Raw genomic sequence first — 142,063 nt, 5'->3', positions numbered from 1 at the left:
AGGTAAGAGGGCTCTGGCCTCCCCACCGCTCACCACCCCCCAGCCACCTCCGCAGCCTCGGAAATCACCCTCGGCACTGCTCTACCTGCGAGGTTCCTGACCCCACCCCTGAGCAGCGCCCACGTCCACCCCCGACACGGGAGAGTGAGAGGCAGCCCCCCAGGACTTCCCAAACGACACCCCTCCTCGCTCCCACAGGCACACCTCCAGGGAGTAAACACTGCAGGTTTGGGGGTGGGGGGAGAGCAAAAGAAAACTTGTACATAATTGAGAAATTTTATATACACACACGGGGAGAGTAGATGTGGCAAAATTTGGTAATTTGTAAATACATGTGTTGAGTATATATTTTTGAATTATTCTTTCAACTTTTCTGTAGGTTTGAAGTTTTTCAAAATAAAGCCAGGGCAGGGAGCGAATTCTTCAGTAAAGAAAACATACATGCACAGGCGTGGGCGCACACACAGACACGCACACACGTGAGCACACAAGCACAAGCACACACGTGTACAAACACACACACACACACACACCCGCCTGAGGCAGTGGCACTGGGAACCCACCTCTGCGGCAGGTGAGGTTACCCTGGCGGGGTGGGAAGCCTCCGTGAAGGGGAACTCTCAGGTCACCCTCGTTTCAGACTCTCAGCTGCTACTCTGAGGTCTGGGTCATCCCCTGGCTCCAGAGCTTCAAGGTGCCTGTCCTCCGCTGTCACTGACTCCCGCCTCCCAGCTCCACCCCTGCTGTCGTGGGCCCTGGGAAACAGCATCTCCTGAGAGCAGAATGGCAGACGGCTGGATTGAACACATCAAGCCTCCTCCCAAACTTAACTAGTCTCCCCAACGCTGTGCACCTAGATTGAGGGTCTGCACAGACAGGGTGAGTCCTCCAATGGGGATTACACGGGTTCTCGACCCCAAGGGGCCCTCCCACCTCACTGCCCTGAGATCCCAGGCCCTCGAGGAAAGCCCAGAGGGCCATCTTTCCATCTGAATAACTGTCCCTGCACTGGGCAGGGACCAGGCATCAGTGATGTCTTGGGTGAATAGTTAGGAATAAACCTGAATAAAGAACTGATCCCCTTGAAGCAATGCCTGCTGCTTGACCTGCTAAGGGGAGAATGGGGAAGTCAGGAGGCCCCCTTCCCTCCACAAAGCCCTGGGGGGCCTCGCCACTGAACCGTACTGAAGACCAAAGCCCCAAGGCCCCCCACCTCCAGCTGCGCTGTCCTCTGCGCATCTCACCCCCACGTTCTCTGCTGCCTGAGGCTCGGCAGCTGCGCCTGGGCAGGTAGGTGGGCAGGGACGGAGCAGATCCCACGGCTCGGCCCGGAGAGGGAGGAAGGGTGGGGGACCTGCTGGGCGGGGGCACCGCCGTGGGTGGGAAGGCGGGAAGGCCTTCGCAGTGGAGGCGGCACAAGGCTGGGCCAAGCGGGAGCAGGGGACCCAGACCCCTGCACCATGAGCCTGGGCGTCCTCGTCCAACTACGGATTAGCGCCAAACGTGCTGTCACCTTTAAAAGAACGACTCGGTAATTCACAGGAAACAGAAAATGTGCATTAAATTCGGCGACTTAGCTCGCTGTCATAAACGTGACAAACGCGAACCCCCAAGTGAAGTTCCTCTGGCTCCTGCGGCGATGAGAGTCACGATAATTCCACAGCCGCCTCCATTTCTGCGGCCCTGACTCACCTCCTGGTCACTAATTCAGGGGCAGTGGCGGCCACTATGCCACGCGATGCTGGACTCATTCGAGACTCTGAAGGCCCCTGAAGGCAGCCCTCTCGTGAACACAAGCAAGTTCAGCCCCTGCTTGACCCCATCCGTCAGCAGGACGGCAGGCACACCGGGGTCCAGCACCAGGGCCAGACGCTTCACGACATACCTGTGGGGCCCCCGTGACTGATGCAGGGGACACAAGCTCTAAGGTCCCCTCCGTCCTCACTTTCAAACACACACCAGAGCACAAGGCCAAGTGTCTCCTGACAACTGTGAGACCAACCGGACGCTGCCCCACAGGCCTCACGTGGTGTGAGAAAGAGAGGTGTGACGGGAAGCAGCCTCATGGCACCCCTGCCCCCAACTCCCCCTGTGCCCGTGACAGCGTCACTTACCACAGGGAGTGGATGTCAACCAGTGGTGGCCTGAAGTCCCATGCTGCCACCCAATTCTACCTGTTTCTTAAAACTTATCAGCTTTGCTCTAAGAGGGAATGATTCTGACAGTGGGAAGCTGCACCTTCATCTCATTCACTGTCACTGGGAAAATGTAAAGTTAAGGACACAGGATTCTAAGACATACAGTACCAGAATTATGACCAAGAAGAAGAAACACTTGAGGTCTCAAACTGACCAAAACCAGTCTAACTCCCGACAGACACGCCTGCCGTGCACTGTGTTCCAGAGCCTCCCCGCCAGGCCCTCCGCCCCTGCTCACCAGCCGTGCAGACTCTGGGATCCAGCTTCAGGGCCTCCACTCCAGATGCAGCCCAGCCCTCCCCGGGTTGCAGACGGGCCAGGCCCTGAGGAACGCAGCCACCCAGAGGACCACCTGCAAGGCTTAGCCCCGCTGCTGTCCCACCTCGGTGCCCGGGACATAGGCACCCGCAGGCCTGACCCCTGGACTGGGCAGCCACCCTGCCTCCTCGCCCCCAGCCGCCTGTGCCCCTAGGCAGGTCCCTCCCCAGCCTAGGTTCCCCCATGAGACGCGGCCACGTCTCCTTATATCACAAAGAGGTCAGTGCACATGAAAACTCAACACGGCAGAGAGAAGGATGATGACAAAAACCTCAACGCGGGGCCTCTGTCCTCTAAAAGGCAGCAACTGAGTCCCGATGGAGCTTTTGTAACGATGACAAAGCAGCACACAGTGAATGAATCACTTAATTTTAAGATCATGTTAGTAATTCCCATTAGAGTAAATCCGTTTCATGTTTACAACAAAAACCTATCATATATTTAAGCCTAATGAAGCTATATTTTGCACCTCATCATGGCAAATTACCAGATAAAATACAGGAAATGACACTTTGAGACAGGAAATCAACATCTGAGTCAAAACAAAAAAAAGACACCTTTGCTGAAAACTGTGAAAAGCTACCAGCTTCTCTGCACTGAGAGCACAGCCCTCAGTTCCCAACCAAGAAGAAATGTTCAGGGTCAGCACGCTTGGGTTCTGTGTTTTCGAGGCAGAATGGTCAGGTTTCACCTTACTATTCCTGCAGACTCGATACACGGGTGCACTGTTGCCTGTTAAAAAGCATTTCCTATGAAGTTACAACACCTGACAGGACACGGATCACATCACGGCCATGCAGCCAGTCTGACTCTGCTGTACGCAGCTATGTGTAAAGCTGGCCCCAAGCAGGCAACTCGGAATGAGCCCCCATCAGACCCTGACTCTCTCCCCTAAAATGGTGCAGAGCAGGGAGGGGAAAGGAGCTACGAACCAGCACAAGACACAAACGGTTCAAGTCTCACCACAATGTCGGCCATCCTTGACGTTCAATGTCATCCCCTAGTCAAAATACTGCCTTTTCAAGTTACAAAGACAATTCCAGAGACACAATCCCTGATGTGTTCTCACAAATATGCAGGAAAGGAAGGAGCAGACATCAGCCCCACCTTGCAGAATGGAAACAGGAGAGGGGTGTCATGTGGACTGAGTCAGCGTGGGAGGCAGGCGGCCACAGGGGAGGCCCCGAGCAAATCTAAACATGACCCCAGCAGAACGGCCCCTAAGACAGGCGGAGGACAAGACCTTACTCACTGTTACAGTAGATTAAACCACAGAAGAACTTCCCAGGCAACACCATCCAGAGGTTAATCAGCAGGAAAGTCCATTTAATTACCACAATCACACGGATCACCCCCCAACCGGGACCACGTGTGGACACCCCGTCAGGATACAGAGCAGCATCAGGCTTGTAACACTAGAGCAGACGCAACCCCAGCACGTGCACTATTCACACCTGGGTCTGGGGTGAGGAACCAGGTGTGTGAACAGGACTCCTGGTGCCCAGCGCCCACCTTCACTCCCCATCCTCTGATCCACACGGCAGGCTGTCCACGGAGAAGCCGGTGAGTCCTCTGAGCTGCTGGAATCAACGTGCTCTTCCTCCACACACACCCAGGTCCTTGCCTGCAGAGCGCTGGCGGGTACCCGGGTAGGGAGGGGCCAGGTGCAGCAGGAGGGTGGGAGCCACGGGAGGGACGCCCAGGGCCGAGGCTCAGGTCTCACTTGATTCTGGGGAACGTAGCGTGCCCTCTTCACCTGCACAGCCCATCCGAGGCTTCACACACGTTTCCTCTGAGCTCTCTGCGCCCTCCCGGAGCCCCTCTCACAAAGACACGTATCACCCATTTAACAACAAAGACATCGAGGCTGGCGGGACACAGCCAGCAGCAAAAGCGCGACGCCAGCCGACTCACCCACAGCTCCATCCCCACACCTGAAGCCTGTTAAGTGCACCAAGTCCCTGGGGCCTAAAGAACCACTGCACTTGGGAAGGTTTTTAAGAGACATGGGACTCATCTTCCCCAGGGCAGATGCAAGGCCAAGTCCAGGTGTCCAGGTAACAGTGCCCCGAGAGGCTGCACCACACCGCTGCGGATCGGCAGGTGCAGGTGGGAAGGGTGTGTCCACGCACCTCCTGGCCCAGGGGTGGCGCACAGGGCAACGACGGGTCTAAGCAGACTGCAGGCGTAGTCTGCAGAGGAAAGGGGACCTAAAGGAGCCCAGGTACAGGTGCCCGTCGTGCTCGTGCACCTCGCTCACGTAAGCGGCCACCTGCCCATCGGGGTCGTGCAGGCTCCTCCGGAAGGCCCCGCTGTCACTGAGCTCCAGGACGAGGCTGTACCGCGGCACGAACTTCATCACCGTCTCCTGGCTGAACAGCTGAAAGGGAAGCACAGTGAGAGGAGAGTGTGACACGGGCCACGTGGAGTCCTGCAGGCCGGGCACTGTGGCTCTTGTCACCTGCTGTGCACGTCCCACCCACCCTGCCCCCCACCTCCCCACCGGCTCGCTTCCACACGGCACTGCAGCTGCCTTTTTAAAATACCGGCACACCCCACACCTGAACAATTCAGTCAAGAAGTAGCTTGTGGAGCCAAGCAGGGTAGGTGCGTGCAGGGGCGGCCCAGACCAGAGAGTCGGTCTGAGCAGGGAGAGTCCACGCTGGAGAAGAGAGAGGGCCATGGCTCCAAGCAGGGTGTCAGGGCCCAAGCAGGGGAGATGGTGTCCTGCAGCAGGGTGACCTGGCACAGGCCATGAGCCCTTAAGAGGTAAGGCCCCTGCACACGGCTGGGAGGAGGGAAAAGGGCTGGCATGGGTGCTAGAGCCCTAGCCAGGGCCATGTGATGCTGGGGCCACATGACAGCCGAGCCACATGACAGCTGAGGCCACGTGACAGGGGACAATGGCTACAGACAGGGGCAACTGGGGAATCTGATCCCATAGGTATGAAGGAGCATGAGACCCGGGTTTCTCACCTTAGAGAAGGGAAGTACAAACAGACGGTAAGAAAACTGGCATAAATCCTGTGGTATGGGACCGGAAGCAGAGATATAGCCTTACTTACGGTTTTCAATTTAAAGAAACAGATGAAGACACATAAATGTAGGTGTGAGGGTCTGTGCACGAACACGTGTGCATACATCCCCAGCTCTGTCACGAGGGCCTGGGAGCAGCGACCCCCCGTCAGTAAGCACACTTAGCACCTGTCCCCTCTAGGAGAAGCTGGGCTCCCTGACAAACGGCTGATCCCAGAGCCGGGCAGGGAAAGAACAAGAGGAGCCTGAACAATGTGCGGGGCCAGGAAGCAGGAACTACTCCAAGAACGACTGGGACACATGCAAAGGTCAAGGGGCCATACGGAAGGGGCTCCCACTGGCCACAGCCGGACAGTGTGAGCGTCAAAGTAAGCAACGATGGTTAACAGATCATAATCACTGATAAAACCATCAACCCCGAGACCATAATGACACTTACTAACTATCCCCACAAAATACTTATTAATTACAAATGATAAAGAGTAACTTCACAGTGGAAACCCGGCAGCCACCACTGGATGAGGTGACGGGCACTGCAGGGACAAGTGGACACCACGCACCTCCCGACAGGTCACGCTGAGGGCACCGGAGAGGCACAGCCTGAACCTGACCGTGAGAAACACCAGGCAGCCCGAGGCAGGGACATTCTGCAGCAGAGCTGACCTGGGATCCTGAAGGTCAGGTCTGGGAGCCGCTCCAGGCTGAAGGGGACAAGGAGAGGTGGCGACTAAGCCAGCCCGATCCTGGGCACAGTCCCATTACAAAGGACACCCCTGAGCCACTGGCGAGCCTGAGCTGGGTCTGTGCACCGGAGGGTCACCCGTATCCGCGGGACATCCTATCCCAAGGGGGTCATCCCTGCTATAGGAACAGCACTTGGAGCATCCGGGGGCGACAGGTCAGCCACCTGCCTGCAAACAGCTGAGGGAAATACATCCTCTCTTCCCTTCCTGCTACTTTTTAGGTCTGATGTTGCCTCAAAACTAAAAAAAGAAAATCCTCAAAGACTTCAACAACATTCTGAAGAAAATCTAACCTCCTTTTCAAGTCTGCAAGGCCTGTGGTCCTCTCCCACCTCCCACCTCCCACCTGCCCCAGACCCACCATCTATCTCGCAGCCACATGACGACGCCGGGCCACTCCTGCCCAGGACGCCCATGTCCGGGAACACACCCACCCCGCTGGCCCTTTCTCACACACGGTCTTGGCTCCTGATGCAGACACTGTTCTAGGCGCTGAGGATAACGGAGAGAACTCAACAGAAAAAGCACCTGCTCTGATGGTGCAGAGATGCAGCCTATCAACCAGGGGAGAGATGCGATCACCACGGACAGAGCACATCCTCTGATGGGTACCAGCTTCAAGCACTCACTATACTCAGCTAAGGGCATCACCTGCATTTTCTCATTAAATTTTTCATCACCTAAGGAAGCGCTATTATTCTTCCCACTTGACAGATGGAGAAACTGAGGCAGAGAGCCCACATCCCCTGCCCAGGGCCCCACAGCTGGTCAGGCCTTCCTCAAGACCCTTCTCCTTGCACACTGCCATTCTGCCCCCTCCAGGCCCCAGCGAACAGATATAACTCTGCAGCTGACGATGCGTCATTTCTGAACAGTGAACAACACTGCCGAACTCGGAACAACACTGAAGGCCGTGGGCCAGCCTCACTGAGAAGGTGCCCACAGCCCTCGGCAGGGCTACGTGCCGCACAGACTCAGCAACTGCTGCCCACACCTTCCAGGACCTTAAGTCTCAAACAGGTTAGTATTTGCAACTAAGGACATGGGCGAAATCCCATGAAGGGGGTGATGAGGCTCCGAGGAGGCAGGAGGAAGCGGGGCGGGAGGAAGGGGCACCTGCAACCACTCAAGGAAGAGCTGAGTTTGCTGAGGATGGGGTCTCAGGGAGAGCGGAGAGCAAGAGGGACAGGCAGGGCTAGAGGCCCCAACAGGTCACAACGGGGAGGGTGACGATAAAAATACCCAGACAAGGAAACCAAGAGAAAAAACTCAGAGGGCTCAAATGTTTACATTTACGTTACAAGGCAAAGAATAAAATATGTTTTAAAGAAGTCATTAAAAGCACCAAATACTATAAGCAGAACTAGAATTTTCAGAGCTTCCATAAAGGTCAAAAAACCCATAATTAGACGCATTTTCATTTTGTTTTTTGAAATCAATAGTTCTCATAGTTACCTTAAAAATCATTCTTTTAAGATACGGTCTCTCGGATAAGAAATCCAACATGGAAAACCCAGGATTGGAGCGAACGGTCGACATGCCGACCCAGTAACCCCCGGAGCTGCTGGCTCGGATGTTGTCTGGGAATCCAGGCAAGTTCTCCACAAACAGGTCGGCCCCTCCCTTCATCAGGCCAGACACGTAGAACCTGAAAAATTCGCCCAAGCAGGCAATGAGTGGCAGCCCCCCAACTGAAGGAAAAATTTTAGCCAAGCATCAAATTGGTCTTGGTCCCAATAGCCGAATGGATACAACTGTAAACCCGTCCATCACGAACGATGGCACGTCTGCTCCAAGAAGCCCTCAGAGCCCTGGGCCCACCCAGCAAGAAGCAGGTACGGGAAGCAGGGCCGGACCAGGCCCACCAGCAGGGAAAAGGGCCGGGATCGCAGCCAGCATTCCATCAAGACTCTCCCAGCCCATGACGCGCAAGAAGGCTGAGGAAGGGAGAGGGAAGATGACTCTCTCATCACACAGGACAGGCACCCGCTGCGTCCCAGGCTCTGCAGCTGACACCTCACAGCCGCCCGGCCCAGAGCTCGGTGGACTTGACATCAGCTCACGCACCTCCTGATCCTCGCCATGGTCAATTCCGCCACCAGGACAAAGTCCTCCGCAGGTGAGAGCTGTACCCCGTTGGGAAACCGCAAGTGGTCCAGCAAAACCTTCACCTCCTTGGTCTCGGTATCGTACTCCAGCAGGCTGTGGGCGCCAACAGCGGAGGTCACACGGGGTGTCTGGGGGCCCCTGCTGGGCTAGAGCCCTGCTCCCGGTCTGGGCCCTCAGGCACCCTCCTCCAGACAAGCCCACAGTCAGCTCTCTCGCTGACCTGAGCACTGGTTCAGCACCAGGGAGGGCCACCGTGGCTGCAGCCTCACAGGAGTCCCCTTCAGAGGTCGCCTGTGAGGTCTCCCCCCGCTGCAAGACCACACCCTCAGACAGCCTGGCCATTCTACCTTCATTTCTCCAAAGAAGAAAGTGAGAACATCTCGCTGTTTCATTGTGTCCGTCACCTGTTTCCAGGAGACAGTAAGATCCTCCCTTAAAAGCTGAGTACTATGCTCAGAAACACCCCAACAATTCCTGGATGTAATAAGCTCTGCGAAGTCACCCTGCCTGTCTACAGCCTCCCTGAGGAGAAGATCCAGAAGGAACACTCACCGACCATCATCTGTCCCCTCCATCACCAGCAGCAGATAATCTCGTCTTTGCCATTTGCTGCTAGAATCCGTAAAATAAATCTTCCTCCCGTCCCGAGTTACTGTAAGATCATTCACGAAGGACATTTTCCTCCCCTCAATGGGTGTCTCGGAGGACAGCAGCAGTTTTACTTCACCTGAGGCAAGGCGGGGGGAGGAAGAAAAGGAAAGAAGGGAAGAAAGAAAGAAGGGGAGAGACTTGCTTGTATTCTAAGAACGTGTAACTCAATAATTTCAAAATATCAATCGGCCTAACTGATTTACAAGGAAAAACTAAATGAGCTTCTCCGTGTCCTGACAGAAGATTTATTCCTTCTTACAGTAAAACTCAGTGTTTTCCTTTCTTTCTATTAGGTGATGAATTTTTTTAGACCAGCTCCACTAAAGGCAGAATCCCCCCTCTAAGGATGAGGAACTCCTTTTATCAAGACCAACTGACTTAAAAATCTGGTAAGAATCTTAGGTTAAAAAGGCAATTTTCTATTTGTCTGCTTGAGAGAAATACAGAAAGTTCACCTCATCTGCTTTTAAATTTAAAAGGCAGGAATCACAGTAAATCTTTTTAGATTGTAGCACAAACGTTCAAGGAGCGCTCAGCGCTTCCCACATATAATCCCATTTAAACCCCCCACAACTATCGCGCAAGGCAGGCACTCCCGTCATCCCTGCCCCGTGGGTGAGGAAAGCAGGCACAGAGAGGCTGAGTAACTCTCACACAGCCAGCACCCAGCAGAGCGGGGGCCGCCCAGGGGCCCGGTGCACCACCCACGATGGCAACTCCTCCCTCAGCATGAACCTCCCGCTGAAGCACACACAGCAATACTGTGGCACTGATCGAGGTGACATCGTGCTCAGTCAGGGGAGAGAAAGAGGAGAAGGAACTGGAGGAAGGAAAAGACAGAGAGGCAGAAAACAAACAGCAAGACCAGATGCAGAGAAATACAGAGAAGTAAAGATAGGAAGAGGAGCCTAACATCCTCAACATGAGTCCTTCTGAGATCCTGTGGCTCAAACACAAAGGCCAGGGGAAAGGAGGGAATGGGCCAGAAGCAGGCATAAGTGAGGAGCCACACGGTGTGAATACTGGCTGGTATCTGCAGGTAATATTTTCAGTTCCATTCAGTGAATAAGAAAAACATCAGGGTCTCCAGTAGACTGTACTGAACAAATTCTACTAAATCCATTTATAAATAAATGCACATACTGTTTAAAAGATCAGCAATCATCATAGAAGGAAACAAGTTACTGTCACTTACGTTTCCAGGGATTTACTTCAAATAGCCCTTTGTATGCATCAGCCACAAAAAGGGTCCCATTGGGCCCGGCCCGGATGCCCAGGGGTCTCCCACAAGCAGGCTCATCATCTCGGGTTTCTAGGGAAACAGACAGGAATCAGTGGCTGGTCCAAGATTCGTGGCCCCTCAGTGTCCAAACACCTCCTCCACCCCGTCCTAAACCTGCATCATGCTGTAGAGAACAAAACAGACCATGGCTTCAGAGACAGACTCGGCCCCCCATGTTCCAGCCCCCCTAGAGCTTAGGACAATTGTCCAGCATGTCTAGAGGGACCACCCGAGAATCTGGATGTGGACATAAGCACAGCAACTGATACTCAAGAATCAAGTTCACATCAGCATCCTGAGACTCAAACAGTTAACTCAGGGACGTCAGCAGACACAGGCCCCACTCCCAAATCCCCCAGAACCTCAGGAGTCGGATTTAGGCCCAACAGCTGGACCTGAATGCTGTGCCCATCCAGGGACATGGCAGCGTCCCTCCTCCCGTCATGAAGGGAAAGCTCCTGTTTTACTGCTGAGATCCACTCTCCTGTTCTACTACCTATACTCTTTTTAAACCCGTGGCGGAGCGTATTTATTGCCGGGCACTCACTGCAGGGCACTTACCGCAGAGTGCTTACTATAGGGTGCTCACCGCAGGGTGTGCTCCTCAAGGTGTATACTGCAGGGCACTTACTGCAGAGGCACTTACAGGCAAAATACGGAGTGGGAAAAAGCAGGTTAAATACCCAAATGTAGAGTATGATTCCATCACGTAAAACCATGTGTGGGTGTGAGTATCCATGAACAGAAAGAAATCGGAAAAGTTATTCATTAAATTGTTAACAGTTACATCTGAGAAGACTCTGAGGTGATTTTTACTTTCTTCTCTGCGTTGTTTGCATTTCACCATAAAAATGCATCATTTTTAGAAAAACATTCTAGCTCTTAAAAAAATAAGTCTGGGAGCTACCAGTTTTTAAACAGTGAGTTTCTAAAAGCTGAGCGACCTAAGGGTATTTCACTCTGGATGCAGGGCTGAGGTTCCTGAGGGGGCTAGTACAGGAATGCGCTCCAGCACGTGAGGAACAAAGCCCAGCACCTCCTGCAGCAGCTCTGGGGTGTGGGGGCCCGGCAAGGCCACGGCCACAGCTGGATGGGAAACTGCAAGCACAGGTGGCAAATGAGGAGCCCAGGCAGCCTCTAGCTGGGCCGTCAGGCTCTCCTCCTCCAAGGACCCGACTTCTGGGGAAGACAGCTCCTCCTGGCACCCTCCTGGGTGCCTGGAAGAGACACACGTCAGGGGTCACTGACTTACTGCATGGGCCTGAGCCAAACCGGGCGATGGTCTCTACTTCACCGTTTTCAAGTTTTACGATTTGACCATCTGCTGTACCAGTGAACATTACATCTGTTTAAAGACAGGAGGGAATAAGGGTATTACTGGGTTAGCCTAAAAACTGTGCTCTCACAACCTTCTACAACAGAGGCGGCCAGTCTGTGCTTTTTATCTCCAGAGAGGAAACGGCAGTTTTGAAGATGAAGGCAAGTGGTGTCTGGGGACAAAAGTCTTAACACGTGCAGCGATAAACCCCACGGGGGCCTCAGACAGCGTGGCTGTGACCCCGAGGCTGGATCCAGGGCACAGCAGACACCAGTCAGGGATAAAAACGGGATTTTCTACCCTCAAAGAAGCGGGGACCCTCGGGCTGACGCTCAGCACTCGGGGCTGTTCACGTCTGCTTCATGTCAGTGTCTGCTGCTGAAGCCGATTACACCCAACCAAAGGGGAAGAACTGCTAGGAAGGCCCTCGGTGTAAAATTAAGTGCTCACTTCAGCAGCACATACACTAGAACTGGAACCACAAAGATGATGTGCAAATTCATGAAATGCTCCATATTTTTAAATGTATATTGCAAACTCTAGGGCAACCACTAAAAAAAGTTTTTAAAATAAGTATAACTGATATGCGAAGAAAGGAGAGAAAATAGAATCATAAATGTTCAGCTGAAACTACAAAGTCAGAAGGAGAGTGGAAGAGAAAATAAGAAATAAAAAAACAAAGGCAATGAACAGAAAACAGTAACAAATATGGGAAACAGAAATCCAACTACAGTTAACCCTTGAACAACCTGGGAGTTAGGGGTGTCAACTGTCACCCTGTGCACTGTCGAAAGCCTGTGCACAACTTTATGGTCAGCCCTCACATCCTCCAGGCTCTGCATCGCAAGGTTCTGCACCCGCGGATTTAAGCAACTGCGGACCAAGTAGTGCTGTAGAATGTATTTACCGGAAAAAAACCCACGTGCAAGTGGACCCACGCAGTTCAAACCCGACTTGTTCAAGGGTCAACTGTATATCAATTATCATTTTCAACATCAATGGTATAAAAACCCCAATTAAAAAACAGAGACTGTCAGAGTGTATCAAAAAACAAGACCCAACTATATGCAGTCTACAAGAAACCCTCTTTAGATATACAGACACACATAGAGTAAAAATGAAAGGGCAGAGAAAGATATACTACACTAACACTAATCAAAGAAAGCTGGAGTAGTTCTACTAATCTCCGAGCAGCTGCAGACCTAGGAACACAATCAGGGATAAAGAAGGCCTCCACGTAACGACGAAGGGTCAACTGTAGAGAAGACATAACAGTCCTTAACATGTATGTGCCTAAGAACAATCATCAAAATACATGAGGCAAAACTGACAGAACTGCAAGGAAGCAGATGAATCCATGATTAGGGGAGGAGACCTCAGCACACCTCTCTCAGAAATGGACAGATACTGATGGACAACAAGGTCTGACTGTACAGCACAGGGAACTATATTCAATGTCCTGGGATAACCCATAATGAAAAAGAACGTACACATATGTGTAAATGAGTCACTTTGCTGTACAGCAGAAATTAACACAACATTGAAAATCAACTATACTTCGATATAAAAAAAATAAAAAAGAAATGGAAAGATCCTGCAGACAGAAAATTAGTAAAGACACAGTTGAACTCAACAGCATCACTGATTAACTGGATATCAACTACCTCATCCAAACAACAGCAGAATATATATTTTTCTCAAGTTCACATGGAACATTCACCAAGACAGACCATATTCTGGGCCACAACACACACCTTAACAAATTTAAAAGAATAAAAATCATACAACATCTGCTCTCAGACCAAAATGAAATTAAACTAGAAATCAATAACAGAAAGAGAGCTGGAAAATCACAAAATACTTGGAGATTAAACAACATGCACTTCTAAATAACACATAATTCAAAGAAGAAACCTCAAGAGAAATTAGAAAACATTTTGAACTAAATTAAAATGAAAATACAACTTATAAAAATTTTCTGGCTGCAGAGAAATCAGTGCTTAGAAAGAAAGTTGTAGCATCAAAGGCATATATTAGAAAAGAAAAAAGACCTAAAATCAATCATCTAAGTTTCCATCTCAGGAAACTAGAAAAAGAAGAGCAAATGAAACCCCAGGTAAGCAGAAGAAACAAATAATAAAAATTAGAGCAGATATCAATGAAATTGACAACAGGAAATCAATAGAGAAAAATCACCAAAACAAAAGCTGGTTCTTTGAAAAGATCAATAAAATACTGGGTTGGCCCAAAAGTTTGTTTGGGTTTTTCCGTAAGATGCTACGGAAAACCCAAATGCACTTTTTGGCCAATCCAATAAATAATCCCCTAGCCAGGCTAACAAAGAAGAGAAAAGATAGAAATTACCAATATCAGAAATGAAAGCGGGAACATCACTATAGACCCCATGGACATTAAAAGGATAATAAAGGAACAGTACGAACAACTCTATGTTCACAAATTTGATAATGTAGATGAAATGGTCCAATTCCTTGAAAGACACAATCTGCCAAAACTCACGCAAGAAGAAAAGAGACCTATCTGAATAGGTCTGTATCTATTGAGGAAATGAATCAATAATTAATAACCTTCCAAAACAGTACCAGGCTGGGATGGGTTCACTGATGAATTCTACTAAACATTTAAGGAAGAAATGATACCAATTTTCTATAATCTCTTCCAGAAAATAGAAGCAGAGGAAATACTTCTTAACTCATTCTATGAAGCCAGCATCACCCTAATACCAAAACCAGACAAAGTCATTTCAAGAAAACTACAGACCGGACTTCCCTGGTGGCGCAGTGGTTAAGAATCTGCCTGCCAATGCAGGGGACACAGGTTCGAGCCCTGGTCCAGGAAGATCCCACATGCCGCGGAGCAACTAAGCCCATGCACCACAACTACTGAGCCTGTGCTCTAGAGCTCGCGAGCCACAACTATTGAGCCTGCGTGCCACAACTACTGAAGCCTGCACACCTAGAGCCCGTGCTCCGCAACAAGAGAAGCCACCGCAATGAGAAGCCCGTGCACTGCAATGAAGAGTAGCCCCCACTCACCGCAACTAGAGAAAGCCCTCGCGCAGCAACGAAGACTCAACGCAGCCAAAAGTAAATTAAAATAAATTAAAAAAAAAGAAAACTACAGACCAACATCTCTCATGTACAAAGATGCAAAAATCCTCAAGAAAATATTAGCAAATCAAATCCAACAATGTATAAAAAGAATTATACACCCCAACCAAGTGGCATTTATCCCAAGTACGCGAGGCTAGTTAAGCATTTGAAAATCGGTTAAGTAATCCACAATATCAACAGAGTAAAGAAAAACTACATGAACATATCAATAGATGCAGAAAAAGCATTGACAAAAACCCAACACTCATTTCATGATAAAAACTTTTAGCAAATTAGGAGTAGAGGGGAACTTCCTCAACTTGATAAAGAATATCTACAAAAAATCTACAGTTAACATGATACTTAATGGTGAAAACTAGACGCTTTCCCACTAAAATCAGGAACAAAGCAAGGATGTCTGCTCTCATCACTCCTTTACAATACTGGACTGAAAGTTCTAGCTAAAGCAATAAGACCAGAAAAGGACATAAAAGGTATACTTATTGGGAAGGAGGAAATAAAGCTATCTTCACTTGTAGATGACATGATTGTCTATGTCGAAAATCCCAAAGGATCAACAATAACAAAAAAACTCCTGGAACTAATAAGCAATTATAGCAAGGTTGCAGGATACAAAGATAATATACAAAAGTCAATCAGTTTCCTACATACCAGCAATGAACAAGTGAAATTTGAAATTAAAATCAGAATACCATTTACACTAGCTTCCAAAAGAATGAAGTATTTGGTTTAAATATAACAAAATATGTACAAGATCTAGATGAGGAAAACCATGGAACTCTGATAACAGAAATCAAAGAACTAAATAAAAGGAGAGATATTCCATGTTCATGGATTGGAAGATTCAACATTGTCAAGAGGTTCTTCCCAACTTGATCTATAGATTCAAAGCAATCCCAAGCAGCTATTTTGTAGATATCCACCAAATGATTCTAATGCTTATATGGAGAAGCAAAAGATCCAGAAGAGCCAAGACAAAAAGCTGGAGGACTGACACTACCTGACTTCAAGGCTTACTATAAAGCTACAATAATGAAGGCAGTGTGGTAATAGCAAAAGAAGAGACAAATAGATCAAAGTAACAGAATACAGAGCCCAGAAACAGATTCACAACTCATCTCTAACAAAGAAGCAAAGGCAATATAATGAGGTATAGATGGTCTCTTCAACAAATGTTGCTGGAACAACTGGACATTCACCTGCAAAAAGATGAACCTAGACACAGACCTTACACCCTTCACAAAAATTAACTCAAAATGGATCACAGACCTAGATCAAGTAAAACACAAAACTACAAAACTCCTAGAAGATAAAAAAGGAGAAAACTTAGTTGACTTTGGGTGTGGTGATGACATTTTAAATATAACACCAAAGACATGATCCATGAAAGAAAGAATTGATAAGCTGGACTTCATTAAAACTAAAAACTTCTGCTCTGAGAAAGACACCATCTAGAGAATAAGAAGACAAGCCACACAGACTGGGAGAAAGTATCTGCAAATGATGCATCTGATAAAGAACTTGTATTCAACATATGTGAAGAACTCTTAAAACTCAACAATGAGAAAACGAATAATCCAATTTAAAAAATATCCCAAAGACTTAAACAGACACCTCACCACAGAAGATATACAGATGGCAAATAAGCATATGAAAAGATGCTCCACATCATATGGCAGCAGGAAATTGCAAATTAAAACAGCCATGAGATACCACTTCACACCTATTAAAATGGCCAAAACCCAGAACACTGACAACACCAAATGCTGGCGAGGATGTGGAGCAACAGGAACGCTCATTCACTGCTCGGGGGGAATGAAAAATGGTACAGCCACCTTGGAAGACAGTTTGGCAGTTTCTTATGAAACTAAACATACTCTTATTATACGATCCAGCAATTATTTTGGTATTTGCCCAAATGAACTGAAAACTTAAGTCCACGAAATAATTTGCACACAGATGTTTACAGCAGGTTTATTTATAATTTCCAAACCTTGGATGCAACCAAAATGTCCTCCAGTAGGTGAATGGAAAAATAAACTACGCTACATCCAGACAACAGAATATTATTCAGCAATAAAAAGGAATGAGCTATAAAGCCGTGAAAAGACATGGAGGAACCTTAAATACATATCAGTAAGTGAAAGAAGTCAATCTGAAAAGACTATATGCTGTATAATTCTAACTCTAAGACATTTGGAAAAGGCAAAACTAAAGAGACAGGAAACAGATCAGTGGTTGCCAGAGGCTGGGGGCAGAGAGGGATGAAGAGGTGGAGCACAGAGGATTTCTGGAGAGGCAGTAAAAATTTTCTGTATGATACTATAATGATGGATGCATGTCATTAAACATTTGTCCAAACCCATAGAACGTACACACCAAGAGTGAACCCTCATGTGAACTGTGGAATCTGGTGATGATGATGTGTCAATGGAGGGTCATCAATTGTAACAAATGTACCATCTTATGGGAGATGTTAATAATGGGGCAAGGGACTTCCCTGGTGGCACAGTGGTTAAGAATCTGCCCGCCAATGCACAGGACACAGGTTCAAGCCCTGGTCCAGGAAGATCCCACATGCCGCGGAGCAACTAAGCCCGTGCACCACAACTTGAGCCTGCGCTCTAGAGCCCGCGAGGCACAACTACTGAGCCCGCATGCTACAACTACTGAAGCCCCCACGCCTAGAGCCCGTGCTCCACAACAGGAGAAGCCACTGGGATGAGAAGCCCACATCCGCACGAAGAGTAGCCCCCGCTCAACGCAACTAGAGAAAAGCCCGCGCACAGCAACCGAAGACCCGATGCAGCCAAAAATAAACAAATAAAATAAATTTTAAAAAATAATAATAATGGGGAAAGTAGGGGGTAGGGCATATATGGTAAATCTCTGTACCTTCCCCTCAATTTTGCTGTGACTCCAAAACTGCTCTAAAACATAGTCTATTTAAAAAATTAAAGGATGTTCATTGGCAACTCTGGAGGCTAGTGCCTCCCTCCACTGTCAGCAGCAGTGGGTCCCCAGGGCCTTTGTGCGGTTCACACCTGCAGCGGGTAGCCAGAAATATCACCAAAGGACAAGCAGCTCCTTTAAGAGAGAAAAGGGAGGCGTGATGAGAGAGCAAGATGAGGCATCAGGCCAAGTAGAAAAGACAAGAAAAGCATCCTCTGAGAGATTTTTTTAAAAATCACTATAACTCCTCAAAGTTCCAGTTTTAAATGTCAATACCGGGTTTTTTTAACCAAAAACACAAAATCTGTGAAATTAATAAACATCAAAATCTTTTTAAGAGAAACATGAAGCTCTATCACGAAGTGCCCATCCCTCCTGAACAATTCTGACTTTGCCACCAACTGCAGAAACACTCAGTCCTCGGGCCAGCCAAACAGTAGGGCTGGGAAAGAGGGGCTGGTCCACAGCAACAGAGGTGGAGGCGTGGGCCTGACAGGCCTTTGGAAGGAAACAGAAGCACACTGGCCGCCCATGCCCACAGCCGTTCCACCGTGCTTTGGAAAGACGGCCAGTGAGCAGAGGTAAGAAGTGGCTGGGAAATCCTCACATCTCAACCCTCGGCAAACTTTTCATTAACTATATTTTTTTATTCCTGAGCTTAACTCTCATTCTAACAGACAGAAAAGACCTGTTCCAGGTTGCTACAGACTCAAGAATTAGAACCAGACCCTATTCCAGTTCTTAGGTTTGGGCAACTTTGAAGCAGATGGTTACCCTTAAATGTACCCACCAAAGTGAGCTTTAGAAAAAAAGTGGAAATATTGAGAATGGTTCCTGTTCTTTTCAAAAATGAAATCTACACAAAGACAATCTGTGCTAGGAACGTCCTATCAAGTAACACCTACCCAGTGTGATAAATGAACTGAGCACCAATGTTTGTCCACATTTTTTCCTTTCTCCTTTCACTTTAAAGGGTCCAACAGTTTGAGCAGAATAAAATGCTTCACAGACATGAACTCAAAATCACCCAGCACTAAAATGGCCTGCAACTCGGAGAGGTGAGAGGTTCCCGCAGGGCATCTGGTAGACAAACACGTGCACGACCGCAGCCAAGAAGGCTGCCCGGGGCTCCCCACGGAGCTGCCCCCACAGGACCCCACTCAGGCAACAGACAGCGCCAAGTCCCAGGGGTCTACTTACCCCCAATATGTGCTATGGACTCTGGCCCAACAAGCTGATTTTCAAAAAGCCTTTCCGCCTGTCGCAACTTCGTATTTGGTTGCAGGACACCAAGCAAGAGCGGGGGTTCTTTGAAGCTGTAAAATAACGCAATTATAGGGATTTGTCTATAAAAGTACATGAAGAAAGTATTTACGGAGAACCTACAAGGACCTACACGCATAACTCCCCATTCTTTGACAAAGAGCACATGTTCCAATAACATCCTTAGTTGCCAGAAGCACAAGTTAAGAAAAAGAACTTCCTGGGATATCAGGAAAGGTTACAGCACAGAAGAGAACTGAGAACGTAAGCGTGGCTGATGCAAGAACTCCGCAGGAGCAGCCACCCAAGGCCACCGCGCCTCCGCCCACCCATCCAACCTGCTCCACCGTGCGGTTCACACGCCCAGGCCTTTATTCTCCCCCGGGCTGCCAGGCCATCCGGGTCCAGCTGAGACGGAGGGAGCGGAGTGGACATTTCACAGTGACAGCCTCACCTCCCACTCCAGAGGGGACAGAAGATGGCTGGGCCTGGCGCCACAGCCCCAGCGTCTGCACACGCGCACCTGTCTCCCGCCTGTCACTCTCGGGGGCCCCCCAGCTCCCTCTGGCCTGGACCCCTCCCCACACGAAGAAGCCGCCCCAGGAGCTCTCCCCTTTCCACACACAGGCAAATACGCCATTTCTCCCAACCCGTCAGCAACTCTTGCTGATGCCACCCGTACAAGTCAGGTCCTCTGCTGCCAGCCTGGTCCACGCCACCATCTTCCCTCCCCACCTCCTCCCTTGTCCCCCACAGTCTGCTCGCAACCCAGCAGCCCACCTGCACCTTAGGAAACACAGTCAGATCACGGCATCCGCCCCTCAAACCCCTGCAACGGGCCCTCTCCCCCGGAGCCAAGGTCTTCCATGAGCTCCTCGCCCTGAAGTCCGGCCACAGCCTCCTCTCCTCCCCTCACTCTGCCTCCCTGCTGGTCCCTGAGAGCACCAGGCCTTTCCCATCCTAAGTCTGCTGCCTCCTCTCCATCACCTTCTCAGTGAAGCCTGCTCCCACCGCCCAATTTAGCGTCCAACACAGCCCCCAGAAGCACAGACCCCACCCCACTCGACTTTGTTGGCAACACTTTTCAGCTCTCACTTCTCTATGTCAACTGTCTGTCCCCACAAGAACACACGAGATCAGGGATTTGTTGTGTTTTTTCCCTGTTGTATCCTGAACACCTGGCACCCAGGAGGCTCCCGGGGAGTACCGTGGGAGGGAGGGAGGAAGGGAGGAGAGCTCCCACTTCCCCCCCACTTTGCCCACCAGAGTGGGACAACCAAGGCGGGGGGGGGGGGTGATGTGGGAACTCTCCACCCCCATCCCCCTCCAGGCAGAACTCTTCACTCCCTTCCGCCTCCTACTCAAGACACAGCACAACTCCCCCCAAATTAAATCCCCCCGCTTCACCATCTGCTGCCTCCCAATTATGGCTTTCTACCTGCTTTTCAAAAACACACTCTTGGGTTAACTAAGGAGTTTTATTTCCAAAGGGGGAGAACAGGACCATGACCTGCAACACACCTGGGTTCAAACTCTGCCCGGGAAGGTCACACCTCCCAGGTGCAGGTACATGTGTAAACGGAACAACAGACGAGCACACAGAGCAGGGGCAGAGGAGCCTCCCCTGAGACTCAACCTCCCTCTGCCCACGTGGACGCTGCCGGTTTCCCTGCACTCAGGAGGTCCTCAGGGAATGGCTGCAGCATCAAACTAGTCAGTGTATCACGTGCTGTCCCTGCCCCCAAGGAGTCTGGGTAATCTCCGCGGGGAAACAAGGAAACATAGGAGAAAATGCAAAGGACACACAAACAGGGCCCCCAGGCCCGCCGCTGGGCGCAGAAGCATCAGGGAACAGCAGCCCAGGAGGCCCAGCCCAGCACCTCGGGCCGGCCCAGGTCCATGGACTCGCATTAACTCATTAATTGTTAACTCCTATTCACTCGTGCTACTCCCCCTAACTTCAGTCACCACTTATGCTCAGTTTCCAATTTTATCCTGTTTCTCCCCATGGTTCCATTCGATCAGGATCACTCTTTAGTCTTCCTTCTGAGGTGGAGCTGAGGAAATGCCCCCCCCGACTGTGAGCTGTGAATGTGTCTCACAAGCATGTGGCCAGGACACGGCCCATGGGCCCCAATTCAGCAGTGGTCACCGCAGCCTCCACCCACCACTTTGTGGAAGGACTCAGCTTCCATCCAGAAAGGAACAGAAACATTATTTTTCATAAAAGGATAGGACTGTTTCTGCCATATTTAAACCATATTTTTCAGTTACTGTAAAATTTAACATAAAAAAACACGTGTTTTAAAGAAGAGATTTTTGTGGCTATAATTTAAAAAACCAACAGGAATAGTAATTCTTCTAGCAACTGAAAGCTATTACCATTACTGTCAAAAGTATGCATTTTATTAGCAGAGTGAAACTGTAAAACTCAAAGATAATAAATAAATAGTGGCAATAAAATGCTACAGGTGGTCAGAGATGTGAGGAGCAAATAGAAACACAAAAAATAAAACTCAGGCAAGGCCCACGGGAGATCTGCAGGGGAAGGAGAGAGACAGTGTCCCATGCCCCCTGACCCCTTCAGGAGGGAGACACACTGGGGTCCTCAGAGATGCTCAGGAAACCTTTGAGCCACCCAACCCCTCTGGTTCCATGAGCGGACGCTCCTGTGCAGTGAGGACCACCAAGCTGATGCAAGTTTCCTGCGCCCGTGCCAACCATAGGTGACCACACCACTGGGCTCCCATCTCTCCACATGCAAAATGTATCCTGACGTACACTGAGCAACACCCTCCAGGAATCGGGATGTCACTTATGTCGTGTCCACTAGTCCCCAATCTTCCTAACAAAGAAAAGAAGGCTGCTCTGCACAGCAGGATCTGGCCAAGTCTGGCAGCCTTCCCACTGACTCTGCTCCCTAAGGACTGCCACCAACTACGTAACAAGCCACCCTGGAAGGGTCTCCCCTAGTCTTGCGCCCTCTGGGTCTGTCTGTCCTCTGTTTTCCTGAATCCCCTGCAGACAGAGCCCCCAGGACACCTCCGCCAGCTGAGCCCCACCAGCACTGAGACTGCACCGCTCACCCTAGTCAGTGGGTCTCCCCCTTCCTTGCTCACTTTGCTCTGAAGGGAGTTTTACAAAAGTCCTGTTTGCTGCTGTTATCAGCACTTTTCCCCAAACCGCAGATCGTTCCCGTTCTCACCATCTGCCAGCCTTCTGCCTTCATTCCGGCTTTGGGGGCCCACAGCCCCAATGTGGGAGCCAGTCATTCCCTAACTCTGAGCCCAGGAGAGGCCCGTCAGCCACACCGGTTTCTCTGGGTTTCTCCTCACCCGGCACATCTACTCCACAGACAGGGCTCATTCTGCACAACCTCAAAACCTTCCTGACCTCGCTCCCCTCCAGGCTGTCAGGACTTCACACCTCCTTTCCCCGAATTGCTTCACCACTCTGCACAATAAATGACCTCTACTGAGATCACAGGTCTTCGGTCATGGAAGCTCTAACCCTCCCTGTCCCCTCAGATGCCGGATGCTCACCTGCTCCCCACTGCCTCCTCTCTCCAAGGCCAGCTCCCCAGCCCAGGTTTTGATCCCCAGCTGTGGACACAATTCATGCTCCTGCCTGGCCAACTGGATTATCCAGAAAGGCCCAGGCAGTTTGCATTTGGGGCAGGCTTAGCCGCATCCTTCTACCCAGTGAGGGGGTCGGCAGGAGGGAGCCCCTTGGAGAGGACGCCCAACACACCACCATGAAGCCTCAACTCTCATTCACAAACCACCAACGTGTTATTCAGTTGTACCTGTTAGATTCTCTCTATACTGAGCCAGGGTTCTTATCTAAAGCTTTAAAGTCTTACATGAACTCACTCATAGTAAACTTCAGACAGCCTCATCACCCTGGGCGGTTCTGAGGGGAAACAGGAACTTACTGAACCAGGCTGCACAGCCCTTGATGTCATAAATAATTATACCAAGAGGAGCCTGGCTCTGCGTGACTGTAATTACAAATGTGAATACATTCACAAGACCCTGAGGTGTACACTATTTTTTCAAGTTATAACGGACTGCATTACCCACAGATCCCCACTGATAAAGGGTAACTTAGGAAAAATAGAACAGTAATTACAAGGTTTACTAAAAATCAGCTACTTATAAATCCTTATTCCAGCAAACATGTTTGTGACTGCTGAACAAATAGCACTTATCAATTAAAAAAAACATCAGTTACTTAAAAAATGTAAAGAAGGCAACTTGAACTTAACCTTCATTTATGTGTGCTTTTGACACTTCAAATGAATTCAGGTTAATCGTCTCTAATATTTAAGCTTCTTTTGTTTGGGATTTTTCTGGTTTTTAATTTTGCTTTGTACAGTTTTGTTTTTGAAACAGTAACATGGATAATACTGTACAACATCTAACTTAACATGAAACACAGGCACTAAAGAAATCACTGATCTCTATTTCCCATAATAACTTACCTTTCAGAGCAGGTTGGTTTATCAGTCGAGAAGTCATTTCAGCCTGTTTACTATATTTTGTCAAGCAACAGCCCCAGCCCCCCAAGTTGTGCAACAGCTCACCTGAGAGGCTGTGGGTCTATGGGAGAGTCCAGCAGCATCATGGCACCAAGCAGGGGGACGGTGAGGAACACAGCCAGCATCAGGAAGGTGGCTCGGAACACTCTGCCACTGAAGGAGCTGCCAGAGACAAAGCACAGGAAGGCACTGGGCAGGGCTCAGGCAGAATGGCCGCAGTCTCGGCCATCTGGGCAGGGGCAGCCCTCCCGCCTGGCCTGCCCGCCACCACCTCCATGTCAGTGACTAAAGGTCAGCACTGTGCACTCCATGCCCTTGCTCTTTTGTTAACCTTTCAGCGTGTGGGACACTCTTCTCGGTTATTTCCAAGGTAGTCTGCTAAGCTGTATCTTGGATCCTCTAGCAGAGGTTAAAAGTGGGCAACCCAAAGAACTGATGGGCACAAAGTGACAGAGGAGACAGTGGCGCTGAGGCAAGGAGCCACCCTCATCCACGGGGAAGACAGCATCCCTCAGCCACCACCTCTGGCCGCCTGGACTCAAAGAAGCAATGCTCAGAGACAAACTCAAGAAGGAAATAGGGCTTCCCTGGTGGTGCACTGGTTAAGAATCCGCCTGGGCTTACGTGGTGGCGCAGTGGTTCAGAGTCTGCCTGCCGATGCAGGGGACGCGGGTTCGTGCCCCGGTCCGGGAAGATCCCACGTGCCGCAGAGCAACTAAGCCCATGCGCCACAACTACTGAGCCTGTGCTCTAGAGCCCACGCGCCACAACGACACGTGCTACAACTACTAAAACCCACGCGCCTAGAGCCCGTGCTCTGCAACAAGAGAAGCCACTGCAATGAGAAGCCCACACACTGCAACAGCCCTCCCTCGCCACAACTAGAGAAAGCCCATGTGCAGCAACAAAGACCCAACACAGCCAAAAATAAATAAATAAATACATAAAATTAATTAAAAAAAAAAAAGAAGGAAACAGAAGCAGAACGTCCTGAGCATCCAACCCCAACCATTTTGGGCATCGCACCTCTAAGAGCTCAAGAGGTGACCCCAGCTCTTCTGCCTGGGAGAAGCCTGACAGATACAGACAGTTAGAGAACCTACAAGATCACACCTCCAGGCCGTCACTGCGAAAGCCATGGGGAGACCTGACAGTGCCCTGGGGCCTCTAGCGAAGCGTGTGGACAAATGACCATGGGGGACTGAAACTCCTCTCCAACAATCTTCACACACATCCTCACTCACCCATGGACCAGGGAGCACGTGAAGCCTCCTGCTAAGAAATAAACCGCCCAGGATCACTGTTCCCTTGCATCAGCGTATTCAAATTCACTGAACACCTGAAATCAAAAGTAACTTAAAGCAAATTAAAATCATGAGCTCCTAAAGTGGAAAATCTTTTTCTATCAAAATAAGATGACTTGAAAAAAATCAGGACTCACACTTAACAAAGCAACTTGACGTGAGGGCAATGTTTCACTTGACTTTTGACAAGATGGTTTCAATGAAGAATGCAGAAATGTGGGGGCCTGGGCGCCAGCCCCAACTGTCCCAACTACAGCCACGCCACTTCAGGTGAGCTGTTGCACCCCGAAGCCCACGGTTCCCCACTGTGACTCGGGGTTTGCAGCAGAGTAACCTCAAAGTCCTACCCAGTTCTGAACATTCATGATTTTAATAAGCAAGTAAAGCAGAAAACAAATCGTTCTGCTTCTACTGGGGGTAGGTGGAAATGAAAGAATGACAGAGTGCCCCCTGCAGACACATGGACAGCATGCTGAAGTGCCTGAATCCTGCCCCCAGTCTAAACAGGAGGACAGACTGTCCTTAGAGCTGCCAGGAGGAACGTGGTGGCCCTGCTGATACCCTGGTTTCAGCAAAGTGAGACTGTGCATGACTCCTGAGCCCGAAACTGTGAGAGAATCAATTTGTGTTGTTTACATTAAGTGTGTGGTTGCTTGTCATGGCGGCCACAGAAAAGTAATACAGTTTTTTTTTAATTTATTTATTTTATTTTATTATTTATTTTTGGCTGCGTTGGGTCTTTGTTGCTGCACGTGGGCTTTCTCTAGTTGCGGAGAGCAGGTGCTACTCTTCATTGTGGTGCACGGGCTTCTCGTTGCTGTGGCTTGTCTTTGTTACGGAGCACAGGCTCAGTAGTTGTAGCATGTAGGCTCAGCAGCTGCGGCTCACCAGCTCTAGAGCGCAGGCTCAGTAGTTGTGGCACACGGCTTAGTTGCTCCGTGGCATATGGGATCCTCCCGGACCACGGCTCGAACCCATGTCCCCTGCATTGGCAGGCGGATTCTTAACCACTGAGCCACCATGGAAGTCCTAATACAGTTTTCTGATTAAACTAAATCTGTTACCTGGAAATGGGGTGCTGCTATAACGAATACCTAAAAATGAGGAAGTAGCTCTGGAATCGAGCTGTAGGTGGAGGAGGAAAGAATCGTGAGGATCAGGAAAGAAAAGGTCTAGATTTCCTCGAACTGACTGTTGTTAGAAACACGGACCTTAAAGACTCTGCTGGCAAAGGCTCAGGACGAAGTGAGAACAGACTGTGAGCTGAAACATGGACATGGAAGGCACTGCTGGTGAGACCTCAGGAGGATGCCAGGACAAGGATCAGACCTGGAGGAAAGCAGCAGAGAGCCGGGCTGACTGTATCCCACAGTGAGGGGGACAGCACGCCTGTGCCTGATGAGCCGGGACACCTCCAAGCAGAACTGAGGTGCACCTGTACCTTCATGCACAGGGGACAGTGCTGACCTTTGACATTCCCTTCTGCTAATGAGTATCCCAAACTGCACCTATTTTCCCTCTAATAACCTCCAAAAAGCGAGTTTTGTTCCTAACCCCCTTTTCACATGGGGTTGAGGACGCACCCCCAGCAGATGAAACGCCGAGTTGCCAGGCTCCTGGCAGAAGACAGGTGACCAGGAAGGGAAAATCAGGCAACCCCTCCCTCCCAGGCCGGTCTCCAAACCCCATCAGCCTTCTTCTGTCGTGACTGACTCACGTGGTCAAGGGTACAAGAACAGAGAGCATGCAGTGCACACGTGGCACAGATCAGCACTGACCACCAGACACAACAGCAGGCGGGCACGACCTGAGAGGCCTGCGAGGGGCAAGGAGCAAGGGCCCCGAAAAGTGTGATGACAAAGACGGTGAAAACAAGAGGTGCCATGCAACGTGCTCAGGAGGGTGACCAGGCGGAACTGGACCGTCCGCTCCAGGACGAGGGAAGTGGATGGGGCACGGTGGCCGGCGCACGGCCCACTGCCAGAAGGACGAGACCGAGGGCCAGGTCTGACCCCAAGCCCACAGTCACTGCTAGCAACGCCACCTGCCAAGGACCGGAGGAGACGCCTGGACCTGGAGCCTGGAGTAGCATTTGAAACACTCTGCACAAGCTGACTGTGTCTGCCCTTCTGGGCGTTGCAGGTAAATGGAGCTACCGGTGTGACCTCTGTGAGCCACTCCGTGCACTCAACACAACGTGTCCGGCTTCATCCAAGCTGCAGCACGTGTCAGCACCTCCTGCCTTCCGCAGCTCAACACCACCAACGTTTATCCGCTCGTCTGCTAACGGACACTTGGTGGGAGGGGAGACGGGGAGTGATTATTTAATGGGAACAAGGAGTTTCATAGGATGAGGAAAAGTTTTGAAACCATAGTGGTGGTTGCCCAACACTAAACATCACTGAACTGTACACTCTGAGGTGGTTCCCTTTATTTTATGTGAATTTCACCTCCAAAAAAGTTAACGGTGATGAAAATATTCTTAACTTAGACTGTGATGACTGTTGCAAATCTCTCTGAATAAACTAAAAACCCCTGAATTGGACATTCTAAACTGGAGAATGATGGTATGTGAATTACATCTCAACAAAGATGTCAAGAAAGTAAACAAAGTCAGTGACCAACTCTGCAAACCGCCCGTCCACAGGCTGGGACATGCATCACTCACTCGGTGCCCAGTCTGTCAGCGTGATGGCCACAGCCAGTGTCTGCACAGCAAGAGGGCATCTGCAAGGGCGCAGGGAAGGAATGGCTGGTCCTGTGGTTCCTTTAAAAGTGGAGTCCCAAAGAGTGGGCCACACGGCACCGCACAAACCCTTCCTTCCGCAGGGCCCCCACAAAGAAGGACGGGCCGTCCTGCATAGGGGGCTGATGTAATCCCCCTACCCCCGGCCCCTGCTCCTCAGGGGAAGCTGCCTTGTGCAAACTCACCAACGAAAATGGTGACACTGGCCAAAGAGCCCCTTTCCCTTTTCCTTGCTGAACACGATTCCATATAAAACAGATCCTTCCCATCTAGCTCGGACTCTATGTTGTTAACTCTCCTTTTCTACACTGTTGCGTACATTTGAAAATCTTAATTTAGGAATGTGATTTAGAGCTTGTGGCAGCGTGCTTGAAGACCTGGTTGCCCCTTCCTACGACGGGGAAAACGAGGAGTCCAGCCGGGACAGAAGGCAACTGCATACAGCTAGAAAGGTGGCCGGAACTGAGACAAAGGCCTGTGTCCACACGGCCCATCCTTGCCGGGGACCCAGCCAGCCCCCTCTTACAAGCAGAGTATAAAGAACTGGAGAAGAACTTGGAGGCCACCCAGCCCAGTGCTCCTGAAGGGGGCACCTCCCCTGGGGCAGCTGTAAACAAGGCCCAAGATTCTGTCTGGCAGGTTCAAGCCCCCCAGTTGTGCCTGATGTGCGGCCGGACACCGCTGACCTGATTCAAACCCCTCCCCAGTGAAAGAAGTCCATCAACACCCTGGCTGACCGCCAGCCAGCCCCTTTGGAAAGTTCTGCACAGGGTCAAGTTTTAGAAACAGCAGCTCAGCCCCAGGCTGTTTACTTCCTCACTGCAGGCTGAGACACATTAGCTCAAAAGACCCATCAGCGCCAGACTCCAACTTTACATATCCAATTACTTTAAAAATAGCCCAAACACAAATTTTTAGCCATTTAGAGCCTGCCTGCTTTGCATTCTCTGTGAAACCTCACCAGACAGCTATTACCCATCGATAAAACAGCCTCGCCACTCCCACCCCACTCCTGCCCTTGGAGCTCTCTGACCACCCGCCTTGACCCGGGAGCCTCTCTCATCCCCTCCCCCGTGAGATTCCCCCACACGCAAACCCGTCAGTGTCACCCACGAAGCTCACGTGGCTGCTGCCACCCCACAGTCACATCACTTTCCTTCATCAGCCCCAGCATCCCTCAAACCCGCTACGTAACACCAAAAAGGGACTGAATTTTTAATTTTGGTTCATTTTAATTAATTTAGACTTAAGTAGCTACATGTGGCCAAGTGGCTGCCACATCAGACAGCACCACCTGGGAGCCCACGAGCATTTAATGACCACCTCCACACACGGCAGGCATGCCAGGCCCCATCAAGTTCCCGCCCTCCGTGCATCCTGGTGTGAACACGGCCCACCAGGGAGTGACAAGCACACAGGGGAACAGTACAGCAGGTCGGGCAGAGGGTGGGGAGGGCTCGAAACCCATGAGCTCTGCCCAGAAACTTCAGGAGAAACCACTGAGCAGAGCCATGCAGCCGAGGAAACAAAGGACTCAACGAGCTCTCGGCACAGGCGAGAGCTGCACTCCCCTGGGCACTGAGCCTGTAACTGCTGGGTGCACAGGTCCTGGGGGTGAGGTCGGAGGGCTTCCCACCCAGGCTCTGGGCACATGGTTATTTTAGCCCAAGGTTCATTAACTCTTTGACAGGCCCATCTCACTGTCAGCTCCTGTGAGCTGGCACAGTCAGCCACAGTTCTGCCTCTCCTGCACGGCTGCCCCCACCGCACACCTGCCCTGCGTCCACTCAAATAAAGGACCCTCCATTCATCCATACCATTTTCACCGACAAAGTGCTGCACGTGCCCATCCTACTCTCCTTCCCAATCTGGGTTGACACATCCCAGAAGGTCAGCAACTTCCCTCCCAGGTGCCATCTGGGAAATCAACTTGTTTGCCCCAACCTCTACACCTGCACCCTGAAATTTCCTACAGTCTCTAAGGCAAGAGAGCGATCACAGTGACGCAAGAGGATTTGACAACTACCATCGGCTCAGCCACGACTTACAAAATCCTGTTGCGGCACCAGCCAAATGCGGCAGAGGGCATCTCTAACCACTTCTGCACACAGGACATCAGGGCCTTGAGTCGCAGACGGAAGTCCTGACCAACAGATTCAGTGAGATCAAAAAAGACCTGTGATTTTTATGGAAAACCTGTTAGGCCCAAATCCAGGGGAGACTGGAACCCAAGGTGCCAAGTATACCTGGAACCTGAGAGTCACACACAACTCTTCTCAATGCTTCTCACTGTCCAGCGGCCAATTCTGTCCTTCATTCATTTTCATGTCACTTGTGACTCCATTCCTCTGTAACTTTACATAAACCACATGACTCACAGAGACCTCAACGACCTCACCAGGAAAACAGAGCTAATGCCACCTTTCATGCCAAGAGTCAGGAGATTGAGCAAGGTATCGTTCAGTGTCCTGTCCACCGAAATCTATTGTCCTGCTTCTGTTAACTGAACAGTATGTCCTTCAAGGCTTCCTTTATTCTGTTCAGCATGTCTAAAGTTTACTCTATCATCATCACGTTTCTAGTTCCTTCAGATTCCTTTACTTCACCCATTATACACAACGTTTTCCCGTCTTAGGGTGAACTCTCAACTTTTAAGGTAATCCAAGGTGACAATCAGATAAACTACTAGAAACCACCACAAAAGAAGTGAAAAATAGAGAAGAACTGCATGGTAAAAATAAGAAAAAACTAAAGAATTACAATATACACATACGAAAGAAGGTGGGTGACAGGAAAGAGACTGTTACAAAAGATACAGAAGAAGAGCAAAGAAGAGAAAGAGGGAAACACAGGAAAGCCAAGAAAATGTCTTAAATTAACACAGTGCAAAAGGCACCCAGGGAAAGACCAGCAACAGGTGAGGACTTTGGAACATTCAATTAACCCTACTATTAAGGAAGAAACCCCCAGAGAAACTGAAAAACAGTTGAATTAACTCTGCCCCCTGCCCTGGGGCCTGGAGTGCCTGGGGGAGCCCAGCTGAGAGTCGGGCCCATCGAACGAGTGCAGTCAGGCACTCTATGCCCTGCACCTCCAGACAGACCCAGGCCGGCTGCTTCCTGGTCTTCTGGGCATGAGTGTGTAGAGACTCGGTGTTGGCACAGTTTCTGGAGCACAGCACTGCCAGTCCGATCATGTGTGCTCTAAAGGCTCCTAAGTCATCACCAGATGATTTCACAACACCCACAGTCAAGAAGGTGTCCAACCTGTCCTGGTTTGCCCAGGGTCAGCACTTAGAGTCCCACGTCCCAAAGTCCAGGGCAAACCAGGATAGCTGATCACCCTACAGTGAGGACTATATACGAAACATATATCCAACCTTTCCACTGGCCCCGAGACATATTATTGAAAACTCTCCATGAATCTCCTTTCTAGAGCCCAAACGCTCCTCTCTGCCATGTCTCTCCTTCAAATGTGTTCCTCTCATTATCATCAGGGAATAAATTCGGTCTCTCTCGGCAAAAGCTGTCTCACATTCAGTATGTACCACACCCGCTGGCACTCCAAGAAATATTCCCAATACTTCTATCAACATATAAGTCAATCAGTTCCACACTTTGAGCTTGGTCTGTGTGGGGCCTCTTGGTTCTTCCTAAAAATCCAAAGTTAGGACACTCAGGGCATAAAGTAAAGAGAAGAACTTTAAGAATTTTATAGGCGTATGCTTCAGTTTTTAGTTAACAAAGCAAAGTATATTTAAATTCCGGAAGGTCCCTATGCATCTCCGTCCCTACCAGGAAAATGTGCAAGCCTGGACCCTCACAAAAACTGCCCAAAAACGCCCCTTCGGCTCCCCGTTCTTCCTGAAGGCGCGGCAAGAAGGGCAGGTGCGGAGGCCCTCTCCGCGCGCCCCGGGCTGCTCCGCAGACGTCCCCACGGGGAAGTGCGGCAGGGCCGGGGGAAGGGGGGCCCGGGAGCCGGGCAATGACCGAAGGGCCGCAGGTGCACCGCGCGGCGAGAGCCCGCTTCCTCCCGTGAAGCGAGGCCCCCGGGGACTAAACGAGGCGCTCGCCGCTGTCACCGCCTCGGGGTCACGGTCCCGCTCCGGGCCCGGCCTACCTGCCGCCCTTGGCCTCCGGGACCCGGGCATCGTCCGTGACAACCTGCGGCCGCACGGGCCGGCGCTGCCGCAGCCCATCCGCCTCGCTCATGGCGCCCGTGCGCCTGCTGCCTGAGCCCCGCTCCCCCGCCTACGGCCCGGCGCGCGGAAGTGACGAACAGGCCCCGCCTCCCTCCTCGGCCGTGCGCGGAAGTGACTTGGGCCCCGCCCCTTCCGGCCGCCGGGGCGGGAGTTGCTGCAAGGCGCTCCCCGGCTAGTCCCAGCGAGCGGGCCGTCCCGGAGGCGGCTTCCGGCGTCTGCATCGCCGCGTCCTAGCCCGCAGTCCCAGCCTTTCACGTCCGTTCTGACCTCGAGGCGAGGCCCACCAAGAGTCCCGTGGCCGTTTCCTAACCGATGGGGTTAAGGGGAAAACGCGCCGGAAAAGGGCAGCCGGCCGTGTTCGCCATTGTGTCGGTCACAGCGACGTTCGGCGGTTTGTAAGCGTGTGGACGGAGTTGTCGCCAGGAGCAGCGGACAAGCCGAGGGCCGCGCCCGCCGACTGACGCGCGCTATCTCCTCCCGGAAGAGCCCACTCTAGCCGGTCGTCGTGAGACACTTTGGGGTTTTAATGAGGAATTTTGCCGAAGGAGACCAACGGGCTCGTGAGGGCGTCCGGCAGATGACGGAGCTGAAGTTGTATGGGATTGGGGAAGACACTGGGAGGAGGTTTTCCCGGCAGAGGAAGCCGGTTCCTGTTACTCGGCAGCGTCTCCAGAAAAGGCCACTCAGAATGAAACCCTGAGAATCGATTTTCTTGCTACTAGGCAAGGCGGTCCCCAGGCCAGTGTGCCACGGCCTTTCTGGGTGCTCGAGGGCACCGGACTCCCACCCAGCTGTCCCCAAGAAAAGCTCGGAAGACCCAGCGTGGGGGAATGAAGATTCCTCGTGTGAATCCAGGTCGGCAGGGTCCCGGATTATAGTTCAGGCCTTGGCAGCACCTTACTTCATTCCCCGCGGGATGCAGCCAGTACGGCTGCTCTGCCAGGGATGGTTTTAACAGCGCTGCATGATCGGCCCCTTCCTGCCTGTCTGGAGTGTCCCTACCCTGAATCCTGTGTTTCACACACTCAGGATGCTTGCTATTTCTAATTCTGTGCCTCCCTGCCTTGGTCCTTATTGTTCCTTCACCTGCACTTGGTCAGACCGGTTTTATCACTCAGGACCCACTTCATTTGCTGAAAATCCCTCCCCTAATTTCACAAGCAGGACATCTTCCTAGTGTCTAAGGCACTTTCACTGGAGTTATTTGTGTTCCATGCCAACTGAAAACAGCCAGGAACATGGCTGTACAAGAAAATAATAAAAGGTTAGGTTTATTCAACTTGCTGCAGCAAAGGAATGCACCAGAGGACACATGAGTCTCCTCAAAACAGGGGTGTTATGGAAGGGTCCTCGAGGGGTGTGGGGCTGTAGTTGGCCGTAGATGGTCTTGGCAAGGATGGGTCAGAATTTGTAATCAGGAGAGCCACTGGAGGGGTCAGTGGTTTTGTCTTGGAGCACGTACTCTGCATGAGCTGAGTCACGTGTGTTGCACGGCATGGTTTAGTCCTGTTTTTCTGTTTGGGTGTCATGGTCAGGCCCACTTTGCTAGCTGTGGTTTCTTTCCTTCTCAGTCCCCCCACCCACCCTCCAGCATAGCTAACACCCCGTTCCTGGCAGGGGGGTGGGACCACTCTGATTGGTTAGATCAGGTCCCTCAACCTCAGTGGTGTTGACAGTTTGGGCCAGATAATTCCTTGGAGGGAAGGGAGAGCGGGGAGCTGTCCTGTGCACTGTAGGATGTTTAGCAGCATCCCTGGCCTCCACCCACTAGATGTCAGCAGCATCCCACCTAGTCATGGTAGTCAGTAATGTCTCCAGGCCTTACCAAGTGTCCCCATGGGTTAGACCAACCAGAACCCACTCCCCTCACCCTGAGCCCGTGCCAGCGGTGCTGCTTCCCAGTCACTTGTTTTTAAGTCACCTGTGCCAGGAGGACCGTCCCAGGGGTTAGACGCCATAATCAGAGTCTTGAGGCCTTCACAGTGTCGGCACCTGGACTGAAAGGCATGACATGAGGGTGAAAATAAACACGTTTGCCAGGCAGCAGTGGCAAGTGCCCCAGCTGGTCACTGTGATTCGTGTCGCCCCAGGATGCTATCACTCTTTAAAACAGGGGTTCTCAACTTTAGCTGCACATTAGAATCACCCAGGAAGCTTTGAAATATCCTGATGCCTCAGTCCCATCCCAGAAATTCCAGTGCAATCGGTCTGGGGTGTGGCTTGGGCATAAGTAGTTTTAAAGGGTCCCCAGACACTTTTTCTTTTTTTCTTTTTTTTTTTTGGCTGCGTTGGGTCTTAGTTGCAGCACTCAGGATCTTCATTGCGGCATGTGAGATCTTTCACTGAGGTACGCGGGCTTCTCTAGTTGTGGTGCACGGACTCCAGAGCATGCAGGCTTGCTAGTTGAGGCGCATGGGCTCTCTAGTTGAGGCGCGCGGGCTTAGTTGCCCCGAGGCATGTGGGATCTTAGTTCCCTGACCAGGCATTGGACCTTCTTCCCCTGCATTAGAAGGCGGATTCTTTACTACCAGGGAAGTCCCTCCCCAGACACTTTTAAAAGCCGAAGTCGAGCGTCACTGCTTAGAGAAGAAATAAGAAGTAGAGACATATATACAGCATTTATCCCATTTGGGGGGGACAGGGGTCTGAGTCCGGTGTCCCTAAGATTGGAGACCAAGAGAATCACCCCACCACCACTTTGCTTTGGAAGCCTCAGAGACTGTCTGCAGGAAACATGAGAGAGGCAGCTCTGCGCCATGAGGGGCTGGGGGGACTCAGGCATGACCCTGAGGGCTTGGGACCGGAGGGGCTGTGACTTGTCAGGGGGAACACAGATTATGATGAGGAATGGGCTGGGTGGCTTCCCACACACAGGCGGTTTCCTATCATGACCTTGACGGGAGTTACCTGGGTGTTTGTTTATGTCAATTTGTTAAGCTGTACATTTATGTTTTGTATACCTTTCTATATATGTTTGTTATATTTCATCCCCAAAAATGTCTGAAAGCAAGCTGTTGCCTAGTTTGAAAGCTGTCTTTGTCCGGATCACTTTCTTAAATTGAAATGGAAATGCATTTAGTGTTGGGCTTGATCAGTGATCCCCGAAACTGGACCAGGGCCTTGCCAGCTGTGCAAAACACCTGGGAATTGTTGAAAGCCCAGATTCCCAGACCCCAGCCTCCCAAAGACACCACATCCTGACACCATCACCTTGAAGGATAGGATTTCAACATGTGAATAGGAGGGGAGGGGGGCAAACATTCAGGCCATTGCAGGGGTCGAGCATTCCTTTTGATCCCATGGTGCAAAGATGGGCATGGATGTCCATTTCAGTCTTGTTTCTAATGTAGACAAATTGGAATCACCTCAGGTGTCCATTAATAATGGTTAAATAAATGCTCACATTCAGTGGTTTGCCATATGCAATCAATACAAGGAATAAGATGGGGAGATACCTGCATTATATTGGGAGGGAACAAACAAGTACAAAGTAATATGTAAAGGGCCTCAGTAACTTATGGGAAATGCTTGGGTGCAGTGGATGTTGGAATTGAGAACCTTCCACATTTAAGGAACATTATGCAGGACTTTCTGTTCGTGTGATGGCAGATTAGGTAACTGGGACTCACGCTGGCAGTGAGGACAATGATGAACGAAATATTTGAAACATCTGCGTGAAGACACTGGCAAGCCCAGCATGGTGATCAGGTAACAGAAAGGACAGAGAGAGGCCCAGGAAGATGAGCCCAGGGTCGGGAGCCACTTTTTCCCCCGAGTGCATTCGCAGGTCCAGAGGAGGAAGTTGAGAGGCCAGCCAGTCCCGAGACACGTGTATAGGATTCCTCGTGAGTCCTGCCAGGTCAGCAGCGGTTGCCATGGTGTTCGTTACCCTCCTTCCCTGTTTCACACCCATCCCTCAAACTTGTTCCTGGAATCACATTCCGAAGTAAGAACAGGGAAGGCTGCATACAAGCCTTCATCTCAGGCTCTGCTTTCAGGGCAGTCGAGACCAAGGCAGGAAGAGAGACTAGAACGTGAGATGTTCCAACATATGGGATGTCTGCGTCCTCAGAAAAGAAGTGAGAATGACAAAAACTATATTTAAAGATATAATGAATGATGGAGATATTTCCAAAATTGATTCAGGTGGACATCAAGCCACAGACCCAAGAAGCCCTATGGAGCCCAGGCAGGATAAATAAAAACAAGTCAGTGAAAAATAATACTGTGGAACCAAAGACAAATGGTTTTCACGGACCAGAAAGGATCTGTTTGCTTGGTTTCACCCTTGTTACACAGCAGAAATTCCCAATGATGAAGGAAAAGCCTCTAACTCAGATTGGAGGTCACCACCTTGCCTCCTACCCCCCCAGAGTCACTGCCTCTGGGAAGGCTTTCTCTGGGCCTGCACCTGGGTGCTGCTGTCCCCGGCCCAGATACCATTACAGAGGCCAACAGTAAGATGCCTTAAAAATTATAAATAAAATTAAATGTAGATGTTCCCCTAAGCTCTCCCAGGAGGGGATCTGAGCATGGGGGTCAAAGATGGAGTCAGCTCCATCCAAACCCAGCTCTGCCACCTTCCCGCCTCCTCTACCAAGTGGGGACAAGTGTCTGCTCGGGAGGCGCCATGGGGATGAAGTGGGCTGAGGAGTGGGGCACCTGGCAGGGCCTCCTTGCCCACCGTGCTCAGCAGCAGAAGCATTTCTGTTCCGACGTTGGGTGTTGTGAGGGCTGGACGTGGGGGCAGGTCAGTCTGCGAGGGCTCGAGTTAATTTCACTCGAGTCAGGCCGAGGCAGTGGGGTGAGAATTCACACCACCTTTCCTGCGCTACAAGTTCAGCAGCTGTGGGTGAGCCGGGACAGGCATTTGCCTGAATCACCTCGAGATTTACCCTTCGATAAATGTGCGGTCACATCACGACGGTCTCTGAGTTCTGCCTGGTCCCTTCGCTGCTTCCACACCATCCGACATCCGTCTCTGCTCTGCATTCTGCATCTTGGCCACTCCGAGTTGGGTCTTTGTCAGGACATTTCAGCCTTGACAGAAGATCCGAAGCAGGAAGTGAAGCCTGGGGCCGGGATGGGCAGGGGCAGCTCAAATGTCCCTGCGCATCCCCCGGCTGGGCCCCAGGCAGGCCCTGCTCGAGGCTCACCTCCGTGTCCTGTCCTCTTTCAGTGGCCTGATGCATCACATGGCCAGGGACTGTGATGCTGGGACTGACCTTCACAAGCCCCCGGCAGCCAGGAGACAAAACCAGGGTGGCTTCACCAGAAGGCGCGGGGGGGGGGGGGGGCGGTGGGAGGCGCTGCGCAACTGGACTTGTTAAAAGCTTCTATAACCCTCTCCTGCTGCCCTGCCTCCGGCCAGACTATTCTGATAAGAGGAAAGTCCTGCTGTGACTTCCCAGGCATCCAGAGGTGCAGATCTGGGTTGTTCCCCGGTGAGCAGCCTTTGTAAATTCAGCATCCTCCACAGCCTCCCTCCCCACACCTGGGGCTCGGCATGGACACTCTCCCTGGGACAGCCCAGCTCCTGCTCTGGAGGAACATTTCTTGTCCCACCTCTCAGGGCACCAGTTCAGTGCGTTCTTCTCTAAAGCCTGCATCTCATCAACTGAAGGACACAGAAACCCTGCCCACCCCTGGGCAGGGGGTGGGTCGCAGGCAGGCTGAGCTGCTCACCTGTGGGTCTGCATGGGCGGCGCTTCCTGGGTGTGGTTTTGCATCCTCGTTCTCTGTGCTCTAGGCCAGCACCCACGGTCAGGGCTCCACATGACGAGGGGGTCTCGTGTCGTCCAGCGTAGTAGCTCCTGGCCATGTGGCACCTGAGTATTTAACTATGGCCACTGCCACCAAGGGACTAAGTATTTTATTTTATTGTTTTTTTTACTTTAACTAGCCACCTGTGATTAGTGATTGGCCAGCACAGTGGTCTAGAGACAGGTAAGTTTACCAAATAACAGTCTAAGATAGGTGAGCGCTTGTTGTGTATTTCCTCCCTGGAAGAGTGAATTTTTTAAGTGTTCTCTTTGAGTGAATAGGTCTCTTCCAGTTTTGTGCCAAGGATTATATTCAACAACAAAGAATAGTGTTATCTGATCAAAAAACATCACCACAAAAAAGAAGAGAATGAACAAAATAAAGCTTTATTTGAACAGCCCTGCAGATCATTTTGAGGCACTGGTCGCTGTCCCAGTTTATAGCTGTCATTTCATAAGTAGCGCCCTAACCATAATCTGCCAAGTCCAGCAAACTGCTACCGGTACAGGTGGTGAGAGCTGCCAATCTGTGCTACAGCCAAGACCACCCGTCCTCACCTTGTCACTGAGAGGCCAGCACAGCCACGTATGGCGGGTGTTGAGCACTCCAGGTCCCCGTGAACACCTGCACAGCTGCAGGGTACCGCCCTCCGTGGGGTGCAGGTTGAGGCAGCCCTCCCTGTCCTCCAGGACCCAGCTCAGCAGGCCACCCGCCCAGCACTCCACAAGTGGTCCCTCTTGTGCTTGGCTATCAATAGGCACTTTGCAACCTAATGGTCGACGTTGTCTTGCTAAGTCCAGAGAACCGAAGGCACATTGGAAAAGGGAGAGACCAGGCTCAGAGTAGGGAGGTAGGGCAGTTTTCAGGGACCCAGTTCCGGCTGCATTACTGAGTCGCTGGCTTCCCTGAACAGCCCTAGGCATGGAGCGCGCCAACTGGCTGCTGAGTGTCCAAGGCCGGGGGGAGGGGAATGTTTCCAGACCGCAAGCTGCAGAAACCACATGTGACCGGAGCCCTTCAGAGCTGAAAAGGGAGCCCATCCCCACAGGTGCTTTTAGCAGTTAGGTTTCATCACACACAAACCAAGAGAAGTGGAAACATACACCAAAAACAGACGCTGTGGGCTTGAGAGATTTCAAGATGGCTGTGTTCAGACGGAGGCACAAACATTTCCAATTCGGATTTCAAGTAGGCCAAATGGTACCCAAAAGTGCACCCTCCAACCCTCCACATTTCCCCAAGAGCGGAGGCAAAGAAGGAGCTTTTCATAAGTGTCAAGAAGAGTGTGTACAAGTAAACCACACATTGCACGTATGTGTTTGCACCATTTTTCTTCTAAAATATAAAAGTATAAAAATAAAATTTCCACCTTGCGTTTCTAGAAACACCTGGAGAAAACATGACTGCTTGTAGCTTCCAGTCACCTGAGCAGGCACAGGGGCTCCACCTTCCTGTGCTGTCGGGAAGACACGGGAACGGAGGTGACGGACTTTTCACCGGGAAACCAAATTCAGGGCAAGTGGGAGAAAGCTCACCCTGTGTGAGGACCTGTCATGGGTCCCCACGTAGAGGGAAGGCAGGGACTTGGGGCTTCGTGTGGAGGGTAGCGTGGGTTCCGCTGGGGCATCTAGGAACAAGCCGACTCGGGAGCTGTGTTCTAGGAGCGTAAGTTCGGGGCCTGGCTCGGGGTCTCGGCAGAGCCATCGTCACTGGGCGGCCCCCGACTTGTCTTTGTACTCCTGGTAGGCGCTCAGTATCTCCGTGATGACAGTGGGGTCCTCCATTGTGGTGATGTCCCCCAGGTCCTGAGCTCTGCCTGTGACGATCTTCCTCAGGAGCCTCCGCATGACTTTTCCAGACCGAGTTTTTGGAAGACGTTTCACTACCTGGCAGGGAAGGCGCAGCATTAGACTTCGGGTGGTGCCCAGACTCCCAGCCCATGTCCGATGGCGTTGAGATGAGGAGGGTACTGCTCAAGGGAGGACGCCCCTCCCTGGGGACCCAACAGGAATGGGTGATGTACAGCCCACCCCAGAGAAGAGCGGGGCCGTGGCCTCTGGTTTTGTCCTCCTCCATCTGGACCTAAAGCTGAAATCAGCTGTGGTCAGGGGTTTAGCTGAGCATCCACCGGGAGGCTCTCCCCTACCCAGGTGGACCTCACTGCCGACATGCGTTTCTCCTGCCCGCTACACTGGGGGGCTCCCAGGTGGCAGCAGAACCAGGCATTCTCGGGGCGCCTTGTCTCCTCCCCCAGCCGGGGCCGTAATTGGCTTTTTCTAACATAAGAAGCAAGGGGTGGTCAAGAGGAAAATGTCTTGCTTAGTGTTTGAAACTTAGCCTTTGACATTTTCCAACTACAGGCATCCAACGTCAAGGCGATATGTAAGGGATGCGTTTGGGACCTGTAACAGTGGGCTGTCTTTTGAAAGAGTCCAGTTAACTTACGGGGAGTTCTGGTGAAGCTCTGGTCACCGGACCAACAGTCTGACTTTGTATGGCACTGAGTGAAGCTGGGCCCTCCTGCCACCGAGGCCCAGCTTCCAGCCAAGGAAGGAGTGAAAAGCCAGCAGGCTTAGAAGGTGGCCCAGTTCCTCCTTGAAACTGACCCCAACATAGGCTCCCAGACAGGGTCTGGTGGTGTCTCCTCACCGTCCCGGGGACCTCTGGTCCCACTCCAGGCCTCTGTTTACAATCCACGATGCTCCACGGCCCAGCCCGGCCCCTGCACAGGCGGCTGTGTCTCCCTCCGTCCGAGGATGCAGCAGCCCACCGCCCTTGCCCACCTCCTGCCACCGTCCCCCGTCAATGGTGGGAAGCGAGGAGGAGCAGTGCTGTGGCCCCTGAGGCGCGTCCACTCACCAGGACCTGGTCGGGCACCGCATACTTGGCAATCTTGGAGGCCACCACCGACCGGAGCTCCTTCACCACCACGTCTGCATCACCCACGTCATCTTTCAACACGATGAAGGCAAATGCAGCTGGAAGGAGACCAGAGGTTCAGGTGCATCAGACCACGACCCACCTCCTGGGGCAGCATGTCTCACACAAATCGCCATAAATCCAAAGGGGCTTTAAATCATACGCCGGTGACCCTGTGGCAGCTGGTCTCTTTAGCTGCAACCCCAAAGGTGCATTTCCATTTTCATTCAAGGTGGAAGTGACTCCACTGGCTCCGCTGAGCGCCCCAGGTGGCGGGCACGTGTGGAGAGACCCTGGAGCCGTGACTCACGTCTGTTCGCACACCCATGACACAGCCGTGACGTGGGCTGTAGAAGATTCACTCTCCACCCCGTGCGACAGGTGTGGAAACACCGCCCAGGCACTAGTCTCTGGGCACGTGTCCAGCCTGTGGGCACCAGCCACGTGGCTATTTAAAGGTAAGTTAAATGTAAAATGCAGCTCCCCAGCCACGTGAGCCACGCGTAGCCGGGGCCCACCGTGTGGACAGCACAGACAAAGAATGGCTCTGTCGAGGCAGGAAGTTCTGTTGGGCTGCGCTGGTCAACCAGTATTTTAGCACAAACACCAGGTTTTGTTTTCAATACTCCAGCGAGGATCAGAATGGCTCCCACGGGTGTCCAGCACGTTTCTCCTTAACCCACCGAGGATGATCTCGCACACGGACCCAACTCCATTTCTCTCCACATGAGCAATCGCTATCCCAGCGCCACTTAGGACGGTCTGTCCTTTCCCCCTGACCCGCACTGTCCTGCCTCCAAGCCAAAGCTCTCTCCACGGTCTCCTTCTTGCCCACTGGCCCGTCCGTCCCTGCACCGAGCCCACCCCATCCTGATCTACACTCCCTGCGCACCACCTAACCCCCACTGGTCCTGTCTGTCTGCCTCTCCCCTCTCCCCCAGCCCCTCCAGCACATGAGCCCCCAGGGCAGGGACTTAGGTCGCTCTCCAGGTCTGCGTCCTAATCACACGAGACCTGGGGGCTCCCCTCCGTCAGATCGAGTGCAAACAGAGAGAGTGGGGACAAGCACACACCCACAGCTTTTGCTGTCGTTCATGTTTTACAAGTGGACAAATGCTCAGATTTGTCAGAAATCAGGAAAGCGCACATCCTCATCACACCCAATACACAAGCCCCCCAAAGCCTGGCGGGCAGCGCCCGAGTGGCTTAGGATACAAGGAAGGGCTGCTGGTGGGGGCGTGATGTGGGCCGAGGCCCCTGAGACGCACACTCGAGGGCCCGTCCTGTCTCATCCCTTCGACCCCCAACAGCCCCCCGCATCCCCGCCCCTGTTATCATGGGCGACATCCTCACGGGCACATCCTTCTGTGGCAACTGAAAACGCTTGTCTAAAACACTTAAATAAGTGTTCATTTTCCAACAGGTTGGCTTAGGGACAGTATGTAACAGAAGAAGAGCACACAGACGTGGCTGGCAGGCAGGTGACACTGGGTCATGGTGCATCCTGACAGCAGGAGGGAGAGAGCCCCGGCCACTCAGCCAGGCAGTAGACGTCAGTGTGCCCAGCACACTGTGCAGCATAAGGTCAGGGAGTGTCTGGGTCACGCCCGGCCAGGCCAGGCCAGTGTGACTGCTACATGCCTGGCATTACAACACTCAGGTGACCCGGCCCCTTCCCAGACCCACCGCTTAGGAACTGACGGACTTTGGAACAAAGTGTGTCCCCAGTAAGGACCGGTCCAATCACTGGCTCTGTGCTCCCCTGGCCCATCGCTGTGCAGGGGGAACCACAGGTCAGACTCCTCCAAAGAGTCTCAGGCCAGTCAAGGAGCCGCTGCAAGGCACGGGGCGCTGTGACGGAGCACGTGTGCGGGACGTGTGGGCAGCACAGGGCATTTGCACACGCTGTCCCTGACAGGGCCGCCAGGGCCCTGTGGACGGGGAGGAAGCTCCCCAAGCTCAGCTGGGCCAAACAGGTCACAACTGCTTGTGGGTGAGTGTCCTTAAAGGACGGCAGAACCAGGACATTTCAGAGTCCTGACTTTTTTCTAACACTTGTGCCTGTTCAGCCTCCTCACCCAAAATCTCCACTTGAGAGAGGCGTGAACCAGCAACCTGACCCACGAGAAAGCCCTGGCCCCCGCCCACCGAGTCTGCTTCTCATACAGCAGCCCTGGCCCCAGGGCCAGGAGGGTCCTCGGGGGACACGCACCTTCTCCCTTGATGTCGTGCGGGTAGCCGATGACGGCGGTCTCGGGCACTGCAGGGTGGTCAGCCTGGGCGTGACAGAGAACGCAGAGGTGAGGCAGCGACTCAGCCAGTGACGACCACCCCAGACCCCAGGCAGCGGCAGCCGGTGGCGGTGCAGGGCACGGAGGCCGGCTGGGCTCACCATGGCGTCCTCAATCTCCGCCGTCCCCAGCCGGTGGCCGCTGATGTTGATGACATCGTCCATCCGCCCCGTGATCTGGTAGTAGCCGTCCTCAGTTCGGTAAGCCCCGTCTCCTGTGAAGTAGTAGCCTGCACCACAGTGGGGATTCAGCACCAGCTCCGAACTGGGACCCAGCGGGGCTCCCATCCTTCCATGAGGGACACTCCCTGGACAGGAGGAAGCGCCGAAGCCCCCCTGCCGACGCACCACCCCCCATGGAAACACCTCTCCGGTGCTGCTAAGCTGGTGCCAGTAAAGGGCAGAGGGGCTGCCAGACAGCAGGAGGCTGCGAACGCCTGGAAGCAGAAGATACGAGGAGCCCACTCGAGCTTCCCCAAAAGTGTCGCTGACGTGCTTGCGACTGCAGAGCATCGGTTCCCAGGGGCACACGTGTACGTGAACTCCCACCAAACGACACGACACAAGCCGGGAAGACAACGACATGGAGACCGGGGGGAGGCCTGGAGCCACCACGATTGTCGCCAAGGTGGCGTCCTGCTCTTCTCCTGGGAGCCCATGGCCTGAGCCCCTGGGAGAACCCCGAGCTGGACCGCTCCTGGCTCAGAGGTAAGGAAAGGAGGGAGCGTTCACGCAACCCCCGGCCCCTCGGAAACGGTCCTGAGACCGAGTCCAGCGGCGGCAGGAAAGGCTCACCCGGGTAGGCCTCGAAGTAGGCGTCCATGAATCGCTGGTGATCTCCGAAGATGGTCCGGGCCATGCCTGGCCAGGCCTGGGACAGGCACAGAGCCCCGGACACATCTCCACCCTTCAGGACATTTCCCTACAGACCCGGGAGATGGGGAGACAGAAGGAGTGACCATCTCGCGTTCTCCGAACTGCCGGGCCTGAGACAGGATCAGGACAAGTGCCCCAGAGGGAGCTGCCCGGAGCTCTCTCCTCTGAGAGGAGACCCTGCGGTGGGTGCCGCGCGACGGGGGAGGGCAGCCGAGGCCAGGGGGTGGCGGGGCACGTGGACAGGGAGACTCACCTTCTCATCCATGAGAACAGGGACGATGCCAAACAAGGGCCTCATCGCCATGCAGGGCAGGATTTCTGCCCCCTCCTCCGAGGGCCGCGGCGAGATGCAGATGCCCCCCGTTTCTGCGGAGAGGACAGGAAGAAACACCAGTGGGCCTGGGGCTACTGACACGTGTATCCAGACCGTGTGGACACAGGGTCCACACACACAGCTGCTCTCCAGAGTGGGAGGGGGTAGACCTGCCCATCCGGGGCAAGGAAACAGCCCCCAGTGACAAAAGGACCTCTGAGGAGAAACCAGGCTTGGGTGCCGGTCCCCTCCACTGTGGAAATGAGAGCGGGCCGGGGGCCAGGTTCAGCCCCAGGAGCCACGGCCCCCATCCCGTGTTGTGGGGACGTGGGGACGTCGGAAAGGAGGGCAAAGGGAATGAACGCCCACGGGTCCTGCCCCCAGGCATTTCTCTGGCTCCGGCCTCCATCAGCCTGCATGGGAAGGGCCCCCCCAAGACTCTGCTGTAGGGAACACCTGGGGCCTTCCTGAACCATGAGGCCCACGCCACTGGGAACGTCTCACTTTCTGGCTTCTTGAAGGATGAGACCTCAGCCATGTTTATTATGTCAGTGGTGGTCTCTTGCCGCCAAAATCCTGATAAGTCAGACACCCCAGAGGAGGGGGGCAAATCAAAACACAGTGGTGCAGAAAAAACTCCTTTCCCTCTAGATCCAAATCTAGACTCAAGGTCGCTTAAACAGCAGGACCCATCACTGGGCTGTACCGGGTTCAGGAGGTGGGCCGCCAAGGAAGGGAACCTTCGCAGGGCCCTATGTCGCCCCTCCGCCCCCTCCCAGGCCCCATCTTTCAGACGAGGAAACCAAGGCTCAGGGAAGCCTTCGCACCCATGTCTCACAGCTGCAGAACGGCAGCTGCTGCCCCAAGCTTCCTCTCCCCACACGCCAGGCGCCCGTTGAGCTGACGCTCCGTGCTCCCTGCCCCTCCCCCGGGGACGTGCTCACCTGTCTGCCACCAGGTGTCCACCAGCGTGCACCGGCTGTCCCCCACCACTCTGTGCAGCCACTCCCAGGCCTCGTGGTTGATCGGCTCCCCCACTGCAGCCCCACGAGAGAGAGAGAAGATGTTAAGAGACCTCCAAAAGGCTGAAACCAAAAGGAGCTGATTTCACAACAAAAAGAGCTCTATAATTTTCCCAAAAGACACAAAAGGAGACTTGAAAAAGCAGTGAGATCATCAGGTTTATGGCTATGGAAGAACACAAATGACAATGAGATATTTTCACCATTAGAGGGTCAAAAGCCAAGAAGTTGGCAAGAGTGTGGAGGAAACAGCACCACACACACTGCTGGAGTGCGGTTTGCAGAGCAATTCGAGTGTTTCTCTTCCCATTTAGAAGTGCACACGCCCGTGGCAACTGCTTTGGATGCCTGCTGGTGACGGAACCCACTAAAGCCAGACACACTCGTCCTGTGACTGGAGGAGGTCACTCCAGGCACCCACCCCCAGAAGCAGACACGGACGAGGATGTTCCCATGGCCAAGAGCTAAAAACTGTCCGTGGAGAGGAAAATGGCGAAGTGAATCGTGGCACGTTCGTGAGGGACCACCACCGGCCAAGGCATGAATTGGCCCAGGTGCAGGAGCCGCCGTGCTATTCACCCACCTGCCAGCATGGCTCACTGATCCTGATGGAAGAAACACGTCCACACATCGAGGTGCGGGAAAGTCATTCTGGCTCACACACCATTTAACTCAGACCTTATGCTAACTGGAACAGCCTGTCTGTGGCCTGTCAAACATACACTGCACATCTGCGTTAATCATTAAAGAAAAGGGCAGGCTGTCCAGAAGTAAAGAATGTCTGAAGATAGAGATAAATGCCTCCCTGGGATGCCAATGCTGGGACTCCTTTGATGACAAGACTCCCTTCCCAGAGCCGAGGCTATACCGACTCTCTGTGCACGTGCTGATCTGCTTTTTTGAAACCTTGAAGGAACGTATCCCTGACTGGTTTGACGTTCTTTGTCCTGATAAGACATAAAACTGCTGAAAACCATGCTTCTCTGGAGCACTTCCCTTAGAGCTTATAGTCCTCAGCTTGGTTTGAATAAAATTCTCTTCTATTCTTATTATAGATTGGTTACTGATTATTTTCCCGACAATACCCTGGTCTCAGGAAACCCCCGCAGGGCTCTGCTGTTGGAGCTGGTTATGCAGCAGGGGTGCCCCCAAGCTACACAGAGCCCAGCCAGCTGGTGAGGACTCCCTGGGGGCAGTAGGGGGGTCCCTGCACGCTCGCTGCTGCCTGGTCCAACCAGAGAGTGGCTCTGGTCACAGCCCTTAGGGAGTGAGGCCCATAGGAGCCCGCCCCTGGCCTAGGGGACGCGCAGCAGAGCACTCTGAGCATCTGCTTTGTCACCTGCGTCCTGCTTCCTTAGTAACCGAATCCCCTGCAGGAGAACAGGCCTGGCGCCTTCCACCTCCCAGGACCACCTCAACTCAGGGTAACCCAGGTCACCTTTCCAAAACGTTCTCACATGACTTGGCGACATCTATCCTGATTACGAGTGGAGATAATCTTTGATCTCACAACTCCCTCCCTGCCTGGAAACACGCACCCAAGGGCAGAATGGCACTGATGACAGCGCTGGGAACAGCAAGGGGTGAGATCCTGGCCAGCCACTAGGGAAAGGGCTCGGGCCTGACCTTCCAACGGTGGTGAGTTTTCATAATGAAGACGGAGCACAGACAACATCACAATGCTGAGCCCCAGACCCTTAACGGCTGTGGGCTCCCAGCCGGGGCTTCCACGTGGGACATCTGCTTTCTACTGGCTGCAGCCGCATCATATGGACTCAGCGCAGACACAGCTCTTGTGATGAAGCCATCCAGAGACCTGCTCTGGCTCTGGCACACACACGCCGCCTGCAGCCGCTCACCTGAGCCCGGGGCCCGCAGGGAGGATCCTGCAGCCGCTCACCTGAGCCCAGGGTCCGCAGGGAGGAGCGGTCATACTTCTTCACCCAGGAATCCTCGAATTTCAGCAGCAGCCGGAAGGCCGTCGGGGATCCATAGAACTGATTGATCTTCAACCTCTGCACCATCTCCCAGTACCGACCTACGAGAGGCCCCGGGTCACGTCACCTCCATGAGCCTTACTTAGAGGCGGCCCACGTTACCGGGCGCCGGACGTGTGCGGACACCCACGGTGTCCACGAAACGCACTCTGCATCCACCTCTGGGACGGGAGGGGCTCCCCATGGGGCCGCCTCCTGCACTCCCCGCATCAGAGGCTGGAGCCTCCGCCTGGCCCTGGGTGCCGACCCACACGCTGACAGTCCATGTCCTGACCCACGGGACACAGCGAGGAATCGGGTCAAAGGGATATTACCGTGAAGTAGCACCAATGCAGAACCGCATTCAGGCACACTTAAATGGTCTCTAGTGGCGACCCATGCTTCCCCCGGAGCAGCAGCAGCGCCCAGGACGCACGCGCCCCGTCAACCCCCCAACTCGCCGCCACCACTCTGCACACAGGAGGTTGAGGCCACCTGAGACTCGGCTCTCATCCCTAGCCGGGCCCCCTGCACGCCTTCCAGGAGCACATCTGGCCCCTGCGGGAGGCTGGAGAGGACCTGGAAGCGGGGGACCAAAGTTCCAGGCACCAAACCGTCAGCGCTGTGGACCGCCTGGGCAAGAGCCTGGGCAAGAGCCTCGCAGAGCCGCCAACCTTCAGTCACGTTTGAACAAACACTTGAAGACGCTGTGCCACAAGGGAGGAAGATGCCAGGGGAGCAAGACGTGGGTCCTCAAAGGGATCCCTCTCCATGGTGGCGGCTCCAGGCCACACACCACAAGCTCGGCCCAAGTGGCCTGAAGGCACGGGCAGCAGGGCGCCCGGGGAGGCTGGCCACTGGCCTCGGCCTCGAGGAAGGGCAGGATCCGGGCAGGTGGCCGCAGAGGTTAGGGGGACACTAGCGTGGGTGGTCTCCCGAAGGCTCCAGCGACTGGAGCCCCTCCCATTGCGTTGCGTGTGTGATTCCACTGCAGACCTGGCCCGGCCCCTGCCGCCCGGCAGCTTTGTCACAAGAACCCACGAGCCCAACCCGAGCAAAGCCTCCACCCCGCAGCCCGCACCCCCCAACCTCTCCTCCTTCCTCCTGCCCCTGCTGCAGTCCGCACCAGCGTCGGGGTAAACCGGGGTGCTCTCAAAAAGGACGCTGGTCGCTCCATTGCAGAGAGGCCCGTACACCACATAGCTGTGTCCCGTAATCCAGCCGATGTCAGCCACGCAGCCAAAGACGTCACCTGGCCGGTAGTCAAACACAAACTGCAGAAACAGGAGGAGGGGCTGTCAGGAGGCTGTCACCCGTTCCCACACATCACAGAGCGTGTTCTGTCACCGAGGCACAGCTGCTCCCATGGCCCCCGAGAGCAGGAGTGAGGGCAGAGCAGCCACAGCAGTGATGAGAGGGGAATCACTGGGGACAGCAGCACCAGGCCCGCAGATGACAGCAAAAGAAGCCGGACTTTAGAGGGGACACTCTGAGCCCCAGCACAAAGCCCATCCATACGCTGGAGGTCGCCTAGTACTAGTCCTGAGGCGGGCGGGGATGGGGGTTTTGGGGGAGCGGGCGGATGTCAGGGCCTGAAGGAGCTGGCCACACGTGTACCCACAGTCCTATGTCTAAAATAAGGGCACCTTTCTGCATTAAGTTACACCATAGTTTTTTTTGTTTTTTTACACCATCGTTTTTTAAATCCTTTTAAAACTGCAAAAAACAAAAGCCAAAGAGGCCAAGAAACGCACCAAGCGTCATCAGCTTCTACGAGCCTGAGAGACGCGGGCGCCCCTCACTCTTGCCAAAAAGCCAAACCTGGACCTGACGCTGTCTGCGGGTCCGCTTGCCCTTTTGCAGGAGATGCTGAGGACAGAGAGACACACAGCCGGGCGCTATAACCGACAACACTCAAGGAAATGAAGGGATGGAGGAAAACCCATTGGTTAAACTTGGCTTAAAAGGCTTACCCAAAACAGTCAGTGGGCAAGAGTAAGCTACAGTACCTAGGGATGCACATTTGGGTGACAAAACTAGAAAGGGCAGGGACACTACGGGCCATGAAGGGGCTTCTGTGTGAGGCTGGCGATGTTCCAGTTTTTGACTGAAGTGAGTTTGTCCAACAATAATTCATTAAGCCACACATTTGATTTCGGTGGTTTTCTATATCTGTGTCCTATTTTGCAATAAAGATGTTTTTTTAACCTTTGGGCGAGTGGCCCAGTCTCTTGCTGCCACAGACACACACTGAGGTCCCCCAGGAGTTTCCAGACAGCACAGTGGTCTCGAGTCTGCCAGGGTCCTGTGGAGCCGTGACCCAAGGCAGAGGGGTCTTTCAAGGAAACCACTCCCACTGCACTGGTGAAGCAGGACTCCCACACCCCAAGGCCCACAGCATTCCAGAACTGAGAGGATTTTTAATACGAGGACCCACAGTGCCACATCTTTCAAGGGGCTGGCGACCTCTCTACCTGCTGCTCTTGGAAGAAGAACAGGTGCCCGGGACCAGCCACTCTCCAAAGGGCACCCTGACCCCACTGCTCACCCTGAAACCTGCCCACGTCCCCACCATCCCTGCAGAGTCAACTGTCCTTTTCCCTGAAGAAACCAACAGTCCTAATACCTTCAGCGGGTACGCGGACGGACACACACACACACACACACACACACACACACACAGACGTACACTCATAGACACACGCTTATGTACAGAAGGCTGAAAGTTTCTATTCCTAATGCTTTAAAATGCCCTCACTGTATTGAAGAGAAATTCAAAAGATGGTCCCGTCCTTACATCCCCACTTCTTTTGCTCATGTAGACAGTGTCCTGGTAATGCTTGAAAACAAAAAATGAAGACTCTTTCACCACATTTACAGCTCCCCTAATGCTAATTTTGTTATAAATTGATGGAAACACGTTGACCCATTCTGTGACCTTCTTGGTGTTCGGTCTCAGTAGCTACATTTTCCAAAGTGTTCTGACCTACACAACGTGTCATTCTTTGCAACATGCCCACCCAGAGCTGAGCAAGGGGCTTTCAGACGAGAACAGCTCCGTGATGCTCACGGTCACCCAGCGGCCAGAAGACAGCGGCTTTAGCATGGACTGTGTCAAGCATAATACCTCGTCTTCCCGGCCTGGTTCTGTGACACGTCTATCTTTCTGCCTCACTTCCGCATCTTCAGTGCTGCCCGCAAGTGGCTGCCACTCCCAGGCCTCATCTTTGCCCTCCCAGGACCCGCTCGTCGTCCGTGCTCATCCGTAAGGTCCACCTCCGGATGACCAGGCCTGGGATATATGCTGATACGACCGATCAGCATATCCCACTCCCACCCCCACCATAGTGACTGAGTGGGCAGGGCCCTGGTCCCCAGCCAGACTGTAGGCGCTCTCAGCATCCAAGCCCTGCCTAGATGCGCCTGGGCTTCCCGGTCACATGGCCAGTCGGCTCCCCTGCTGCTGGCATTGCCTGGGGCTGAGTTCTGCCTTTAGCCAGAGAGAGAGTCTGGTCCACAGACGATATCCTGAGACCCCATCCCACCTGGGAAGCGTCAGCTATTCCCCAAGGCAACCAGGGATGCATGTTAACCAATATCCCCCCACCCACCCATGTTTAAATGAGTGCTGATTTTTAAACGCATTTACTATAATAAAACTGTACCAGATCATTTTCTTTATAATCCTTAAAGGATGGTCCCCTGTCATACAATTTCCATACACTAAATTTAAGCCTCCTCATAAAATCAAGTCTTTTTAAAAATTTTCCTTTTAAAATGTGGCCCCAGTAAGCAGAGCCTAGAGGCCACAGCACTTTTAGGGGCCCATGAAAATGTTTTACTTTCTTTCAAAATCAGATAAAAAAGATATCTTAAGTAGAAGAACGCATCTTAACAAATAACAATAATGTACTCATATTTACACCAACCTTGTTGTATAGGAGAAGGGCACAGGAAGGCCAGAGCACTGGACTCCCAGCACCTGAAAGCAGCCGTGCCAGCCAGCACGTCAGGCCTAGGGAGGGCTTGGCACACGTGTGACGGGCTAAAGACCAGCAGAAGACACAGGTCCAAGCACCCAGGCCCTTCCGACAAGGACAGAAACTCAGCTCCCCAAGCCCACCCCTCCACCACGCTGATGCCAGGACTCCCGGCCCTGCTCGTGAACACACGAGGAGAAGACGTTAGCAGGAGCTCTGGCCCCAATCAAGGCTCTCCTGGCCCCCCGCCTGGAGCCCCCGGGGCAGCGCCCTACCCGGTGCGTCAGAGCGGCATACAGCAGGTAGCCCGCCTGGGTGTGGACAAGCCCCTTGGGCGTCCCAGTGCTCCCCGAGGTGTACAGCAGGAAAAGCGTGTCCTCACTGCCCATGCTCTCTGGGGCGCACACTGGCTCCTCCTTGGCCATTTCCTGTGAGGGAGAAGACCAGACAGCCCGTCAAGGGCAGTGACCTCGCCCCTGCACCCGGCGTCCCCGAGAACACCTCTCCCCCTCGGCCTCAGGACTCGGCAGACAGGGTTCAGAGTTCACCTTCTCTAGCCTGCCCTAGTTTAATTCCAAATAAAAGGATGGATCCAGTCATTTCTGTTATGTTAAACGTTTCCCTCTGTTTGTGGAATTTGAGTTCCATCTTCCCTACCAGGATGGAAGCCCATCAAATAGCAAAGGGAACTCTGGGCACCTCTGGGGGACCCAGACTGAGAACCACAATCTGACAAGACTCAGACTCAGTTAATCCAATGACCACCTCTTCTCCTCAAACTATACAAAAGGAGATAAACCCACCTGCTCAAGGGGGATGTCCAGATCCCCCATGTGGACCTTGTTGTCTGTCCTGTGAGCCACGAGGACATGCTGGACGGTTGGGCAGAGCTTTACGGCTTCGTCCACAATCTTCTTCAGCTCCACCACACGCCCTCCCCGGAGTCCTTGGTTGAAGGTGATGACCACCTTGCACTTGGCTATTGGAGTCAAAGGCAGGTGTTTCTGGTCAGTTTCCTCCCCACTCCGACCTTCACAGCCCAGACAGCCACACAGCCCAGGCCTAAGGGTGTGATGGATAAAGTCCATCCTTGAGCAAGAGAGTCAACACTAAAAAGTGAAGTTCCACCTGCTTTGGGATCTTTGTGCTCAGAGCAGAAGCGCCAGCCTCTTCCCAGCTCTGGGAGGAGCAGGTGTAACTGGAGATAAGCCACTGGAAGCTCAACTCTGCCAGACTCCCGCTCCCTCCCACCTGCCCCAGGGCCTTCCCAGGCTACCCTCCACCCACCACGCCCCAACCCGGGATGACCCAGAGGGATCACGGCTGAGGTGGGCTATTGTACAACTGGCCCCTGAGAAAGAGCCTGGAACAACCATCCAGCTGCCATGCTGATGGCCAAGCACAGCCCTCAGACCTGTGACGTGGGCACCGAGGCCTGATTTGGAGCCACAGGCGGAAGTGTTGAGGAATCACCCCACCCAGTAGTCCTCAACCAGCCCCTCGGGGTTCATGCTGATGCCCGGGGCCCCATCGCCTTCCAGGGTTTCCCTGCAGTCTGAGCCCTGGGCACCCACAGTGGGAGCTCCCCGGCCTCACTCCCTGCAGCCCACAGCACCTCCCAGGACCACCTCCCCAGTGAACTGCCTGCACTTGAACTCTCGCCTCAGGGCGGCTCCTGGGGGCCCTACCTGAGGCGCCAGCCTCCCTCAGCTTTCCAGTCTGAAACGTGCTTTCTAGAGAATGCTCACAGCCTCTCTTCCTCCCAAGAGCCCTAGAGGCGGCACAGCCCCGCGGGCCACCTGAGACCCCTCCAGCACAGGCCTTTGCCTGGGTCAGAGAGATGCTCTGGACTGCTTGGGGCGCCTAAGACAGTGTCATCAGCTCTGCACGCCAGGCCCCGGCCACACACACTGTTTGCTCCTCGAGCCTTGGCAATCGGTCACCGTGGGGAGACAAAGTCAGGTGGACAGAGCCCATCTGAGACGCTCCAGGCCTACATCCCTGAGCTGGGACTGTCCAGGGAAGCTCCCTGTGGGGCAGGAAGGGAGATGGCCAAGCAGGTAGAAAGGGACCTTGCTCAAAGGGATGAGAGACAAAGAAAGCTCAGGACCCTCTGGAGAAAACAGTGGCCCCTGCCCAACCTGGGTGCTGGAATCCCGGCCTCCGAGACACAGGCCTCACTCCCGGTGCCCATCTGTGCGAGGCCTCCCTGCCCGAGTGGTTCTCCAGGGCAGGAACCTCCGGGCCCGACACGCCCAGTCCCCAGGAGGTGCTTGAGGAGCACCCTCTCTCTGCGGTCCCCGAGGGCGGGCAGCGGGGCCGTGGCAGGTGCACGGCATCAGCACAGGCAGGATCAGCAGACACTTTGGTCTGGGGAGGATTCACTTTCACCCTGGCTTTTGATCAGGTCTCAGCTTCTGTATTTGTTTTTAATTGCTCCCATAGCCAATTACCACAAATTTAGTGGCTCAGAACCCCCATTTTTTTTTTTAGCTCACGGTTCTATAGTCTGGGTGAGCTCGGCCGTGAGACTCTAAGCTGGGTTCTCTGCTTAGAGTCTCACGGCCAAAATCAAGGTGCCGGTGGGGGTGAGGGAAGATCTCACCTGGAGGCTCTGGGGAGAATCTGCTTTCAGGTTGCTCAGGGTGTTGGCAGAAGTCAGGTCCGTGTGGCTGTAGGACTGAGGCCCCCATTTCCTTGCTGTCAGTCAGGGGTCACCCTCAGCTTTTAGAGCCACCTACACCCCATGCACACAACCTCCTTCATCCTCAAAGCCAGCAAAGGCAGGTCAAGTCCTTGTCACTTTGAATCTCTCTCACCTCCCTCTCTGCCACATGTTTTCTGCTTCAGCCAGAGAAAGTTCTCTGCTTTTAAGGATCGGTGGTTACACTGGGCCAGCCAGCATCATCCCCCCACTTTAGGGTCCCATCACATCTGCAGAGGCCTTCTGCCACGTAAGGTACATATTCACAGGTACTGGGGAATTCGGGCGTGGACAACTGCTTGGGCCACTAATCTGCCCTCACAGCATCTCGCAGAGCCATTCTCCACCCTCCCCACGCCTCCCTCTCTCCACTCCTCACACAGCCTAGGCCAGGAGGGAAGATAAAGGAAGAGGAGTGGCCAGAGCCCAGAGGCCAGGCCAGGGGGACATACTAACCGGAGAAGCTGCCTACTCACGGTGAGACCTGGTCGCCACACCAACACTCTCCTTCCCAGTGGTGGACAAAAGACAGCTGTGAATTCTCTGACCTGGTCTCACGCCACTTCTCATGGACAAGTAGGGTCTAGGACCCCTCCCCTTAAATTTGGGATGGCTACAGACTGGTTCGACCAATGGAGTATAGCCAAAATGATGCTATGCATATGCCAGGGTCAGCCTGTAGGACGAGTGGCAGTCTCCTTGCTTCCTCTTGGAGCCATAAGCCACCATGTAACAAGTCTGACTACCTGAGGCTGCCTTGCCATGGGGAAGCCCAAGTTAGTCATGTGAAGAGACTACATGAACAGAAAGAGACCCCTGGCCACCCCCAAACGTTCAAACCAATCCAGCCAATATCCCAGATATCACAAAGCAGAGGGAAGCCATTCCCACTATGCCCACCTGACTCCTGCCCCACAGAATCATGGAACATAATAAGAAAATATACTCTTCTAAGTACTTACTTTTGGAGCTTGTAACGCAGCAATAAATAACCAAAATACCACCCTCACTGAGCCAAGAGAACACAGACACTTGTCCCAACAGGGTCTTGCCCCCAGGAAACTGACACCTGAATAGCTGGACATGGAGGCTGTAGGGTGCTGGGGAAGAGCCGCTTAATGGCAAAGTTCTAGAGAAAAGTTATAGGACTTTCCCCTACTGAGTCCCTCAGAGCTGACTGGGCCCCTGCCTTCCCATGGCCTGGCTGTTTAGGATTCCTGAGTTCTGGGAGTTGCCTGGCATCCAGTTACTAATTCTCCAGAGTCAATTGCTTTTGCTTGTTTCAAAGAATCTTAACAGAAACACTTGGTAACTGTGGCCACATCAGCAAGAGAGGAAAGGAGCAGCTAATGTAATGTTAAAAGCATTGGTAGAATGCCTGGGTTCAAATCCTGGGTCTGTCACTAAGTAGCAGTGTGACCTTAGGCAAGTCACTTAACCTTTCTGTGCCTTAGTTTCCAAGACCAGATGGCTTCACTGGTGAATTCTACCAAACAGATAAAGACAAATTAACAGCAACCATTCTCAAACTCTTCCTAAAAATTGCAGAGGAGGAAACACTTTCTTACTCATTCTGTGTGGCCAGCTTTACCCTGATACCAAAACCAGACAAACAGATCACAAGAAAAGAAAATTACGGACCGATATCCCTTATAAACACTGATGCAAAAATCCTCAACCAAATGCTAACAAACTGTATCCAGCAGCATATTAACAAGATTATACATCATGACCAAGTGGGATTTATTCCTGGAATGCATGGATGGTTCAGCATACGAAAATCAAGGATAGGTATATAGATCAGTGGAATAGAATAGAGAACTCAGAAATAAGCACTCACATATACAGTCAAGTTATTTTTGACAAGAGTTCCAAGACCATTCAACAAAGGAAACAACAGTCTCTTCAATAAATGGTATCACTGGATATGCACAGGCCAAACAAAATGAAGCTGGGCCCTTACCTCACACCATATGCAAAAATTAACTCAAAATGGATCAAAGACTTGGGACTTCCCTGGTGGCGCAGTGGATAAGACTCCGCGCTCCCAATGCAGGGGGCCCAGGTTTGATCCCTGGTCAGGGAACTAGATCCCATATGCATGCTGCTACTGAGAGTTTGCATGCCACAACTAAGAAACCCGCATGCCACAACTAAGGAGCCCATGGGCTGCAACTAAGGAGCCCTGGAGCTGCAACTAAGGAGCCCTAAGACTTTGCATGCCACAACTAAGGAACCTGCCTGCTGCAACTAAGGAGCCCATATCCCACAACTAAGGCGCCGGCAAGCCCTGGAACTGCAACTAAGGAGCCCGCCTGCCACTACTAAGATCTGGCACAACCAAAATAAATAAATATTTTTAAAAAAATGGATCAAAGGGGGCTTCCCTGCTGGCGCAGTGGTTGAGAGTCCGCCTGCCGATGCAGGGGACACGGGTGCATGCCCCGGTCCGGGAAGATCCCACATGCCGCGGAGCGGCTGGGCCCATGAGCCATGGCTGCTGAGCCTGCGTGTCCGGAGCCTGTGCTCCACAACGGGAGAGGCCACAACAGTGAGAGGCCCGCATACCGCAAAAAAAATAAAAATAAAAATAAAATAAAAAAATGGATCAAAGGCCTAAATGAAAAAGCTAAAACTATAAAAAACTCTTAGAAGAAAACACAGAGGCAAATCTTTGTAATGTTGTACTTGGCAATGGAGTCTTAAATAATATACCAGAAACACAAACAACAAAAGGAAACAGATGAACTGGACTTTATCACAATTAAAAATTTTTGTGCTTCAAAGGACAATACTGAGAAAGCAAAAAGACAACCCACAGAATGGGATAAAATAATTGCAAATCATATATCTGATAAAGGTACAGTATCCAGAATATCTAGAGAACTCACAACTCAACAATAAAAAAAAGACAAACAACCAATTAAAAAAATGGGCAAAGGACTTAAGTAGATATTTCTCCAAAGAAGACACAAATGGACAAGCACATAAAAAGATATTCAATGATATTAGTCATTAGAAAAATGCAAATCAAAACTACAATGAAATACCACTTCATACCCATTGGGATGGCTATAATTTTTTTAAAAAGGAAAATAACAAGTGTTGATGAGGATTTGGAGAAATTGGAACCCTCATACATTGCTAGTAGAAATGTAAAACAGAATAGCTCCTTTGGAAAAGTTTTGCAGTTTGTCAGTAAGTTAAACATAGATTTACCATATGTGCCAGCAATTCCATTCCTAGGTATATACCCAAATAATTGAAAGCAGGTATTCTTATACATAAACGTTCATAGCAGTCCTATTCACAATAGCTAAAAAGTAGAAACAAGTAAAAATACCCATAAACAGATAAATGGATAAACAAAATGTGGTTTATCCATACAGTCAAACATCATTCATCTACAAAAAGAAATGAAATACTGATACACACTACAACATAGATGCACCTTGAAAACGTGATGCTTAGTGAAAGAAGTAGAACACAGAATGCCACATACCGTAGGAGTTCATTTTTACAAAACCTCCAGAACAAGCAAATCAGAGAGAGAGAAAGCAGATTAGTGGTTGTCAGAGGCTGGATGGAGGGGAAATGAGGAATGCCTGCTTAATGGGTATGAGATGTCCATTCGGGACGACGGGAAAGTTCTGGAATAGTGATGGCGGCTGCACAACGCTGTGGATGTGCTTAACGTCTCTGAACTGTGCACTTTAAAATGGTTCAATGGTAATAGAAAAAGGGAGAGGGTAGAAACAGCAAGAGCATTATCTCATACAATATTTATGAAGACTAAGTTAAAATGAAGAGAGATGGCCTTCACAAACTGCTTAAAACAAAACCTGGCACACGGTAGGTGCTACAGAGTTCAGAGAGAGAGAGAAAGGAGTAGCAGCACCAATGCTTGAAATTAGAGGGGAAATGCTGAAAGGGAACAGAAAGGCTCCCCAGTCTTTCCTAAAGAGAGTGGTCAACAGAGGTCTGAGAACTATGCCCTTCAGCTCTGTCCATTACCCAAAGGCAAGTCTTCTATGAGACACAAAGAATTCCCAACAGCCCCCAGGGGAGCCAGCTCAGGGAACCCTCTAGGATCTCAAGGGAGCAGGGGTCAGGCTGCACAGACATGAGGCCACCATTCAGACACTCAGCCCTCCGACACCAGAAAAAGGAAGGAGACGATATTGCTCTGCACACCTGTCTGGGAGGCCCTGACCTACCTGCAGACAGAAGGCCTTAAAGACACACCACGAGGCCCACACCTGACTCCAAGCCTCAGGAGATGGCCCACCCCATCAGTCCTCATCTCACCCTACGTTTCTTCCCTCCTGCACTGCAGCCACACAGCCTCCTCCAGTGGGTACATATGCCACTCCCTCCACCTGGAATCTTCCCTTCCTTCATCTGGTTAAATCCAACGCACTCGGATCTCAGCTGATAGAGCAAATGTTCATTCAGCCATGTGCTGTCCCTGGTAGTGTCCATCATCTGTATGTGTGACTTTCAGTGATGTCTGTCACCACGCTAAGTCCCTGAAGGCCAGGCGACCCAGGTTCCTCCCTCCCTCCCACTGCCCACGTGCTCACCATCATTGATCCTCGCAGCCAAGGACCCCGCACTGAAGCCAGCAAAGACAACAGTGTGGATGGCTCCAATCCTGGCGCAAGCCAGCATTGCGGCCACAGCCAGCGGGGAGACAGGCATGTAGATGGCTACCCGGTCCCCTCGGTGGACTCCATGCCTCTTGAGCGTGTTGGCCAGGCGGCACGTGGTCTCCAGCAGTTCCCTGCGGCACAAGGAAGGGAGGGCTGTCAGAGAAGGGGGAGGGCCAGAACGCATAGTCATTTGGCTGGAATAATTCTGCAAACTGCAGGCACTGGAGCCCCGGCCAGCCAGGGGGAGGGCAGCCACTCCAACACTTGATGCATGGAAGGCTCTTTTCAGAAAACATTGTAACTTTGTAGGCTTGTCCTGACACAGATTCACGGCCACACTGCTGAGAAAAATCGCCTGTCCCTGCATCCACTGAGAGCAGAGCTTCTCAGAGACCTGGGTCATCCGGTCCCGGAGCCTTCTGACACGTCCTCCCCGAGAGGCCCCTGTTCTCTGGGTCAGCACAGGCCTTGCTGGGCAGGGGACCCCGGGAAGGGGACCCCAACTCTGCGAAGCCTCAGTGATTTGGGAAGGAAAGAGACCCGCAGCCCGGGGCAGGGCTGGGTGGTGAGGGACCAGGACACTGTGCCCCGCCTTCTGTGCCCACATGGCCCCTGCCTCCACTCCAGGGTCTTAGCCAGTCAGAGAGCAGCATCCCGTTGAACAAGCTGATATGCTTGGGGTTAGCACGTGATGCAACACAACCCCGAGAGGATGACAGTCTACCAGAAACCAGAGCAGGAAATGGAGGAAAGTGCAGGAGAGCAGAAGCAGGTGGACGCTGGGTTCAGCACTGCTTCTCACGTGGTCCCACTGAACCCCACTTCCCACAGGAAGGGACATCTCCCATTTTCACTGCTCTTGTTTTATTGTATTTGTTTTTTTTATATATTTTTTTCTTCCAAAGAAAAAATTATATTGCATTTGAAATTCATTGATGGTTTCTTTTCAATACAGCGTATGAGGACACAAATTTAAGGGTCACTGTAGACTTTTAAAGCACATACAACATCTGTAACTTAGTTTCTTAAATAATTTTTAAACAAAATCAAAACAATTTAAACAGAAATATTTTAAACACTCAAAATCATAGCTCCAATGTTGCTCATAATCTCAGTGTGAATGACTTGCTGTATTTGTTATTTAACAGAAAGCTGGCATGGAAGGGCAGAGTAAGTCCACCCCACCCACGTGGCTCTACCCTCCTGGCCAAGACCCAGGAGCGTTTGTGGTTGCCCTGTGCTCAGAGGCCCAGAAAGGGGCAGCCCAGCAAGGGCCAGCAGGAAATGAAGGGTGGGCAGTGACAGGCCTTGGGGGAGGCCAGACGAGAGATCACTAGTGTAACCAAGCAGGACCTTATGGGGCCTTCCAGGGACAGACCCCTCCCCCATATCCTCTGCTTTAGCTCCTCTCTAAAGTACCTAGATAATAGTATCTGATGCACATTCCTGAGTTGTTTTACAGATGCTAAAACCCCCACCAGACGGAAGAAATTAACTACTTGTAGCCTCTGGACCTACTGGAGCCTGAGGATTGATAATGTTAACAGCCCTGTTAGTCACCATCAACCAGAGAACTGTGGTGAGCTGATCACATACCCTGGGACTCCCCTCCCTCACCTTGCCTTTAAAAAGGCTTTCCTGAAACCCATCGGGGAGTGGGGTGTTTTGAGCACCAGCGGTCCTGGACTCCTTGCTTGGTGCCTGCAGTAAACGCTGCACTTTCCTTCACTCCAACCCCGTGTCAGTAGATGGGCTTTACTGTGCACGGGCAAGCGGACGGACCCAAGTTTGGTTCGGGTAACACGAGTGCAGCCTGCGCTCCCCCTCGACTCCTGCCCAGGCTGGCACACTGCCTCTCTGGTAGGACCCTATCCTTTCTCCTTAAGGCTTTAGGAGGACAAAAGCACCATTCACTGACCCCATCCACCCCGCACCTGAGCTTGTGATGAAAGAAAGAGCACCCCGACAGCCCCCAACAGCAAACTCCCCGGAGCCAGGGCCCAGAAACACACCTCCTGCGTGCGGGGAGGAGGTTAGGATAGTCTGTGACAGCACTCAAGAGGCAGCTATGGTCAGTCACACAGAAGGATAACTTAAGCCCAGCGCAGGTGCCATTTTCAACAGCGCTAAGGACTTAAGGAGTCGGTGCTGGGGAGATGGAGGCTCAAGTGTGTCAGAGATCAGTGGTGATGACATCCAGTCCTTTTTCTGCAGACGGAAGGCAGCATTTTGAAGTCGAGGAAGGCACAGAGCCGTCCAGACAGAGAGGCCTGGGTTACTTTCTATAGGAGTTGCACGGGCATGGGAGCTCACCTTTCTCAGCTGCCACAAGATCACCTGAGAGAAACAGCAGGCCCCTTCCACCTTGTTTAACTGTCACGAGTGTTAATGAAAAGCTTCACCCACTCAGGACCCGGCCAAACATTCAGTAGAGATTATCTTTACCATCAGATGTCTTTGTTTGAAATTACTTTCTAGAAGTACTAAAATCAACTAATTCATTTTGATGAATTTGTAAGATGTTAAAAATTCCATTCTAGGCACCATGGGGGCGAGTAGGGCACCCAGACAAAGAAATGACAAAGAAATGAGAGGGAAAGTGTCCTCCTGCAATCCAGCTCCCACTGGGGAAATGAAGGCATATGAAAGTGTGATGGGCATTTATCACCTCAGCTTCTGGTACAATTACTGAGGCAGCAGGGAGAGCTTTCTGGAAAGGTTGGCCGTGGGGAGGAGGAGAAAGGCAGCAAAGGGGAAAGGACTCCCTTCAGGGGCAGAAGTTGCCTGGCGGTCAGAGCTGGGCAGCTGACCTATAGCCCCGGGAAGGTCTGGAGACCAAGCTGAAGTAGCCCAGGTGTTCCCTGGAGGATCGAGGGGCCTTCTCATGGGCCCTGGAACTGAGTCTGCTGGGTCCCACACCCTTGCCGCTGCATCCAGAGAAGTTTCTGGTAAAGAATCTGATCCGGGTAAATCTCTCGAGTTCACTCCCCTTCCCATCCTCTCTGCTAAGGCCATAAAACTCAAGGTCGAAGAGATCCTTGAAGCCTCCCTGGGGTTCCTGGCCACAGCGGTCCAGCCTCTGCTTAAACATCACGTTGCTGGGAATCACCCCGCACAGCACTAAACAGCCTTCCTAGAATCAGGCCAAGACTTGTAGCTGTTCCACTTCCACCCCTTGGTCCCAGCTCAGCCCTTTAAAGATGTCCAGAGAAAATCTGTCATTCAATGATAGCCCTTCAGATTCCTGAATACCCCCCACCACTACCTCGCAAAGCCTTTTCTCTCCCAGGTTCTCTTGCCCAGCCCTCCATGACGCCACTCCCATTCTCTAGAAACCCCCAGGTTACCAAACGGACCCCGGCATTCCCATGGTATCTGCCCGGGTCAGAATATGGAACGCAGACCCTTGACCCCAACTCTATATTTAACCATGTAAATGAAGAATACATTTATTTTCTAATGCCTGACAAAGGTGGCCCAAATTCAACATGAGGTCACTAACCCACTGACCATCGCCACACACAGAACAGGACTCTGAACAGGGGTCCTCCATATCACAGTCAGTAAGTTAATTTTTAAAATCGGACTTTCCAGACTATCCATTTGTCCCTATTTAATTCCATCTCAATTTCTCCTCATCTTTCCAGTTCATCCATTATATTTTTAAACTTGGATTTTTCATTTTAAGCTTTTGCTTTTCATTAGCAATCTTCTCCAGACTTAGACCCCTGGAATATATGGTCAGCAAACCTAGGTCTTCAAATCACAAAAAAGTAAGTGTTATTCAAGTGATCCTGTTACGTGAGGTACTCAAAAATCATTCAAAAGCAGTTCTTGGATACTCATAACTTCTCAGACTTTCACAAACCGAAATGCCGTTTCTGTATCAAACAGAGAATGCAGCCACTCAGTGATGGGTGCTCTGGGCTGTTACTGCAGGATGCACTGGCTTCCTCCTTGCCTGCGAGATCTTTCCAAGGGACAGTGACACGCAGCTTTCTGAGAAATGATCTCAACAAAATGAGTTAGAGTTCTATTTTCAAGTGCCAGGAGAAATATAGCATTCGTCATGCAGGTTCTGAATAAGATCACGTTTGTCCGTGAGTAGACTCCTCAGGGCCATGCCTTCCATGTGGACGCATGCAAATGACAGGCACAAATACACAGACTGGCCTCATATTCAGGGTGCTGAACACCAGCAAAATGCTGCCTGGCCTTGGGGGAAGGAAGGAAACCTTCTACAGCCAACTCTAAGCTTCAAGTGGGAGGAGCATTCATCCAATGCTAATCCGTAACCAACACGACATCTGCCCAAACACAGACAGAAGAAAGGCACCTCTGGCCCAGCTCAATCCAAAACAGGACACAGCTGGACAGCCCCAGGGGAAGTAAGATAAGCCGGGTGCGTTTGTGTGCTCGCGCGCACGTGTGTGTGTGTGTGTGTGTGTGTGTGTGTGTGTGTGTGTGGTGCTGTTGTATTTAAGAAACGCATCTGGAATGCATGCCTTGCTTACTTGCTACCATTACCATTACTCTGGCTCTTGTGCTCATTAAATAAACACTGGAAAAGAGGCTACCTCCTTCTGTGTCCACCTGCCCCACTGAGTATGAGCTTTACTTGGGCAGGGATTTGTTCTTTGCCTTCCTCCCAGCGTCTGGAACCGGGCCTAGCTCAGAGAAGGTATGCAACAGATATCTGTGGACTGGAAAGGAAGAGCAGGTAAGCAAGAAAGGACGAGAGCCCTGGCGGGTGCAGGGTGACTGGAGCCCGAGCTCTAACCATGAGCGCCGGGTCCACCCCGCAAATGCCTCCCAGCCTCCTGTACCTCCTGTACCCTGGCAGGAGACATCCTGCCCCTCAGAGAGGGCGATGGGCAGGGCCGCCCCACTGATAGGCCAGCATACAGCTCCTGTCCTCTGCGTTTCCTTCTGCCGATAAGGGAAGGAACCCAGGGAACTGTGTCGATGTGTGTGTGGAAGGCCTGTGACAGTCACTTCTTTCCTCCAAGCCTGGTGCTGAGGGGAGGGGTCAACCCCATGGTCCAGATGCAGGACTGGACAGGACACATCTTTCTTCGGTACACTTCTCTAGACTTTGATATTCTCTTAGCAAGCCATTTCTGGAAGATGGAGGTGGTGAGAGAAGCAAGGGCTGGCTTTTGGAAAGCGGAGCACGGCAAGAGGGTTCCCTTCTCACAGGGAGAAGCTCACCAGGCCTCGGGACCAACTCCTTCCTTCTGGCAGACTCCTCTGGCCCAGACATTACTGTAGCCACTAAATCTAATCTAACGTAATGACATGTGCTTACTCTGCTACTTACTGCCGCCGAGAGAACAGAAGCCCAGGGAATTCAGCTGAGCAGGCTCATAACCCAAGTATGAAATTCCTCTCACGTCATGATTTGATCACGTGACCATGACCTTGAGCGAAGGTAAGCTGCAGTGAACTATAAAGCAGCTGCCACATGTCGACACAGAAACGCCCAAGCTGCCATTGCCAAGGAAGGCCCCGGACACACTCAGCATTCACAGGAAACAAGAGCTGAACTGCCACAGCTGACACCAGGCCAGCCAGTGAGCTTGCAATCACTAAAGCTGCATGTTTTCTAAATTTATTACAAAAAATAAATGTATTCTCCTTGAGGTTTTGCTACACTCTGCAGAAAGTTCTGGACTCAGAGAATTTCCCTCTCAGGAGAGTGCCTCAGTGAACGACATCTGATCAGAGATGGGGCTCCCACCCAGCTCCCCATACACCCAGGGTCTAGACTGTCTCAACCATAGAATGGCCTAATAATAGGACCACTACTAAGGTGGTCTCGAGGACTCCTGTGGTCTGAATGTCTGCAAAATCCTAACCCCCAAAGATGATAAGATGATAGTATTAGGAGATGGGGCCTTGGGGGGGGTAATTAGGGCACGAGGGTGGAGCCCCATGATGGGATTAGTGCCCTTATAAGTGAGACCCCCACAGAGCTCCCTTTTTCCTTCCACCATGTGTGGACACAAAAGGAAGGCGCTGGCTGTGACCCAGGAGGAGGGCCTGACCAGCAGGTGACCGTGCTGGCACCTTGATCTTGGACTTCCAGCCTCCACAACTGTGAGAAATAAGTCTCTGTTATTTATAAGCCCCCCCACTCCGCCCAGTCAGTGGTGTTTTGTCATAGCAGCCCAAACAGACTTAAGGCCAAATATGAAGTCCTAGGCACATATAAAGGGATCCTATAAACAGTAGCTATAATTATGGCAGAATGGCAGAAAAATAAAATTGGTGAAAATCAGTGGTTCCTTAACAGCAGGAAGGAGAGTGAAAATGCCAGTTTGCTTTTGTGTAAATCTTAGGCAGCCGTGTCGCTGGCTCAGGGTGAATGAGAGTCACCAGTGTATTTGAATGCGGTTCGAGAATCCCTCCCCTGAAGGCCACCTGCTCCGCGCGCCCTGCCGTGGCTGTTGATGGGAAGCCCTCATCTGGGGTGGGCGGTGGGTCTGAGGGTGCATCACCCACAGTCAGGGCTGCCGCCAGCTACAGATTCCAGGCGCTTGGCAATGGCCTGGGGTTTCGGGAGCCTGGAGGGAAGGTAGGCCCACCGCCATGCCTGTGCACCCCGCCCATCCGCCACCTGCCGTGTCACCCCACCACCTCCACCAGCTGCCCCGTCTTCTCCAGCCACGCCTGCCACCCACTGTGACCACAAGGAGCCTCCTCTCCGGGCCAGCCTCGGCCACCTGCAGGCCCGCGGGCTCCTGCCTCCTCAGCCTTCCCCAACCCGCTCGTGTTACTGCCCAGGGAAGCCTCCTCCTGCCCGCCCACTGCCACCACATGCACAGTTCCTTCAGTGACAGCAGGAACAGCGCTGCTCTGAACCCTAGGCACGTCCGTGGAGCACTCCCAACAGCCCGTGGGCTGGGAGCTACCATCACGACCCCATTTTCCAGATGAGGAAACTGAGGCACAGAGGAGTTAAGTGACTTCTCAAGGCTATTCAGCTGAAAGGGTCAAGGGTCAGGTCAGGATTCAAACCCAAGCCTGGCTCCAAGGGCAGCTCTCAAAACCCACAGCTTCAGAATAACTGACACCCTATTTCAAAGGTTCCCAAACCTGAGGATTTTTGCCATCTGCCAACTCCATCGTTATTTATGTAACATTTTTCCTTGGATTGAAATGAGCAAGAGAAGTGTTCAAAGCCGCTCACTGTGGTTGAATCGAGCCTTCCTCTAATCAGGACGGAGGAGAACTGGGGCGGGGTGGGCGTGCTTTTCTTCACGCTTCAGTGTTTGGCTCCACATTCAGAACCACCTGCCCCAGGGTCCAGCTCCCTCTCATCCTAAGTCTTTCTCTCCCACTCTTGACGCAGCCCTGGTGGAACAGAAGTGACAGGTCAGACTTGAGAAAAGGTCTGCCCTCTTCCCTGATTCACGCCTGATTTCCCTTGGACCTCGGCACTGGCCTTCAGCCCGAGTCTTGTCTCCGGAAAAGAAGTTCTTTCCTTTCCAGACTCAGAGCCCCGCTCACATCGAGGCAGGCAGTGCCAACACAAGAAGAACCCCAGAGGCTCCCGCAGGCTGGTAGCCCTGAGCGAGAGCGGTCTGAGGCCCCAGTCAAGGACAACCAGCAGGGAGAATGGGGCTGTCGGCCCAGATGAAGCAAAGGAATCCACCCTCCCAGTGGCCCAGAAACCTCGCTCCAGCTTCCCAGAGGAAGTTTAACTGGATCTGTTGATGGGAAATTGCCAGGCCTCTCCCCCATCCAGACCCCTACTGTTCCCAGGTTCGGATGAGGTCCAAGACAGACACAGGGGGTCAGGAGACAGAATGAAGGGCCAGGCAGGCCCCCTAACCTGGCCCATTGCCCCTCCTCTCGTACCCAAAGTGACCCCTCCTGCCTCCAGGGCCCCAAGGTCCCCAGAGCCCCTCCAGCACGTGCGCTTTCTGCTCCTCACGGCCCCGCCATCACACCAGGACTCCACGGTCTCTAGGCCCACCTTGTTCCGCAGCCGTCCCTTGTCCCTCCTAGAGGCCACCTGGAGCCCTCAGGCACTGACCTCTCCTCCCCAGCTGGAATCACGGTTAACATGCGACTCCTTGTCTTGGAGGTCCTGGAACACATAGCCCTGGTCAGTGAAGGGGTGCGATGTCTGCACACGGACCTACAGGCCTGTCACCAAGTTAGCGCCACAGGGCAGCCCGCCATTTACACCTTCACCACCTCCAAGATGCCACAGCACATCTCGCAGATCAGACACTGCTGGGTCCAAACCCTGTTTCTGGCATTTCCAGCTGGGTGAGCCTGAGAGCCCCCTCAGCTCGCTGGGCATCAGGTCCCTCACTTTACAACCCAGGGTGACCAGGAATCCAAACGAAGATCGTAAGTGCCAGGGGCCCACACAGCGGGGGCTGCCCCAGCCTTAGGGTCAGGGCCAGGGTTAGGGCCCGGGGACCTGGAGGACAGCCAGCCCCTGGCTGGTTACAGGGAACCCTCCTGCAAGCGGGTCTTGGGCAGCAGACAGAAGGGTCCAGCACGGTGGGCACGGGGGGCTACATGTCAGCCAAGCATCAGGGCGGCCCTGCAGGGTCTCAGGGCTGCCTGCCGGGCTGCTCCTTCCAGGGGCCTTGATTTTCCACCTCAGCCGGAAGAGGAAGTGGCCAAGGAGCGGGCGGGGAGGGTGGGGGAGGGGCCTGGGGTGACAAGCATCCGAGCAGGCCTCTGTGCTGCCCCGGAGGGGACCCAGCACAGCCACAGCAAGGCTGTCGGCCCCCCTCCCACCACCAGGTCTGCAGCTGCCAGAAGCCGAACCACACAGCTGGAACAGAAGCACCTCCTTAAAGACTGGTCCCCAAGGGGCCAGCGCCCCTTCCCTCCACAGGCTGCTGCCCCTCCACCTCCCACAATGCAGCCCCCTCCAGCATCCCCTGCACAGCAGAAGGGAGTTCACAAAAAGCAGGCATCCAGCTCCAAGGGAGACATCTGTTATGTGTGGTCCTCCAACTAAACGTCCGCCAGAGGGTTCCCAGAAAGGGCCCCATCAAGGAGGTTCGACTCTCTGTGGAGGTCATTCCTGCTGCAGTCCCAAGACAGGGCCATTGTAAAATGTGAAATTCCAAGAGCCTCAGCTTGCCCAAAAGAATGAGAAAGAAAACCAAGTGTCACGTATAGAAAGATTCAAAGCACTTGCCAGCTTCAAAATCTGGAGCCAAGTCTTAAAGGAAAGTTAAATGCTGGTTTAAAACCAGCTCCATCCAAGTAACCCAGAGCTCCTACTGGATTCTGAGAGCCAGCACGGGGATTCCTGACCAAGTTTTGCAATCAGAGTTACTCAGAGGTCAGCAGGGGACACTGCACACAAGCCTGGCAGCCACTAGCTTCCGGTGCCTCCGCCGAGGAGAGCCCACCGACAAACCCACTTACCCTGCCTGCCAGGGGCCCCTGTCCTGGAGCCTCATGGTCACCGGTCCTGGTTCACCCCAAAGCACCCCACCCTCAGCCTCACTATGTCCATTAATGATCTTCTCCTTCAGTTGCCCTAATATTTTAATAAAGGAGTTTGCTCACTGCAAACTGTAGTTAATCTGGGGGTGAGAAGCACCAGGTGCAAGGGTCGGGGGGCTGCCTTTTAGCGGGCTCCAAACTGTTCTCCTGATGTGAGGACCTCTCCCTGCAAACCCCACCCGGCCCTCCCAGCCGCAGCAGCCACAGGGCCACCCGTGCCCTTCCCCTCGTCAAATCTGAAATCCTCTACTGACCTCCCTTCACCTGCCCTGACCTACAGCCAAATCAGACCCACATCCTCCCAGACCCAGGTCTGGGCTTTCATTCCCCTGTGCCGCTCAACACCCAGCACCCAGTGGAGGAGAAAACAGGGTCAGAGAGCTGGAGATTTGCTCCAGGTCACACACAGCTGGGGACAAAGCAGGCGGGAACACAGGCCTCCGCCCAGCCCGCCACCTCACCCCACAGTGCGCTGGCCGGCCCTGCCCTCGGCCTCCATGCTCGGGCCTCCCCTCCTAGGCCTCCCAAAACCCAACCCCCCAGCACTTCCTCAAAGTCTTCTCCAACGGCGGCGTTACAGCAACTTCCTGCTTCCTCCCACCAGAGCCCACAGGGCCCTTCCGTGACCTTAACAAGTGGCCACGTAAAGACACCCGGGGCCCGGGGCACAAGCCAGCTTCTCAGGAGGTGCCTCCAGGCTTCAGAGCTCGCGGCACCCTCCACCCAGGGGTGCTGGTGTGGCTGCCCCAGACAGAGGGCTGCCCCAGGGGCTGGGCCGCACTCTGTATTCTCAGTGGGCCCCCCATGCTAGGCACCAGTAACGCCCAGTGCCTGGTCGGCTGGCCCAGGCAGGAGGCATCCTCCGCGCTGGCCGAGGGGCTCTGAGGCAGGCAGCGGGGAGGGGGCCTGCCGTCCACTCTGCGCCTCTGGGCAGGGGCTCCCCACTGTGCACGCCCCACCATAAGAAGGCCCAGCTGGAACAACTACAGAAATCATCGCCTCTAGGGCTGGACCCACAGTGGAAGCTCCACTCGGCTCACATGTAGGCACATGGGAGGTGCCAGGCCTGCTCTCCCCACTGCAGCCCAGACGCCCAGCTCAGCTGCACAGCCTGGCCATGACCACAGCAGCGCTGCCCTCATGGCAACCTGCGTTCACAGAGGAGGGCCAGGCCAGGGCTAAAACATGCTACAGATTAATTAAAAGGTCACATCTTAGATAAATAACAAGGGCCTACTGTAGAGCTCAGGGAACTATATTCAATATCCTGGGATAAACCATAACGGAAAAGAATATGAAAAAGAATATATATGTGTATAACTGAATCACTCTGCTGTACAGCAGAAATTAACACATTGTAAATCAACTACAGTTCAATAAAATAAATTTTTAAAAAACTTTTTTTTTAAAGGACTCATGTCTGGACCCCTGTTCAGAAAGCCTCACATGGGAGATCCTGGTTCAGAGCCTGGTGAATACTCCCAGGCTGCTCTCTCCTCTGTCCGAGCGCAGGCACCCTCCACTGAGAGGCCCTGAGCACAGAGCACCAGGGCCAGACACAGCGTCTGCTCTGCTCCATGCCCTCTGCCCGTCCCCAGCTTGGAAACCCCTGGCCCAGAGCCCAGGCTCCAGGCAGGCAACGGTCTTGAGCCCCCGCACCACCTGCCTAGAGGACAGGGATTTGTTTATCCACATCCCCATCGCCAAGGGCCTCTAGAATCTGTCTGCTTAAACCGAATGTGAAGGACCATCTTGCGAAATAAGCACGTGGACGGCTGGAAAGGACTGCTCCCAGTGCTATCTGGCTGCACAGCCTCGGGGAGCCACCCAGATTATGTGCCTGCCTGGCCTCTGCAGCCCTGGCCTCGGAGGCCTCAGGCGGTGCCAGGGGGCCCAGGTTTGCAGGCCTGCTGGCTCGCTGGGGAGAACAGCTCCCTCAGGTCAGTTCTGAACACACCTCTGGGCAGAGGAAGGCTGGAAATCGGATGGGCGGCCCTCTGGCCCTGGGTCCAGCCTCAGGTCACAGGCTGCCCTCTTCCCCGGGAGACACGTGCAGGCCATCCCAGGCTGATCCCAGACAGCAGAGGTCCTGCCCCTTCGCCTCCCATCAGGGAGGGAGCACCGCGCCTGAAGGACAGAACCCCAGCCCACGAGGCTGTCCTTCTCCCAGAGCCACGCAGCCGGCGCCAGCATGAGGCGCCCCACACGCTGCCTAGCGGGCCCCCAAGGCCTCAGCCCGTCTGCCAGGGTGAGCCTGGGAATTGCCGCCAGCCAAGGAACAATTGCAGGCGGGGTGGGGCCGGGCTGAGGACACTGCTGCCCCGGGGTTCCCAAAGCTGGTCCTGCCAGGCCTCCCCCACCCTAGGGAGGTGCAGCTGCACATACACCCCAGTGCTCACAACCCTGAAGACAGCAGACAGGCCACCCCCAGGCAATGGCCCAACTTCCAGAACAGGAGCAGGGCGGTGCCTGCAACCCGGGAGAGCGGTTCCGGAGGATCCTTGAACACCAAGAGCAGGTTGTAGACATGTGCACGTTTAGGGCGTGTGTGCGAGGGCGTGTGCAACACATGTGGACCCACATATCACTAGGGCTTGGGACAGGAGGGGGTTCACGTTACAAGCTCTCTGATGATTCTTCAGAAATGCACCTCTTCAGAAGAATTCAGCAGACTCAGGAGGGAGAGGCTCTGTGCACCTGAGGACTGAGATGGGTCCCGCAAGCTTAGGACAGACCAGGCAGGCGTGGTCCCCAGGAATCCACCTCCAGCACCCCAGCCCGTGAGAACCACATCCCCACGCAGTTTCCTTCAAGGGCTCAGACCATGGGTCTGGAACTTGGTCTTCAGGTCGCCAAGGCCTGTGACCATCCTGGGGCACCTTGGGTGCCACCATGTGAGACACTTGGCAGGAATGCACTTTACTTTAGTGGCAGTTTGTATGCTGGCAGGACGACGAGCACCAAGTGTAGGCAGCTCTCCTCTGAGACAGGAGGAAGAAAATCTCACGTCAAAAACCTAACATGACCAGGAAAATTATGAATCCAAGTCCCTCAAAAACTAGCTGCAGGGGCTTCCCTGGTGGCGCAGTGGTTGAGAGTCCGCCTGCCGATGCAGGGGACACGGGTTCGTGCCCCGGTCCGGGAAGACCCCACATTCCGCGGAGCGGCTGGGCCCGTGAGCCATGGCCACTGAGCCTGAGCGTCTGGAGCCTGTGCTCCGCAACGGGAGAGGCCACAGCAGTGAGAGGCCTGCGTACCACAAAAAAAAAAAAGAAAGAAAAGAAAAGAAAAACTAGCTGCAATTACAGACAACCCGTTCACACACTTCTCTTTTCCCTCTAACAGTAAATAACAACAGTCACCTGGCACTAAGACCAGCTGAAGTTTGTAAAACCATTTCTTCAGGCTGAGCTTGTTTATTTATAGAGAGAGAATAATAAATTCTTTGCCTGTACTTATAGGTTTATACCTTGCCCGGGGCTGCTCTGCTATGGAAATGAAGTTGTTCTTCGTTTTAACAAGATGGCTGCAGTCCTGAGACTCCCCCCCAGTTACAAACACACACTCAGCAGTCCCGCCGAGCGGCTCTCAGAGGCCCGACTCGGCCCAACCCCAGTTCCAGGTCCCGGTCCACGGGAGGACCGGAGAAAATTAGCCCACAGCTGAACTCCCCTGACCTCCTCCACCCCCACCCATAGAGACTTAATCTGCTGGACAATCACACAGAGATGAAGTCGGGCCAATAAGGGTGAAGAACAGCGGAGCGGCTTGTCTATTAGAGCAGTGCCCCCAACTCCGGCGTGCAGGGCCCGGGGGTCCCAGGCCACAGTGCTGCTGATGCGTGGACCCCATGGAGTCAGGAGGGTGTCTGTCCAGGGGACCCAGGTCAGTGCAGTGACTGGCAGTAAAGGCTGGGAGGGACTGTGACGGCCGAGGGGTATTGGGAGCAGGGGAGGGACAAGCAAGGCAGGACGCACTAGGAGCCACAGCAGATTAACGAATGTCACTTTGCTCCATCCAGAAGTTCAGCTGAACACAGCTTCCCCAGGCTTGGTGCCCTGGATCTGTGATAAAACCTGCGTCTGAAAAACAAGCAGGAAACCAGGGGTCCCCGCGGTCAGGACTTGCTCCTCTGAACCCTCCTCCTGAGATAGCGCTGGAAAGGTAAGTTGAAGCTTGAGCAAAGGGCTTTTCCCGCAGGGATGCGGTGACAGACCAGAGACCTCTGAGCAAGCCAGTCCCGGGAGGGGGCAGGGCTTTAAGGCCAGCACCTGACCCCAGACGCCGGGTCCGCTCAAACCCCCCAACACACAGGCTTGGCGTACACAATACGTGAAGAATTTATTTAAGGAGTCACAGATACAAATATCAGGTGGAGCCCCTTTTTGTTTGTTTTATTTTAGCCCCTTTTTAAAGACCATTTTATTTGTTGTGCCACAGCTGTAAGCACACTAAGAGGGGCTGATTTTAGTTACCCCAGCGTGTACTTTATTCAGTCCATGTTCATGTTTACTTTTCCTGAGACCAGAGAACATTTCCCAAGAGGAAACATGGCCCCTGATACTCATATAACCCCCCGCCCAGAACAGGTCACAGTCACACAGGACCGCACCAAGAGTCTGCCCTGTGCCTTGAACGTTTGTCATATTTGTTTCTGAGGACCCAGTTCCTTCCAGGGGAATCTAAAGACAACAAGTATTGCCCAGGTAGGCAAGGAGGCCGGGGCTCCTCCTGTCACAGCCCGGCAGCAGCGTTTGGTGCTGACGTCCAGCACGACAGAGGTGCCCTCCCTCAGGGGACACATGGTACCTGTAGGTGATCCTCACTTCAGTTCCAGGCTCATCCTGCTCCCAGATCAAAGCGACGCTCTCCGGGGACTTCCGAACATGCTGATCCAAGCAGTTGACTGCACAAAAACAGGTTCATGGACATTACACTTGGTGCCACTGGAGTCGGAAAGGGGAGGGTCAGGTTTGCAGTGGTTTGGGTCACTGGGGTGGACCCTTCCCTCATCAGAAGCGGGTTTCTACTTCCTTGCAAGGAGAACGGTGATAGAGCCCGCAGAAACGAGGTGGTCACTACCCAAAGATGACCTCGCAGGTACAGGTGACCCCTGGGAATGCTCTGAAGCAGGTGCTTCACACCAGGAGTCCCAACCCCGGCCCCCACCCAGGGGACCCTGACCCGACTGGCCCCGTGGTTTTCAAGGCTCCCTGGCGGTTCTAACGTGCACGGCCAGGGCTGAGTGCCGCAGGCTGGGCTGTGGGAAAGAAGACTCGATGCAAACACGGAGCCCCGAATCAGTGCGCGTGCGTGGGGTGGGCTCTCGTGTGGTGGAGGTGCGATCCAGGACAAGGGCCCACATCCCTTCTCAGGTGTCCAGCCAGCACCCTGCCCCAAGAAGTGATGCAATGATGGCAAAATGCCTTGCTAGTTTTCCGGGAGGCTCTGCTCCCTTCCCCTCCATTACCCAAGCTCAGGTCACATGACTGCCCGCAAAAACAGGTCAGTTGTGCTGGTTTACCGTCAACCCGAAGATTAGTAGGATCATGTTCATTGCTAACCTCCTATTCACCACCACTGGCTGGACTTCAGGGTGAGCTTGGCTCTGGCCGGTTTGTGCCAGAGCCCCTTCCAGCCGGCCCTCGTGGCCTGTTTTCATTACGCACTTCCCTATCAGCAGAGGAATAAATACCACAAACAGCTCTGGGGGCAGCAGCCACTGCTCACCTGGTCTTCAGGGTCACCCTCATGTCCAGGTACATAAATTTTTCTTGGTTTTTTCTTTTTGGGGCAGTTACTATCTTCTCCAAATCAATCTCCTCCTACATAAATGGGAGATGCACCCACTGCTGCATCTAACTCACAGGGCTGGGCCAGCATCAGGTGGAAGGCAGCACTGAGGTGCTACCACCGGAATCCAAGGTCAACTACCACCTGATAATCACCCTGCTGCGAGTTACTACAAATATTTCCTGATGGAAAACCATTCTGACAAAAGTTATGGGAGGCCCTCCCCATAACAAACCACGTGATTCCCATAATCCTCAACAGGGTGAACTCACATGAAAACATTTACAAACTTTAGCTTGTGTGTGTGTGTCTGTGTGTGTTTTTCTGTGTGTGTGTGTCTGTGTGTGTGTGTCTGTGTGTGTCTGTGTGTGTGTGTGTCTGTGTGTGTCTGTGTGTGTGTGTCTGTGTGTGTGTGTCTGTGTGTGTGTGTCTGTGTGTGTATCACATTTTTCCCTCTCAGGTTATTTTATCTGTCATTTACTCTTACAAATTAAAAAGTTTCATTTCAACTTTCTGGCTCCTAACAAGTATATAAATTATACCTCAAAAAATTTAATAAATAAAGATAGATGTCATGGGAAAAATTACTACTTACACAGGAAAGTTCTTTGAATGACTAGAAAAACAGAAGAGAAAAAATGCCCAAAAAATAGAAGAGAGGAAAGCAGGAAGGCAAACTGAGAAGGGGCTTGGTGGCAAAACCTGGATTTACACAATAAACCCAACATCAATGTGTGTGTCAGTCTGGTCCAAAGTTTAGAAATCAAGAGTTTTCACACTAAAACCACAGATTTCTGGCTTCTCTTGAACAAGCAGCAGATGAGGCCATACCCTCACCTGGCAGCTGAGGTGGTGACCACTCTCAGCAGGGGTGGATCCCGTCCCCTCCCCTCACTGGCCGTGCCAAGTCTGCTGAAGGCCTTCCTGCCTCAGGGCCTTTGCACAGATTCACCCTGCCTGGGGTACACCGTCCCACCCTCACCACTCCTGCCCTTCATCTGGTGCCCACCCTCCCACAGGTCCCAGCCTACACATCCTCACTCTGTTATGGAGCACTTCTCTTCCCTTGGACCTCATGCCTCCCAGACTCTTAGCTCTTCCTGCAATGTATCCAGCTTGCTGCCCCTCTGTGGGCAGGGGCCAGATGCCCTGTTCCTGTTTGGACACCTGCAGCCTGACCCGGGGCTCAGAGCAGAGGAAGCACCTAAGCTATGGATGACGGATGGACCTCCCAAGTCCCTGAGCTGGAGGGCAATGTGGGGTCCAAATGACACCAGGTTGGCCCCATGCCCAGGGGAGGGAAGAGACCTCTTCTCATCTTCATGGCTTAGTCCCTCAAGAAGTTTTCTTTTTGGTCTAAATTAGGGCTTCTAAATTCCCCAGGATCCCCAGAGGACTTATGAGCATGTAGCGAGGCCCCACCCTAAGTCTCTGACTGAGCAGGTTGGGGTGGGCCTAAGCATTTCACTTCTACCAAGATCTGACATGATGCTGTGGTCCAGGACCACGCTCACACAGGCGGACATACGCACACATGCACTCACGTCTACCTGGTATGTATATTCCCAATTCCAGGGGGGCTTTCTTTTTCCAATGGGGACAGGAGTAATTAAAGACTCTTGCGAGCTCTGTAAGACGTCTGGCCACGCCTCCACTGGATGGTGGCCTGGGGTCATGGTTAAAACCATGCTCTAGAGCCAGGCCACTGTCCAACCACTCGCTAACCGCTAACTGCAGACTCGCTTGTTTATCTCTAAACAGCACCGCTAAATCTCACTCTCCTAATCCGTGGTGGTGGTAATGGTTCCAGACTCTAGGAGTCACGGTAGTAATTTGATGCCACTGGAGTTTTCCTGCTATGGGGTCAGATGTTGTGGCTGTGTCCCCAAGGGAAACACAGTTCACAACTGCCATGGACAACACTCAGATGACACAGCGCCCAGAGAAAAGCATAGTGCAGGGTGTGGGGCGACGTGGCTCTACAATGCCACGTGTATGTTGGCTCTTAACACGTATGCATGGCTCCCGCTATTGCCTCAACAGCAGAGAGGAAAACAAAAGAGGAAGGAGGAAGGGAAGGAAACTCTTACATCCCCCATTTTTAAAAAAGTCTCCACCCAAAGAACTGGGCAGTGGGACAAGGCAATTCCCTTTCCAAGTATTTCCAAGAAGAGCTGGGCAAGAAGAGAGTGCAATTTAAGGCTTGGCTCAAACCGGACTTCTTATTTCAAGCCTTTTCCAAGTTTCCCAGCACACAATGATCTCTCCCTCCCACCACACCATTCAGCGCTCACTCATCTTCCCAGCTCGCTAAACCCTCCCCCATCCGGGTCAGAAAGTCCCTGCAGGCAGAGACCATGTCCCTAAGATTCCTTCAACACGGGAGGGGGGCAGGGGATGGTGGAACACACTTCCTAATTCTCCCCTTAGCAGCTGTAAAAAGCTTGAGAACGTTCCCCAGGGTGGATCTGCTCCTTTACTGATCTGTGGTCCGTCTCATTAGAATGCAGGCTCCGAGGCACTGGGGCATTTTCTGCACCGTTCACCACCAAACATGAGTTGGAGCCTTTATTTCCACATCTGTACAAGGGGGCCACCAGACACTTCATGTTGGTGTCACAGGTATGATGGGAGATGAAGCATCATCTCATTCACCTAAGGACAGGTCTGCACCCGGGCCTGTCACAGCTCTGCAAGCAGGTAAGCTGGTGTGTGTGGTGGGTTTGGGTTTGTTTTTAAGAAAAGGTGATGAGAGGGTCATCATTTCCATCATAAACATGTACACACAAAGGCAGACATTTTCATTCAACAAACTCTTGCTGGTTGTTTAAATGCATCCCTGCCCCTCCCCACTTTACAGAAATTCAATTTTAATCCGAAGAGATAAGGGAGTTAATATTCACAAAAGAACTCACAATAGGTTTTCTTTAAATAGGAAACCTCCTTGGTACAATTTGAGGTATTACATCAGTCACAAAAATTGTATTTGCCAACTTTCCAGAAGCATCTGCTATTTAAAGTAAGTCGCGTCTCTAACAACTGGGGAGGATTCAGACTTTTCTGAGGGACGCTCCTTCTGAGACCTGAGGTCATGTGTCCACTTAGAGTTCCTTGAAGGACCTGAGAGAGCTACTTCAGTCGCTGGAAGGACCATGCAACGCCGGAGGCAGGCTCTTGCCATCTCAGTGTGTCTGCCATCTGAATTATTCGAGGCACATCATGAAGAGGAGAGAGCTACAGCGAAATGGTTTCCACTGCTGCAAGGAACGTTCTCAAAAGCGTCCAAGGAATCTCTGTGTTCAATGCTTAGTTAACAACAGTGTCTCTATACCCGAGCTTGAAAGTAAGAATAAACACACTTGTTTTTTAAAATCAGACTCAAAGGAGAGTTTAGTTTTGTGTTTTGAAAGCAATGCGTCACTACCCTCCAGTTCTGCACTTGCAACTGCCTGACATCTCGGAGTTTATACCCAAGGAGCAAAGACATCTGTTGAGCCCTACAAGGGAAAGAGCCAAACTTCAAAAGCTGGAAAGAATCCTTTTCAGAATGTGGCACTGCAGGGGGGGGTGGCTTTACCTCCCCAACCCAGGGCCTCTGACACCACGACCTACCCACCCCTACAACAATGGCCTGGCTCTCCCAGGATCCAAGAAGGGCTTTCAGAGCCACGTCAGCCACCTGTGTGCCCTCCCCAGCCTGCTTCCTGGAAGAGGCTGATCAGGTGGAAATCCCCATGGTCCCGTTCAGAGGAAGCACAGCAGGCTTAGCAGCACTGATGAACACCAGGTTCAAGGTCACAGCCTCCTTCCAGGATTCATTAATAATTAACAAAGGCCAGTGAAGAGTGCTTTAGAAGTGTTTTCTCATTCAATGGTAACAGCAGCCCCAGGTGTCCCCAGGTCACCCGGCGCTGGTCAGAAGCCTAGCAGCCTCTGCCTTGGTCTCTGGGACCTCTGGCCACCAACGACCCTGGGCCCAGTCACCACCCTGTGACAAGCCCCTTGTAGGTGCTTTGGGCCACAGCTCCAGCTGAGCCCAGCCTGCAGTTCAGGCCCCAGACTTGGGAGTCAGCAGCACGTAGATGACTAGAGTCACGTCGATGACAGAGAGCAGAGGCAAGCCACTGCCAGCCCTGTCCAAAGTCCTGACCCATGGAATCGGTGAGACTAATAAAATGGCAACAATAGGAACTGGAACAGAATTCAGTTACGCACTATTCTCATGTTACAGAAGAGGAGACGCACGAAAGAACAGTTAGGGGAGAGAGGGAGGGATAAATTGGGAGATTGGGATTGACATATATACACTACTGTATATAAAATAGATGACAAATAAGGACCTATGTATACACAGGGAACTCTACTCAATACTCTGTAATGACCTATATGGGAATAGAATCTAAAAAGAGTGGACATATGTACATGTATAACTGACTCACTTAGCTGTACAGCAGAAGCTAACACAACATTGTAAAGCAACTATACTCCAATAAAAAAATTAACTAAAAAAAAAGCACTTGGCAAGACTTTAAAAAAAAAAAAAGAACAGTCGGGGAAAACAAGGATTCAAACCCAGGTGTGACTCCAAAGACACACCTGGAACGACCCAACAGTACAGAACCACCCACAGACTCTTTTTGTTTGTTTAACAGAGTTGTCTCTGTTAAACAATTCCCAATTCTGCCCACTTTAGCAGGTTGGACATAGGTCAGTGGTTCTCAGCCTCAAGTATGTATCAGGAGCACCTGGAGGACCCTCCCCTGGGTTTCTGGTTCTGGCCACCTAGGATGGGACCTGAGAACTTGTATTTCTAAAAAGTTTGCAGGTCGTGCTGATGCTACTGGTCCAGGGACCACACTTTGAGAACTGTATGTACAGACCTTCCTGAAGGGGTAAAGGGAGTTTCGAGCGATGCTCCTTTGGAACAAGCCATCATCACACAATCGTCACACAGACAGATCATGCCAAAACACCCCACCCAGCCCACAACTTTCTAGTGGCTCCCAGGGCAGCCATGGCTTGGCCTGGTCCTTTTTCATACCATCACCTCTGTGATTTGCAGACACTGGCGAACAGCAGAGATATTCCTGACACATGAGTGGGTTACATACACATTTGAGGTGAGAATGCGGCTGAAAAGCTGTTTTTCTACAAGGCAGTTTTCAGTTTCTGGCTAAGGTAACCATAAAGGAGAAATAAGTGAAGAAAAAGGGGCAGAAGAGTTGCTTGCTGCTGCACCCTGACCCTGACCTTGACCCTGACCAAGTGAGGCTCAGGAGGCCCTTGCTGCCTGTCCCATTATGTCTGTCGTTACCCATCCCCCCCCCCCCCCCCCCACCCTCCGACCCCCGTCTTATCTGAGACTGAAAGGTGGCACATGTTCAGAGTCAACCTTGAATGTCCCGCAGCCTCAGGCCTCCCAAGTCCAAGGCAGCTTCCAAAGGAGCTGCATCCTTCTGCGCCGTCCCTCTGCACTCAGCTCTCCCCCATCCAGGGCGCATTCCGCCAACCCTGCAAACCTAAGGGTTTGGTTTTTTCCCAATAGTTCAAGGACACTTGCTGCTGACTCAAGTTTAGAGAAAACACTTCTCTACTGAGTCATTTTTATTAAACCAGCAAAGCAATATACCATATGAAAAAAAATCTGGTCTGAAGTTCCCTTAAGTTTCTTTGTTTGAAAAATAACTGCAAGATGCTACCTATAATTCTATGACTACTTCTGAATTTCACAAGTTGAAATCACTACGACTTATTGGTCACCAGTAAGTGCCAGGCCCGTTCCATCACTCTATGTGCCTTGGCCTCATAACCAGTCCCTCAGGTGGGCATTACTGCCTCCGGCCTACACAGGAGGAGACTGAGGCTCAGAGGAACAGAAAAAATGGGCCAGTAAATGGTGGAGCCTGGGAGATTCAGACCCCACTGCCCAGTTCAGGCCTTGGCCACCAAGACCTACAGATCCTTTCCTTAAACACCCCCTAGATCTCACCTATCCCCAGTTACCCCCTTCCTCCTTGACAGGCAGCTCCTCTGACGGCCCCACCCCAGGCCTAGCCTGCCTGGGCCCTCCCTCACTTCCTGGGCCTTCTCCGCTTGCTGGGCAGGGCGTGGGTGCAGTGCACCCTTCCCCACCCCACCCCAATCCCAAATCTTGACAAAAACAGTAGTGGATCCAATCTCAGCAGACACCAGAGGACTGACTGGCGGTGGAGCTGGTTTCTGGGATCTCAGTCGCACGAGGTCTAAAGCCAGCCCCATGGGTCTTGGGGGCGAGGGTGAAACTGAGCACTGGGAGGCCCCACCATTGCCTCCTCCCGCCCGCGGGCTGATCCCCGCTGCCGGCCGGGCTTCCTCCTCCCCGCCACCCGCCACTTCTCGATTTGTTTACACGAGCAGGGCTGCTCCCCAGGCGGGTCCCCGGCCGGCACCTGGCGGTGACATCGGCCAGAAGCTTTTCGGTTCTGTCTCTGGCGCCGGGGCGGGAGCAGGTAGTCCTGCTCCTGGAGCCCCTCGCCGCCTCCACCGCGGCCCGGCGCGCTCGCCGTGCGGGACGGTGGGAGCCCCAGTTAAACTTGGGGGACGCCGGGTGCCCGAGCCGGGACTGGGGAGTCGGGCCGGGCCGGGAGTCTCCGGGGCTAGTGGTTGGGGGCGGGGTGACTGCGCAGCTCGCCGGGGTCGAGTCCCGAACGCTGAGGAGGGAGCATGTGGGGCCGCCGCCGGCTGGGCTCGGGGTCCCCTCGGGCCGCGTGAGCTGGGGCGCCCCAGCCCCCAGGCCCACTCACCGGACACGTTTAACTGGCCTCCCAGGAACCAGCCGATCCTGCCGCTGCGGAAGTCGCAGTCGCTCACAGTGTGGTAGGGGGTGTCCCACACCAGCACATCCCGCGCCAGCGGCCCCCAGAAGGCTGCCGGCTCGCTGGCGGCCAGCGCGATCCGCTCCTGGTACGAGCCGGCCGGCGCGGCGGGGGCGGAGGCGCTGCCCCAGAGCCGGGGGGCCGCCAGGCCCCGCGCGCCCACCCCGCGAAGGCCGCCCAGGAGCCGTACGACACCGCGCCCCAAGCAGCTCGCCGCCATCGCGCCTCAGAGCCCCGCGCGGCTGTGGCAACCGTGCTCTCCCGTGCCCGCGCCCCGCCCGCCCCCGCCCCGCCCTCCGGCCAACGCCCAGCCCAGGCCCCACCCTCCGGTCAACGCCCCGGCCAGGCCCCGACCCCCGACCCCGCCCTCCGGCCAACCCCGGGCCCTACCGGTCCCAGTCTGAAAAATCTACCCGCCCCACCTCGTCCCACCTCATCCCACCTCGCCTCTCTTCTCCCACCCTAGAGCGGAGCCGGGAAGCGAGAGGGAGCAGCTGGGGAAGTGGTCCCAGAGCGGGCTGCCGGGGTTTCAGTTGGTGCGTCCTCAAGCCCCGACGGCTGCGCCGCGCGGGGACCTGCAGATACGCGCGCCGCGGACGCCGGCTCTCCCGGGCGCCCGGAACTGTCTGGCGTGGGAGAGAGCCGGCTCGGCCTCAGGAGACCGACGGAGCGAGGCCCTTAGGTGGGTCCGAGGACCACCAGTTAGGTCAATTCAACACCTCAGAGGCTGAAGGCAAAGTATTCATCCTTTTGGGCGCCCTTGCGAGTGAACCCTCTAGCGGCCTGGTCGGCCTGTACCCGTCCCCCGCCCCCCACCAAGATGCCCACACACATAAGCAGCCCCTGTGGGCTATGGGCTGGTCCTGGGCGCAGGAGGCTGTGGGGACCTGGGGCGGTGGTCTGGGGTCCGGTGCTTTCATGTGGTAGAGAAGTAAACGCTCCACTAACCGTAGCTGATTTGGAACCCTGGGGAGTTTTCGCTCATTGCTCCAGCATCTGTGGCCTGGGTTCAAAACCCGGCGTTCCTAGCTCTGTGACCTCGGGCGAGTTCCTTAACGTCTCTGTGCCTACACCACCTCCACTACTGAACTCACTGAGTGCCCCTTCCAGGTTGCATGTTTCAGACACCAACTCTTTTATTCTTATGCAGCCCTGAGGAGGGGGAAACGGGAGTGATACCTCCCTCCCTGGGCTGTACCCAGGAAGCCCAGTAGTGGGGGTGGTGTTCTTGTTGTCAAGCCAGGAAAGATAGAAGGGAACCCACAGAAACTTGTCTCAACCAGACTCTTAAATATTACAGCACCCACAAACTAAATACATAATAAATAAGGTAAACAGAAGGAAAAGGGTAGTTTTGAAAACTGGTTGGTTGAGTTCTAGGCTGGGGAACCAGTGATAACTAGCACTAGACATGGGCCCTGCTCTGTGCCAAGTGCTCGACCTGCATTTTTCACTTAATTTAAAAATTATCTAATGCTATCAAGTCCCGCCCACTCTCAACTCCTGAGTGGAAAAAATGAGGGTACTGAGCCCTAAGAAATAGGCACATGGTGGGCAGAACCCTACTCCCACCTCAATTTCTGCTTCAGCACTTGGCCTGAATCACCTTTTTAATAGAATAAATAAAATTGAAATAGGGAAAGACCATAACTGTGGCTGGGGGCCCCAAAGATGGCCATCAACTTCACCCCCTTGTGTAAGTGAGAAGCTCCCCCTCAAGTGGGCAAGCAGTGCTGCTCTGACTGTCCCAGTCCAGGCCCCGCAAGGCCACAGCTGCAGCCCCTGCTGTCCTGGAACCCAGCTGCCATACTGTAAGCTCTAGCCTTCTGGAGGAAGAGGCCCCATGGAGAGAATGTTACTAAATGCAAGTCCGTGTGCCTGATGCCTGTAAGGCCAAACAATCTCAAAACATCGGAGTTTGGAGCAGAGAAACATTTATTGCAGGGCCATGCAAGGAGACAGGTGGCTCATGCCTTAAAAACCCTGAACTCCCCAGAATATTTCAGCAAAGCCCTTTTATAGGAAAGGTGAGGGAGGGGCGTGGTTAGTTGTTGCAGACTTCTTGGTGTCAGATCCTTTGTTCTTGAGGTTAGGTCATGGCCAGGTGATGATGTTCCTATAAAACCTCCACCAAAACAAATGTTATTCTCTGTTCTGACAAGAAAGGGAAGGGGAGGCATTTAGTTCTGTCTCCATGCCTCCTTGTGGCTTTTAACACTTAACAAATCCCATAAGCAAAGCAACATCATTACCCTTCATTTTACTTGTTCAAGGTCCCAAGGCTTGACTTTCACCCTCCAAGGCTAAAAGGAGGGGGTGCATGCGCCGGCCGGTTACCTTACCTGGCAGCATTCGTCCAGCACCCAGTCTGGCTCCTCCTGCCAGTGCCCAGGCCCGACTGAAGAGGGAGACCTCAGCTGGCAGCACCCTCACGGCCAAGTCCCCAGACCCTGACCAGCCGTCATCACTGAGGGAGCCAGGTGCCCAGGACCCGGCTGGCCCTCAGGTCACCCAAAGTGGGGCCAGGTCCCTCAGACTGTGACCAGTGGAGACTGCCGCCGCCATCAGGTCACGGAGGTGGGGATGGGGGAGAGGTACGTTCTGCTTCAAGGCCTGGGCCTGGCCAGTGGGCAGCCGAGGCCAGGGCTCTGGAGCTCCGTGGGACACAGCCCCCAGCCTGTCCCCGGGCCCCCCAGGGCAGATGGCCGCAATCCACCTCTCAATTCACTCTGCCACCAGGACACCCGCCAGCTGACTGTAACAGCCACATAAAGGCAGCTCAACTGCCCCACCCCTATTACAGGAACAGTGGGCAATGTACATGGAATTGACTCTAAAGAAAGAAGTACAGGGGCTTCCCTGGTGGCGCAGCGGTTGAGAATCTGCCTGCTAATGCAGGGGACACGGGTTCGAGCCCTCGTCTGGGAGGATCCCATATGCCGCGGAGCAACTAGGCCCGTGAGCCACAACTACTGAGCCTGCACGTCTGGAGCCTGTGCTCCACAACAAGAGAGGCCGCGATAGTGAGAGGCCCGCGCACCGTGATGAAGAGTGGCCCCCGCTTGCCAAAGCTAGAGAAGGCCCTCGCACAGAAACGAAGACCGAACACAGCAAAAATAAATTAATTAATTAATAAACTCCTACCCCCAACATCTAAAAAAAAAAAAGAAAGAAAGAAGTACAAAGGTGGTGTTTCCTTCAGTAAAGAGAAGTGATTGTGGGTACAGAAAACACTGCTGAGCCAATCAGGTGGTACAGATTGCACTTCCTGCAGCCCAGTTTACCCAGGATGAGGCCAAGGCCACCAGCTGCCTCCTGGAAGCGGCTCTCTGGGAACTATGGCAGGTGGAGCCATACCCCACCGCCCGTCTGGCCACATCCACAGAGCAGCTTCCCATGGGGCCTCGGCAGTTCTGAGAGCAGCTGGTCGTCTAGGCAGCGTGGGTCACAGAAGCCCCTGCCCTTAACACAGGCAGGACCGTCTGCTGCAGAAGGCTGCAAGTTGGCAGGTGCAGATGTGGGAGGCCTGGGAGGGTTTTCAGGGGAGCTGGGCTCACTTTACGTCTCAGGCCTGATGTTCAACTCGGAGACAGCAACCCTCACAATCCTAAGAGAAGGTTGCCCTGGTCCCCACTTTACACATGAAAAAGCAAACACAGAGAGGGGACACGCCCACCTAAGGCGGCACAGCTGTCAAGTGGGGGGCCTTGGCCCCCAGCGCTCACAGCTTTAGCAGCTTCAGGGTGTTTGACTTCTTAGTCAAACACATTGCTCGGAGCACTGGACCCTCCTGAGAAGCAGCTTTGTAGATACAGGTTCGGGAGACCCACCTGTCCCCCTCAGCAGACCCAGCACTGAGCCACCAGAGCTCCCTGCTCCTTGGCCCCTGTTCTCCTCGCTCTCACAACTCCCTTCAGTGATGGACCACCACCCACCCCGTGTGCATGGGCCAACATGGAGGCTGTCAGCTCAACAGCAATGAACTAGACACAACCCCTGAGCCCAAGGGCACGACCAAGGAAAGGGGGAGACAGGGGGACAGGCACCAAATCAAATGACTGAAATGCAAAGCAAAACCAATACAGAAAATCCACACTAAGAGCCTTGAAGTGGGTAGGAGGAAGGAGAGGATGCAGCTGCTGGGGGTCTGGGATGGGCTGCACAAGGGTATCAGGCTCCCTGCCCCCAGGCCCGCATTTCCCAATGTCCCCATGACCTCGGTGGCCGCGATGACGTGTGGGCACACTCGTATCCGTGGCTTCAGCAGTTGGGTCTCCAGGACCCCCACGCAGTGCCCTGTAACCCTGCGCACCAGATCCCCGGGAGGGAGCATGCACACAGCAGCCCCAGGGCAGGAGGGTTCACCACCAACGAGAGACCAGATGTGAAAACCAGAACAGACTCCAGGTGGCACAGGGCTGGCAATGGTGTCCTCCCAGAGCTGGGGACCCCCATCTGCTTAGGATGGGGCCATGTGGAGCCAGCAGACCTCGGGGTGGGTCTGTTCTCATGCAGCTCTTGCAACAAGCTCCCTAAATGCCGTCAACACCAGATCCTGGAACCCCTTAACTCCCTCTAGCCCTCTGTGAGCAGGAAAGACTGAGGTGTCATCCATCCACAAACCACAAGAAGGACTTTGGCTTTTGAGTTCTCCGTGGCCCCCAGCAGACACTCCCACAGTCCACAGTGGTCAAGAGCGCCATCAGAGAAGACAGTGGCATCTCCTGTGATGTGTCTTTTGTACCTCCAGGAACCGGTTCTCTCGCTGCCCAGGTCCACAGGGACCTCACAGCCACGGCCCCTCCCGCCTCTCTGCATGGACACTTGCTGTGGCAGCAGGCCAAGGGCGATCACCAGACACAGAAGGTCCCTCTGAGGGCCGAGCTCTAGGAACTGTGAGCCGTGGCCACCGTCACCTGTGGATCAAGCCCTGGCTTCCTCCTCCGTCCACCTCGAGGAAGCCGTGTGGACAGAGAGCGCTGTCAGGGAGCCAAGACAAGCGCACCAGGCCCTCGCGCTGCCCGCAGCCCACCGTGCAGTAAGTGCCTCGGTGTTGTCATGTGCAAGATGAATGAGTGGGAGCCAGACCCTGAATCCTTCGGCTCTCGAATGCCAGGTGCTGTGTTCATCCCGATGGGGATATGGCAGACAGAGTATCCGGCTTTTTCTGTTTCCGTAAAATCATAGCTTCTAAGGCATGGGGGTTGCACAGGCGTATTTAAGGGCTAATGAGCTTAAATCTCATGCCCTCCCCGCCCCTTCCCTTGTCTTTCTTTGGCTCCCAACTAGTAGACGGCCCCCTCCCAGCTAGAGGGCTGCTGTTCTCCTCAGTCTGCTGTTTCTCCTCCCACTTCAGGGCTCCAGCAGTGAAGTCATGCCTCCCTCCCCTCACCCCCGAACCCCAGCTCACTTCCTGCGGTCTCCTGTTGAAGCCGGTCCCCCTAGAAGCAACTGTATCCTGGACTCAAGTGCAACCAGGGATAAACAGATTTTGGTCCAACAGCTTCTGAGAATGGCAGCAGTTCTGGCTGGGAACGTTTGTATTTTGACATGCATAAAATTAAAAATTGAGGGCTGGGCAGCCAGGGAAGGTGCTCTCGGCTGAGTCTCGGAGTTTCCTTTGAGACCGAACGGCGAGCAGCGGGCAGGTAGAGGGGGAGGATGCTTCTACTGCCAAGGGCAAGGGGGCAGGACGGCCAAGGGCAACACTGCTTAGAAGAGCCGGCTCCCACACCAAGACTTCATCCTGAACAGCCTGTGGGTTTCCCACACACGCCAGAAAGCCCCTGTGGCCACTTGTCCTCGTGGTTCATCCTGCAGGTCCATCGTCTGGCAGAGGCCTGTGCAGTCCCCTCACTCTGAACCCGAGGTCCCGATGCTCAGTGGTGGCTGCCCTGTCCCCTTCATGGTCTCAGGCCAGTGGAAATCCCTGCTCAGACGCAGACGCTCGTTTTGCAGTGATCGCCCTGGATGCTGGGCTCCTCAGGATCAGAGGAGGATGAGAGGTACGGAGTGAAACCAGGGAGCAGCTTCTGGGCTGGTCTGAGAGATCGGTCTCTTTTTCTGCCTGAGACAGCAGAGGCAGCTGAAAACACATCACCGTCCCTACCTGGGGCCTCAGGAATGTCTCTGGGGCTCCCCAGCCTCTCAGCTCAATCAACCCAAATGTGAGGGTTTATGATATGAGCACAACCTTGAGACAAAGGCCATGACAGGGAAGGGTCAGCCAGCAAATATGTGCTGACCGCCTGGGATGGACACCGCTTCCTCTGGGGCTGGCCCCTGGGGGTCCCAAAGAAATTAAACAGAGCCCAGCCCTGAAGGCACCAGCTGAGAATCCAGGAGGGTGTGTGTGGATTGAGCAGGGGCCCAATGAATCTGGATTGATTGATTGATTGTGGATTGATTGAATGGGAAGATGAGGGATAGAAAACAAAACAATCAAATTTCTAGTACCCAGTGCCCATTTTGACAAACTTTAAAGCTGGCCAACACTGCCACCTAGTGATGGATTCTGCCTTTAACTTCGAAGTTGCTTCAGGACCAGCGGACAGGAAGAACACAGCGCGGGCCTCGAAGCCACGTCTCCATCAAGGGAAGTCCAGGAGCATATCCTGAACAATGAGGCCCTCATCAACGAAGGCTAGTTGTGTCCAGAACAGCCCTGAACTTGAGGGACAGACAATCTGGGGAAGGAGAGGAGAGATCTAGTGTAAGCGGCAGAGAGAGATTAAGGTGGTGGACTGGGCATAGGGAATAGCGGGAATTATTTATTTTAAATGATGATAAATTGAAAAAAGATGAGGCCTTTGTGCCTGAGTCCGTGTGGGCTCCTATAACAAAGTATCATAAACTGGGCAGTTTAACCACAGAAAGGGTGGCTAACGAGACAGTTACATGACTGTAGACATTTCAAAGAGGAGACGACCACCGCGCTCAGTGGGTGGGTTGGAAGGATGGGTAGAAAAATTCCTCTACACAAACGTGTTCAAGCTGTGCTTTTAGATGTTTGACCCGCAAGTCAGGCCAGAGCACAGCCACATGCCTGCCAACAGGTGGCGCCAGCATGTTATTGGTGATGATTGATTTATTTATCCGTTTATTTTGATGGAAAGGGCGAAAAGGCAGCCAGCCTTGGATGAATTTTTAAGAAGTGGGGAGGATCCAAAGAAGTCAGAACGAAACCATGGGTCTCTACCGTTCCCTTTTGATAGATACCTTTTTTTTGGCTGCGTTGGGTCTTCTTTGCTGCACGCAGGCTTTCTCTAGTTGCCACAAGCGGGGGCTACTCTTCATTGTGGTGCGCGGGCTTCTAATTGCGGTGGCTTCTCTTGTTGCGGAGCACGGGCTCTAGGCTTCAGTAGTGTGGCACACGGGCTTAGTTGCTCCGTGGCATGTGGGATGTTCCCGGACCAGGGCTCGAATCCGTGTCCCTTGCATTGGCAGGCAGATTCTTAACCACTGTGCTACCAGGGAAGTCCCTTGATAGATATCTGTGTGGAAGCCTTAACTTGGAGGGTGCTTCTGTAAGAACAGCTTTGCACGCCTTTCCTTGGGCCCAGATGTCATGGGTGTGATTCTGCTCTCACCAGCCGGGTAATAGATTTGGGAAAGAATACAATACACTTGGGAGATCAGTGCTTTCTGTCCTAAGGTTGTTGAACCCTTTGCGTCATCGGGGAGCCCTGCACGTGGGGCGCGCACTAACAGGGACCATCAGTGGTGACAGGGACACAGCACGCTTATTTTGGGCAGAACACAGCTGTGTGAGAAACTCCCCAGAGGAGCAAACTTTGGCAACATCAGAGGGTGTAGCTGAAGGTGGTCATGCACCAAAACAGGGTATGCAGCAGCCTGTGGGGTCCCTGATGAAATCCTGTGAACGGGACCTGAATGAGCAGAAGTTAACATTGGAAAACAGAGAGTTTCACAGTAATTCTCTGAGAGCAGGTCTCCCTAGAGCTATACCCAAGACAAAATTCTTGGTCCCATTCCCAGGATTCTGAAACCTTTGCAATCCCTACTCAGCTTCCAAAGTGAGGCTCTAAGAATCCCAAGACCAATATCAGATCAATGGCCCAGGGTTCTTTGGCTGCCATTACACATGTGTCAAATCATGGCATTGTACACCTCAAACTTACACAATGGTCTATCAATCAATTATATCTCAATCAAGCTGGAAAAACAGAGATAAGGGGTCTGATGATGAATGCATCTTAATCTCAAACGGTTCGGAAAAACATAATGTGTGGACAGAGAGATGAGATGACAGATGGATGGAAAGAGGGGCTGAGGCTTGGTAAGCCTCGCTGAAGAAGGACCCACAAAACTGTCAGCAAAATAAAATGGTTGTTTTGAACCACAGCCTTGGGGCAACTGAAGCATCTTCTAGACCCAAACATCTAAAAGCTTTATAGTTCTGCCTTTCACATTTGTCTAATCCACCTGCACATATTTTCCCGTGAGGTGTGAAACTGATGTCCATTTCATTTTTCCCCGTTTGGATAAACAATTGTCCCAATAACATATCAAACAGTGAGCCCTTTCCTTCGTGGCCGGCCTTGCCACCTCTGTATCCGCATGCGCGTATGCTCCCTGCTATTGGGTCTGTCTGCTTCCCCAGCCAGCACTCTCAGGCCTGACCGTACAGCTTCACCCAAGTGTCCACATGCGGCAGAGCAAGTCGCCGCCTCCGTCTGCTTCAAGGCTGGCTTAGCGCTTCTGGCCCTGAGCCTTATAAACTTGAGAATCAGCTCAGCAAGTTCACTTAATTTCTCTGCAGCTCAGTTTCTCACCTGCTGTGAGAATAAAAAAAGACAATATGGACATGATTTGTAGACCACAGAGAATGATAGTTTTAGTTTATTGTATTTATACTGGTAAACTTAAGAAAACGACACTGATTGCTATATCTTGTTCTTCTGTCATTTCTGAAAATATCTCCTGGAGTCACGCATGTTTCTCAGGCACTGATGTGCTGCTCCTGTCACCAAAGTGCAGCGGGGGTGACACTGGTTCATAGTAGGAATCTGTCCAAATTGGCCTTGCTAAAATTATAATTTTTAAAAAATCTCCTTTTAGGCTTTTATAGCCACATTTCAGCTGGAAAGCAATTTTGAAAGCTGGAAACAATTCAGTCCTGCTGTCAGTGGTCAGATTCCAATTTGCTGCATGATTTGAGTAAGGGCTGAAGGGGACTGTGTGTTTCCTGTCACGTTGGCACTTCTGTTGAACTGACAGGAGATGCAGGCAAAATACGGACTCTATCCTTAAACGTTTTCATTGTATTTTTAAATGAGATTTTGTCCTGTGTGTGCTTAGCCCTAAATTGAGAAAGAGGAATTTCTATTTTAATAATAATATTAATAATCACTATTTTATTATATTTTTACATACTAACTTTACAAAGCTTAGAAAATATGAAAAAAAGACCAAAAGTATCCATTTACCATGATCCAAAGATAAATGCTCTGAACGTTTCAAAGGAATTTCATCTGCCTTCTCTTCTTTTTTAGTGTCACATATACTATTTCAAATCCTGCCTGTGGCCAGCCTGTCCCTTGGCTGGTCAGCGGCCACTCCTTTTTCTTCTTTGCTGGAAGGAGCCCAAATATACTTAGCTTTAGGGCGAGAGAAGCTTGGGGAACGCAGGTGCATTTTTGGTCTTAGCCCAACGAGGACTTCTGCCCCCTTGACTCACGATTGGTTTAGGCCCAAGAGTGACAGAAGTTCTGACCAATGGGGAGTGAGGAAGCCTGTCGAGCGCCAAGCACCCTGGCCTGGACAAACAGGACAGGCGAAGGAGGCAGAAGGACAGACCCTACCTGGGTCCCCCAGCTGCTGGAAGGCCCAGCCCAGATTTAAAGTCACCGGACAGTGCATGGTTGTCCACGTTGGGCATGTCCTTCTCCTGTGCCCAGCGGCCCCCAGGTGGAGTTCTGCTGTGCCCCTGGGACTCTTCTTAAACGCTGTTTGCACAGTGTTCCAACCGGTTATTATCCCATGATTTACTTAGTGGATCCCATGTTGCTAAATAATGATGATGACAAGTGTTCTCACTGGGGTCTTGATACTAATGGGAATGCCAGTAATAGTGTAACAATAGTATTTATTTTGCTCTTTCTCTACCATGCTGGAAACAAAGGTAAGCACTTTACTCACATCCTTCCATTTAATCTCCACGAAAACAAGGGTGTTCTATTATGATCCCCATTTTATGACTGAAAACACTGAGACATTAGTGTCCTTATACATTTTAAATGGTCTATATTACTGGTTCTAGTCCCTTTCTCTTTTGCCTCTTCCTATTTTCTCCTTTTTTAGATAATTTTGCCTAGAAATTTGTCCACTATTTGTATAGTTCTATAGCAGTTAAGTTTCTTTATTTCATTTTTATTCTGCTTTACATAGTTTTTTCTACTTGTATCCTTTTTTGGGTTCGTTTAGGAGTTTTCAATCAGCAACTTCTTTTTATAATTACGTTTAATTTTTTTTTAATTTTTAAAATTTATTTTTGGCTGCGTTGGGTCTTTGTTGCTGCGCATGGGTTTTCTCTAGTTGTGGCGAGTGGGGGCTACTCTTCACTGCGGTGCACAGGCTTCTCATTGTGGTGGCTTCTCTTGTTGTGGAGCACGGGCTCTAGGCGTGCGTGCTTCAGTAGTTGTGGCTTGTGGGCTCAGTAGTTGTGGCACACGGGCTTAGTTGCTCCATGGCATGTGGGATGTTCCCGGACCAGGGCTCGAACCCATGTCTCCTGCATCGGCAGGCGGATTCTTAACCACTGAGCCACCAGGGAAGCCCCCACATGGCAACATTTCATGAACATCTTTCCATGTAAGTATGCCTCATTGTTATCATTTTTAGTGGCTGCATAATATTTTATTTTATGCGTGTGCTGTATGTAAGTTGCACAGGTTACTATCTCCCTCCCCCAAACTCAAGCCTGGATAAATAGGAAGAGAGATGGAGGCAAGAATCTGAGAACCGGCCTGAGGCAGCAGAGGGCCCAGAACAGGTGTGGCCACATCGCTCAGGGCCTGCTCTGCAGGTCCAGCAGGACAGAGAGAAGGTGACTTCCAGATTCTTCCCAGCACCTGCCCTCCCGCCGTCAGCCCCAGGCTTCAGCTGAGCTCTTGGTGCCAGAATGAATGAGAGAAGGTGGGGCTCACTGTTAGCTGCTGTTGCTGCAGTAAGGATAGGTGACATTTAATTTTCACAAAAGTCTGGGACAATCACAGGATAAGAGAAACAGACCAAAGGAAGGAAACTGTGTTTTCTCATCCGGAGAGACGGCAGAGCTAGGCCCAGCCCGAAGGGTGGCAGCGCCCATTCCCAGAGGAAGCCACCTGCTTAGAGGGTCCTCACCCTCCTCCCCACGCTTTCTTCTTCAAGGAGAGCGGTATTTCCCCCTCAGCCTCCCCATCAGCAAGGTGTAAGCTCTGGACTCTGAACTCAGAAAAGAGAATTAAGACACCGGCGCTGCCCCATAGGAGTTTACAGAGCGACACAGGGTAAGTGCTGCAGCCCGAGCGTGAAACACTTGGGGTATGTTTCCAGGCTAACGGAGGCACCCTCGGCAGGGCCAGCAGGAGGTGCACGTGCAGACAGAGGGGGTGTGTGAGACACCAACACACCACAAAACGTTTATTTTAAAATAATAAATAAAGGAAAGGAAATACAGGCGAGGAAACATTCACGAAATCAAGTCACTAAAGTGCTCTCAAACATAAATTTTAAAAAACCAAGAAGCCTGGTCTGAACTTAAAACACTGTTTATAGATATTCAACAGTTGTTCAGATATGGTCCTGTGCTGTTTCAGAAGGGAAGAGAGAGAGGACTTTCTTGGTTGGAATGACAGACCCGATCAAATGACACTCAGGAGGACATAGAATCATTGCCTAACAAGAAAATGAAAAAGTCCAAAGCCAAGTTCAAGGTAAAAATGTTATGTTTCATTCATATGAGTTCTGCATGAAGTCTTCAGTATCTATGAAGATATGTGATTCTCTGTAGGTTAAATAATTTTGTATTTTTGGATTCAGCGTAAGGACAGCAGACTTAACCTGTGAGTCTACACAGTATATTGAACCAAATCTTGGGATGTCTGGCAGTGAAAATGGGTTTTGGACTTAATATCCTCCCTCCTCAAGTTCTACAGAAGAGAATAAAAGTTTTACACCAAATTAACTGATTCATGTGCCTTTAAGGAATGATTTCCATTCTAGAATGAAATGGAATTTTCCATAAGTCACCATTTGTCTTCTTAAAGCAAGTGGCATTGCATTTCATCCTGACACCGGAAGAAGAAAATCCAACTGAGAGTATTTGTCTTCGACAACTTTTGTCTTTTGAAAAAAGCTGGTGAGGAATGTGCACATTTCCAGCCTTTGGTGGGGGAGAGGGGACCTGCAGCCTCATAAGGCCCCCTCCTTCCCTGGCTGGAGCCCCTCTAGCCCCTCAGAGTCTGAACATCCTTGGGTACCAGACCCCTGCTGCGCTCTCTTGGTCTCCTGACGTGTGGTGCTGGAGAGATCAATGGCCACGTCTTCCAAGCCGCTCTCAGGGCTGCCTTCCTCCAAGCCCCTCTGGGGTCCTGCCTGATGTGGGCTAGAACCTTCCTTGAGATGGTCAGAGCCCCAGAGTCCTGCCAGCTTTTCTTCACTTTCTGCTTTCCTTATCATCCCTGTGGATTTTTTATGCATCCCTTGCAAAAAAGGAAAATAAATAAAAACAGATATCTCTAAATATAGCAATTAAGTCAATTTCTTCCATGTCACTGTTCTCTAAATCCCATTAGAATTTCCCTTATTGGTACCTATCTTGGGGCCTGCAGGAGAGTCTCATAGGTAACTCTCAACATCAAGCGTTGTAGACTGGTGTCTGCCAGCTGGACACAGCCAGCAAAGTGCCTTGTTTGGATGACATGGTGACTTTTAAATTTTTATTTTAAAACTTGTTGGCAACATTTTAAAATCAGGAGATTTACATCAAAAGTCAAACTTCCAGCTTCTCTCAAAAAGTCAGATGTCTGGCAGCACGAGGCCCAGTTTCTTGTTCGGCCACAGACCTGCGGACTCAGTAAGCTCCACCCCACCTGCTCGTGTAAACTCAGAGGGGTGGGCCCGGTTACCTGCCCAAAGTTCCCTCCAGGCTCTCCAACCCTTGAGGGCAAAGGTGATTGGTTTTTTCAGTTCCGGCACAGTGTCAGGTGGGTAGGGGTTCAAAAAGTGTTTGCTGAACAAAACCCCTCCTCCTCCCCAGCCTAAAATGCCCCCTCGGCCCCCTAACCCTAGTCTCACACCCTGCCCAGCATGCCGTCTGTCACTCATTCCTCCAAGCCCGAGTGTCTCTGGTAACAGCCAACAGACCAGTAAGGGTGCCAGCTCCTCAGAATGCCCAGCCTCAAAGCTTGGACCTCACCAGTGAAGACTGTTCCAGCACCAAGAACTAGGGGACAGAACAGCTACACGGCAGATTATTAATGGCCGTGCCAGGACCAGGAACTAGACCTCCTGAATCCAGGGTGCAAGGGGTTAACAGTCTGCAGGTTCACTGCCTGCGCCTTCCCGCTTCCTATTACCATGAGCTCTGAACTGTATGGTTTCCAAAACCTCTAACAGCTCTCAACATTTGGGAAACATATTTCATATAATGAAAGTGTGTCATTCCACTCATAAAACCAGGGCCTGATTGGACCTGTCTACACACTGCCTACGTAGTTCCAATGAAAAATAAGGCAACTGATCAGAGTCCAAGCCTTGTAATTCATTAAGAATCGGATGTGATATTCTGGGCCTGAATCTGAGTAAATTTACATTGCTTGGCTTGGCAACGGCCACCGGGCATGGGGACCCCAACATCTCTGGCAGGACGCGGCCACAGGACCCTCTTCCTTACCCAGGAGCCAGGGCACACAGGAGCCCAGCAGGCCGCCCTCCGCGGAGCCGAGGACTGAGTCGGGCAGCGGGATGCAGTGTCGCACCATCGCCCCGTAGAGCCCGTACTCAGCCATCACGCTGCTGCCGTCCCAGCGCTTCTCCCGCTTCCGCCACTTGGCCCGCCGGTTTTGAAACCAGACCTGGATTGAGGCGGGAGGGGAAGCAGAAGGGCTTACGGGAGGAGACCCCAGCACAGAGGGGCACAGGTGCACCCTCTTGGGGGCACCTGGGACCCAGGCCTTTCTCGTGGCTCGCAGGACTGGTCGTGCTGGGTGATCGGGACCAATTTCCACCGAGGTTTCCACGGAGTCAGGGATGACAAAACAAAATCAGAGTATCCCACAGTGTGTAAAGAAGTCGATTTTTACACTGATGGGAGCAGTTCACCAGGGCAATGGTCTCGTCTAACCTCGGTTGTTGGATTGCTTTATCTTAATAATAGTGTCGACTATTGTTAGGCTGTTTAAAAAGAGTGAGTGGCATATCTTCTGACCTGGCGAGGATGTGCTGTCAGCACAGAGGCTGAGGCACACACAGGACGGCTTTCTATAAAGACAAAGACCAATCCTGTGTGCCTGTGAGTACATGTTCCAGGGCCAGATGTGCATATGGCATGGGGGCAGTTTGCAGAAAAGCCTCGTCAGGCTATTTACACTGGTTTCTTTGAGGGTTTGCAATGGAGTGATAGTCATTTTTTCATTAATATCTTGACATAGTTTCTAGATGCAGCACACACTGTGTAATTTTTAAGAGTGATTTAATAAAAGGAAAAAAGGCTTGAAGGTTACAGGGGTCATCCTCTCTAAATGAACACAAAGGAAAGCTCTAGCATCTAAGTAACCTGCGGTTTGGGTGCGGAGGGGGAAGTGCTGGGCTGTTTAGAGGTGGCTATGGGCTGACTCACTGCTTGTAAGGGCAGCATGTTCTCTGTGGTGTCTCTGGGTGGTGGGACCTGCACCTGTATTCGGTCTTCGGGGAGTTCGGTCTTCACGGCCAGCATTTCCCGGGCGTACACATCAGGGTAGTGGGCCTCGCTGAAGGCCTTCTCCAGCTCTTCCAGCTGGTGGGCGGTGAAGACGGTCCTGGAGGGAGACCCGAACACACACGTGGGCACATGTCCACAGGAGACTGCAAGGCTTCCAGCCTCAGAGGACCCCATGCCTGGCCCCTCTTGGTCTACTTCATGAAAACTGGATGCCCCACCTCTGAATGATTAGCCTCTGGAAAGTCCACAATTTAATTCAGACCAAACAAAGTTCTTTAGGTCTTTTTTTCTCCTCAGTGAATTCCATCAACTCATTCTAGGAAGACCCATTTTAAAGGCCCGCAAAATTGTATCTTTAAAATGCTACCAAGGCTGACCTGCAGCCCCCAGGGAATTGAATTACATTCCCAAATGGCTACTGAGCCCTTCCCGCTGCTGCCCTAATGCAGGGCCAGCTGATTCTCAGGCACTGTGTCCCAAGGAAAGGGGTGAGGGCAGGTACCTATGCCTCCGCTTCTTCCTCTTGCCGGGGGCGGGGGACGCCTTCAGGTCACTCCTGTCTTCACATGGGCTGTCCTCATCTGTGAGCACAAGGAGAGAGGGAGGACTTTCAAGGTGAGCATATTTTTCACTTTGTTTTCTGGATTTTACTTTGAGTACTGACGCTGTGAATCTGTTGGGGATGTGAATATTTACAAGTTCGCATTTTTCACACCACGCTCCAGATGCTGAGCTTAGCACTGCTCGTGCATTATCACCGTTCTTCTCCATAAATTAAAAGAACTCCAAGGCAGCTGCTTTTATTATTCTCTTTTTACAGAGGAGGAAACCAAGGCACAGAGAGATTAAGTAACTTGCCCAAGGTCACACAGGTAGTCAACAGTGGGGTTGGGATTCAAACCCCAGACTGTGTGAAGCCAAAGCTACTTGAACACTAATTGCATTTCCTGTCCCTTCAGCTTCCAAATTCATCCCCTTCCTTCTGCCTCTACCTCACCTTCCTCATCTTAACCAATACACCAACATTTCTCAAAGGGAGGACGGAGGTTTGTGACATCAGACCCTCATCAGAGCTGGCCCCCTGCCCTGCTGTACCGATTCCAAACCTCTGGAAGTGGGATCTGGGAAATTCATTCTTGGCAAATGTGCCCAGATGATTCATAGATGGCAGGTGAAATAATTTTAAGAACCCAATCCACTATGCTTTATCTTTTGAAATCCATTATATCAAAAGATCTAGATTGAAAGGAAGGTTAGAAGACCAAACTATTGTCAGGTTCATTGTTAAAAAGCATATTTGCTTCAAAACACTAAAAAGTGAATTAAGAAATCCAAAAATAGTAAAATAATGTCAGTTTTACTCCTACATCAATTACTTCACCAGAAAAATTGGATTATAATATTATGCTATCCATGCTGTCCAATCTGGTATACCAATAGATATATAAGGTTATTGAGACGTGAAATGTGGCCAGTCTGAATTGAGACCAGCTGTAAATGTGAAATAGTCAGTGGATTTTGAAGACCTAATACCCCCAAAAGTAAAATATTAATAATTTTTATATTGAGTACATGTAAAACGACAATGTTTGGTATGTATTGGATTAAATAAGATAGAGTATTTAAATTTGTTTCAACTATTTGTTTTTCCTTTTTAACGTGGCTTTGAGAAATCGTTACTCGCAGTCACATGATGTTTCTACTGGACGGTGTTGGTCTTGGTCTTGAGAAACGCCCTCACAGACTAGGATGCGGTTGCATTTTGCCTTTAGTTTTATGGTCCTCACATGGAAAGAGCCCATCCTATGAAGGTGGTTCCTGCATTTTTAGTGAAACAACTAATAGTGGGGTTCATTTGATCTTACCTAGACACTCATGAAACAAAGTCTTTTTAGAGCTGGGTGGACGCTGGCCTGCCTGCTGATCCCGTCTGCTTACTTTTTTTTTTTTTTTTTGCCTCGCTGCGGGGCATGCAGGACCTTAGTTGTTCCCGGACCACTGCACCTCCAGGGAAGTCCCCCGCCTGCTTCCTTTAATCAGCAGTGGAGACCACTACACTCTTTCTGCCTCGGCTGCCTGGATGCTCAGCTCTGCGGTCCGCTACATAGTTTCTCTCCGTCCACCCCTTCTCGTGTAATTCTCCGTTCTCTTCCCCCACACCCCAAACCTCTCGATTTCTCGGCCCTGTCTTTGTAGATTTCCATTGCTCCCTTCTGTTCCCCACAATCCACCCCGACTTCTCTAAGGAGCTGGGCACAGCTACCATAAGACGGGCGAGCTCGCTTCTCACGTGCTGGAAGGAGGGGAGAAGCGCGGTACCCAGACTCGCTTTTCAGCACAGGGAGGACAGTTCCAGGCCTCCGCCCCGCGCTCTCCAAGAGCCGGACAATTCGTCAATCAATTCAACAAACCCTCCAGCTCTGGCGGGCACCGGGTTCTGTGCCACTGACAAACGAGGCAGGGCCAGGCCTCCCGCCCTCTGCCATTCCCAGAGGCCGAGCCTCGCGCGGGCACGGGGGAAAGGCCCCCGGAGACCGCGGCCGGGTCGCTGAGACCCCAGGGTGGGTCCAGACCGGGTGGTGGTGGTGTCCGCGGGACCAGACCCTTAGGAGGAGAGGTCAGGGGCAGAGGGCGCGGCTGCGAGAATGCCTTCCCCGGCGAGGCCACGCTCTGGGGTCCCGACTTCCCTAGATCTGGGGGGCTGCGTTGGGCTTGGCGGGGCCCCAGAGTGTCACCCTGCGCGCCCGAGCCGAGGGAAGGGACAGGAGTGGCACGGACTGGCCTCCTTACCGGACGTCGAGACGCTCTCGCTGCGCTTCTGGCGGGCGGCCGGGGTCGGCGGGCGGCCGGGGACTTGCGGGGCGCTGGGCTCAGGCCCCTCGGGCGGCAGGAAGGGCACGTCTGCGAGGAGGAGGCAGGGCGCCCGGGCGGCCGCAGGGGGCTGCGCGCCGAAGCCGCAGAGGAGGCCGAGTCCCAGAGGGAGGGCCCCGCGCGCCAAGCAGGAGCCCCAGAGCCGTGGACCCGCGCAGGGCGCGGCCGCGGGACCTTCGCAGCCGGATCCCGGCCCGGAGCCAGCAGGTGCGGGCAGCTCAGCCTCCAGGCCCAGCAGGTCGGTGATGGCAAAGCCCCGGGGGCGCGAGCCGGTGGGCGGGCCTCCGGGCACCAGTGCCCTGCTCCTGGCACGCCCGTCGGAAAGCGCGTCTCGACCGGTCATGGCTTCTTAGGCGGCGAGGCTGGACCTTCTCTCGGTAACCTTTGCGGAGGGGGCGCAGCTCTGAGGACGATTTATAGAGTCGGGCGCCAGGAGGGCTCCAATCAGCGGGGCGCGGATGCGTCACGCCTTGGACCCCGCGAGATGGGGACGCCACCAGTTGCCCTCCCTTCGGTCGCCGCCCTCCCAGCTGCGGTCCCCTCAATCAGCTCCCTCTCCCCTCTCCTTTCCAGTTGTCCCCCTGCCCACCCCCACTCCCGTTCTCGGTGGGAGGAAAATAGGCAGCAGACAACTCTATTCCTAAAATAGAGTCGTCCCCTCCCTAAACCTCTACTCTGAAAGCCGCAGGTTCCAGATCCCGATTCTGTTCTCTCCCCTTCCTGATACTCCGGCGGAGGCCCCGCTCGCAGCCTCCCTGAAGCCTCCCTCCCCGCATCCAGTCACCCATTAAGACCAAGGCCCCATTCCCAGCCACACTCTCAACACTACCAATATGACCCCCTCCAGCCCTCCAACGCCACCGCTGGAGGCAAGGCCTTCCCCGAAAATCCCCAAGGGGAAAGGAGTGGAAAACGTTCATTTAACCCGTGCCCACTCCAACTCCAGCCAAACCCACCCCAGCGTTCTAATGGCCGAGCCGTCCGGGTCGCAAAATTCACACACTGAAGGAGCTGAAGAAGTAGAGAGAGGCGGGAGCGGCCGGGCCGGGCCAGGGCGTAGGAGAAGGGCGCCAGGTTTTGCAAACTGCATTACAGGAGGTCCAGTGAAATCAGAATTTCAGATGAACTGTGATTCTTTTAAATTATAAGTGTGTACCAGTATTTTATCTGGCGACCCCTAAGTGGGGATGGTAAATTGGAAAATAGGGCCTGTCTACTGGGACCCACCCCTCTTCATAGAGGCTAACAAATTATTGTCAGATTTTATGACTATTCAAAGAAAGCGTGATTTTCACGTGCAGCGCCCATATTTGTTAAAGTGGGCGCGAAACGAAACACGTGGGTAAACCTCTCCTGGATCGCACTCCGAAAATTTGAGCCCACCCAACCTGAATCGCTCGGAACCCTGAGCCCACCCTTCTCCAACGCGGAACCCGGGAAGCAGAATCTCTCAGTCCCGCCCCTGAGGGCGAGCGGCCAGGCGGGCGCCCAGCGAGGGGTGCGGTAGCTCGCACAGCGCCGCGCGGACGCCCCACGGGTCTCTGCGCGCACCATCAGCACAGCCGGAGCCGGAGTCGGACGCCGAGCCGAGCGGGGATGAGCCGGAGCCCGAGCCAAACCGGAACCCGAGCCGAGGAGGAACCCGAGCTGGAGCCGAACCCGGCAAAGTGGATCTACAGCTGGCTGCGCCTCGGGGTGGGTCCTCTGCAAACCTGAGGATTAAACGAGGGGCTTCCGATAAAGATAATTACAAGAGGCTGCGCATTAACTTTTCATTATTAAAAGAAGACCCAAATCTCCCCCTCGCAAGCTGTTCCCGGGATTAGCAAAACAATAACTTTCCTTTGGGATAATTGTCCTTTGAGTCGCTCGGGGTCGGGGGTGGCTTTAGACGCCAGCGTCGTTTTTGGCTCCGCCAGGAATTTCTCCCTAAATTTATCTCTGGGTTTAGGGGAAGGTGTTAGGGGTACAGGACCCAGCCAAGATGCTCTGGCTCTTGGCCCGGCAGAGCAGAAGTTTGTAAATCAGAATTTGGGGCCTCAGTTAAGGAAGACAGCTAACGATGCACGCATTTGCAGACGTCCGGAGCAGGCAGGCTGGACAATTGGCCTTGAGGTGGCCCCGCCCGGGACATTTGCAAGGGCCGGTCTCAGAGGCAGACGTGTGCGCCGCACCGGCAGCTTGGAGGGCCGACGGCGCCCCCTCGCCTGGGCCCGGGTCTCGAAGTTTCTGTCCCTCAGCCTCTGTCAGAGGAGGCCTCGAGTAGATGGCCAGGGACCCAGAGGTAGCAAAAGGCCATCCGGGAGGAGGCCAACTTCGACAGCACCACACGGTGACCGCCACTCAGTGCCAACAGCACACCGGTTTCCAACCCCTTCGGAAGGATATTATAAACCCCATTTTGCAGATGAGAGAACCTGAGGTGTATTAACCCGCTCACACCTGACACGGAGAGAGAAATCGGGAGAGCAAAGCGAAGCAGAGAGAGACCCCGAGAGCCCCGAGGTTGGAGCTATAAGGGGACCTTGCAATTCCTGAACAGAAGAGTCACTGCCCCCTCCTCCGGCCACACCGCGGGAGGGACCAGGATGGAGGGAGCGCTGAACCCCGGGCGCCTTCCTTTCCGCGGCGTGGCGGCGGCGGGAGCGCGGCGCGGGCGGGCATTCTTACTGCCCCCTCCCGGGTAAGAAGCGCCGCGCCCCGCTACGCTAATCCGCGCCACCGCTCCCACCCCTAGCTCCTGCGGGTCCACCCGCGCCCCTTGACTCTGCGGGATCGGCTCAGAAGACCCCACCCCTGGGGAGCCGGCGAGCGCTCTGCGCAGCGTCCGCCCAGTGGGGGAAGCGCGTCCAGTGCTTTAGGAGACTTGGAGCGAGCCGGCTCCGAGCCCACCCACGTTCCACGCGTCCCTCCGGGCGCCCGGGCGGTTGCCGAGTCTACGCAAGTGGGCGACAGCGTTGGGGAACCCCTCGGCCGCCGGCGGGGTGGAAGGTAGGCGCCTCCCAGCCCCCCTCCCTACATATACAAATCTGCCGACAGAGCCAGAGCCCTCTAGCGCGTCCCCGCCTAGGTCAACCCCCGGAGTCGTTTTGGAACCCTAAATCCGTTAAGGGGTCCGGATCTGCCTTCATCAACCAGGATTATCTGGGATTTAATCAGTAAAGGTTTCTCCGCTCAATATTTTCCAGGGAAGGTTTCCAGCCCCTGTCTGTGGCCAGCCACGAAATGTGCTCTCCGCTTCCCTCGTTCTCCCTGCCTGGACGCGTCCCGGCTCCTCGCCACGCCAGGCTGAGGCTGGCCGGGGTGTAAGTGGCTCAACGACAGCCGTCTCGGGCTTTTCGGAGCCGCCCCCGGCCAGGCTGGTAGCATAAAGCGCAGATGCGCTAGGAGTGGGATGCGCACCGCGAATAAGAGCATCGCGTGTGTCTGCACGTTGGAACCCTAGGGCTCTGCTGCTCTGGAGTTTCCTCCCGCCTCTGTCTGCTCTTTCTCGGTTGCTTTTGTGTCCCCTTTAAGGGTGGTTGTAGCAGATGCTGTTGTGCCCTGTCCACACCTGTGCCCTGACCACTCCACCTGCAGCCTGCAAGGCCTCCGGTGCCCAAGACCCACGTCTTTGCCTGGGGACTTCCTCTGGTCTGCAGAGTCCTCTGGCCGGAGGGGCCAAGGAGTACATGCCCTGAGAAGCCGAGGACCAAAGAAAGCAGGAGTCGGTGTATAAACACGGCCCCAGGTCTTCAGTGGGATAACTCAGGCCTTCCAGAAGTCCCCAGCCGGGTTTGCTCAAGTTATCACTAATTATCACATCCCATATTGCTTTCTTCCTAAGTGCTATGGGTGCCCCACCCAGAGCCCATTTCCTGGGCTCTTGCACCGCCCCCCACCCCATCCCTACACCACCCAGTCCCACACTTCACACCACACCCCAATGTAGGCTCTTGCCCCTAATCAGGAGAACTGCCCTCTGCTGACAAAAGCCTCTAACCCAGGCCACACCCACACCCACACCCACATACACAATGGTTGATGACTCATATGACTTGGTAGGAGGCTGCCCCCTTACCCTCGGAGGGACAACTGTGCAGAGCCGTCTCTGCTTCAAACCCCTTTCGGCTCACAGGTCAGGCCAAGGCTCACCTGGACCCAGGTGTTCATCTTCATCCACCCTTTCCCTCCTCTCTGGACCCCTCACTGCTGAATTGCCCCTCCCTCCCCCCCATAAAGCTCATGCATCCACACCGTGCTTTGGGCTCTGCTTCTAGAGACCTGTTCCTGTCTCACTGTTGAACTCCCCTACTGGCATTGCCTGAAATCCCCTCCCAGGTAAGCGACTTATCCTGGAGACTCAGAGTCCACTCTGGGTTTTGTACAGGAGTAGTGGTGAGTGTCCAGTGGCTACTCTGCACTCTCTGACGCTTCCCCACTGTTCCCTGAATAATTTGGCCTCGTTCACAGATGCCTGGCTTGTCACGGCCCTACTCTTTTTCTCCAAACTTTCATCAGTCTGGGGGGGGAAAAAAAGTGATGCCATCCTGTAAACGTCTTTGCAGCATGAATTGGCTGGCTGTGGTTCCTATGGGTTGCATCCAAGAACGCTGTCTTGGGCACTGGGCTTCCTTCCACCTCTGGTGTCGCCCCCACCATCTTTGTGCCCCTTCCCACGCCCCCAGCAGTCCGTCTTTATTCCACAGCCACAGTGACCCTGCCATGGAAGCCCAGTCCAAAGGACTCCTCTGGCTGAGTCCTTCCCAGATTCCCCTCACCCAGCCGTAAAAATCTCTTCTGGGCCAGGTGCTGTGCTAAGTGCTAGACACACATCAATTGATTTAATACTTGTGACCAACCTAACGAGGGAGGCCTATTATTATCCCCATTTTGTGGTTGAGAAAACTGAGGGGCAGAGCTGCAACTAGCCTGGCAGGCATTGGAGAGGTCGGGACCCAAAGCCTGACTGTCGGGCCTGAAGCAGCGAAGTCAGGATGGGGAAAATGACAATGTCAGGGGTTCCCTACACTTTTCTGAGGTTCAGCATTGATTTTATTTTGAATTTCTAGGTGCTGAGGGCCTATAAAGCCCTCAATCTTGCACTGCTCCAGGTGCTGTCAGTCAGTGGTGTTGTGGGCTTGAGGCAGATTTCTGCAGGAGGCTCGGGTGCCCATGCTCCGTCTCTGCTCTTTAGGTCCTGAGATAACAGGGAAACCCCAAGTAGGAACCCAGATAACACTTTGGCCCCCGGGACTGTATTTCCCTTCTTCCTTCCCTGACCTCCACCCACCTCTGTCCTCTTTCCTCTCCCCACCCCCTTCCTCCTCAGCTCCTCCTTCACTTCAGCCCATCAAAAGAGCTCATGGCCACACTCCTCAAGTCCCATCTGTAAGTCCAACGAACCCCAAGACCAGATGAAACGCAGGAGCGAGCACAGCACCCAGCACCGAGCGGGGATCCCTGAGCAGAGGAAGACTCCGGGAAGGCCTGCATGGCCTCCCCAAGCGGACAGGGACCTGCAGATGGAAGCAGGTGTGTTGCTTGGGCATCAGGGGGGGGGGGGGGTGACATAGGCTATGTCGGCCAACAGGTCATGGGAAGGGGTCACTAAGGGCAGGTGGGTGCTGTGGGTGACTTTCATTTCCAGTGTCAAGTGTTAGGTCATCTACTGGCAATTGAGAAAACTATCTAACAGCAAATAACATGCTTTTAGCCAGTTCGCAGTGGCAGTGAACACACGATCACCGGCCTGACTCACGTGTAGCCACCCAGGCTCTTGGCCAGGGTGAGATGTGTTCTCCCGGGGAGGCGGGGCTGCAGGTTCCTCACCGGAGACACAGGCGCCTCCCACCTGAAGGAGGTCCTCCCTTGCCCCACTACGCTCAGCTCGCAGCGCACCTCCACGACTGTAATTACTCATTCGCCTGCTGGTTTACTGAGCCTTACCTGGCCCCCTAATCAGACCCCGAAGCTGGCACTGACTGCCGGCTGCCCACCAGCCCAGGTCACCTGCAGCACCTGTAGACAGCTCCCAAACACACCGCAACACCTGCCCTTCCGCCTGACGATGTGCACAGGCCCCCGGGAGTGCACCAGCCGGGCCTGGGGGCCTGGGGGGGTAACGCCCCCCAGCAGCAACCCTCCAAGGACGATTGGGAGTTGGTGGGTAAATACGCCAGCATCCTTGTCAGTTTGGGCTGAGATGGGTTCAGTCTCAGTCGCTCCCAGCACCCGGTCAGGATGGAGACCCGCAAACCCCACTCATTATCACCGCCTTCCCTGTGTCTTGCCCCCTCATCAGGGCTGCCTAGTTTCACCTTCCAGACGAACTATTTCACCCAATCCCCGTCCTCAGGGTCTGCCTTGGGGAGACCCACCCCTAGACAATCGGTAAGCTCCACAAGACAAGGGCCGGGCCGTCCTGGCGCCCGTGGGCCCGGCATGCGGCGCACGGCCAGGATTTGCTGAGGGAAAGAATCCGCGGCGGATGGACGTGAACTTCAGCGCGCGGCACTGACTCGGTACTTCTCCTCGAGAGCCCCTCCCCCACTCCAAAGGCCAGGTCGGAGGAGGGTGGGCTGAGAGCACGGCTCCCCCCGCGCAATCCGAGGGCTGGAGGGGCAGGAAGGAGCCCCACATCCGAGCCACAGCCCAGCCCTCCGACCGGCCCTCCCATCGCAGGGATGGGCTGTGCGTTTTATTCCTGCCTGGTACCTCTTTTTACAAAGCTGTTTGGTTCACTGCTTCCAACAAAGGTTTTGAGATGTGTGCTGCAGAGCAGCCACCCTGTAGCTGTGTTTCGTTCGCGTGGGGTTTTCACTGGTGAAGGCTGAGGGCCGTGGGGCCGAGGCCTGGCTGGGTGCGGGGACCGCGGGGACCTGGCGGAGCCGGCCATCTGCGCGCAGGGCCGGGACTGTGCACTCGGCTGACCGGGTCTGACTGCGGAATCCTGCTCGTTCTGGCTCACTCCCCCCCAAACACGCTAATTAATGGCACCCGCAAATCAACGGGCGGAATCCTCATTAAAGAGTGGAGGAGGAAGCGGGAAAGGAGAAGGTAAGACTGAAAATCCACCGTCGAGGGCGCTGGCCGCCGCGCAGTAGTTAAACAGCTTCCTGAACGCAACAAAGATGCCTCTGTTCAGAGGGCAGCTCCCCAGAGAGAGGAAACGGCAAACACTGGGACACTTCATTCGTAAAGCACAATTACCGGCAAGGCTTTCAGATACCCAAGGAGAAGAGCCTTCCTAGCGGTTTCTGAACCTGGTCCTCTCGTGCTGGGAGGGACACTCCTCGCTTGCTGGGCCCTCGCTGTGATTCCCCGGCCCGAGGTCCCCTGCATTTCATTTGTTCTGAGAAATGATCAGATTTTATCCTTTTTAATATTGCCACTCCTCAGTTAGGTTAGTAGGGCAATGCTGGGAATGAGTTACGAAGTTATTCCCTGTGCGTCTATCTTCTGAAAGAGATTGAAGGGAATTAGTATACATTCCTCCTTAAGTGTTTGATAGAAATCGGCACTGAACCCATTGGGCCTGCTCCTTTCTGTTTGGGAAGGATATTAATTGCCGATTCAATTTATTTGACAGACATAGGCCAATTCAGATTGTTCATTTCCTCTGGTATGAGTTTTGGCAGATTACACCTCTCAAAAAATTGATCCAGGGAATTCCCTGGCAGTCCAGTGGTTAGGACTCTGTGATTTCACTGCTGAGGGCACGGGTTCCATCCCTGGTGGGGGAACTAAGATCTGCAAGCAATGCAGCACAGCCAAAAAAAAAAAAAGTTAATTAAAAAAAATTGATCCTTTTCATCTACGTTATCAAACTTGTGGGCATAGAGTTGCCATAGTATTCTTTTATTATCCTTTTAATATCCATGGGATCTATGTCCCCCTCTTTTATTTATGATATTAGTAATTTGTGTCCTCTCTCTTTTTCTTAGTTTACCTGCCAAAGTCTTATTGAGTTTATTGATCTTTTCAAAGAACTGGCTTTTGGTTTCATTGGGTTTCTCTATTGATTTCCTGTTTTCAATTTCATTGACTTATTTTTTTTTGAAAAAGCTGTCATCTGTTAGATGAATTAAGAATTTTTTGCATGAAAGTTTTTATTTTACCTTCACTTCTTTGATACTCTTCCTTTCTTTATGTAGAGCCAAGTTTCTGACCTGTATTACTTTCCTTCTCTCTAAAGAATTTCTTTAACATTACCTTGCAAGGTAGGTCTACTGGCAATAAATTTCCTTAGTTTGTGTTTGTCTGTGTTTGTTTTATTTCTCCTTCATTTTTGAAGGATAATTTCACAGGGTACAGAACTGTAGGTTGGTAGGGTTTTTTCTCTCAACACTTTAAATATTTCACTCCACTCTCTTCTTGCTTGCATGGTTTCTGGGGAGAAGTCGGATGTAATTCTTAACTTTGCTCCTCTATTGGTAAAGTGTTCCCCACCCCCACCCCGGCTTCTGTCAGGATTTTTTCTTTACCTTTGCTTTTCTGTAATTTGAAAATAATATACTTATGTTTCGTTTTGTGGAGGGAAGTTATCCTACTTGCTGTTTGAGCTTCCTGGCTCTGTGGTTTGGTGTTTGAAATTATTTTATGAAATTCTCAACCATTTTCGTTTCAAATATTTCTTCTGTTCCTTTCTTCTCCTTCTTGTATTCCCATTATGCGTATGTTACACCTTTTGTAATTGTCCCACAGTCCTTAGATATTCTGTGCTGTTTTTACGTCAGTTTCTTTGCTTTTCAGTTTTGGAGGTTTCTATTGAGGTAGGCTTAAACTCAGAGATTCTTTCCTCTGAGAATGTCCAGTTTACTAATAAGCCCATGAGAGACATTCTTCCTTTCTATTACAGCGTTTATTATCTCTAGCATTTCTTCTAGGTTCTTTTTTAGGATTTCCATGTCTCTGCTTACATTGCCCATCTGTTCCTGCATGCTGTCTACTTTATCCATTAGAGCCCTTACTATATTAATCATAGCTGTTTTAAATTCCTAGTCTGTAATTCCAACATCCCTGCCATATCTGGTCCTGATGCTTGCTCTATCTCTTCAAATTGTGTTTTTTGCCTATTGGTGTGCCTTGTAATTTTATCTTGTTAGACAGACATGATGTAAATAGGCCTTTAGCAGTGTGGTGGTGAGATGGGGGGAGGGGAGAGGAGGCATTCTATAGTCCCATGATTAAGGCCTCAGTCTTTCAGTGCCTGTGCCTCTTAGCTGTGAACTTCACAGGTGCTTCTGTTTTTTCCCCCCCTCAGATGGGACAGGATGGCTGGAGGGAGCTGAAGTTGGGTATTTCTCTTTATGCAGTGGAAGGCTAGGGCTGACTATAGAGTTGGGTAAGCCCCTCCCCCAGGCCCTGATAATACCGCAGCTGGTGAGGCTCTGGTTAACTGATTTCTCCTGAGGGCAGGCCTTGTTAAGACCAGAGTAGTACAATGTGTTCAAAATGGTTCCTGGTGCCCACCCCCTGCAGGAAGCTCCTGGGGGCTTTTCTCTTGATATTTACTGTGGGAACCTGGTGGGGCTCTTGGAGGGAAATCTCACAGAATTGAGGCAAACACCCTATGACCAGGTTCCCCCTGGCGTTTTTCACTTTCAGGCTTGTCCACACTGAGCCTCCAGCAATTTGTCAATCCCAGGTCAGGTTTCCCTCCCCTGGTGCCGATTCCCACAGAGGCTCTACTCCTGTTTCTGCTCCGGTAAATCGTGATTCTTTCCAAACTTAGGGGCAGCAGTGTGGTCACTTCTCTTATGCATCTAAGAAGAGTGGTTGATTTTTTCAGTTTGTTCAGTTTTTCACTTGCTGTTAGGATGGAGTGGCAACTTCCAAACTCCTTACATGTGGAACCAGAAACCAGCTGTCCTGGGGCTTTGTCATGTGTTCTCTAATGATCAAGGGTTGTTCCATGTTCTGTAGGACTTCAGCTGAGGTCATCTCACATAAGTTTTCCTGACCCTCCATTTGTGTTTACTTCTAGCTGACAAGATGATACCACCTGGTATCAGCCAGCTACCACTTTCTCTGTTAATTTTAGGCTTGGAGGTTTCCTGGACCAATGAGTTAATGTAAATTAGAACCCCAGGCCCACATGATGGCAGGCTTATGGCTACAGATTATCAAGGAAGGCATTTTCCTACCCAGGGCCTGGTCAGACAGACCAGGATAGACAGTCTTCCACAGCCTCCCCCCCCTTTGTTCATGGTCTTTCCCAGAGTGGGATTTCAAGGGTATCACCCCCTAAGGGAGAAATGGATTCTGAGTGTCTTATGTTAGGGAGTAAAAATGCAGCCAACACAGAGACCTTGCCACATTAACAGCGAAAGAAAGATAACTGGTTCATAGCTGGATAAGCTAACAGAATACAAGCATGTAAGTAGCTCGCAAGAGACTATGAAGTCAGAATAAAATCCCACACAATTTATACAGCATAGCAGGTTCAAAGTCCGCTTGGGAATCAAGGCAGTATTTGCTTAGCTAACTGACCTCCCCTGAAAAGAATAATAAAACTTCTTTCATCTCCCAAAAGACAAATGTTTACACCTTAAGATAGGCATTAACTCCGCATTTCTAGTGGATTAGGAGGCCCGTGACCCAGCAGAAGTGACTGCGTTGTAAAACTGAGGACTGAGCTTTTCTGGTCCCTAGAGAGACTTGTTTACACTCCAAAGGTTAGAGAAATGACTCAAGCCACTATGTCCCCTGAAGAGACACCCTAAGACGGGGAGAGTGAGAAAACTGCCTCTTTCCCCTTCATTCAGTTTTATTTACCCTTATACCGCCTCATACAGACCCAAGTCCTCTCCTTCTATTAAAATAAAATCCCCTCAATGCGATGTGGTATTCTGGCTTGGGTTCTAGAATAGAAAAAGAACATTAGTGGAAAAACTGAGAAAATCTGAATAGAGTTTGAGCTTAATTAATAATAAAGTGCCGGTATTAATTTCTTCATCTTGATAAACATACCGTGGTTATGTAAGATGTTAACACTAGGTCCTGGAGTGTATATGATTTTGTGTGCACCTTTTAACAGTACACTCTCTGTTTCCTACAGCTCTCCAGCTCTCCTGTATAGAAGCCCCACTGGCCGTCAAAGCCAGATGTTCTGGGGGATGATCATTTTGCTGCAGGACCCCCGGGCTGGGGAGCCTGATGTGGGGCTCAGACCCCTCGCTTCTTGGGGAGAACCTCTACCATTGTGATTATCCTCCTGTTTGTGGGTCGCTTACTTGGAGTGTGAGTCTAGACTATACTGCATCTGCCTCTCCTACCTGTCTCGTTGTGGTTCCTTCTTTGTATCTTTAGTTGTAGGAGATCTTTTCTGCTAGTCTGCAAGTTGGTCTCTTCGATAGCTGCTCTGTAAATGGTTGTAATTTGGGAGGAGGTGAACTCAGGGTTTTCCCACTCCCTCCTGTAAGAGGTACAGTCTTTTCAACAAATGAGACTGGAATAATCGGACATTCATAGGCCAGAAAAGAAACAGACTGAACACAGACCTTACACCTGACCCCAAAATTACCTCAAGATGGATCGTAGACTTAGATGTAAAGCACAAAACTATAAAGCTTCCAGAAGATAACATAGGAGAAAACCTGGGTGACTCTGTTTGGCAATGAATTTTTAGAAACACCACCAAAAGCACTATCCATGAGAGAAAAAGATGATAAGTTGAAGTTTATGAAAATTAAGAATGTCTGCTCTGTGAAAGACACTGTTACGAGAACAAGAAGACAAGACACAGACTAGGAGAAAATATTTACAAAAGACACATTTTTTTTTTTTGGAGGGGGGCACTGGATCAAAAGACATATCTTTAAAGGACTTGTATCCAAAATATAGAAAGAACACTTTATACTCAACAAAAAGAAAACAAGCGACCCAATTTAAAAATGGGCAAAAATCTGAACAGATGCCTCACCAAAGAAGACAGGTGGCAAATGGTCATATGAAATGACAGTCAACATCATATGTCATTAGGGAACTGTAAATTAATACAACAATGAGATGCCACTACACACCTGGACTAAATCCAGGAAACTGACAACCCCAGTGGCTGCCCGAATGTGGGTGAACAGCAGGAACCCTTGTTGTTCACAGCTGTTAGGGATGCAACCTGGTGCAGTCACTTCGGAGGACAGTTTGGCAAGTTTCTGACACAGCTAAACATAATCTTAATGTACAATCCAGCAATCATGCTCCTTGGTGTTTCCCCAACAGAGCCGATAATTTATGCCCTCGCAGAAACCTATATAGGAATATAATAGCCACTTTTTTCACAGTAGCCAAAACCTGGAAGCAACCAAGATGGCTCTTCAACTGGTGAATGTGTAAACAGAGTCACAGGTGCAGACGACAGAATGTTATCTGATATTTAAAAGAAATGAGCTGTTAAACCATGACAAGACATGGAGGAAACTCAAATACGTGTTTGTCAGCGAAAGAAGCCAGTCTGAAAAGGTTACATGCTGTCCGTGAGCTACATGATCCCAGCTCTGTGACATTCTGGAGAAGCCAAAACTGTGGAGCTGTAAAACCATCAGTGGTCGCCAAGCGGCAGGGGTGGGGTGCAGGGAGGGATGGCGAGGTAGAGCACAGAGCATTTTCCAGGCGGTGAAACAATTCTGCACGATGCTGTAATGGTGTATATGTGACATTATGCGTTTGTCAAATCTATAAAATAGGCAACCCAAAGAGCAAGCCCTAATGTAAACTATGGACTTTTCTTAATAACTATGCACCAACACTGGCTCATCAACTGTAATAAATGTACCACAAAATACAAATTGTTAATAATAGAGGACACGGTGGGGGGAGGGGTGTATATGGGAATTCTCTGTACTTCCTGCTCAGTTTTTTAAAATATAGAGAAGTGGGGTGGGGAGTGTAATTATTGAAGCTGACAAGGCCCACAGAAGCCAGCTCCCAGCTCTCCTCATGCCCCTGGTTCTCACCCTCATGTTTGGTCCCTGGAAATTCCCCCTAAATGTTGAGAGAGGAGCTATGACTCTAAAAGGATGTGTGTTACATTTTATTTCTAGGGTAGGTTTTCCATTTAATCAGTTCACAAATTGTTGCTGGCAACGGAGCTCGAATGCTCTGCTTCAGATCAGATTTTCAAGGCTCTTCTGGTTGCAAGTGTCAAAACCAACTTGAATCAATTTAGGCAAAAGGCAAGTTTACTGGCTTGTGAAATGTGACACCAAGTCTGATAACTGAGGGGGGAGGGTACAGGGTGCAGCTGGCCCTGCAGGAACCCCTGGGAACTCTCTCCCTCTGGCCCACACCCCTGGGCACAGCTGGCCCTTCCTCACCTAGACCACACACCATGCCGGGCCACCACCGGCCCTGTGGACTGTCCTGAGCTTTGGGGGTTAGTGTGAGACCCCATGTGCGTGAGGACCCCACCAGGCTGGAGATGAAAAGCCTTTCATCTTGTTTATTACAGGAACAAAGATCTGTCACAGGAACAAAACTGTGAAATCAAGGTAAAATTGGAAAACGTACATTTAGAAACATTCCCGGCAGCTCTGAATAAAAACCAACATAGTCCATCAATTTCCATTTTATATGTTATCTTAAAGTGCTTAAAAATAAAAGGCATGACGGATGGAGAGGCAGATACACATGTATATAAACACACATAGAAATTGACTCTATAGCTACTTTTATGACAGATTTAGCACAGCCCCTCCAGGCTGAGAGGGAGGAGTTAATCCTACTCAAATGAAGCCGGTTTTCTCAAATTCAGAGAATTGATTCCTAGATGATGCTTTAGGAAGCTGTTTCTGCTGGGGGCGAGTGCTGTAATCCCGGCTTAGACGCCAGTGGCCACAGTCGCCTCTAAGAGCGTCCCACGTCACCCCCCAACAGTGACAGGGCAGAGCGAGGGCTCCTGAGACTTGTGCCCAAGTTAAAATATATTTTCATTTATAGTTTATATTACATGGATTTCCAGTACCCAACAACCTTTTGGTAAAAGTCAATGAAAATACTTCCCCTATGAGCCTAGATGAATGTTTTAAAAATTTATAAAATAGGAACGTATTTCTAACATACATCTTCTTTGTTTCCGTGTGGATAGAATGTTGATCAGTCAGAAGTAAAGGTGACGATGTCCCTCCTTTGCCTCCACTTCAAAATGTGCAGCAGAGACACTCCCTCTGCGAGCTTCCCCATAACTGAGAAGGCTGGGGGCGCAGAGCTGGCGCCCTCCCTCACACATGGTGTTCCCAAGATGGGTTTTGTGCATGTTGAATGTTCTGGTTCTAAGGAAGTGCAGTCGGATGCTTCGCACCTGCCCAGGTGACTTCTGGGCTGGTGCTGCCCTACCCCCGCTGCTGTGAGCATTGGCAGCCGTGGGCTCACAGGGGTCTCCTCCCTGGAGAACCACCCGGGGGCCAGAGCCACCTGCCCCAAAGTGCCCGGGGCTCAGCCTCCCCCAGGACAGCCACTGGCTGACAGAAGGTCCTCAGGGGTGACCCCTCCCTCAAGAAGGGCTCACGGGGGCTTCCCTGGTGGCACAGTGGTTGAGAGTCCGCCTGCCAATGCAGGGGACGCGGGTTCGTGCCCCGGTCCGGGAGGATCCCACGTGCCACGGAGCGGCTGGACCTGAGAGCCATGGCCGCTGAGCCTGCGCGTCCAGAGCCTGTGCTCCGCAACGGGAGAGGCCACAACAGTGAGAGGCCCGCGTACAGCAAAAAAAAAAAAGAAGGCCTCACGGTGGTACAAGTCAGCCCCTCCCCTGCTCCATCCCATCTCCTCAACCCTTCCTCCTGGGGGCCCTCCCTCAGCAAACCCCTGCTTCGGGCTCTGCTCCCCGGAAACCCACCCAAGCCAAGCGGCTCCTGAAGGATGGGCCTCCAAGGCTTCTGAGGGTTGGTGACTGTCACTCGGACTGTTACACTAAAAAGGGTGTGTGCTACTGTTCTTCAATTTTACCTCCATAAACCTGCCTTCTAAAAAAAAGATGAACCGCCATGGGAAAAGAGTTGCTGTTGCACCTTGCATGGAGAAAAGATGTCTGTTTACAACATGTTAACCAAGAAAAAACTCAAGAAAAGCAAAGGGAAGCATGGCCAGGGACCCGCTTCCTGCATTTGAACACTCTCCTGCCGCCCCTGTGGGCAGCATCTCGCGGGAGGGGAGGGGGACTGAGCTAAGGGGTGGGTGGTTCCCACGGTGTCCTGGGTGCTGACCAAGGGCAAGCATGGGATGAAAATCTCCCTCTTGGGAGAAAAAGAGGAAGCAGGAGACGGGGAAGAGAAGGGAGAGGCAGGAAGGGAAGGCGTGGACCTAGGGCCTCCAGAGGCCTCTGGGAATCATCATATGGTCAGGGCTCTTCCCTTCAAAAGAGCGCTGCTCAAAGCTCTACAGGCCAGCGTGTGACTATTTGGGGCCTGGCTTGGTTTTTCTCTTGTTTGTTTTAATTTTCACTTAACAGCTGTGTGTTAATAGAAAGTCCCCCTCGCTGAAGGATTTGCTGGGACTTCTGTAATAAAATAGAGGGATCTTCAACAAACGCTAGAAGAACCCTCTGCAAACGTGGAATTTTTCGAGTGATTATGAGGCCCAGAACATATTGTCACACGAGGCTGCAGGCCGCCCTCCCCAGTGAGCACGGTGACAGATGTCCCCGTTCATGTCCAACGATCAAACATCGTGCAGAGGCCCCCCCCTCATCCACAATCTGTTCCCCTCTTCATGAGGCCAGTGTCACTGCTTGTCAAGAAACCCACATTTCCCTGCAAGTTGCCAGCCTTCTCCAGAGGTGAACCCATGTGCCCTTCCTTGCCCCATCCTTGGCCTGATCCTGGGACACCATGCTGAGCATAGAGGACACTTGGGGACAAATAGCACCATTGCTGCCAATTGAAAATAAAAGCCAGTGTGGACACATCCTCAGATGAGCATGGCTACAGGCAAGAAAAGCAATAGGGGAAAAAGCTCGTGAAGATGGTGACTAGTCCTCTCCTGGGAAGTTATCCTAAGGAAGTAATTTAACAGAAAAAAAGATGCTCAACATCACTAACCATGGGGGGAAATGCAAATCAAAACCACAACGAGATATCACCTCCTACCTGTTAGGCTGGCTTTTATCAAAAAGACAAGAGATAACAAATGTTAGTGGGGATGTGGACCCAGAAATTTCCAGGATTGGAGACCCCAAGTCCCGGGGTGGGCAGGATGAAGCCTGGGGCAAAAAGGGGGAAAGTCTTCAGGAGGGACTAGTTGACTTCCAGGGAACCAGCCCCTTGCACCACGGGGCACTCCTCCCCACCCTCCAGAAAGTCTCCAGAGGTGAAGGCGTCGGGCACAGTGGCGGGCAGGGCTGAGGCACCAGACTGAAAGTGGCAACTGTGAGAAAAAATCCTGAGACCACTGCCCCGCCCCTGCCACCTCCAGGCCCAGGGCACCAGCTTGGTGTCTGATTACCTGCAGGGAAACCCACCACACACACTCACAAACTCACACTCACACACAGAACTTCCATCTGGTTTTAGTTACTCATTCTCAGTACGAAAGGGTGGCTGGAGGCAGCCCTTAATGTTGGAGACAAAGACCAAAACAAATCATGGAAAACTAGGGAAACGCAGTGGAGATAGGGAAAACATAGAATGCACAGCTTTAAAAAAACTATAGTTAATATCCTCAAAGAGATGAGAGATGCTGTGTCTATGAAATCAGAACAGACAGGCTTTTAAAAAAAGGAACAGTTAAAAAGTAAGAATGACCTCCGGAAGTTAAACACATGACAACAAAAGCAGGAGTTTAAGATAAGGTTGAAAACGGGGGACTTCCCTGGTGGTCCAGTGGTTAAGACTTCCAATGCAGGGGATGCGGGTTTGATCCCTGGTTGGGGAGCTAAGATCCCACACGCCATGCGGCACAGCCAAAAACAGAGGTTGGGGGCTTCCCTGGTGGCGCAGTGGTTGAGAGTCTGCCTGCCGATGCAGGGGACGCGGGTTCGTGCCCCGGTCCGGGAGGATCCCACGTGCCGCGGAGTGGCTGGACCTGAGAGCCATGGCCGCTGAGCCTGCGCGTCCGGAGCCTGTGCTCCGCGGCGGGAGAGGCCACAACAGTGAGAGGCCCGCGTACCGCAAAAAAAAAAAAAAAGAGGTTGAAGACAGCACTCAGAAAACAAGTGGAGAGAAGCAAGGGGTTGAATAACAAGAGGAAAAAATGTGAGAAAATTAGCGAATCACTTGAGGGATACAACACATGGCTGATGAGAGTTCTAGAAAGAGAGGGCAGGAAAAAATGGACAGAATTATCAGACAAAGCACATGAGAACATGTCCCGGAAGAGAAGAACTTGTCTTTCCATCTAAAGCAACAATGGAAGCCTGAATACACTACAGAAGAATATTTTCAAAAGCTGAGAGAAAAAAACTGTCAGCCTAGCATTATATACAACTGATATTATCTTTCAAAAACGAGGGCTAGTTCACAGATAACATAATCTTATATGTAGAAAACCCTCAAGATTACACATGCGCACACACACACACACACACACACACTGTTAGCAGGATACAAAATCAACACACAAAAATCAGCTGTGTTTCTATACACTAAAAATGAACATCTGAAAAGGAAATTGAAAAAAAATTCCATTTATAATAGCATCAAAACCAATAAAACACCTAGGAATAAACCTAACCAAAGAGGTGAAAGACTTGTATGCTGAAACTACAAAGCATTGCTGAAAGAAATCAAAGAAGACACCAATAAATGAAAAGACATCCTGTTTTCAAGGTTTGGAAGGCAATATTGTTAAGATGTCCATACTACTGAAAGTTATCTACAGATTCAATGCATCACCTATCAATATGCCAAAGATATTTATGGCAGAAATAGAAATTCTAAAATTCATATGAAATGTCAAGAGACCTGGAATAGCCAAAGCAATCTTGAAAAAGAACAAATCTGGAGAACTCACACTTCTCAGTTTCAGAACTTACTACAAAGCTGCAGTAATCAAAATAATGTGGTACTGGCATGAAGACAGACATGTAGACCAATGGAGAACCCAGGAATAAACCACTGCATGTATGGTCAAATGATCTTTGACAAGCATGCCACATCCATACAGGAGGGCAATGAAATTCCCTGTCTAGGAATTTCCCCCATGCAGGGGGAGGATGGAAGAATGCACTCATGAAACAAGAACAGGATGCTATCAAAAGGAACAGAAAACAAAAAGGAGCTCTTGGCATTTGAAAAATGTGGTAGCAGAAATTTAAAACTCAATATAAGGGTTGCGAAGCTAAAAATGAGGAAATCTTCCTCCAACATATAGAGCAAAAGAAGGTAGAAATAGGAGACAGGAAAATTAGAGGATCTAACAAGGAAGTTCCACCACCCAATAATAGGAGTTCCAGAAAGAGGGAACAGAAAGCAGAGAGGAAAATGGAAATTAGCCTACTCACCTAAAAGATTTGTCATCAGCGATAAAACACATTAAATGAAACATCCAAGAAATGGCATGGATAAGGCCAGGCTAAACGTCAGAGGATTTTAAATCTAAATGTGTGAAGAGAGGATTGCAAATTCAAAAGCACAAACACCACATGAAATGCATGATCGTTGACTAAATCTTGGATTGCAAAAACCAGCTCATCACGGCCATGTGGGAACAAGGGCCTGGAGTCTGTAGATCTTCTGATCTCTCAGTAAAATACAGAAATCCAGATTTTCGTGTAAAATACCTATTTTTTAATGTAGCTCAAAGTTTTGTTTTAATAATCTTTGGGCCAAACAAAACTTCCCTGGAAACCACACAGGACCTGAGGGCTGCCGCTGGTGAAAGGACAGATCGTCCTGTTTAAATCACTGTACCCCCCAACCCCCGTGTAGACACCCATGCTCTGCCACTAAAGACCTACCATTTCTGCTGTCGTGTCTGCGTGGAAGCTCAGAATATCTGGCATCTCGTTCCTGAGAACCCTGCACTATACACTTACAGTGTGAATTTTATGTGCATGAATGATACCTCAGTAAAGTTACTATGTTTTTAAAAGGCCAAACATGCTCCAGTCTAACCCAAAACTTGAGGAGCTGGGGCGCCGTCCACTGACAGCAGGTCAGGCAACACCCATGGCCTCATCCTTTCCTGCTCCTGAGTCGTGAGCCGCATGGGGAGTTCATGCTGAGTTTCCCTTAATTCACTGTGAGTTAATATTGAGGGCCCATTAATTACTGATTTCTTCCAGATAATACTTGTTAAAGAAGAATTAATACTATTGTTTTAGAATAAATACTGCCCAAATACTGTCTTTAGTAGGATTGTAATCAGCTTTACCCACTTTCCATCTAATCTGATCGAAGCAGATTTTGCACAAAATCTTTTTTTTTTTTAATTTTGTTGCTATTAAAAGGTCACCTATGTGGATCTGCCTCAAACTCTAAGTTCCTGGGATGAATTTATAATTATAAGTTCATCGATGACCTAACCAAGGGTTGAATTACTATACTTTTAATTAAAATAGAAAAAAGGGAGCGAGAGAGAGAAAGATGGATTTTCACGGATAGTGGAATTTGTGGGGAAATGCTGGTACTGCATTACTGAATATATTTTAGCCTATTTTTCCCAGCTCTGTGTTTTAAGTCTGTTCATCATAATGCCCTTTGACTCTCTGCACTTACTCCATCATAATTATCCTTTAATACTCTTATAAATGAACTTTTAGCTTATCTTCCATTAATTCTCCAGAACAAGCACAGCCATTGAAATAAAGCATTTAACCCTTTTGTGTTTGGTCTTCCCCTTCCCCGAGGCAAGGAGGAAATTCCTAGAGGGGAATTTCATTGCACTCCTGTATGGACGTGAACAGGAGCTGCAGTCACCCGCCTCTGCTCCCAAACCCAAGTGAGATTCACAGCTTGTGTGTGAAGCCAGCGAGTCAGGAGGGCCTCCTGGCACCCAGTGGGGGGAAGGCGAGGGCTTGGGGACACTTAGCCCGGGATCAGAGCCCCAGGAGATGCATGGGCTCTGGGACAGGATGACGCCCACGGGAGACGGGGACCTGCCCCGGTCTTCGTAACACATGAGGAAGCTCCAATTTAGACTCCAAGCAGTTCAGATGGTCAGCTAAGAGCCCGGGGCCAGGCTGGCCTGGGTCCCCCTCTGCCACCTGGCAGCTGTGTGACCTTCAGCAACAGTGTGGCCTCTCATCAGTCTCCTGTCTGTAAAGCGAGAGCAGTGTGTGCTCCACAGGTGTGGGAAGGATGGACGGAACCCGGCGTTAAAAACTAGACAACAAAAACCAAAACAAAAGAACTAACCAACAGGCCCACGAGGAGGTCCTTATGCTGCGTCACCAAACCCAGACCCCACCTCACTACAGTCTCGCCTCCCCCGGAAGTGGAATCATAACCGTGTCTATCAGCGCTAATGAGGTCATCTGCCTGACCTACCCCTGCCGCCCCCTAAAGGGAAGTGACCTTGCTATAAACAACATGCTTTTTGTCTCATGTAACTTCCTTGTTCCCGCTCCCTCTGCCTGTGAAAGTCTTTCACTTGGTACAGCTCCTCGGAGCTCTTTCTATCTGCTGGACTGAACACCGCGTGATTGAAATCGTTTTTTGCTCAAGTAAACTCTTACCATTTCTAATATGCTTCATTTCTTTCTTTTTCTTTTTTTGGTTGCACTGCATGGTTTGCAGGATCTTAGCTCCCCGACCAGGGATTGAACCTGGGCCCACGGCAGTGAAAGTGCCGACTTCTGACCACTGGACTGCCAGGGAATTCCTTTAATATGCCTCAGTTTATCTTTTAACACAGGGCAGGAAGAGCATTTAGTCCAATAGGTGAGACTCACAGGCCAGGCCCCCTTCACGTCCAAGGGTGCTTCCTGCGAACGCCTGTCACTCTGCCTTCCACCCAACTGCTGGGAACACCAGAGCGTCAATGCCCCAAAACAGCCCCAACCCACAAGGGCAGGAGCTGACAGCCACGGCTCCAGCTTCCTGGCCTTCAGGTGGGATGGCCCGAGTCCGTGATCACCGGTCCCCAGAGCCCACCGAGGCAATGCCCCGCCTGCCCCATCCTCCACTCCCCTGCTCAGGTGTCCTGGCATCAGCAGAGACACTTGGCGGTAGCTCCTTTGTCCCAGCCCCACCTCCCACCTCCCACCAACGCTGAGCCCCGTAAGTTGCCTCCACTTTTTTTCCAGCTTCACGTTTAGCTGGCATCTCCTGCCCAGCCACCAATCGACCACATGTGATCAACCCACTTACCTTGGCCACCGTCAGGAGACCTGCTGTACACACAGTCGGGGGGAGGCTGTCTCATCCTGGTGGGCTTTCCCCAAGCAGGGACAGCCGCTGTCTAACTGTGTCTACATGATCCCAGCTCCACGGAGCCCCGCACTGTGCCTGACCCCCAGGAGATGCCAAAAATGGCGGTCCTCATCCCCGTCCTCAGGGAGCTGGAGAAGCCAGGATACTCAGAATAGGGGTCCCAGTCTGGGGCCCACAGAAGCCGAGCCCAGACGGGCGTTCACAGGCTCTGGTTCACTGAAGGGCAACACCTAGGAAGAAGGAGGAAGCAGGGCAAAAACGCGGTTTCAGGTGAAGTTTGGCTCCAGTCAGATCCCGCAGGAGTTCTGGAGCTCAAGGCCACTGCAGGGACTGTCCTGTTGAGACAGGAGGCGGGGGCTTGGTACCCAGAGGTCCTCACCCTGGCTGGGCAGTCAGAAGCCTCAGGCGGCTGGGTGCCAGGGGGTGGAGGCCGCAGCTCTGGGCCAGGTGGCTTCCCCTCCCCAGAGGGGTCCAGGAGCAGGTGGCAGGAGCGGGCTCCAGCCCCCTCAGCAGCTGGGGAGGACACACCCTCTAACCAGAAAAGGACACGGGGCAGGGGGATGGGGGGGGCATCTGGGCAGAGCACTGGAAACATCTGCTACTGACGCAGGCTGGGACCTGGGACCCGGGACCCTTTGCTGCAGCGCTTGCACCTGGACAAACCTCTCCTCAAGCAACAAAATACAAAGAAACTATAAAGGACTAAAAATAACTGCACGCGGTTGGGGCAAACTATGAACAGCAAGATATGAACAAATTAGGAATAAGAAGACTCAAAACCCAGCTGCCACTTTTGAGGTGCGGGAGCAAAAGCAGGGTACTGCCCACAGCACCACCAACGGGGGGCGCAGACCACCCAAGTCGCCCCTCTGGCCTGACCTCTGGACCTGAGACCAGCTCTCACCTCCCTCAGCGAGTGAGCAAGGGTACCTGTTGTTCTCCCTCCTTCCTGCTGCAGCACAAGCCCCTGTAAAGCCTTGCTTGAATTCCTCGCCTGGCCTCTTATCAATTTCTGCTGATTAAAACCCCAGTTGGTAACACCACAATGGCCTAAAGCTCTAGAGAGTAAGCGAGAGCTGGTCCAAGGACTCGGTACAGAAGGTTCAAGGAGCCAGGAGGTACAAAATGACCAGGGGTCAAGGTCAAAGCAGGATCTAGCAAAGGAGAGTGTCTGATCCAATCCTTGTGTTCCCGTGGAACATTGTTTACAAAGGATTACATACAGATAAATCACATTTAGTTATACAGTTCATGCGCCCAGTCTACTGAAAAGTGTCAACTTTCATGAAAGCAGTGCTGTCTGGGAAACCCAGAGCAGCTGCAACTACCTGAACAGGCAGGGGACTTCCCTGGGGACACTGTGGGGTGATGGTGGGAGGGGGGACCTCCCTGCAGGCCTGGGACTTGGCTGACCTTTACGGCTGTTGCCTGCCCACCCCTCAGCCAGGCGCTCCCTCCCTCTGGTCTTTTCCCTCCCAATCTCCGAGAAGACGCTTCCTCGCCCACCTCCAGCCCGCACACACTGTTCCTACCCCCCTTTCTCCCTGGCCCACTCTTCACCTCTTCCAGCCTCGCCCGAGGCCCCCTCCTCCAGGAAGCCTCTTTGGCCCAGCTGAGCCATGAGCCAGGCACCTTCCTCTGAGACCCCTTGTGACCTGAGCCGCCTCTAGCAGGTGCCTGGGGGCATGAATGTCCTGTGGGGGCCATGGGCTTATGCTCCACAACAGCTGCAAGCACCCGAGCCCTTTTCTCCGCCTCCCGAGCCTCAGCTCCCTTCTCCGTAAAATGTGCCCTTTTTCCCTATTGGGTTGGAGTTAGCATGCTGGGTATGTGGCCAGCACATAGTAAATGACTGGTAAACACCACTGAACAGACTACAAGCCCCTAAAGGTACCTAAGACGCCCATTGGCAAAAGCTGAAAAAAACAGAACGGAGAAGGAAACTGTTTAAAAGCTTTCTAGCTCAGGGAGGTGTCACACCTGGATTTTAATTTCTCACCATCACGACCCTGTAATTATTTACTGGTTTTCATGCCGTGTGGAGAATGGCTTCCAAGAAGGCAGGGACCCATGGGGAGAGAGACCAGAGGGCCAGGTTGATGCCCCAAGAGGTAAAACCAGGAGACAGTCAGTCAGAGAGGCAGCATCGGAATCTATCAAGTAATTGTTATTGCACTGGGAATGGAAAGCAAATGAAAAAGTCTGGAAATCATGGTCAGATGAAAATGGTGTGGGCTCCAAAAATGTCTGCAATCCACATCACATCTGAAACCCTTCTTAAGAACACAGTTAGATTTAACCTCTGCAGATAAAGAATTTGCTCTGTGTGTGTGTGTGTGTGTGTGTGTGTGTGTGTGTGTAATCAACACTCCCTTTGGGTGGATGCTGGCCCAAGGCTTAGCAGACAAATGGGGAGGGGCCCCAGAGAGCCTTCTTTCTCATCCTCCCACCTGGGGCATCCCCATAGAAAATGGGGTGCAAGGAGCCAGCAGATGCCCAGGAAGTCCAGGAAAGTGATGAAAAAGAGAAATACGAGTTGGGAGATCCAGATCCAGCCCCACCCCTTGGCTCACTGTCTGGCGCTTCTCTGGTCTCCACTTTGATCATCAGTAAGATGATTAGAGGTTAGGTTAGATAGAGTTGTGTGCTGTGTGTTTAAACTTTATGTTTGGAAAAGGAATGAATGCAGATGGTTCAAGCTTAAAATTACAGAAGGATATTCAGTGATCATCTCCCTCCCACCCCAACCCTACTTGTGCATGCTCCTCCCAAAGACAGTTTACACATTTCCTAAGAAATGCATCATTCACTTTATTTATGCAAACCTCCCACACCTGACACTTTTCACTCAACACACCTGGGAGATGGTGCTGCGTCAGCATGCAAATGCTATATCTTTTCTCTTTCTTAAGGCTGCAGGGTCTCCCACTATAATTTTAAGTAGTGTTTTAGGGTTCCTTCCAGCTCTGAAAATCCAAGTTGTCCATTCAAACCTGCCTTCAGCCTGCCCAGAGTGGGCAGCAGGAGGGCTTGGCTCTCCTCCCTCACAGGTGCTCTGGTGGGACCCTTCCCACAAACGAGCCTGTCCCTCTCCTCAGACCTGGGACGGTCGGGTTATAGCAGAATGGCATCTCAGCAGCAAATCAGCCAGAAAAGGGTCTTTTCCTATGGCTGTGCTAACACACAAGGGGTGGAGGCTTCTGTTACCAAATGTGGGAAACTCGAGAGTGAGCCGACCCCGTGAAATACTCAAACACGCTCCAGAAAACGCTTGACCCCAAAGGACTACCGCTGCCTATCCCCAAAGCTGGTCTGTCCCCTTGTGCCAGGATAATGCTCCCCCCAGCCTGGTTCATCCCCTAGAAAAGAAAAAGAGAATTAGGTCCTGAACACAAAAGAGACGGCATCCTCCTTGGAACCCCTTGTCCAGCTAGAGAAGTACACCAGGTTGGACCCACAAAACTGTCATACCTGTGATAGCGCCTAAGGGTCAGGCAGACTGCTGACCCTTCATCATTCTGGAGGGCAAGCCTGGGGACTGGCCAGGAGGTGGGCAGGCGGGTGAAGAGAAGAGATGGAGGCAGCCTGAGATGGCACCAAACAGAGAGAAAGCGAGGCAGATGTGGGATGCTGACTGGGAGAACAGAGCCTTCAAAGACCATCAGATCTACCAAAATCACCCGACGTTTGTGATTGAAGGGTGATGGGGAAATGAAAAACAGAGAGGTGGAAAGGATATTCTGAACAATGAGAAAGACAGTATATTAGTTACCCAGTGCTGTGCAACAGATTACCCTGCCACTTAATGGTTTAAAACAGCAACAGTCATTTATCGCCGTACAGTTTCTGTGGTCAGTTCTCTGGGCGCTGCTAGTGCAGGGTGTCTCATGGGGCTGAATTGTCTAGAGGCTTGACCGGGCTGGAGGACCCCCACCCACGCTGAAGCTGTTGGTGGGAGCCCTATGTGGCTCTCACAGGGGTCTCTGCACAGCGGCTTGAGCGCCCTTATGGCCCGGTGGTTGGCAACCCACCCCGTGAGCCGTGCAAGACAGAAACTGCAGTGCTTTTGCGACCTGGCAGTTGGAGGACAACCTAAGTCGGTGTGGGCAGGATGGTACAAGAGTGTGAATCGTCGGCAGCCATATTGGAGACTGGCCTCCCGGACCAAGTGAGCCAAGACATTCTGGAAACAGGATACTGAGAGCGGCCAAAGCAGGTCCATGGATTCTGTAGATACCGGAAGAGGATGATAAAGGACGGAGAATTAGCGAGGAGAACAGAAACATTAAAACCTTCTCGTACTTCCATCGGACAGTGGTACCCAGAACTTTTTCTTTTCTCATCTTTGTTATTTTAAATCAGTGGTCCCTAACCTTTTGGGCACCAGGGACCGGTTTCATGGAAGACAACTTTTTCATGGATGGGGGTGGCGGATGGTTCAGGCGGCAATGCGAGCGATGGGGAGCGATGGGGATGGCAGATGAAGCTTCGTTCGCTCCCCTGCCACTCACCTCCTGCTGTGAGGCCCGGTTCCTAACAGGCTGCGGACCGGTACTGGTCTGCGGCCCGGGGGTTGGGGACCCCTGTTTTAAATTATTTTAAATGATATCAGTAATGCACGCATACATCTTCATTACAGTGCATATATCTTCCTTGTAATGAAGATATATGCCCTCTTGCCTCCACCCTCAGAGGCTGTCACGGTGCCACATTGAAGTAATATCCCAGTTTTCTCCTTATGTTACATCTGATGTGTGTGTGCAGGTATGAAATGGACTTAATTTCACGAGAAATGTAATCTAATTTTCTGGGGTCTTTTGCATACATTATATCATACAGTGTCTCATTGCCCTTCAAACTACTTTTCCACTTATCAAAGTGTCTTAGACATTCCATGCTTGTGTATAAGTCCACCTCATCCTTTGTAACTCCTGCTCAGGATTCCATACTGTGGATGTACCAAGGTTGTAACTATTTGCCTAATGAAAGAGAGCTAGCTTGTCTGTATTTTTCCTTTTACTAACAATGATGAACTTTGTATATTCATCTTTGTACATTTACTTCTGTGTAATTTATCATTCCTGAGCATATTTATATTATCTTCAGTCATTAGTTTCTATTTTATTGTACTGTGATCAGTGTGATCTATATCATGATTTCTATTTTGTTTTATTTTATTGACAACTTCTTTATGGCTTAACCCATGCCCAGTTTCTGTGACCATGCTATGTATGATTGAGAGTAATGTATATTCTCTGATGGGTCAAAAGACCTACTATCTATTATAGGAAACTTGTCATCTGTGTTGTTCAAGTGCTCTGCTTACCTTATCTTCTCCATCTGTGTCAGTTTTGAGAATGTCCATTAAAAACCTCACACAAGATAGTGGAGTTTTAAATTTCTCTTTGTGTTTCTGTCAGCTTTTATTTTCTTTTTTATAAACTTTTTTTTTTTTTTTTTTTTGGCTGTGTTGGGTCTTCGATGATGCACGCGGGCTTTCTCTAGTTGCCGCGACTGGGGTCTACTCTTCGTTCCGGTGCACGGGCTTCTCATTGTTGCGGAGCGCGGGCTCTAGGCACGCCGGCTTCAGTAGTTGTGGCTCATGGGCTCTAGAGTGCAGGCTCAGTAGTTGTGGCTCACGGGCTTAGTTGCTCCGTGGCATGTGGGATCTTCCCGGACCAGGGCTCGAACCCATGTCCCCTGCATTGGCAGGCGGATTCTTAACGACTGCACCACCAGGGAAGTCCAGCTTTTATTTTCTATATAAAAGTCACTCATGTTTATTCACCGTCAGCTGTTGTCAGAGCCAGTGGTGAGGCCTTTCCCCGTGTTATTACCTCCTTTCTCCCTCACAGCAGCCTAGGGGGAGGGAGGCATTACCATCCTTGCTTTTCAGGTGAAAAACCCAAGGCACAGGGGCGCTTGGATCGCACCCTAGAAAGGAGCCGAGTCCAGAGCGAAGCCTGCACGTTGCCACCAGGACGTGAGTTCTCACCGCTGTCACCTCAGCGCCGCCCTCACTCCACACACCACTTGGGGAAAAGCTACCAGTTCCTATGACACTCTGCCTCCTGAGCCACAGGAAAGTTTATATTTACTGAAAGTGTTCTTTAGAGTTACAACGTGAACTCCTTTACCTCCTGGCTTCTTCCACTCAGCATCACGCTTGTGAGTTCACCCATGACCACGTGCACTGTGTTCATTGCTGCTGCCGTGTAGTATTTCACGACCCACACATCCACTCTGCTGTGGGTGAGCATCTGGGGTCTCTCCAGCTGGGACTATTACATGTAGCACCGCCAGAGGGGACGCAGTGAGCACAGGTTCCCAGCAGAAGAATCGCTGGGTGGCTGGGGGTTGCCTGGGTCCGCTCTCGTGGATACCCCCAAACACTTGCCCAAAGTGCTCGTCCCACAGTCCTGTTAAATTATCCTTTGACTTCAGACTTAATATTTCCCCTAGGAGGGAAAATACGCCTCTATTGAGCACCTAATGTATCCAGCCGTGTTCCCAGGCCAAGCCTCTGCACAACCAGCCTTTGATGAGGCGATGCTGGGGCCACGGCTCACCGCGGGACGGGCTGCCCAAGGCTTGGAGCAAAGGGCCATGTTCACATGGTCAAGACTGTCCTTGAGTATCTTTCAGGAAGCCACTGTGTAGAAGACTGACCTACCACCTTTCAATAAACTCAACCGTGGAGGAGACCATCCGTCTAAGAAAATCGGGATTCACTCAGTGTGCTTCACATATGGGAGTGTTAGACTCATACTCCACAATGACATGGGGCTGAGAACAGCCAGGGGAAGCATCATCTCTCTGGGGTACATGATTATTAGGGGCAGTGCTGACTGAATGACCACCGCTACTTAAATTGTTCTTTCTGATCCTTTCTGTCTCCCTCTCTGTCTCTGTCTCTATCTTTCTCTCTGTCTTCTCTCTCTCTCCCTTTCTCTGCAAACTTATATAGCTGTATTTACAAAAGTCATACAATGTGACTGCATTTTATCATCCTTTTTTTTTGGCTGCATTGCACGGCTTGCAGGATCTTAGTTCCCTGACCAGGGATCAAACCCAGACCCCCCTCAGTGGAAGTGCACAGTCCTAACCACTGGACTGCCAGGGAATTCTCTATCATCCTCTTTTTAAGGAGGAGGCATCTAAGGTTCAGAGAGGCTATGTAACTTGCCCAAGGACACACAGTATTCAAACACATGACACTCTAACCCCACAGGGCATGATCTTTCAGCCACACAACCTTCCTTACAAAGCAGGCAGGATCATATTATAAAGAATGTAAAAGACTCTTACAACCAGTAAGTTCCATATATGTGAGCAAATCCTTGGGACGCCAGAAGGACTTAGTGAGATTTGCATGGAAATTCTTTGATATTTCAATGCTTACTTAGTTCTCAGCCATGAGGCTTTCCCCAGTGACCTGGAAGGGGTAGATTATACTCAAGTGTGCCCAGAAAATTGTTAATTTTCTAATTAAACCATTAGCTAATGCCATATGGTTTACGGGTCAAGAGAACCACATGTAATACTTGTTCATGTCCGAACTGAGGCTTTCTCTCAGGTCAAAGCTGCAGCTGTCCACTGTCTTGGTCTGTGGTTCTGAACACGGAGCCGTGAGTAGATTCTTCCTCCTCCGAGTGGGTCTGCACCCAGACCCAGGTAAGGAGTGCCCCCCCATCTTCCCAGCCCCTCCAGAAGCACAGGACAGGAGCACAGAAGACACCTAGCTAAGGTCCGCTGCTGGACAAGGGCTCCTGCTGGCCTCCTGGCCGGGAGAGGAGGTGGCCATTGCTCCAAGGGAGTGGGTCGTCTCCTCTGGGCGTGGCCTGGGCATGGTGATTCTGCCATGATGTTCCAATGATGTAAGTGCAATGATAATCAGGGGGAATATTCCGGTATCTCGGGCAGCCCCAAAGAAAGGGTAGGGTAAGTGGCTGTGGTCTAGCGTCTTCTCATTGGAAGCCTCAGGTCTCCAGGGGCTGGGCCAGCTCGTGGGTACCAGCTGTTCCCACCTACATGACCAAACCACCAACACCCTCCCATTTCAAACACAGAACCTGCACTTATCAAACTGCTGAGATACAATTAAGTTGCTGAATCTGATTTTACTTTAAGGCCTCGGTTTCTCAAATAGTTTAGGGGACACTCTGGTAGACAATGGTGGGAGTCTCAACACCAAGGGACACTTGCTTGGGAAATCAAAGTCCCCCTAGGTGACTGGGCCAGGAAGCCTTGCCAGGAACGTTGCCAGTAATGTTGACTGCCCTTGCTCTCAGCCTTTTCCTCTTCCAAATTATTTTCTCTGCGGGAATCCTGTGACATCCTTTCTTGTGCCTTTAAGGCAAAGGAAACGGTCCCATCAAGCCCTCTGCATGGCAAGTCACGCTGTGTGCACTGCAACTTTAAGAAAAATTTCAATAGGAAAGGAATCTTCCTCAAAGCATTTTCTGATCATTGTCGAAGAATTCAATCCCCTCTTTTAGCTTAGAGATAAATAAAGTCCTGATTACTGGAGCAAAGTACCTTGAGAATTTCGCATTTATTCCCCTGACGACATAATCCTCTACCGATGAATTGACCACATGACATACACGCTCCTGTAACGCCCACGTGTTAGTGTCAGGGAACAAAATCACCATCTGATTTGATTATTTTTGAGGGAGGAGAACCTGAAACCACATAATCATCAGGCACAAAATAAGCTGTTTATCCTGTTTTACATACACTCCCAGCCGCCATCTCACTTTTGAAATGGCTGTAAATTACTCTCTGAAATGACTCCTTTTTCTGATTATAAAAGTCTTCATGTCTGTTGTAGGAAATAAGAAAGTAATAATCACCCTAAGCCCGTGACTCACAAATAAGTCACAAATAATACCCATGGAATTTGGTATATTCCATGCATACAGAATGTTACAGCTCGGTGTCACAGTAGATGCAGCTTGTCGCGCTGATTTCTGTTTTTCACTCCACATCATTTACTGCAGTTTTAACTGTCAGTCAAAATGCTTCAAAATCTGGAAGGATATATGCCAAGGTAGAAACAGTGACAACCTCTGGGTGGTAGGAATATGATGTTTTTATTTTCTTATTTCGTGTATTTTTTTTCTAATTTGTCTAATTTCCTACACATTCATTGCACATTTATTATTCTAATGCACATTTATTATGATGAGGAGATTACTTTTAAATTTGAAAAGTTTTTTCCCCTTGGCTGTGTAATAGTTCTTCTTGTGGATACACTCTGGTTTACTTAATCTTCACCCAAATGGTAGACCTTAAATGCCCTTTCCAAGGCCGGCAGTGAGTTCATGTAGCCATACGTTTTTGTAAAATCCACAACAGACAACTACCATGACCACAGGCATTTAAGACGTTCCGACTTGACCCCCTCGCAGCCCTGTGTGTCAAGTTTGCTAGGAGGTCAGAGGCATTTGGGGGAAGTTGAGTTGAGGATGCAATCGCTTCTGGTCGTAGCTAAGTTACTGCAGCCGTCCCAGCTTGGGGATGCTTTCAGGAATGCTCCTATGTTATCAAATCCACAAGGATTTAAGGGCCTTTGAATCTCTTTGAATCCTACCCAAAATTAATATGGCAATAAGATACCAAAACCAAAAACACATGGACATGGATGCACCTGGAGGTCCATTATGTTAGTGAAATAAGTCAGAGAAAGACAAATACTGTATGATCTCACTGCAGAGACAGGTCCTGAGGGGCCGAGTCCAGAGCATCTGTTTCCCAAGGAGCTTGTCTCTGTAAGTACATCAGGGCTGCGTCTATACGCGAGGGGCAACGGAGGGCCCTGTGTGGGAAAGAGGGTCAAGGAACATTCACTCCCAGCTCAGACTGGCCTGGAGCCACCACCGGCAGAGTCTGACATCTGCTTGGGGAATTCCCTGAGGAGGTGAGGCGCCAGGCCAGGCAGGTGCCGGCAGAGCGAGCCTCGTCTCCAGGCTGGAGCAGGCGGCCTGCGGGACAGGCTGCCCTTCCTGCAGGAACACAATGTCAGGACCACGTCCAAACACTGGCTACTACTGCCCGTTTTCACAAGAACACCCTTCCGATAGAAACAACAAGAGTGCACCAAAGAGCACACATGCAGGAGATGGGTGAGATTCCACTCGGTTTTGAAGGGCTTCGAGGATCAGCCACCCGGAGAGAACTGCACGGGCCTCGGTTGGTGAAAAGTCAGGTCTCCTGGATCAGGATGGCCAAAACCATCACTGTGTCTACAAGCCCCAGTTGTCAGCCAGCTTCGTTTTAAAAAAATTAGTAAACATACTGCTCAAAAGTTCAAAGTCATGGGGCTTCCCTGGTGGCGCAGTGGTTGAGAGTCTGCCTGCCGATACAGGGGACACGGGTTCGTGCCCCTGTCTGGGAGGATCCCACATGCCGCGGAGCGGCTGGGCCCGTAAGCCATGGCCGCTGAGCCTGCGCGTCCGGAGCCTGTGCTCCACAACGGGAGAGGCCCGCGTACTGCAAAAAAAAAAAAAAAAAAAGTTAAAAGTCATGATAAACAAGGAAAGACAAGAAACTGTCACAGATGGAAGATTAAGGACCCATGATGACTAAATGCCATGTGGAGTCCTGGATTGAATTTTTTTTAATTTTTTAATTTTTGTTGAAGTATAGTTGATTTACAGTGTTGTGCCCGTCTCTGGTGTGCAGCAAAGTGACTCAGTTATACACATACAGACATTCTTTTTCTTTTTTTTTTGTATTCTTTTCCATTATGGTTTACTGGACTGGATTCTGAAACAGAAAAAATGCCATTAGTGGAAAAACTGGTGAAATCCAAATGAAGTCTGTGGTATAGTAAATAGTGTAGTGCCCGTTTTGACAATGTAACATTGTCACGTAAGTCACCCTACCACCACCCCCAGACATGCCGGAGTCCCTTGGGTGCTGTTGCCAGGGATGGCCAGCAGCTCCGGGGCTATGTCACACCTTGGCCCTGAATTCCAGGACGATGAGGAAAAATAAAGGAATGAGACTTGCCTGAACCGTCTCTGCCCTTTGGAAAGCAACGCCCTCCAGCAGCAGGCCAGCGCTACCCTGCTCTCTGCCCCCTTCTGAACATGGGGACATGGCTGACTCGTTTCAGAGATTTGACCATCTCGCCAGTGCCTGCCCGCCCTGCAGCCCAGTGTCCACGTGTTAAACCACCATCCTTCCCATGAAGATTTCTGACAGACCACACAGCCAAGCCCCCGCCCGCCCGCCCACCCTCAAGCGTGTATAGGGTCCCTCAGTCTAGCCTCGAGCGGACAGCTGGTCCCCAGAAGGCAAGGCCTGATGCAGGCTGGGGAGTGATCCCGGCTTGCAGGCACGAGGGCTGGTGGAGGAGGGGACCGATGCTGGGGAGCATTACTGGGTTGGTCAACGTGTCTGAAGGGGCCTTGAGGAGATGTCACCTCCCTATGGGCACCCACACCCGTGCCTGGGGAGCCCCAGGCCAGAAGGTAGATGCAGGGCCAGGCCAGGGCCGACCCACCAGATTATTCTTGGGCAAAGCAGAGTTGGGAAGGGTAAGAGGAGGGGTCAAGAGGATGGTTGGTCGAGGAGGTGGGATCCAGCCCGTCCTGAGGAGGAGATGCCCTGTCCCCTCCTCTCAGCCAGCCCCAGCAGCTCCCAACCAGAACTCCCGTGAGGTCTTTACTGAGCCCACATCAGGGCAGGCAGAGGGGCCCAGGAGCCAACATCTGCAGGGGCGGCCCCCAGCCACCCACAGAGGATTTATGGCGGATGGAGACCCCAGCTCCCCACCGGCCCGAGGCCCCCAGGAGGCTCTGAGACCTGCCTGTGCTCCCTGGGATGGACCCCTCCGGGCTTGAGCCCCACTGGGCTGGGCCCTCATCTTTTCAAAGCCTCAGTTCCCTCCTCTCTGAAATGTGGGTGATAACATCAAGTTCCCAGGCCGTTGTTGGTGAAAGGAGCCAGGCACAGGCTCATAGCACAGCCGCCTGGGCGAGCCCTGCAATCAGGGCCGCAGGCTCATCTACAACCGTTTTCACATCTCTGATGCCTCTGAGGCAGAAAGCCAGCTGTTACTGGTGTCGCTTGAGGAAGGAGAGCAGAGAGATGCAAGAAAAAAAAATGAAGAGCACAGAAAATGGTAAAAAAAAAATAAGGGCAGGGGAATTCCCTGGCAGTCCAGTGGTTAGGACTCCGTGCTTTTACTGCCGTGGGCCTGGGTCCAATCCCTGTTTGGGGAACTAAGATTCTGCAAGCCACGCAGCTTGGCCAAAAGAAAGATAAAAAAAGGACAAATCTAAATAAACACCAATTGTGCAATATAGTATAGGTTAAAAAATTTAAATATAGTGTATAAATCTGGAGGTGAGAGGTGGTAGTGGTGAATGAAGTAGTGTCCCAAGTTCCCCAATCATTAGGGAAGAGGGAAAGGTGATGATTAACTTTGGGCTTTGATGAGTTAAATATGGTGTGCCGACCTTTAAAAGAATGGAAACTGTGTGTGTAACCTTTAAATAAGTAAAGGGGGAGAAGTAACATTATAAAAACATACCCAATGAATCAAAAAGAAGATGAAGAAAAACAAATATAAGAAGAGGGACAACGTATAGAACTAAGGAAGAGTTTAGCAAGGAAGCCAGACACAAAATTACTAGTAAAATATCTATTCAAAGCCAAGCAAAAAAATGTAAAGCTATTATTTACGTTATCAAAAATAAAAAGTAGCTAGGAATAAATATAACAAGACACATATAAGAGCTTTTATACAGAAAATAATACAGTGTCATTGAAAGATGTTAAATATCGAAATTAATGAAAAGATATGCCTTGTTCACAGAAGTCTCAGTATCCTAAGATGTCCATTCTTCCCATATTGGTTATAGGTTATATGCAAAACCCAGCAGGTTTTGTTGTTGTTGTTATTAGTGTATATATTAAAGTTATTCTAAAATTCATTCAGAAATTAAAAAAAAAAAAAAAAGAAAGGAGAGTAGATTTTAAATCTGCATGATGCAAAGAATTTTCTTCCAGCAACAGTTGTGAAATGCAGGAGGCCTTGACATCTTTTAAGAGGATTCCATGCTGCTGGGCTTGGGTGGTTCCTGAGAGAGAAAAGTTACAGATTGTTCCTCAAGTTCCCCCTGGAGCCTCAACATCCTGATTCCATGATTCCTCACAGCCCCTAATTAAATTGTCTGACTAATCCTGCTCCTTGAGCCCTGCCCTGGCCTGTCCTTCCTGGCTGTTCCCCACACACCCTCCACGCAGGGGACAACTCGGACGGCCTGTTTGCAGACTCGCCGCCCCTCAACAATACGCTGCACAGACAGACCGCCCTGTCCGGCGGTCACCCCCTTTTGTGCACAGGCAAACTGCTAACGGGCAGTTGGAATGTCTTCTGAGCAGACAAAAGACCCACTCAAGTGTGCAACTGTTTGGGGGCAGCCGCCACTCCCTCCGCGGGTGGTTAAGGTCGGCACTGCCCCGGGGCCAGCTGCCGAGTCCTGGGAGAAGAATGGGGCGGGCATGTGGGCTGGACAGAAGCCGCTGGCCCCGTGCCCAGGCCAGCCCGCTTTGCCGGGCATCCTCAGCATATGGGTCCCCAGGGCCTTTGCTCATTTAACTATCATGACTTCGATCTTGGGGAGGCAACAATACTTGTAGAACTTAAATGGGCCGTGAGACTAAATTAAATTCCCAAGGCAGCCAGAACCAAGATGCTAATTGGCTTGGCTCATGGTTCTTTCCCTCCACAAAACAGATTGTCTCATTCTGCAGGGGGACTAATTATTAATTGAAGCCATGAATAGAAAGAGATGGGAAGGACCTGTCACCTCCTGCTTAGTAAATGTTAAAGCTTTGTTATTCACGGGCACAGTAGAGAACCAGAGGCCTGTGGGGAGGCGAGTCAGGGATCCCATGGGTACCAACTGGGTTGTTCTGGGGTTGGGGAGACAAAGGCCATGTAATCTGAGGCCACAGCAAATTCAGACTTTGGACAGATCGATGGAGTTTGTATACAAGTCTCAGTTTTTTTACAGAAGAGTGTAATTCTGACTTACACTGTCAGACGTTAAGAGTTAAAAAGTCCTTCATACTAATTTTATTTTATTTTATTTTATTTTTTATTATTATTATTCTTTTATAAATTTATTTTATTTTTATTTCTTTTTGGCTGCATTGGGTCTTTGCTTTCTCTAGTTGCAGCGAGCGGAGGCTACTCTTCGTTGCGGTGCACAGGCTTCTCATGGCAGTGGCTTCTCTTGTTGCGGAGCACAGGCTCTAGGGGCACCGGCTTCAGTAGCTGTGCTGCACAGGCTTAGTTGCTCCGCGGCATGTGGGATCTTCCCGGACCTGGGCTCGAACCCATGTGCCCTGCATCGGCAGGCGGATTCTTAACCAGTGTGCCACCAGGGAAGCCCCCATACTAATTTTAACTTGTGTCCCATTATGAGACCACATCTTCACACTATAAATTCATATTTTCCATGAATTCAACAGTTACCTTGTGAAGGGCACCACTCCACTGCACTTTATTTTGGTATATAAAAGGCATCTACTTGTTAAATGCAAACAACTGAAACATACTATAACTCTTTGGTAACCCATTTTTCCCCAAAATTTTATTATGAAAAGTTTCAAATATACAGAAAAGTTCAAAGCGAACCCCCATTTAGCCACCACGTTCATTCCCCGGTTATTAAAACAGCTACATCTGCCTCATCACAAATCTACCCTCCGTCCAGGGATCAATCCATCTAAATTGACATCTAAGCTGCTGACATCCATGTCCTTCCACCAGACACTTCAGCACGTGCGTCATTAACCAGAAGTCAACATGTGTTTGTGGGTGTTTTTAGGTAAAATATATATAATGTCACTCTTGACTCCAAAGCGCCCAATTCCTGAGTTTGGACAAAAGTGTGCACCCATGGCCAAACCCCCATCAAGACACAAAATATTCCATCACCTTAATAAGTTCTCTGGTTCCTCCCAGTCAACCCAGCCCCACGCCCAGCGCACCCCCGTCCCCACCCCATAGGCAACAACTACTGATTTTTCCCACTAAAGTCAACTTACTTTTGCAATTTGCATTTTAATATTCCTAGAACCTCAATAAATAAAAGTGGCCCAGGACTCTCTCGAACTCTGTGAGGTATAGAGAACAACCTTAAAAAAACAACCTTGATGGTTTGTTACATAGCACTATTGTGGCAATAGCTACCTTGTATGCAAAGCCTATTTCTCCCAAAATAACATCTAACATTTGTCATTTACTCTGTGCCACCTGTGGGGTAGATATTGTTGTTAATTCCTGCGTTATACATGATAAGAGTGGAGCTCAGAGAAATTGAGGAAATTCAGGAAATTTTCCCGTTTGAGTTTTCTCTTCATACCCGAGGACACAGTGCTCATCCCTGACTCCACACAGCGAGGAGGAGTGGGCTAGATTCTCTCTGAACTCCCTTTCTGCTCTAAAACCCTAAGATTCTATGAATGAAGTTGCCAATGCCCCGGCCCGTAGCCCTCAGACCCTATCTTTCCAGCACAGATTATGGTCAGCTCCAGCTGTCAGTATCTGATCTCCACGCCTGAGGGCTCTTTCCAAGGTTTGCGTGTACAGGAGGCCAGACATGCAGGGGAATTAACACTCGACCAATGGCTGATAGGAGCTGATAGATAAACACCCCAGTTCCTTCCTGCCTCAAGCTCTTCTTCTGGGGGACCCAAATTAAGGTAGCGTGAATCTGGAAATATTGCTGTGAAGTAGAGGACACCTGGCTGAGCGATCTGGAGCTGAGCCAGGTGTGGCCGAGTGGATGCCCCACACACTGTCGGGGCAGCGATGGGGAGCAAAGGCGCACGCGACTAGGAGGGTTTCAAGGGTCAGCAAGGGCTGAGGGGAAGACAGGGGTCAAAGAATCAGAGGGAAGAGCAAAGAAGCAGGATGGTTCTGCTCAGACAAAGCCTCGAAGCCTTGGGGGTCTCTAGCCTGAGGTGAGTGTGGACACTAACACACAGAGACTTATCTGTGAAGCAGGTTTGTAGCTGGCACAAGTCAACTCTTTCTGTTCATGACTCAATGATGGACACTTCCTTAAAAAAACAAACAACCCAATCCAAAAATGGGCAGAAGACCTAAATAGACATTTCTCCAAAGAAGACATACCGATGGCCAGGAAGCACATGAAAAGCTGCTCAACATCACTAATTATTAGAGAAATGCAAATCAAAACTACAATGAGGTATCACCTCACACCGGTTAGAATGGGCAGCATCAGAAAATCTACAAACAAATGCTGGAGAGGGTGTGGAAAAAATGGAACCCTCTTGCACTGCTGGTGGGAATGTAAATTGATACAGCCACTATGGAGAACAGTATGGAGGTTCCTTAAAAAACTAACAGTAGAATTACCATATGACCCAGCAATCCCACTGCTGGGCATATACCCTGAGAAAACCATAATTCAAAAAGACACATGCACCCCAGTGTTCATTGCAGCACTATTTACCATAGCCAGGTCATGGAAGCAACCTAAATGCCCATCGACAGACGAATGGATAAAGGTGTGGTACATATATACAATGGAATATTACTCAGCCATAAAAAGGAATGAAATTGGGTCATTTGTAGAGACGTGGATGGACCTAGAGACCGTCATACAGAGTGAAATAAGTCAGAAAGAGAAAAATAAATATTGTATATTAACGCATATATGTGGAATCTAGAAAAATGGTACAGATGAACTGGTTTGCAAGGTAGAAATAGATACATAGATGTAGAAAACAAACATATGGACACCAAGGGGGGAAAGTGGGGGTGGGTGGTGGTGGTGGGATGAACTGGGAGATTGGGATTGATATATATACACTAATTTGTATAAAATAGATAACTAATAAGAACCTGCTGTATAAAAAATTAATTTAATTTAAAAAAATTTTTTAAAAATGATGGACACTTCCTCACCATGCCGTACAATGAAGCCACAGATGTAGCCAAGACGCTCAAGCTTCGGGGCACACCATGATCTTCAAACAACTACAGGGAACTTTCCCTCAGAATAAGCATTTGGAGTGGAGGTCATCTCCAGCAAGTCCAGCCCTGACACTCCAGAGAAGGAGGGTCAGATCAGCACAAACCATACAACGGGCCACTTTTTTTTTTTTTTTTAGGGTTCTTTTTGTTTTTTCTTTAGGCCACACCACGCAGCTTGTGGGATCTTAGTTCCCTGACCAGGGATCGAACCCAGGCCCTCAGCAGTGAAAGCGCGGAGTCTTAACCACTGGAATGCCAGGGAATTCCCACCTCGGGCCATTCTTAACAAAACTATCCACAGAGTAATGCTGGTGTCCAGAGAGGCACCAAGCCCCAAGCCAGACATGCTGACGAAGAAACTCCAGACTTAGCCCATTACCCTTCACCTTCTGTCCATCCAAATATCCCCCGTCCTCTGAGGGTCCTCCACAGGCCAAGTTCATCCAGGCTTCCAGCCCCATGTTGATCTCTCCAGTGTGGCAGCTAAGAGTGTTTGCTCTGGAGCCATAACAGCTCGTATGACTTTGGGCAAGTTTTCTATGTCTTTGTGCCTCAGTTTCCTCATCTGTAAAATGAAGATAATCATAATTGTCTCAGGGATTCATTTAAAGGGTGCATGTACCAAAGTGAAGAAACCTAGCAGATTTATTTCAACCAAGTGAGTAAAGTTAACATCACCCATCGTGAGCCATCATGGGCTCCTGACGTGAAGCACTGACAAGAACATGACATCACCTGGGGTGTTACCCCCCAAAGTTCCTAAGCTGCTGTGAAGATACGTCAGGCAAACCTGAACTGGGAGACATTCTACAAAGTAACTGGCTCGTTCACTTCATAAATGACAGGGTCGTGACATACAAGAAGGCTAAGGAACTGTTCTAGACTGAAAGAGACTGACAGAGACCAGTACATAAAAGATGTGGGCTGGAAAGGAAGGAAGGTAACGGAGAGAGTTTATGTTCTGTTTCGTTTTTACTACAATCGGTGAACGTTGGTCCATGCGGATTTCGTGTAGAATCAGTGTTAAGTTTCTGATTGTGATAAGTGCACTGTGGCTACACAGGAGAGCGTCTTAGCAAGAGCCTTGGGAAGAGACTAATTACAGCTATTAAAATAAGCAATTAGAGTCTGCTCCACAGCCTACTATGGATAGTTTCGTTGCTTAATTGTTTAGCCGACGGAGGTTTCATCCTTGAGGCCTCCTGTATTCTTAACACTCAGAAGGTCTAAGATACTGGCACACAGATTTGTTTATCCAACAGATGCTGAACCAGATCTGGATTTTCCAGCCTCTGTGCCAAGCTGGGACTGCGGAGTCGAGTCCAGGTCCAGGCCCTCAGGGTGTCTGTTCTGGTGGGAGAAGCTGAAAGACGCCTTCAAGGGACGAGCAAAGAGTGGGCACTGATTGGTAAAATGAGAAGAACAAAAGGAATTCGAAGGAGGGAGAGGAATCTGTTCAGAAGGAAGATAGAAATGACGGGAAGAAGTAACAGAAGATAGAAATGACGGGAAGAAGTAGCAAGATCCAAAGCCCCTGTTTAAATTACTTTTTGTGTGTTTTTTATGAGATGAGCTTGGGCTTGCGGGTAGAGGCGAGAAGACGTGAGGTGATGTGTGCAAGGGCAGTCAGGGTACCGCCATTTCTAACCGCAAAGACTGGAGGCACGTGGCTAAACACGTCACATCAGTGCGTCGGGATACCACGCAGCCGCCCAAAGGGCTGATCTATTCTCTGAGAGTCACCATTGTGGTTACTGGGAGGGAGGTGTGACTGGAAGAGGCAAGGGCGCTGCTGGGAGCTAGGCGTGCTCTCCATCATGAGGGGTCGGTGGTGACGCTGTTGTGAACGTCTGCAAAAAAGCATCAGGTCTCACACAAGATTCGTGTTGCTCACCTGCTGTAAAAAGCTATAGGTCAATTTTTTTAAGCTTCAAAAAATATTCTCTTTGTATTTATTGATCAGTAATTATCTCCAAGGGTATACTGTTAAATGTAAAATGCGTACAGAACAAGCTATAGTGAACGCACTCCTTGCTGGGGGGAGGGGTTTCGATAAAGGAAATATATACTCATACCCAGAACGTCTGTCACTAGAAGGAAGGAGAAAGGGGTAAGGCGTTGTCTCCAGGAGAAGAGAGAACCGGGTGGCCTTGGGCCTGGGGTGGGTGCTCACGTGGGGAAGGAGTCAATTAATCTTTTACTTTATTTTATTTACTTATATATATTTTTTTGCGGTACGCGGGCCTCTCACTGTTGTGGCCTCTCCCGTTGCGGAGCACAGGCTCCGGACGCGCAGACTCAGCGGCCATGGCTCACGGGCCCAGCCGCTCCGCGGCATGTGGGATCTTCCCGGACCGGGGCACGAACCCGTGTCCCCTGCATCGGCAGGCGGACTCAACCACTGCGCCACCAGGGAAGCCCCAATTAATCTTTTAAAGCGAGGGGAAATCTGAAGCATGGAGAAGTTAAGAGGGCTTCCTTTGTTACTTTAACCCCACAGATGACAGTTGTAGTGTGGGTTTAAGTCATTGGAAGCTCCCAGTCTGAGGGAGGAGGCGAGTGCAGATACATGATATAGGAAGCCTGTTCAGGGAGTCTGGACTGGGGGCAGCTTCAAAATTGTGTTTTTCTCAATAAACCAAACATAACTGAGTCCTAGGTCAGATCCTATAGCTCAGTTTTGCCCTAGCTTTTCAACTCAACCGAGTCCTCTTCAATTTGTTGAAATTGGGCAGGCATTTACCTGCACACTTACACAGCACTCACGGCCAGAGAGCTTACAAGGTCCGTTAGGCAGAGGAAAACCACATGAAAGCACTATTTAATTTTTGGAAAGAGAAGCCCCTTCCCCCCACCCCCACCCCCACCCCCCACCCCCCACCCCCGCCCTTGGCCTCCATCTCTTGGTAGTATACTGCCACCTGGCGTCCCCTCAACAAATTGACACCAAACACATTCTCAGAAGTGCGAATTCACAAGTATTGAAATAAGTAAGGTGGAGAATGAGCCGTTTTATTATAATTGAAAACTATATTAGAAATCAGTCCACACAGACGCAGAGATACTTGTGTATGTACGAAATTCTTCTGGAGAATACAAGCAAGCTGTTAACAGTGGTTGTCTCCAGGAAGAGGGACAGTGTGCCTGGGAACACTATCACTGTATTTTTTTTCCCCCCGACCAGGGATCGAACCGGCACCCTCTGCATTGGAAGCGTGGAGTCTTAACCACTGGACCACCAGGGAAGTCCCTATTGTTTCTATACCTTTAAAATTTTGAGCCATAACGTATTGCTAATTGAAAAAAATGAAGTCCAAAAGAAAAAGATCTGTTTATTAAATTTCACTATGTTAACAAGGAGGCCATCTTTTCTTCATTCATTGATTCATATACCTAACAAATACTTCCTGAATGTTTACTCTGTATGTGCAGGAACAAAGGTGAAGAAAACAGACACATTCCTGCCCTCCTGAGGTTTAGACTCTTCTGAGAGGATGGCCTTTGACAGCACATGTTGAAGGTGGCAGAGCCCCATGAACCTGGGTCCTTGGATGACTGATGGTGTGGAGCGGAGCTCCCAGCCTTGGGTCAGGGAGATGGGGAGCTATCCTCTTCTGTTTGCTTAAACCTACGGTGGGGTATCGTTGTTTCAGCCCTTTGCTTTATCCTAGTTTATATGACACTTCACAAGTGTGACCTAATGGGTATTTTATTCACCCAAGAGCTGAAACACACACATTCTTCTCAAGTACACGTGGTAAATTTACAAAAAGTAGCCACAGATGGGGCTACAAAGCATGTCTCAACAAATTTCAAAGAATGAGTGTTACAGAGATTATATCCCTAGACCACAATGCAATCAAATGAGAATTTACTAAGTAATTGGTTAATTTTTTAAATTAATTCAAAAATTTAAAACATTTCTAAGTAACTCATGGGACAGAGAAACATAATAATGGAATTTAGAAAAAAACTTCAAATTGATAATTTAAAAAAGACAATAATGCAAATTTGTGGGATAAAACTAAAGTGGTAGGTACTTAAAGGGAAATTGAAAGCTTTAAATGCATTTATTAGAAAAGGAGGCTAAGGGACTTCCCTGGCGGTCCAGTGGTTAAGACTCTACGCTTCTACTGCAGGGGGCATTTTGATCCCTGGTCGGGGAACTAAGAGCCCGCATGCTGCACAGTGACGCCAAAAAAAAAAAGGCTGAAAATTAATGAGATAATTAGTTAGAAAAACTAAAAACAGAATACACTTTAAAAATATAGAAATAAAGAAATAATGAAGATGAGAGAAATTTAGAAGTATAAAACAAGGATTCATGGTCTGGTGAGGGCTGGCTTCTCACTGCAACCTCACGTGCCAGAAGGGGTGAGGGATCTCTCTGGGGGCTCTTTTAGGAGGGCACTACTGCCTTTCAACTTCCAGAGGCCCCGCCTCCTAATACCATCACCTTGAGGGTTAGGATTTGAACAGATAAACCTGGGGAGACACAAACATTCAGACCATAGCATTTTACTAAGGAAAGACCTGGGGGAAGAGATTTCCAAGCAGCAAATAGCATATGCAAAGCCTATGTTAGTAAAACTAATTCTAGAAATTCTAAGTGTGAAATATTGTGAAAGCGATGTTGTGAGTGAGGTAGACTGAAGCAGAGCCATCATAGTTCCGCAATGATTTCAAAACAAAAGAATGCGGAAACCCATGCTCCTATACGCTACTGTGGGCATGTCAATTAGTACAATATGTAAGGAGCAATTTAGCCATATGGATCCAATATTTAAAAGAAAAAAAGGGAAAGGACGTACCCTTTACCATAGCAATTCCTCTTCTAGGCATTTTCCCCACAGATATACCTCCACATGTGCATAGAGACAGTCCTCGGGATCCCGTAGCATTATTCATGACAGCAAACTTGTGGAACAAGGGACGGTGCTGGTTAACTGCTGCCTGAACAACCAAATCTCCCGGTTTGGCCTGTGTTGGGTGGCGGAGACACTGAATACCATCCTCCGACCTGAGAAGGAACCTTGAGACTGAAAGATGAAGCGGCAGCTCTATGGTGCCATTATGGAGTTTATTGTGGGTAACTTACACACAGGCAGATGGGTGGAGGGACGATCCAGAGGCATATTCACAACTGCACTCGTTGCTAAAGGCGTACAGGGACCAAAGTTAAAAATAGAATCTGACTACTGGAGAGAAGCACATGCACACTGATGGGAACCAGAGGTTTTTAATCTGCTGGGGAGGAGGGTCTCGACCTTTAACCGTCTGTATCAGCAAAAGGCACTCTTCCAGTTTTCACACCTGATGAGGCCAGGGTAAAAGTTCATGGGAGCTTAACTGGCTTGGGCTCATTCCTTGTGAGCGGGCTAAAGTTCAGTCACCCAGAATAAGGAAGCGGTAGCACTGTGGGCCCAAGGTGGAGCTGACCAAACAGAGCCAGTGTTCACCAAGCAACCTGATAAACGAGGCCAGAGTCCCACCAGGTGCTGGCAGTGATGACACACTCGCCTTGCCCAGTCCT

The 142,063-nt window shown here is 51.4% G+C and overlaps 4 protein-coding genes across 7 annotated transcripts in view; 1 reads left to right on the top strand and 3 right to left on the bottom strand.

The window, feature by feature from the left end:
- CST7 (cystatin F) overlaps nt 1-2,946 on the top strand; it is a 13,737-nt gene extending 10,791 nt beyond the window's left edge. For all 3 annotated transcript variants that reach the window (XR_003792994.1, XM_029219364.1, XM_029219363.1), the window contains 2 exons: nt 1-2; nt 641-2,946. The exon at nt 1-2 is cut by the window's left edge. Coding sequence is in view for 2 of the 3 variants with exons in the window: in XM_029219364.1 (XP_029075197.1) it covers nt 1-2; nt 641-718 (80 nt within the window). In the remaining variant the exon portion in view is untranslated. The remainder of the gene's footprint in view (nt 3-640) is intronic.
- An 869-nt stretch (nt 2,947-3,815) lies between these two features.
- Nucleotides 3,816-31,852, bottom strand: APMAP (adipocyte plasma membrane associated protein). Its single transcript, XM_029219362.1, has 9 exons — nt 31,711-31,852; nt 23,587-23,703; nt 18,939-19,054; nt 11,590-11,682; nt 10,251-10,367; nt 8,957-9,131; nt 8,363-8,497; nt 7,751-7,943; nt 3,816-4,896 (listed from the first exon to the last, which is right to left on the bottom strand). The coding sequence occupies exons 1-9, from the start codon at nt 31,800-31,802 to the stop codon at nt 4,687-4,689; spliced, it is 1,248 nt and encodes a 415-aa protein (XP_029075195.1). The 5' UTR covers nt 31,803-31,852; the 3' UTR covers nt 3,816-4,686.
- A 6,065-nt stretch (nt 31,853-37,917) lies between these two features.
- Nucleotides 37,918-80,646, bottom strand: ACSS1 (acyl-CoA synthetase short chain family member 1). The gene is made up of 14 exons (XM_029219656.1): nt 80,349-80,646; nt 72,583-72,679; nt 58,219-58,418; nt 51,735-51,910; nt 51,207-51,359; nt 48,078-48,225; nt 46,876-47,013; nt 44,898-44,990; nt 43,894-44,006; nt 43,560-43,686; nt 42,867-42,994; nt 42,687-42,750; nt 40,415-40,533; nt 37,918-39,441 (listed from the first exon to the last, which is right to left on the bottom strand). The coding sequence occupies exons 1-14, from the start codon at nt 80,638-80,640 to the stop codon at nt 39,262-39,264; spliced, it is 2,028 nt and encodes a 675-aa protein (XP_029075489.1). The 5' UTR covers nt 80,641-80,646; the 3' UTR covers nt 37,918-39,261.
- Nucleotides 80,647-89,127: 8,481 nt separating this feature from the next.
- On the bottom strand, nt 89,128-98,680 carry VSX1 (visual system homeobox 1). 2 transcript variants are annotated; one of them, XM_029219326.1, is made up of 5 exons: nt 98,134-98,680; nt 95,846-95,924; nt 95,317-95,440; nt 94,318-94,498; nt 89,128-89,218 (listed from the first exon to the last, which is right to left on the bottom strand). In XM_029219326.1, the coding sequence occupies exons 1-5, from the start codon at nt 98,555-98,557 to the stop codon at nt 89,184-89,186; spliced, it is 843 nt and encodes a 280-aa protein (XP_029075159.1). In that variant the 5' UTR covers nt 98,558-98,680; the 3' UTR covers nt 89,128-89,183. The 2 variants fall into 2 exon arrangements, with proteins under 2 accessions (XP_029075159.1, XP_029075158.1); XM_029219325.1 differs by lacking the exon at nt 89,128-89,218 and adding an exon at nt 92,049-93,124.
- Between the last annotated feature and the right edge of the window lie 43,383 nt (nt 98,681-142,063).

Source organism: Monodon monoceros, unplaced genomic scaffold (assembly GCF_005190385.1).
Source record: "Monodon monoceros isolate NGI ecotype Baffin Bay Population unplaced genomic scaffold, NGI_Narwhal_1 Super_Scaffold_13, whole genome shotgun sequence".
Lineage (NCBI taxonomy): Eukaryota > Metazoa > Chordata > Mammalia > Artiodactyla > Monodontidae > Monodon > Monodon monoceros.
The sequence above is the reverse complement of the archived record's forward strand: the minus strand, read 5'-3'. Positions and strand labels throughout refer to the sequence as shown.

Excerpts from the sequence above, each read along its gene's own strand:
- APMAP (XM_029219362.1), bottom strand. The coding sequence starts at position 31,802 with ATGAGCGAGGCGGATGGGCTGCGGCAGCGCCGGCCCGTGCGGCCGCAG. Across the intron at positions 9,132-10,250 it reads TGAAGTAAATCCCTGGAAAC|GTGAAGTAAAACTGCTGCTG; the intron begins GTAAGTGACAGT and ends GCCTTGCCTCAG. Across the intron at positions 7,944-8,362 it reads ACCATGGCGAGGATCAGGAG|GTTCTACGTGTCTGGCCTGA; the intron begins GTGCGTGAGCTG and ends CGAATTTTTCAG.
- ACSS1 (XM_029219656.1), bottom strand. The coding sequence starts at position 80,640 with ATGGCGGCGAGCTGCTTGGGGCGCGGTGTCGTACGGCTCCTGGGCGGC. Across the intron at positions 58,419-72,582 it reads GAAGTGAGGATCACCTACAG|GGAACTGCTGGAGACCACGT; the intron begins GTACCATGTGTC and ends CTTGTGCCGCAG. Across the intron at positions 42,751-42,866 it reads CGGAGATTGAGGACGCCATG|GCTGACCACCCTGCAGTGCC; the intron begins GTGAGCCCAGCC and ends TGTCACGCCCAG.
- VSX1 (XM_029219325.1), bottom strand. The coding sequence starts at position 98,557 with ATGACCGGTCGAGACGCGCTTTCCGACGGGCGTGCCAGGAGCAGGGCA. Across the intron at positions 95,441-95,845 it reads AGGAAGAAGCGGAGGCATAG|GACCGTCTTCACCGCCCACC; the intron begins GTACCTGCCCTC and ends GTCTCCCTCCAG. Across the intron at positions 94,499-95,316 it reads TCCCCGAAGACCGAATACAG|GTCTGGTTTCAAAACCGGCG; the intron begins GTGCAGGTCCCA and ends GCCTCAATCCAG.